This window comes from Lissotriton helveticus, chromosome 6, assembly GCF_964261635.1.
Source record: "Lissotriton helveticus chromosome 6, aLisHel1.1, whole genome shotgun sequence".
Lineage (NCBI taxonomy): Eukaryota > Metazoa > Chordata > Amphibia > Caudata > Salamandridae > Lissotriton > Lissotriton helveticus.
The window spans coordinates 2,043,597,897-2,043,742,075 of NC_136067.1; the positions used below are offsets into that span (position 1 = coordinate 2,043,597,897).

At 45.8% G+C, this 144,179-nt stretch overlaps 1 protein-coding gene across 1 annotated transcript; it reads right to left on the bottom strand.

The window, feature by feature from the left end:
• Window positions 1-18,239: 18,239 nt before the first annotated feature.
• On the bottom strand, window positions 18,240-85,714 carry PREB (prolactin regulatory element binding). The gene is made up of 9 exons (XM_078650072.1): window positions 84,195-85,714; window positions 75,436-75,637; window positions 60,097-60,317; window positions 53,684-53,764; window positions 43,455-43,579; window positions 39,882-40,055; window positions 32,370-32,442; window positions 30,532-30,691; window positions 18,240-20,157 (listed from the first exon to the last, which is right to left on the bottom strand). Exons 1-9 carry the CDS (start codon window positions 84,327-84,329, stop codon window positions 20,063-20,065), a joined length of 1,266 nt encoding a protein of 421 aa, XP_078506198.1. The 5' UTR covers window positions 84,330-85,714; the 3' UTR covers window positions 18,240-20,062.
• Window positions 85,715-144,179: the final 58,465 nt, after the last annotated feature.

A 144,179-nucleotide genomic window follows, 5' to 3' on the forward strand; every position in this document is an offset into this window, starting at 1 on the left:
CAGACTGATTTGCATATAGCCATGTCTGAACTGGGGTGGCTGAGTGAACTAAAGAATGGTGATGGATTAAACCCAGATCAGTTGACTGGGGGTGAGTGTTTGATTTGTTCAAACGCTCCGTCCATCATCCCCTTTTGTATCGCTTTGTTCGCCCTAAGTGTGGCAGGGTATGCTCAAACGTGAGTCCCTTGTTCACTTGGCCACTGGATTCAAGATAGCCTGGCTGATGAGGATTATGAATCCGAAAGCGGTCCCAGGATGCTTGTTTCCGGTCCAGGGAAGACATGGCTTGGCAGTTCGGGCTGGACTGTTCCCATGAGGCACAGGGTCAGACTGATTTGCATATAGCCATGTCTGAACTGGGGTGGCTGAGTGAACTAAAGAATGGTGATGGATTAAACCCAGATCAGTTGACTGGGGGTGAGTGTTTGATTTGTTCAAACGCTCCGTCCATCATCCCTTTTTGTATCGCTTTGTTCGCCCTAAGTGTGGCAGGGTATGCTCAGACGTGAGTCCCTTGTTCACTTGGCCACTGGATTCAAGATAGCCTGGCTGATGAGGATTATGAATCCGAAACCGGTCCCAGGATGCTTGTTTCCGGTCCAGGTAAGACATGGCTTGGCATTTCGGGCTGGACTGTTCCCATGAGGCACAGGGTCAGACTGATTTGCATATAGCCATGTCTGAACTGGGGTGGCTGAGTGAACTAAAGAATGGTGATGGATTAAACCCAGATCAGTTGACTGGGGGTGAGTGTTTGATTTGTTCAAACGCTCCGTCCATCATCCCCTTTTGTAGCGCTTGAGCCCTCGGCGTGAGGCCGTTCGCCGCGGGTGCACACTCCGCCGTTTTGGCTGCCGGCCATCTGGAGCGCTTCCGAGTGACCGGGAGTTGTGCGCCAGGCCGTGGCGTTAAGGTGAGCCCCTGGAGGGTTTGCGGCCTGCGTGCGTGCGGCCCTACCTTCACTGAGGCTCCGGTGTGAGCCGTGCCGTAACCGCACCTCCGAGCGGGCAGCTTCAGGCCTGACACCAGCCGCTGCACCCGTGAGACCTCCAACGCATCGGGGGGACAGATCGGCCCCCGCGCTTCTCCCGAGCCTGCCTGCGGCCTCCTCAGCCTTCCGCGCATCGGGGGGACGGGTCGGCCTCCGCGCGCATGCGCCCACACGCGCTTGACGTGCCATACGACAAGTGGATTCCGACGGCCGCCTCCCCTCCTGCACGTGTGAAGCCTCACTCAGGCCCTGCCAGGAGAGGAAAACGAAAACACAGAACACACTACCCCAGGCCTGCCACACCCCAAGACGCCGGGAGCACGTCACTGTGAGGCAAATACCACACCCAACACAGCACGTGCGCAGCAGCGCGCAGAGAGGAGACTCAACGGCGCCCCAGCCCAGCCTGTCCTGCACATGCCCAATGTCCAGACTAGCACTGCTCACTGCACAGAGGGCCCGGAAACCACGCACCACACCACGCGGTGCGAACCATACCGACACGCCGTGGAAAAGCCCCACATACCTGCCCCAACGTAGGGCGCATCTCAACACGACCAGCGCCTGCCACGTACCGTCCCACCAGACAGCATGAGCGTGCAGCCAGGGGGCAATGGAGGAGCTGCAGCTGCGCCAGCAGTTCAACAGGCCCCCACAACAGGCGGGACCTCAGGCCGCCGCACCACTTCAAGTTGGCACCGATGCCGCAGGCCCGGCCGCCGCCGCCACATCCGCCCCTCCCGGACGTGGGCTAGCAGCCCCCTCCCGCCTTTCAGTGAACTTTCCGACCCATTCACAGCGGCGGCGCGATGGCGCTTGTGGATAGGGAGACTCGACCACTACTTCACAGGGGTCAGAGAGACGGATGGTGCTGTGCTATGGAGGTGATGAACTCTACGAACTACTCGAGACGTTGCCGGACAGGGGCGAAGCTAATGACTACGACGCGGCGGTCACTGCGTTAAATCGATTCTTTGACCCGAGGGTAAACCCTGACTACGAATGGTTTAGCTGCGCCAAGCACGCCAGGGTGAATCGGAATCCATCGACACCTTCTACGCTAGGCTGAGGAAACTTGCGATAGCCTGCGAACTGCCAGACCAACGACTGGAGATACGCGCGCAACTCATTCAAGGTTGCAGGTCGGTGCAACTCAGACGCCTCATCCTCAGGCAACCGCAGATATCCTTAGATGAAATCCTTGTCTTGGCAAGATCGCACAAGCTCTCCAACGCCAGGGCAGATGACCCATCCAGGAATGGCAGTGAAGGCCCCAATCATCAAAGAAGAACAGGTAGACGTGATCCGCCGACGACCGCCGTCAACCCAGAGAGGGAACGCCCCAACGACGCCGCGAGCGACGTGTGGAAACTGCGGCATGGACCACCCGGCAGGAAAGGGATGTTTTGCGAAGGGCAAGATATGCTCAAACTGTGGAAAGCCGAATCACTTCGCGAAAGTGTGCCGCAGCAGCGGCGGTCGACGCCCAGGATCAAGTGCGAGAGGCTCCGTCCATGCCGTGCGACAATTGTCGCTGGAAGACCCGGGACCCTGCAGTGACACTGCACGATCGGCGTTTCGCCTGGAGGAAGATGACGCCGATGTTTTCTTTGTATCATTCGTAGGAAGGGAAGGGTCAAGGAGGAGACCGCCTCCCATGTGTGAAATCACCATAGCCGGCTCCCCGGTTCAAGCGCTGATCGACACGGGGGCGTCGGTGAATGTAAAGGACAGCATCCAGTATGAAAAGTTGTCTCCACGTCCGACGCTATCGCCGTCAAAAGCCAAGATCTACACCTACTACAGCGACGACCCTCTCCCCCTGAGAGGAGTGATAGAAGTAGTTGCCGCCTGCAATGACCAGGAAGTAAAGACCAGATTCCATGTGACCGGAGGAAGACGGGGCACGCTGCTCAGCTGCCTCACAGCCGAAGACCTCCAGCTAGTATTCTTTGCATGACAAGTACACGAGCTGCACGCGGACGCGATGCTGAGAGATTTTCCCGCCCTATTTCAAGGTCTCGGCCGCCTGAAAGGGAAGACATTCAAACTCCATGTGGACCACACCGTGAGACCGACTGCGTTGAGGCACAGGCGAGTGCCATTTCATCTGAGGGCACAAGTGGAGGAGGAGCTGAGGAAGCTCGAGGAATTAGGAGTCATAGAAAAAGTGTCGAGCCCGACACCATGGGTTTCACCCCTCGTGGTCGCACCGAAACCCAAACAGCCTGGTGCCATACGCTTATGCGTAGACATGCGCCTGCCCAACAAAGCAGTGAAAAGAAAACGGCACCTAACGCCCACGATGGACGACATAGTAGCGGACCTGAATGGAGCTCGGTGGTTTTCGAAATTGGATCTGAATGCTGGATACCACCAGGTTGAGTTACACCCGGATAGCCGCAACATAACCACATTCTCTACACACGTCGGCCTTCGGAGGTACAATCGGTTAAGCTTTGGCGTATCATCGGCCGTGGAGGTTTTTCCAGAACGCGATAAGAGAAACTCTGTCAGGACTGTCGGGAGTAATTAATCTGAGCGACGACATCCTAGTCTTCTCTAAGACCCTCGAAGAACATCATGTACACCTCCGCGCCACCTTACAACGCCTGACGGACCACGGCCTCACCCTACACCGTGCCAAGTGCTCCTTTTACAAGGAGTCGGTGGATTTCTTCGGGTACATATTCTCGAGGGATGGACTCCGTGTGGACCCGCAAAAAGGCAGAGGCAATCAGGTCGGCGCCCAAATCGACGTCAGCAACGGAGGTCAGAAGCTTTTTAGGGGTGGCCGTTTCATCCCCTGCTTGGCATCCCTCTCGGAACCCCTACGCATGCTGACCAAGACGGGACAACCGTGGATGTGGTCTGCAAAGGAAGATGAAGCATTCACGGCTGTCAAGGACGCGCTGATCGACGACAAAGTCATGGCCTACTTCAGGCCACACCGACGCACGGTGGTGGTTGTGGACGTGAGCCCGGTTGGTCTTGGGGCTGTCCTCATGCAGGAGACAGAAGCGTATGAATGGGTACCCAAAGCATACGCCAGTCAGGCGTTGACTGCAACCGAGATGAGGTATGCGCAAAACGGGAGGCCCTGGCAATCAAATGGGCGTGTCAACACTTCCACCTATATGGCCATGAGTTCAAGGTTGTCACGGATCACAAGCCCTTGGTGCCACTGTTTGCAGGGACGGCCAGACTCGCTCCTCTCCGCATCGAGAGGTGGGCCGTACAGCTACAGACCTATCGGTTTGAGGTCATCTACCGCCCTGGGGCGGACAACCCAGCGGACTTCCTATCAAGACACCCGGGCTCAGCTGCCACGGACAAGGCGGTAGAGGACACGGAGGGGGCCGAGGAGCTTGTGAAGATGCTGTCGCAGGAGGCGTGCCCCGCAGCCCTCACGCTGGAAACCATCGGGAACGCCACGGATGAAGATGAGTGTCTCGTCCGAGTGAAGGCCACACTAACAAACCGCAACTGGAAACACTTTCTAGACGGGGTCAGTGCCCTCACAGCCACCGAACAACAGTCTAGGCAACAGATGTGGAGGGCCCAGAGTGAACTCAGTGTGGGGCCACACGGAATAGTCCTCCGCAGCACAGCAATCGTGATCCCACACAGCCTCCAGAAAGACGTGATACGCCTGGCTCACCAAGGCCACCAAGGGGTGTCAAAGACAAAAGCACAGCTGCGCAGTAAAGTATGGTTTCCCCGCATGGACTCGGCGGTAGAGGAGGAAGTGAGTCACTGCCACTCGTGCACCATCACGAGCCAGGACCCAGCCCCTCATCCGGTGATCACTGAGAACCCCTGTCGAGTGCCATGGGCGAAACTCAGTTTGGATTTTGGATCCTTCCCAGACGGCCGCCACACTCTTGTGGTGATACACTCCTACTCACGATTTCCAGTAGTGGAGGTGGTGCCCTCCACCGCGTTCGTGCATGTGAAAAAGGCGATGGAAAGGATCTTCGCCATGATGGGCCTGCCCGAGGAAATCAGGTCAAACAACGGTCCACCGTTTCAAGGAAAAGACTTCCAGATGTATCTGACTGCAAGAGGAATTCGCCACAGGAAAGTCACCCCTCAATGGCCACAGGCGAACGGCGAGGTCGAGCGGTTTATGAGGACTTTGAACCGCGCCCTCCAAATCGGAGTTGAGAAAGGAGAAGACGCAGAAGAATGCATGTCCCAGTTCCTGGGTGCGTACCGGCAAACACCGCACTCCACCACCCGGTGCGCCCCGGCACATCTGCTTTTCAAGAAAGCGCCAAGAGACTGTGTGCTGATGGCACCGTCATGGTGCCCGCCAGAACTGGACCAAAATGCCACGCAAGAGAGGAGAAGACGCAACAACGAAAAGGCCAGCCGGGCTCGGAGGGCTCAGCCCAGGTCCCTGGTGGTGGGTGACAAGGTCGTCCTCAAGCAGAGACATCCGAATTGGAAGTATGACACCGCCTATGAACCTGAGCTGTGGGAAATCGTCAACGTCCAAGGCACCATGATATCCGCAACCCGAGGCACGAGAGCAGTGACACGGAACGTGTCGTGGTTCAAGCGCGTTCCCAGAGGGCGCTAGGAGGCCAGTTGAACATCTGAGGATGCGTAGCATGTGGGGAAGGATCAGGAGGACAACGAGATGCCGACAGGCCAGCGCGAAGTGGAAACATCTCTGCCAAGGCCTGAACCTGAAAGAAAGGATATTCCGGATGGCCTCCCAGGAGAAGCCAGAGGTACCATCTCAGGCCCAACCCGACTCCCAGCCAGAGACTGAGAGACTATGCCTGCGAACTGAGCTCCCGCAAAAAAGTCCCATGACCTGGGACTATTGATCTGTGAGTTTGGAGGGATGTAGTAACAGAGCCACCCGGCCCGTTCTCACACGCACGCATGCACCTCAGGGGCGGGGTAGCCCGTGGGTATAAATAAACGGGCGCGAGACCGCTCGGGGTCTTCGGCCCATAGCTAATAGCCAGAGTGTGTGCCTCATTGTGTCCAGAGTCTAGGTAGGCCCCACTATGTGGCCTAGGTTCGTCACCACCCCTACAGTCATTACACTCCATGACATCTTGGGTCGGTGGCCCAGGTGAAGAGGCTGCCTAGGTCTGTCAGTTTCCCAGGCCCCCTCCGTCGTCCTCCAGGCTCACGAGGGTCAGCGCCACTCCAAGGGGCCTCACTTTCACGCAGGCCCCCACCTGTAAGCCAATCAACGGCAACTCCGGCGGGCCCCGTGCCAAGCGATGTGTGCCACGGCCCTCCGGAACACTGCTCGTCTTGTCAACCGGTTCCCAGCCGCTCTTGAGGACGAGTCGCCCCTCATTCTCCTCCCAAGGGCAGTTGACTTTCCCCAGAGGTCTCGTTAGTGGCAATGGCTCCCAGCAGTGTGGCCAGAAGCAGGATTGTTCCAGGCTGGCACAGAGCTCTGGGATCAGGCTTATTTTCACAGCTTGAACATTTTTATTGGACGGGTTGTTGCAGCTCTAGTGGAGTCTGAATTGAAAAAATTGAAGAAAAAAAACTCCATTAGCCGGAAATTATGGATGGACACTGCTTAGTCTACAAATATCACAGACATTATGTTAATTTCACAAATCACCCCAGGAGGTGCTAAGCAAGCATACGAAAAAGACCAAAAGAACAGTAAGTTAAAACAGCACCGTCCTAATCAGTTTTCTGAATTTTCTATGTTCAGTGCACATTCTGATGTGATATGACAGTTCATTCCAGTGATAGGGCCCCAGATATGAAATAGCCCCTCCTCCTCCTACTATCCTAGCTATCGACCTTCTAATATGCGGGACTGTGAGCGGAGCGGTCTACCTAGATTTCAAGAGCCTGACTGGACAGCAGTCCTTAAGCTTCTGTTTCAAGCAATTGCACTCTCCCCGTTAACACGTTGGGAGTAAGGCAGCAGATTATGAAGATTATTCTTTATGTACTGGCTGGGAGACGCTGCGCCCTTGGATTTTGTCTGCCTGCCTGCACTGGGGTTTCTGAAGGGACTCAAAGGTCCAGAGAGCCTCGGGGGCCGTGAGGAGACTGCCCCGCCTCTTCTCCACACCGGAAGTACTTTAAGTCTAGCTCTCCGCTGCGCGGACGCGCGCCAGGCGAAGCCCGGTCCAAGGGCGGGCCCGTCTGAGCCCGTCCGAGACAGGAAGAGACTGGGCTGGGCTACCTCCCGAACGCTGAACTCTTTGTAAGACTCAACATAATTTTTACTATTTTTAAGTATTTGACTCTACAACTCGTCCATTTAGAATTAATATTCTGTATTTCTGTCTTATTCATTTTCCTTCTTTGGGGTAGATGGCATTGAAAAATGTGAAAGGGAATAAGGCAGTAAGCACATGGAGGGGAGGGGAGGGGGGGGGGGGTTACAGGAACGCTAGATGCATTTATTGTCAGGGCCACATCGGTCTTGGAACATGAGATTTCCCTAACTGAACGCCGTTTGTCCCTAGACCCTATGTATTTGAAGCGTTCATCACTGGGGGTTTTAGCATCAGCACCCTCCCCAGAGCAAACGGTTACACCCAATTTGCCGAATGAAGTTGGAACCCAATATCAACTTGATAAATCAGTTATTGTGGATTCTAGTACTATTGCTGTTAATGCTGATTCTTCTTTAGCTTATATATCGACTGATTCTGGCCCTAATGTATCCATTCAATTATCAAATATACACACTACCGATAATAAACTATCTGATCGTCCAGTGGCTCTAGGCTATAATGTTAAGAGGAAACGGGGCGGTAATTCACAGAAGGGAGGCTGTGCCAAAAATGTTTTAAACTATAAAACGTTAGAGAATCCCCTAAGTGACCATTTCCCTTTGAGGGTCGAAATCGTAAACCCATATGTCGACCCTGTGCATGATCAACTATCTAGGTGTTATCTGAGTAATATCGCCCTGAAAAGACAGAATCGATATGCATTGAAGTGGTCTAAGGCAGTGCCCGATGACTTCCTATGCAAATTAATTAAGACTTGTGAACCTAGTTTTAATGTTTGAGTGAGACAGCTGATAACACTGAAAAAATTTATAATTTTAAAATAATTACCACACAAATAATGGCCAGCCTTTGGGTTGAAGTAAGAAACCCGAAAAGAAATAGATCTAGCTGGTTCGATACAATATGCACCAAGGCTTATTCCAATCTTAAACGTGCCTTGAATACCCCGACAGTGATTGGATTTTGATTAGGGAACTGCGCAGGGGATATAAAGTGGTTCAAAAGAGGAGAAAGGATGTATTGAAGAGGGAAGCTTGGGAAGCTTTATGTGATGCTTCACAATCCCGTGACATGACAGGGTTCTGGAAGGCAGTAAATGCTCCATTTTCTAAGGATAGCTCTAGGGCAAGGAATGAGATTGCCATTTCCGAAGACGAATGGGTACGGTTTTTCAAAACCTTTTATAGCGTACCCACAGTGGTCAAAGTTATGCCTGATGAGGTACTGGTGCAGGGCACGTCTAACCCACCAAAGAGTACTATTAATTTGAATTTTACTGTGGAGGAAGTAACCTCGAGTATTAAATCAAGCCTGGGGGGAAAGGCTCCGGGCCCCGATGGGGTACCGGTGGACATCTTTAAGAATAACATGGCTTTATGGGCGCCATTGCTCACTCGACTTTTTAATGCCACCTGTTCTGTAGGATTGGCATCAACCTGGTACGAGTCTATTATTGTCCCTATATTTTAAAAGGGCGATAGGACTAGTTGCGCGTGCTATCGCCCTATATCACTGCTAGACTCGACAGTTAAAATTATTGGTAGAGTGATTTTAAACCGATTACAAATATGGGCAGATGAGCACAAGATAGTAAGTGACCTCCAATATGGCTTTAGGGAAGGCATTGGAACTGTAGATCAGTGCCTTAATTTATATATTCTCTTAGAAAAATACACTAAAGCCAAAAGTGGTAGAATGTTTTTAACCTTTGTAGATTTAACATCCGCCTTTGACTGTGTTACCCACAGTAAGTTGTGGCTAAGTTTAGAACGTTTGGGGGTAGCGGATAACATTATTCAATTCCCTAGGGATTTATATAACGGTGCTAGGGCTTCTATCAGATTTGGATAAAATGGCGAATGCACCAGGATGTTTAGCATTGCTAGGGGAGTGTGGCAAGGATGTGTCCTTGTCCCATTTTTATTTACCATCTATATTAATAACTTAGAAAAAATTTTGCTGCAGAAAAGCCGAGACATGCCAATAGCTTCAAATCGTCCAATACCAGCATTAATTTATGCAGATGATGCAGTATTGATGGCCAGGACTCCACTGGCAATGCAAAAAATGATTACATCATTTGCTACCTTTATGACCAACTTGGATTTGAGAGTCAATTCCACAAAAACTTTCTGCATGAACTATGGTTCACGTACATATAAGATAAAGAAAACTATGTATATTGACTCCAAACCGTTAGATTTTACACAAACTTTTCCCTATTTGGGTATTCTGTTTGATTGCTCTGGTCAATGGTGCAATGCAGTAAAAACTAGGCGGTTGCTGTTTTTGAAGTCCATTATGGCCCTTAAATCGTTTAGCAAAAAATTGGGAAAGAAACCTATCAAAGAACTCCTATGTATTTATAAAGCAAGTTGCGTTGCGATTGCCATATATGGGGCGGGAATCTGGGGGGATTCAAACGCGACTATCCTTCAGATAACAGAAAATAATTTTCTCAGATACTTATTATCAGTACCAGATAGTGTGTTCACCCATAACTGCCACGTTGAACTTGGACTTCTGTATTTGGAAGACATTATTAAGGTGCAACCGGTTCTCCTGTGGCACAGGGTTTGGACCACCGAGGAATGTTCTTTTAACCGTTTTATTTTAGGGGACGCTATAAATCTTGATTGTGCCCATAAGATGAGGTGGTTACAGTATATTAAGACCTTCCTTGTGAATATCGGTCATCTGGATTATTATGAAGATCCCCCGATGATGAGCCAGATCTCGAGGAAAGAGTTAAAAAAGCTATGTATAACTTATCTGGAGGAACGTAGGGACAATGTGGAGTTTTCTAAAAAATCTGTAATTTCACATCAACTGATAGTGACCCCGAATGTCATCCAACCATATATTACTTTACAGATGAGAGACTTTGAAAGGTTCCTGTTAATCCGTTTTAGATTTGGTATTCTATTTAGGTTAATAAGTTTCCCTAATGTGAATGATTGGTCAAAGCGAACCATTAAATGTCGTTGTGACGATTTGTCCGATCAATCTGACATCCATATTGTATTCTTTTGTAAGTTTTATACAATTCCCAGAAAAAGGTGGATAATGCCCATATTAATATATATGAATTTTAGACAATGCCGACTTGCCTTTTTAGCAATCCAGAAGCTAGACAACATATTTACTGTCGCATCCCTCTCGGCTTTTCTTAAAAATGTTTTTATTTCACGGAAATCAATCACTATTTAAATCGTAATGAGCTCATTGTATGAATATGTATGAAGTTGGATAGCTTGATTTTTATCTTGTACAGTATTTTTACTTTTATTTTTGTTGGTTTATTAGATGATGTGATTTTATTGTACTTTTATGGTTATTGTGCATTATAACCGAATAAAGTTATCTGTCTGAGTATTGGCTGCAGCCCTTCAATGAAGAGGTTTAACTCTACTGCATCACTTGTCAAGACATAATGAAATGTATGAATGTAATCTACAGGTATCACCATTGAGAAATGTCTCAGAGTGACTGCATGACTGCCAGTCGTGGAGCCTAATTGCTGCCAAGACTGCTGTTTGCCCGTTTCCCCTGCTACAGGAGTAGCATAGCTCTTTGTTAAAGTGCCGCTGAGAGACCTGTACCAACGCGAGGCCGCAGAGGAGGACGAGGCGCTGGCCCCGGGACTGCGAGGACCAGCAAACACCATCTCCAACTGGTCCTCTTCCCGTGAGTGCCGCGCCCCCTTCCAGTGCCACGCCCCCAGCCTAGCACTACAACTGCTCGCGGCACCCGCTCCGCGGGTGCCACTCGTGGAGCCTAATTGCTGCCAAGACTGCTGTTTGCCCGTTTCCCCTGCTACAGGAGTAGCATAGCTCTTTGTTAAAGTGCCGCTGAGAGACCTGTACCAACGCGAGGCCGCAGAGGAGGACGAGGCGCTGGCCCCGGGACTGCGAGGACCAGCAAACACCATCTCCAGCTGGTCCTCTTCCCGTGAGTGCCGCGCCCCCTTCCAGTGCCACGCCCCCAGCCTAGCACTACAACTGCTCGCGGCACCCGCTCCGCGGGTGCCACTCGTGGAGCCTAATTGCTGCCAAGACTGCTGTTTGCCCGTTTCCCCTGCTACAGGAGTAGCATAGCTCTTTGTTAAAGTGCCGCTGAGAGACCTGTACCAACGCGAGGCCGCAGAGGAGGACGAGGCGCTGGCCCCGGGACTGCGAGGACCAGCAAACACCATCTCCAGCTGGTCCTCTTCCCGTGAGTGCCGCGCCCCCTTCCAGTGCCACGCCCCCAAAACCTCGCACTCCACATAAGCGCCATCTTGACCGCGCATCGCGGGACGCGCGCGGGGCGAACACCGGGGCGAAGCCCGGGCAAAGGGCGGGCCCGTTGTTGCCCGTTAGTGCCCGATAGAGACCGGACCGGGCCACCCCCCCTTCACCGTCGAAACTGCAGCAAGCTAACATCATGCCACCAAAAACTAGGAGTAACACCAAGACTAAATCCAAACATGCGCAGGAGGTAGCCCAAATAACGGGTCCCATTGACCTGTTCATCACCCGGACTCATGAGGCAATAAATCAAAGTATTGCCCTGATGGAAAAGAGAGTGTCATTAGATCTCATGAACGCGAACGCAAAACGTTCCTCTTTAGGCGCCATTGCAAACGCCACCTCTCCTATTCATCCCAACTCTCACAATTGTTCCCTCCCCGTGACCTTGTTAACACCAGACATAAACACAGTACCTTCTACAGTAAACCTCTCTGTAACACAGTCCGAGTCGGACCCTTCATTTAACTCGGACGATTTGGAAGCAACCCCTGACCTGGCGATCTGCCAAACTCAGGAGGACTCCCAGATAAACATCAACCTGCTCCAGCAAGGTGAAAGGGAAGGAGCCATTCCAAAACGAAATATTCCTGCTGTCGAACAGGCAGTAACTATGACCCAGGCTCCTGCCTATGTTATCACCCACTCGAATAGTACAATGCCGCAAAGCATCCTACCTCCCAGTGAAACCAATATACCCCACTTGGTAATCTCAAATGAGACCTCCGACAACTTATACAGAACATGCAAAGTTACTTCGCAAGTTCTCACTACCATTAAGGATCTTTTATTTCAACATTTGAAACCCATTCAACTCAGCATTAGGAATCTAGAAGCACAGCAAAATATAATTTCAGCCACCCTTCTCGACACTAACACGCGCATCGAAACAAGGGGCCAACGGAACCCTCCGCAGCAACCAAAAAAACAACCCCAAGTTCAATCTCACAAAGTAGTTGACCTTTCTAACACAGTACCTCCAGCCCAAAAAAACCCCAAACAAAATGTTTCAATCCAGAAACCACCAACCAAAATGCCCCAAACCCAGCATAATAAAATCACTGCTGCACCCAGTCAACAACTAGATAACACCGCAACGACCACTGTAGTTACCCCAGGTCCACTGATAAACAAAGACACCAGCAGAGTTTACCCGGACAAAAAGCTAGTATCCTCTCCACCTAAACCTGCGCCACCACAGCCGACTCCTAAGAACACCATTAAAAAAGCATCAGCAATCAGACGCCCTGCCCATCTGCCACCTGAGGCCACTCCCTACACGATAGTTCTCACTGGTGTACCAGAACTCACTGACGATACTTCTGAAACTGCATGGTCACTTAAAAACAAGGTCATGCAGTGGCTAAGCATCAACAGACCCCTCGAATCCCATCTTTCTGGAGGGATCTCCACAGTTCGTAGGGTAGCCTGGGTAGGTAAAACAACAAAACTAATTCGCGGTGAATGCATTGTAGTAACATGCAAAGACCCCTCTGTAGTGGACTTTATCTGCGCCTGGCCCTCACTGGAAAAAAAAGGGGGGATTGATGCTCGGCATCTCTCCTATTTCTATCCCCCAATGAGACAGAACCGCAATACTGCACCTTGGTCATGGCACCAGTTCCCCGCAGAATCATGGAATCAAGAGCCATGGAATCATCCGGAGTATTCATATGACTACTCAGGTAGGAATGCGCCGAGAGAACGGCCGAGGGAGCGGCCGAGACACCACTGGCAAGAAAGACCCTGTCAAACCTATGAAGGCTGGCAGGGACTTTCACTGCAAAATCGTTTTGATTGTCTTGAGATGGTCGATTGACCACCCAGGGATGAACCCGGACGCACAAGATCTCTCAGTATACTCCAACCTGTCAACCCCATACAACGTTCGGTACCCTCAGACCTCTCTCCTGACAGCCATAAAAACCTATCCCAGCAACTGTCCACTGCTCCCTTCAACATTCCGAAAAAAGTCATTTACACCACCCTTCAACCAGAAGGTGAGCGCTTCCGGACTGTGTTGCAAACCAACAGCAGCCACCAAAAACTCAGTTGGTCCTTTGCGGGACAGTTCACGACAACTATCAGTAGTAGCTGAAGTAGACAACAAGCAGTCTAATCCTTCTCATGTCCTGGTGGAATCTGCAAACTTGAGCGTTTCTGTCGCATTCTGGAATATTGCAGGTTTAACCACAAAAATAACATCCTCTTCGTGGCTTGACACAGCAAAGCAACATCAAATTCTGTGCCTGCAAGAAACCTGGTGTATTACTCCACTGCATTTGGTGGGTTATAAAACCTTTTTCACCAAAGCAATATCAGGAAACATGGGTAGACCAAAAGGGGGGGCTCACGACCTATATTGCCAACACCCTCCCTCTCAGAGCGAAACTATTAAAAGAGTCACCCACTTTCCAAATCATTCAAATTACGCAACCAGCAGCATCCAAAGGGAACAACCACATAATTATCAACTACTACAACAACTCAGGCACCCTGGAATGCTGTTGTTATCTAGAAGAAATAATCGCATTCCTGACTGCGCCAGAATATGTCAATAACAAAACTCCATCTTACTTTATCTGGGGTGGCGACTTCAATCTCACACTGTGCTCAAAACATAACAATGGGATCTGCGGGCTTTTAAATGATCTAGGGAATCCAATACCGCATTTTGCACATTCGCCATGTGGCAATAAATTAAATGAAATCCTGTTCTCCCTAGACTTGGACTTCGTCAATGAACTAGTTGATCCGCAGCAGGATTATTTACCCACTTTTCACGGGCGAGGCTGTTCCACGATCATCGACTATATAATGGTCTCGAATTCTTATAAAGGTCAACTAACCAATTATGAGATTGGGACAAACCCAATAAGCGATCACTATTTGCTCAGTGTGGTAATTAACATGAAACAAGCTGGGCCACACCCTGTCAAGTCCGCTTCCCTTGATCAACACTTGATCTCTATGAATAAAGTGAATGGGTATTCAATTAAATGGGCAAAAATAGATCCAGAAGAGTTGACAGAGAGGATTCTTGAGAAAACACACCACTGGCTATCGAAATGTATGTCTCCGGAGACACCACCCGAAATAATAGTTACCTCCTTTCAAAGCATACAAAAAGCTGTCAGGGATGAGCTATTTGTCAAATCCAAAAACAAGCCCAAGCTCCCCGCTGAGAGATGGTTTGATACCTCCTGCCGGAAGGCTCTCACATCTCTTAAAGAAGCCTTACGCAAGCAGCCGAGAGACCCCCAGGAAGTTTCCCAGCTGAGGAAATATTACAACACCGTCCGACAAGACCGCAAGAAACAGATCAAACGAGACCTCTGGCTACGCCTTCATGATAGTGCCCAAAGGAAAGATAGCACCGCTTTTTGGCAGACAATAAGATCACCTTTCTTGGCCAATAACAACGATCCAGACCATCTTGACGTGGCAATAACTGAGGAGGACTGGGTTTCCCATTTTTCAAAAATCTTTGGAACACCAGAAGATGCCACACCAAACAATCACATCCAAAAAGCTGACCTGGAGGAAAACATCATCTATCCAATTAATATACATTTCTCCCTTAATGAAACCTTAAAGGCAATTAAGGCCTCAAAAATCGGCAAGGCCCCCGGCCCAGACGGAATCCCAATGGATCTGTTCCTACATGACGTAGACTTCTGGTCAAAAATAATTACACGGGTCATGTCGGCTGCAGCATCCTCAGGCCTCTTCCACTCATGGTCAACCTCAATATTACTACCTATTTTCAAAAAAGGTGACCGCAACGATCCCACCTGTTATAGACCTATTTCCCTTCTGGACTCCACGGGAAAAATTGCAGGCCGCTTACTCCTGGACCGACTACAATCTTGGGCCCAGGTGAACAACATCATAACTGACCTACAATATGGTTTCCAGAAGGGGCTTGGGACCGTGGAACAGGCCCTCAATCTTGTCCTCCTGGTTGACAAATATGTCCGTGCAAAAGGAGGTAACATCTTCCTAGTCTACGTAGACCTAAGCGCGGCGTTTGACTGTGTCCAGCATGCGAAGCTTTGGCAAATCCTAGCGGATCTCGGCGTAGATCCCCCATTATTAACCTTCTTAAGAGAACTTTACACCAACGCAGAAGGCCGCATACGATTTGGCACTAGTGGCGAACTGTCGCGCCCTTTCCAGATAACGAGAGGTGTCAGACAAGGCTGTGTACTGGCTCCCTTCCTGTTCAACCTCTACACAAATGGGCTTGAACAGGCGTTGCTGGGAGGGAGCCAGGACCTACCACAGATTAACCATCGATCGATACCAACCCTCTTATATGCTGATGACTCAGTTATCCTAGCACGGACCTTAAACGAACTTCAGCTGCAGCTTAATAAGTATGTAACATTCATGGACTCTCTTGGCCTAAAAATCAATGTTAAAAAGACATTCACAATGAATATTGGCCCCAGGACAAAAGTTTCTAAACCCATTTTGATTAACAAAAACAGACTAGATAAAACTGCGGTGTATCCATATCTGGGCATCCTAGTGGATGACAAAATGAACTGGCATAAGGCAGTGGAAGCCAGAAACCTCCACTTCCGCCGAGCAACCTCAGCATTAACATCCTTTTCGAGGAAACTGGGCAAACCTGCTCCATCTGAATTGCTAGCCATATATTACGCCAAATGTCACAGTGTGGCTACCTATGGAGCTGGAATTTGGGGGCATGGTCGCATTGACCAGTTCCAGACCACCGAAAACGCCTTTATCAAGTATATTCTTGCACTTCCCCAAAGTTCTCCGATATTAGCCTCACACCGGGAGCTTGGTATGGAATACATCGTCGATACCATCCGATGCCAGCCCATCTTACTGTGGCATCGAATATGGTGTAACCCTAACAGCCACCTAACCCGCTCTCTTATTACTGACTGTTTAGGCTTAACTAACTGGCGGAAGATCCCGTGGCTAAAGTACATACACAACTTCTTGAAAGATATGGATTGTGAGCAATACTTCCTCGAACCACCTTCAGTCGAAGACATCTCAAGAAAGCAACTAAAGCAAATGGCTATGGCCCATTTGAGAGACCTTCGAAACCAGGCAGAGATTATTAAACCAAAAAACGAAAAGATCTGCCTACTACAGACAGGAAAAGTAATCCAGCCTTATTTGACATATTTTTTATCGAACTATGAAAAGTTTTTACTCACGAGACTACGTTTTGACGTTTTCTTTCGTTTGGTTACTTTTCCGGAAACAAAGACCTGGTCTTGCAACCTGATGAGATGCCCCTGTGACGGAGTTTCCTTACAATCCACGATTCACGTTGTCCTATTCTGTAAATATTATAAACCAGCAAGGAAAACGTGGATCATTCCTATTCTCAGGTCCAGTGGTCTCAGACAATCCTACCCAGCTCTTTCCTACCTACAATCTCCGAAATCTCCTCATGAAGCCAAACTTACAGCGACTTTTCTTAAGGCAGTTATTATTGCACGTCGTAATATCCTCAGTTAAACAAATATTTTTGTTAAAAGCAAATTGATCTCACTGTCCCAAAACGTTCCTTTGTACAGTGACTTTATTCTTTTTGATTTTACTTATTTAAATTTCTTCTGTGCGTAATACTCTTATAAATGTACTTTTTATGATTATTCAATTTCTATAATCGAATAAAAGTTGATGAAACTGAAACTGACTGCATGACAATATGCCCCACAGTCTGGTGATTTGTATTAGCCAGTATATACCCTCGATATTCAATCATGTTTCAGAGTGTGTAATCTTCTCTGAGAACGTTCTCTCCTGAGAGTCTGAGGATGTCTTGGGATGTCAGCGCCCCAGTGTGCTTTTTGTTCAGATGCAATAAATACTTTATGTAGGTATCCTGATACGGTCCTCCTCAGAACTGCTTTCCTTGGATCAGAGGCTTCAACAGAAGCGATACAATATCCAGTACTCATTTCTCTTTCTGGAAGTGAAGAATTACTCTAAATAGTGTGACTTTCAAGTAATAGGAAAGTATGTTTACAATGTTGGTCTTGTCAATATTGAATGCTTCGTTAACAAATGAGGCCTCAAAGATGAAGACATTTTCGACAATGACTGAGAAGTCTTATTCGAGGATTTGCTGGCTTTGAATGGGAACACAGTTCGTAACGGTGAGGAACTTGTTGACAGGAGCACTGATGTTTTTGGCACTGTACCTAGATTTAATTCTACCCTGTGGTGGATTTAGAAGGAATAGATAAGGGGGAAGAAGCACCTTCCCCTGCCAAGTCAAGAATGCCATAACTCTGCTTCAGCAATCTCCTTCAATTTTCTGGCATCTTCAACTCTCTTCAGTGGTATTGCCTTTCAATCCTTTTAGGCATAATGTGACATAAATTACATTTCTCTGCAGAGTCTGAGAGACAGATCACACAAACTGTATGGTGGGTAACAGCTCTCACACGAGGAATATTTCACAAACAGAAAGGCATACCTGTGAGAGTCTACATCAACTGTGTAGAAAAAAGAAAACATTTCCAGACAGAAAATACTATCACCTCTCTACTAAAGTCCTGATTGCAGGAGCCAGGTGCCAATTGACAATTTTTCAGTAACAATTTTGAGTTAGTTCCTCAACTTTATGTTGAGGTATGATAAAAAAACACATGTAAGAGAAGTCACACTTTACAAAGATAAGCATTACAGTAAATACCAAATAATAAGCTGAAATTACACTTTGCAGTTATCTTTGAATGTTTATTGTAAACATGTAACATAGCAGTAGATGTTGATATCTTTCCCATTGGGAAATTCACCATGATGTCATCACCATCTCAGTGTCAGTGAGACTTTCAAAATACTGTTGACGCCTGCTTAGTCCTAAAAACTCCAGCAAGACGTCCTCAACAGCATAGTTTCAAAGCACCAGATTACAGTTACGGCTATTCTCAACTAGGGAAACGCTGCAAGATGATAACATATCTGTAGAGAATACACTTTGCAATACAAAGCATCTTAACCTTCAAATATATGAAGGCTCCAGAGGAGAACAGATGAAAAATCTTTCTCCCAGGACAACATCTGGGATGGGACAGGACTGTTTTAACGTATTAAGGTCCTAAAGCAGCAGAGGCACAAAAAACTCAATTTTAAGACAATATTGTAAGACTCTATATTAATGCTTCTTGATACCTTGACTTTTAAATCAGTGATTTGCATATTAGTTAATGATAAAAACGAGTTTGAAATGTTCACTACTTGGTTCCCACATTGACTGCAGACCTTTAAAAATTGTAGGTGAGACAGGGAAGAAAACCCAATAAGAGAACGGCAATTGGACACACAAGCTACAATATGTAGAGATGTATTTCAAACAGCAGGAAATGGCAGTGTGACACTAGGAAGCATAGTTTTAAACAGTTTCCAATTTCCATGAATTTGGAGCGAACTCTATTTGATTTGTGAAGGCAGACATATTCCATGGCAGTGTCAGGCTTATTCGTATTAAGAAGTCATGTTTCTCAAAACATGTGAGCAAGGATACCCGAAGATGTAGAAATGTAGGTGTACATATAGAGCAAAAATGACAAACATATCACTGAGACTTGGCTTCATAAGCAACAAGAAACAAATGTTAAAGGAATATTCGGTACAAATTCATAGAGAAAAAGTAGAAATTTCACTGCATAGCCTGTAAAATGAAATCTCAAGAGTCAGTGTTGGGTTGTGTCACTAGAAAACAAGCTTTCTTTAGTCTCTCTCAAGCGTTTTAAGTAAATGCACAATTTTAAACTATTGATCAAATATCTCAAATTAATTACTGAAATTATTTGCTGAAAAGATTACTTAAAAACTTGTATGATGTAAAATCTACATATTACTTTTCTTGTCAAGTACGGCTGAAGCAATGCCCGACATCCTTGGCGGATCTGCTTCCTCCAGGGGGGTGAGTAGTGTTAAATCCTCCGATAGTGGTGGCAAGGTCTTCACCAGCATCAAGACTACTGACTGCTCTAAACTCTTTTTTGAGGAGAAAGTTAGTGGATCAGAGATGCGTGAATACTGCACGGAATGGTGAGGTGTATTGATACAGGAGATGATGATCATTTTGGACAATAGAAATATCTGTTGTCCCCCGTCCCCGTTCCATTTCAAACGTCAGGTTTGAACAAGTCCTTCACCAGCCGGTGCCCGGCTCCTTCTCAGTCTGTGTACTACAATTATTTTTTAATGTTACTCCTCAAGATGGCAATATGCAACAAAAACTTGCTGTGTCAATGAGGAATGTAAGATACAGTGAAGAAATTCCTGATAACAAGCAGTAACTCAACTGATCCAGCAGCGATGCGAACATGAGCTCAGGTCTGGCTAAACAACATCATTTCTATGAGAGGTCACCAGAACTTTCATTGCGACATGTTTCTGCTCCGCTGCTCACAAAAGTCTCTCCGTTTTGTCTCTATACCTTAATAGCTATGGTCGGCTAGACCTCGGAGAAAGTACTGCTGATTCTGGGTGCAGAGCAAGCGATGCAGAACTCTTCATAAAGGCTCCTCTAACTATAGAAACTCGGGGAATAAGTGCTGCAGTAGAAGAATAATGAAGATCACCAGCAGGCCACACAGCACCAAAACCAACCAGAGGGGAAACATTCCTAGAAAAGAAAAAAAAAGGATTTTGAGGTGTAGCACATTCAGGTCTGAAAGATGTTTCACGAGATGCAGACAACCCTTCTTTTACATATTTGAATCAATCACATTATCATTATACATTCAAACACATTGACAAAATCATCACCCTCTCATGAAGCAATCTTTCCTATTTCTGCCTGGTGAGAAAAAATGGTGGGGTCAAGCACAGAGAAGGATCACAAAGCTACATTTTACAGTAGGGCTTTTAGCTACCCCATATCTCACCATCCAAAAACATCACTTCTGTTCTAACCTGAGAATTGGCTGCTGTGGCCTAGTATGAGAAGGAATAGCTCAATCGAGACCGGAGGTGGCATTATAATCAGCAGACAAGTCACTGACACACAGAAGAAAAGAGGAGAAAAGTGAACAGTCCCTTCAGACAGCAACCCCTCATCTCAGGACTGCAGTCGATGTATAGCCAAGCTGGCGAGGACATATCTCCGCCCCACCATCTTTCTCCACCTAATGGAACGTGCTGCATTCGGCTTCAGTTGTTCTGAATATAGGGCTGAAGAATCTAGGAAATGTGAATTTATGAAAATTACAATACTCTAGTGGATAAGGAGAAGATTAAGTGGATACAGTTCCCTGCCGGGAACTATAGTAATGCAATATTTCATAGATTCACATGTGTAAATCATGCCCTTTAATGCTGGGGATACTTTGAACAACTTAAACAATAGTGCTAAAATGAACTTGAGTTTCTTAAAAACTTTGTTTCTATGTCATAACCAGTACACACAATCAACAGTATACGGTCTCTACCCATAAGTTTATCTCTGCTTTCATTTAATTTAGCACACATAGAACTATGAGAAGCCCATCTAACCCGTTAAGATACGAACTGCTGGAGCAGGAGGCGTTTCAATGCCACCAGTCTTCAGATTTTCAATGCATCAGTATGTATTCTCAAGGACCTTGAGATGGGAATTGGTGGAGGGCTTGCATGTAACTATTAAACAATACCATCACTGGGGAAACGAGGTGTTCCATCACAGAGCCTCATTTCCAGGTCTTCAAGCGATAGTGAGGTCACACTTAACTGGATCCCAGAAGTACGAATGGAGTTTCATTTAAATTAACCTGTTATTTTGTTAACTTTCTTCCTGGTGCCAAAGAAAAAGACCTCTGCATTCCCTGGACATCAAGAGGGGATAACATTTGATCTACCAAAAGAATATCTTTGGATGAGAGACTAGCTGTTTGTGGCTTCTGGACACTACAATAAAGATCACACTGCCTCTAAGTAGGACAAGGGAGGATGAATAGCAACATACATTACTCTTTACCGCTTCTAAGGAGGCACAGGGCAGTCACATAGATGGGTTCTGGAGGGATCTGGGGCTTCGGTGGGACATTACACCTCAGGCCCTGCTCTTTCCAGGGATCTGCTCTCTTTCAGCAACATTCATTTATACATTTTAAGTTTAAGCCTGCGGTCCTTTTTCAATAATGAGGCAGCTTGTGTAGCCAGACTACTAGACGATACCAGACACCAGGTTTTCTTGTTCCTAGAAGTACATATTATTTAATACTAACTAAGAAACAGGTGCTGCTTATCGCACTAGGCCAAAACGTGGAAAAAACATCCAGGTGGCCCCACTTTAGGTTGTGGCCCTAGGCCTCGTACTAACATAGGACAAGACTGAGGAGGAAGATGGCTACACAAGAAGAGTGATGACAATAGGGCTATTCACAGGACAGCTAGTCCTGGCTATTCTTTAAGCAGTTACACAAAGGAGTCACTACTAGAAAATAAAATTCTACTTTATTGTAACTACAGATTTCCCTCAACCACCCAATTGACATGATCAGAAGTAGTAGAGGTATTTTGCAAGTAAGGAACTTTTTTATATCTACTTTAGGTACTCAGAGTAAGAAACCATAAGTTTCAATAGCACACCAGGGGTGACTTTGCCACTGGTGAAAGTGAACATAGAAGTATGTACATATGCCAGTGATAGAACTGAGATTGGATGTTTGGCTGCCTCCTATATCACGTAATAACAGACAGCTGAACACATATCCATGTTAACCGCAGATGTGTCAGACTCAAGAGGTAAATGCATAATGTGCATAACTGCGTTCAGCTAAGCAGTACGGTGTAACTGTGTTGGATCATGATCAAGGCCTAGTCTTGATTCTTCATTAATGAGTACACGTTGTATGGCTTGATTACGGACAGTCAGAGAAGAACTGTGCGCCAACACTGTGGAGCTCAGGCACATCATTTCATATCTGGCGGCTTGTCCAGCCCACCTGGAGTGAGGAAAAATGGTGGAAAGGTACAGTGATAAATACTTAACCACTACACTGAAAATGGCTCTGCTTGGGTAGCTCAGTGCCCATTTCTGATGGTGTACTACTGGCCTTTCCTGTTAGATGCAGTTCCAAAAAGGTTGATCACTGGGGTGTCTATCCTGCAGAACTTGAAATGCAACTATGGGTCATTGAATCTGCATTGAATAGGTCAGATCATTGTTTCTTTAAGATAAGCATTCTATGTAGATGGAAGCCTGGTGTTTGAATTTGCAAATAGCACAGCCACTGCGCTTCTACCGACAGTAGATGTAGCCTACGGTCTCCTTGTTTTCTAATGTAGCAACTGGAGGGGTACTGTCTTATAGGGGTTAGAAAGCTTAAAGGGCGAGATCCATTACCCTCAACATGAACATAGTTCTGTGAAAGACTCTACGTGGGTGAACCCAGATCTCTTTGATTTGATCCACTGGAAGTCAAGCAGAATGGATCTCATAAGTGGATTACTGTAAGTGGGGTAAAAATGGTTAAGGACCCCAAAGAGCACTCTGTAAAGTCCAACCAAAATGGAGGGTGGCAGGTCTCTCCATCATAATAACCACTGGAGAAAACTTTCCAATGAGGGTGTTGACACATAATACTAGGAACTGTTAAAGAGAAATGCTCTTTGCTGAAGGGGTGTGACTGAATTAAGTGTCAAGTGCCTTGGGTTGAGGAGCTTTTTTTCTTTAGAAAACAGCAATCACAATAAGGTAAGACATAGCAACCATACATCCTGAGGTGCAGCAAAACGTAGGTGACATATTTGGAGTAAATCCTGGGTACTGATTCAAGCCGAACAGTAGCATCTGGGATTAGGCAATGCTTTCTGTTCACAAAGATTCTTCAGAATTTGCAATGTTTTGGGTGCAGAAATTGGTAATAGTAGACATCCCGGAAAACACTTGGGCAAGAAATCTTTTTTGGTCACGAATGAAGTGATTTCTGAGGGCTTCCATCATGACTGATTGCTTCTGGGTGTTTATTCTGTTATTGTAAGATCAGCCCAGGCCTCCACCCCCTTATGTCTTCCTAATGAGGAAAGACCTTGAATAGAAGCTTCTGGCTGTCTGGCACACTGATACTTTTCTTTATGGGTCCTTTCAGGAGCATATGAATAAGCTCATCCTCGGAACTGAGAGGATGAGGACAGATGCCTCAATGGAGTCATGCTCTTTTAAATAAAACCTGGATCTAGCACTAAGCAGACCATCGCTTATAGCTACCAGGCCACATATATTGTCAATTTTTGTCAGTTCTATTAAAGCAGCTACCAAAAGGAGTGTAATCTCTATTGTCTAGTTCTAGTGATACCGATTATATATGTAGGAAAAATGTGTTCTTGAGGTTTGAAAGAAAAATCCCCTACGCACTCATAACTACCTCAATGACGGAGATGCTTAAGTGTCCGCTTTGCTGATTTGAATCGTATCAATAACATGCTGGCAAAATAGAGTGAGTCCATCGTATGCAACGTTAAGAATATTGCATTGAACTTCTGTTTGGAACAAGATACTTTTCAGTCATCTTCGCTTTCGAAAGGGCTGTAGCATCAATGCCCTCCAATGTAAATTACCACTCTGATCACCTCTGCGGAGGCAATCTATCCTTCACTTAGGATGTTGTGCTCCTTTGCGTTCTGTTCCAGAGCTCATTTTCAAAAATGCAATGACCTGCCACATTTGGGAAAAAGAACAACAGGACCGCTTACGTGTTAGGGACGATGATAATGGTGCCATGGAAATAATCTTAGACATCTTAGTTCTTTCCATCAGGTTGCTCCTATCAGCTTTTGTACACCCAGCTGTCAATAATACCATTAGTAAATTCGTTTTTGTACTGCTCACAGTATTAAGAGGGCCATACCATTATTGCACATTTAAATGTATTTTATATACTGCCATCTTGATATTCCATGTTGCACATTTCACCTTTCGCCTGAATATCCAAGTAAGCAAAGTTTTGTTCTGAAGATGGCATAAAAAAGCTATAACTGTAGATTTAGTGAAGTCAGCCTTTTTACAGTAGATTATTGTATCTTTATGGAAAGCTGTTTCCCGTTTCTCTCACAAGAAGAGCCAGGCACCTGCTCCCTAGTGTCTATTTGAAGTTTCTATTTGATTACATGTTCTATCCTCTGTTTAGTGCACTGATTTTTATTTATAAAGTTAGCATGAAAATGTAAAGAAATGTAACTTTATTTACACCAACGCAGAAGGGCCACTTGCTAATTGCACTTAAGAATATTTTTCATTCATGCCATCTATTTTTCCATTAAACATGTATTAGACTTCAATGAGCTTTCCCGGAGTGTAGGATTTCTTTCACAGACACCACTGACTTCTTCCAGCACGTCTGTGCAGATGAAAGAATGACTAAGTCTGTCTAATTAGGTATGCAAGGACCATATTTAGGAGTATAGCCTTGGAGTCGACAGAATAGACTGGGATTTCATCGAAATTAAAAATGAAGCACTGCTTCGACACGGTGTGCAGAGGATGGTACAGGCAATGTTCTCGGGTGCTGGAAGATTCTTTTTGCGTCCCGTTAGACATCCACTTTGTCCACAGGAGTATTGTATGGTTGTGATGTACAAGGTGGCTGGGATCTTTGAAAATGCAGTGGCGAGGCAGAGATCACATACTTCAGGCATAGAACTGCTAAGTATTTTTGTATTTGTATTTGTGGTGGTATTTATAGAGCGCAACGTTCGCTCCGAAAGGAGCATCTTGGCGCTGAATTTCCTGGTAGAAGGTCATTTCCAGTGGAGGGGGGGAAGAAATTAAATGGCAGCTTTGATGAATTCCTCCTTGAGGCCAAAGATCCAAGTTTTGAGCATTTTTTTGAAAAGTTTTTCGTGGGTTATAAATCTCAGGTTTTTGGGCAGGAGGTTCCAGGCCTTGGAAGCCAAGTGATGTAAGGTTTTGCCACCCTTTGTCTTCAGATTGAATTTGGCAGGGAGGATGAGGTTGTCGTGGGAAGAGCGTAGAGATCTAGATGGGTTGTAATGGGGGAAACGTCTGGTGAGGTAACGTGGGCCAGAGCGATTGAAGGCCCGGAAGGCGACCAGCAGCATCTTGAAAAAGATTCTTTTAGGAAGGGGAAGCCAGTGCAGGGATTTTAAAGCGGCGGAGATGGATGATTTTCTGGGCAGTTTTAGGACGAGTCGGGCTGCGGTATGGAGGATACTCTGGAGTTTGTTGAGAGTAGATTTTTTTGCTCCTGCGAGGAGACCGTTACAGTAATCCAGGCGGGAGATTATTAGGGCTACCGTGACCGTTTTTCTGGCGTCGAGAGGTAGAAAGTCGAAGAATTTCTTCAGGGATTTGATGATACCAAAACAACGGCCCGCTACGGTCCTGACATGGAGGTCAAAAGAAAGATCACTGTCAAATAGGATACCGAGGTTTTTTGCAGAGGTTACGGTATTGGGAGGGGCAACGGAGTTGTCTGGCCACCAGTGGGCCGGGCAGAATGTGGTATTTTTTCCCATGGGAAGGATCTCCGTCTTACTGGAGTTACACTTAAGGTGATTAACATCCATCCATCGGAAGACAGCTGTTAAGCAGTTTTTAAGATTTAGCTCTGCGTTCGTGGAGTTTTTCTCTAATGGTACAATAAGTTGGGTGTCATCGGCGTATGATGTTACTGGAATGCCGAATGACTCGGAGGGATATGAGAGGGATGAGGTATACATTGAAGAGGAGGGGGCTCAAGATTGAGCCCTGTGGGACCCCCGAGGAGACTTTCTTTTCGTTGGAGTGGAAAGGGCCGAGAGCGATGGTTTGGGATCTGTCGGTTAAGTAGGATTTGATCCAGGCCAGGGCAACATCAGAAATCCCTATATCAGCCAGTCTGTTGAGCAGGATGGTATGGGAGATGGTATCGAACGCCGCAGTAAGATCTAAGAGTATAAGGACGACGTTCATTTTCTGGTCTTGGAGCATTTTAACCGAGTCGGTAAGTTCAATCAAGGCCGTTTCGGTAGAGTGGTTGGGGCGAAAGCCAGATTGTTGCGGGTGTAGTATATCGTGAGTCTCAAGATATTGTTTAAGTTCCCTGTACACCATATGCTCTGTAATTTTACCTAAGGCCGGAAGAAGTGAGATTGGCCGAAGGTTGGTTAGATCTGTGGGGGGTTTGTTAGCCTTCTTCGTCAGGGGTTTAACTATGCCTTGTTTCCATAGGCGAGGGACGCATCCCGTACTTAAGGAGGAGTTGACTATTTCATTGATTATTGGGTTTACCACATCAATGAGTTGGTGCAGGATTTTTGGGGGACAGGGGTCAGAGGGCGACCCAGATCTGCAGGCCAGGATAACCTCTCTGGTTAGTTCGAGAGAGACCGGCGAGAATTTTTTTAGGGTAAACTCAGGTGGCGCCATCGGAGGATGGCCCGGTGAGAATTGGCTGGCTTGGGTGGGCAAAAAATCCTTTTGAATAGCTTCAATTTTTTCCTCAAAGTAATCAGCTATTTGGTTGCATAGCTCTTGGGATGGGGGTATTTCAATTTGGAGGGCTTTTGGTTTGGTAAATGATTTTACAATGGAAAAAGGTGTTTTTTGCTTCTGATTGGAGTCGTTGATGGCTTTGATATAGAAGGACTTTTTGGCGGATTTAATGACTGAGTGGTAGTCTTTTCTTAGTAGAGTGTGTGATAGACGATCAGTAGTGTCATACGCTGTACGCCACTTACGTTCAGCCTTTCTGCAGGAGAGGCGTGACGTGGCCACCTCAGGAGTAAACCAGGGGGCGTTAGATTTCTTTTTTTTGTCTGATCTACGGGGAGGGTTGGGGGAGGTCCGAACACTGATTTCGTGGGAGAGCCATCCTTGAAGGAGGTTGGCGTCGGCTTCAATGTCACCGGTGAGGGTGGGGGCATGAGATTGAGGGATAGGGTCGAGTTCGAAAGATTCTTGTATTTTTTTCCAGTTTACAAAGTTGTCGGGGAGCGAGTTGGATTTACTGGACAAAGGTGGGCGTGAATTTTTAATGTGGAAGGGGATCAAGCAGTGATCCGTCCAGATTTGAGGTACCGGGGGATGGGTAGTGAGGGAGGGAAGGTTGGAACACACGCCATCGAGTGTATGTCCAAGGATGTGAGTGGGTAAAGACACATTTTGCCGAAGGTTAAAGATGGCTAGAGTCTGTAGAAGGTTTGTAGTCTGTTGGTCCGAGTTGGATTCAAGGTGGAGGTTAAAGTCTCCAAGCAGCGTGAAGTGGGGGTATCTAAGCAGAAGATGACCCTGAGTATCAGTAAGTGTGTCAAGAAAGTTGGAGGGATTGCCAGGTGGGCGGTAGATGAGGCCGCCTGTGAAGGATGAGGAGTTGTTAAGTTTAATTGAAAAACCAAGTCCTTCGGTGTATTTCAGGGTAGTTAGGTTGAAGGTGTGACAGGGAAAACTGTTTTTGAGTACTAAAGCAACTCCGCCACCTCTTCCTTCTGTAAGACTGCCAATTTGGATGCATACGAAATCAAAGATGCTGCTGGTGTGTGTGCTTTGAAGAAAATATCTTCGGTTCCCTCCTCTTAAAAGTCCTTAACTTCTTCCTTGGGATTAGCATCTCGAGAGAAATGGTTGTTCTATCAACATTAGCTTAAAGTTTTTAGTGAAAATCCAATGGGGCATAATCGAAATGCTCAGATTTAGCGCACTACAGGACCACCACATCTTCATCCACTATATTAAATAGTAAATTTGCCAGGATGTTCTAGGTGATGTTTGGGTGAGCAGAATAATAGACATCGTTGAGTGCAGGGCAAATTGAGTAGGTGCCACTCGTCATCAATGAAGCTGGCGTTGACAAAGTGTGTAGTCAACAAGGACAGCTTCTTGGTGGACGAGGGCCTCTTGGTCTCTGCTAAAGCGGTCTGACAAATTGGCAACTGACAACGTCGGTTATTGATGGTGGACTTGGTAACAGAGTTGTGGTGGATGATTCTATCTCTAATACAGACTATGGCCAATGTGGCCTTTGTTAACGGGTGGGTCATTGATGAGGAAGTTGACGATAAAGATCGAGCATGCCAACTGCATTCTTCTTGGCACTAAAGTTGATTATATGACCTTTGCAAAGGAGTGATGTAGCTGCCGATGCTGTAAACATGTCAACGGTGGCAACAAAGTTAAACTAGGTGGAGTGTGTTGTTAAAGAGTGAGTCGTCGCAAATGACATTTGAAGAGAAAGGCATTCTTTCAAAAGAGGGCACCAGGGTATTCCGTGTAATTTCTCGCTTTTGTCGCCAGGACTGGATTCCTCAACAATTGTCTTTTACTGCCTGTAGTAAAACAGGAGGCATCAAGCAGACTTTTCTCCTGAAGCGCAGGCCCCAGTATGGCAAAGACAATGGTCTTCATCCCAGTCTCCCGTGTGGTGTCATATTGAGGTACATGGCTTTGGCAACACCAGTAAAGAAAATCTTCATGAAGGTGATCAAGAAGGCTTAGGGGAATTATGCTCTGAAGAGAGACTTCTTCTCTTAAGAAAGAGTTCTTGTTATAATGAAGACATTAAATTCCTGTTGTAGACCAAATCCTCAGGACAATAAAAGATAAAAGGAATGCAGAATCCCTCAGCTGCAGCTAGATTTAGCTTGAAAATTCTGAGAAGCAAATACGTAAAAAACAAAAGCTATACATTTGATCAGGAAATATCTGTAGTCCGAATCCATATTCTAAACACAATATTTTTTTCTGAGAGAAAATATCCAAAGACAGCAGAATTCTTCGGGGATGAGGTGCACACAATGTGCAGTGGCAAATATGAAGTACGGTGGCCTCTGGATGAGCCTTCTAACCTGGGCTCTACCACTAAAAGTGCGGTGGCATCTGCTTTCAACACATTGGACCGAAAGGGGTTTATGGGTGTAAGAGCGAGACATCTTGCCCTATCCAGTGACTAACTGAAATTCCACAGAGGAATGTTGTGCTGTAAATGTGGAGTGCAAACTGCCACCATGTTGCTTTTGAGAGTGGCTGCAAGGCTAGAAGTAGCATCCAGAGCTATATATCCCTTGACATAGTCTCCTTTTACATTTGAAACTGCTGCTTTCTCACACATTTTTGGGTTTTATCAATGCATTTCAAGTGACAGAAGGCTTTAAATATGCACCAGAAACTGTGGCACGTTTTAGTTGCGAACTGTTACTTACGGAAAAAGTCAATTGCAGGCTAGGTCTACAATAATCGTTAATTATGTTAGTCAACACAGTGTTCATTCAGGTTCTCTTCCTTTCATATATGTCCTCTTCTTGGCTTAAATGTTCTCTCAGACCTCAAACACCACCACTTGGTTCAGAGATCTATAAACTACAGCTCACAGGTTTGAATCCCTGTGGGTCAGCTAAGCCCTTCTCAGATTGTTGAAACTACCATTGAAATAACTACTGAAAAGTCCAATTGGACTGGGAATGACAGAAAGGAAATCAGTGATTTTTAGATAATTTGCAATCGTACCTTTACCTTTCCCATCAGGTCAGAGGAGCACAGAAATGCCAGCACCGTTCTGAAACACGTGGCGTATGTTTTCTTATCATAAACTCCTTTTTCTTAAGAGTATATTTAACTTCTGTTAACACATGATTCAGCAGAACTGGAGTATGAGAGATCTGCTATTGCTCCCTGCCCTAAGTCTACCACTTAAGGTGAATATGAATCGAGGAAAATCACATGGTACAGACCACTGCCAGTATTAAGTGACTACGAGATACAGCTCATTATTCGGGGCAGCCAGAAAACATTGTGTTCAGCAACATACATTTACACCGCAGCATTTTTAGTGCCAGAGAATGCACAAAACAATGTTTGAATTCCAATCAAAAAGGCCCACCATTGTGCATACTATCCTCTTGCTAGTGATGTTTATGGTGAAACCTCAAAAAACACAGTTTATGAGGTTTAAGAACCCAAGCAACTATAAAGCACAATAATCCCATTTCCCTGCTCACTCCAAAATCACAATCACTCTCACCCAGTGAGTACAGAAATTACAGCTAGGTGATGTTCACAAACTGCAAACTCTTGGGGAGAACGTACGTCTGTTGCTTATTAGGTGCAGTTTACATCGGCTATCCACAGCCACACTGAGCAGAGCAGCCTCGTTGTCCCCTCGGAGCGCGCGTCCACTGCGCGTTTCGGGCAGGAAGGCGAGGTCAGTAACCACGATGCCATGGGCTTCCTCCACGTAATACAGCTTCTATAGGAAGACAAGAAGACAAGAGAATGGAAAATTGACAAATGCAAGTAAGATATCTGACGAATAAGTAGGGACGTTTGTTCTTTGATGAAACATCTTAGAGATAAGAAAAGAAACACTTGAAACTGCAGTACTTCTGAAAGTCGCTTGACAAAAAGCTGTGCAAAACTGGTTAAAACAGCCAAGGGATATTGGGTGCAAGTAAACATCTGTGTTTTCTTAACACAAGTTAGGCCTGATGCAGTGCAACACAAAATAGAAGGCACCATCACACTGGTTGTTGGGAAAAGTACTACATTCTACACAGCAATAACAAACACAGATTTTTCAAAAACTCATTTGTAGGAGGGAAGACTTCTTTGATTCTCCACAGTATAAATATGCTCAGTAAAAAAACATGTCTACAGGAAGAGTTCTTGCTTTCTTTGAAAGAATAGCTAATGACTGTGTTGCTGTTCATGGGCACACGTTGCTCTTTGGAAGTTGGAACAAAAATCCATTTAGCTGAAGATATGATTTTACTCCTTTCTCTTACAAAGTAAGTTAAAGCATGCACAAAACCAAGTCGTAAACTTCCACCTGAATGGCATTAGACTTATAAAGTAAGTACCATTTTACATTTTCAGGAATGGCTTCTTGCTGGTTTACCATCTCTCACATTCAAACTACCATCAAATAATGTAATATCTTTTAAAAAACAAGAAATAGATCTAAAATGTTGAAACTGTCTGCTGCTGAGAAGCAGCAATGTCTAAGACCAACAGACTGAGAACTTCTGGGGATCCACAATAATCGTGGTGGAGGTCTAGGGAAATGTGATATATGTCACCGTGAATAAAGGGAACAGATACTTCCTGGGTATAACTGGCCTAAAGCCAACCAGGCAGTGCTCGGTGGACTGGTAAGGCAGATCAGACTGTGGGCCGGATTTTTGGCTCTTTGTCGGCTTCTTTTACGGTCATCTGGGCCAGATTTGACTGTCAATTTTCTGTTATTAAAACAAACATTGGCAACAGCAAGCACAAATCCATGCAGTCTTCCATATGATTTGATTGATTTGATTTAAAGACTTGTAGAGCGCACAAATGCCCTGGGGCGTCTTGGCGCTGGGTCGAATGTACAGAGTCTAGGCCTGCCAAGCTGGCGAACGTCTAGACCGAGAAGGGCCAGGTTTTTACGGCTTTCCTGAACACTGGAAGTGAAGGACTATTCTTTACCGAAAGAGGCAGCAGATTCCATGCCTTGGCTGCATGCAGCAGGAAACTTCTCCACCCCCCATCCATACCTTATAAAGACATTCTAAAAGTTAAAAACTGTCCCAATTTGCAAACATGTACCACTTTTTTAGACATTTAATTAACTAATGAGGGCTACTGTTATTTTGACGCCTGGTCTATTTTCTGCCCCAGTCCTACCCTGACCAACTCCTGCTAGAGAGAGTCAGAGCCCACCCTTTCACATCCACAAAACAATACAAACAAAACCTACTTTTTAAACCATGCCGAATTTGTGGAGAAAACATGCAAGATTCGGAAAAAGGGGTTGTTGGTAGACTGTTCAGTGGTTGAAGCACAGCAAACACATATTTAAAAGGTTGTAACTGATGACATTACAGGAGAAGCAGGGCTTGGCAGAAAAAACAGGATTTGATTGGAAAATGTGAGAACTGGTACTATACCTGAAGTGAAAAAGCAATGTATATTGCAACAGATCCTGTCACTGTCCCCAAACCAAGGAATGTCCCAGAGTCACTAGGAAGGAAGGAACACACTCTTAGATATGAACATCATACGGTGCCAGATCAACATCACTCACATTGATGGAGAAGTTCTGCATGCCAAACATCTATTTTCAGCCGCATTCACCCATAAGCAGACCACGTCAATGTTAATATGCAAGCATCTGAAAGGGAAGTGTGACTGCACAACTAATGTGGTATAAGTCTCTATCCTTCTCAGTTGTAGTAGTACAAGTGAATCTACCTGCACGCTCAAATGTATGCAGGTCTGCACACAAAAGAGCTGTAATCCTTGCTTTTTAATAGGCAGACACAATCAAGTGAGGTCAATTCAAGTACCTGGTAACCAGTGCTTAATTTGAGCTGGTGGTTTCGGGTATACAGCACCGGCACTTAATTCTCAAAACCGGCACTAATGACAGTCTACCACATGGTCACTCTCTAATTTTAAGATTAGCACAACAGCGGTGTTTAATAATTCAATATACATTAAAAATGAAACACTCTAGAGAAGGGTTTTTAGTGACCAGGAACATTTCTTGGCGCTCTGCTAATTGACGCAAGTGTCTGGATAAAAAACAAATCAGTATGGTGCAACCAGGTGAGGGGATAAACCCTGTAACCCCTCAATTGCGTGTGGGTAACTCCCTCACAATAACAAGTAAAGCAACAACCTAAGCACACATAATAGTAGATAAACAGTATGTAGGTAAATACAAGAACTACAGTGTAGTAGCCACAATTTCGAAAGAAATATCTTCAGACGAGCTGGATAATGTTCAGTCTTTTAATTTTTCTTTAGTTTAGAGCCAACAAACAGAAGGAAACCAGCCGACATGCGTTTTGTCGCAAGTGGAAAATAATTCAACGACTTCCTCAGGGATGGGAAGGATACAAGGAGTAAGTATGATACATATATCATGGCAAAACATTAAAAGTATTGTGAAACGGAGACGATTTAATCCGAGTACAAACAGCTTCTTAGTTGAACCCCACATCACCATATTGTGTCACAAGAAGTGCAAAGATGCATAACTGAAAGTATACGGCAAGTGCTCATGTCATGGGTGGAAAAAACATTCCAAAAAAATGACTTTCAAAGTACCCTACGAATGAGAGTATGACTAGCCAAAGATCATGCATGGATACTAGGTAGCATGTGAGGGATATGGGTCATTGAACAAGTACGTATGAAGATACTCTGTTGTACTTGTATATGGAGGATAGTTGTCTTGGTCGTCTGTAAGAGGAAATGGAGAAAGAGAAGGAAAAGATAATAAGGAAATAGCCATAGGAGTAGAGATTTGGGAATTAAAAGACGAAAGTATAGTGCAGGTCTATCAGACTAGTGCAAATAGAAACTACGAGTGAAAAAGGGGGGACGAGAAAAAGGGAGGGGAGATAATAGAAAATGAGGAAAGAAAGTAAAACAAGTGCTTATCGCTCAGCCGGTGATAATTCCAACCCGGCTGGGTTAAACACTCAAGGAGATTTGGCTGACTCTAGGGGTACCTAGGGATTGAAAGGTAAAGAAGGCTATTTCCTGATTATCTTTTCCTTCTCTTTTTCCATTTCCTCTTACAGAAGACCAAGACAACTATCCTCCATATATACAGGTAGTTCAAGTTCCAAAATTTGTATAGCGCACTACTCACCCAGAGGGTCTCAAGGCGCTTGAGGGATGGGGGTGATTTACTTCTCGAATATCCAGGTTTTTAGTTGCTTTCTGAAGGAGAGGTGGTTCTGAGTGAGGCGGAGGTGAGTGGGGAGAGAGTTCCAGGTTTTGGCCGCTAAGTAGGAGAAGGATCTTCCTCCCATGGTGGATCTGTGGATGTGCGGAATTGCGGCGAGGGCTTGATTGGACGATCGTAGTTGGCGGGAGGGGGTGTAGAAGTATAGACGCGTGTTGAGGCATTCGGGTCCTAGGTCGTAGAGGGCTTTGTGTGCGTGGGTGAGGGGACGGAACGTTATTCTCTTGTTGACAGGGAGCCAATGAAGGTCTTTCAGGTGGCCAGAAATGTGAGCATGCCGAGGGATGTCCAATATGAGTCTGGCTGAGGCGTCTTGGATGCGTTGGAGTTTTTTCTGTAGTTTGGCTGTGGTGTAAAGGGTGTTGCCGTAATCCAATCGGCTTGTGACCAGTGCGTGGGTGACCGTCTTTATTGTTTCGTTGGGGATCCAACGGAAGATTTTTTTGAGCATTCGTAGGATGTTGAAGCAAGATGATGAGACGGCGTTGACTTGTCTGGTCATCGAGAGGGAGGAGTCCAGGATGAAGCCCAGGTTACGTGCGTGGTCTGTGGGTATGGGTGCGGTTCCGAGGGCCGGTGGCCACCATGAGTCGTCCCAGGCAGAGGGGGATGGCCCTAAGATGAGAACTTCTGTTTTGTCCGAATTTAGTTTTAAACGGCTGTTCATCCACTCGGCTACTTCTTTCATTCCTTCGTGTAAGTTGGTTTTGCCGGTGATTGGGTCTTTGGTTAGGGAGAGGATCAGCTGGGTGTCGACTACGTAGGAGATGATGTTGAGGTTGTGTTGGCGAGCGATAGAAGCGAGAGGACTCATGTATACGTTGAAGAGGGTGGGACTGAGTGATGAACCTTGTGGTACGCCGCAGATGACTTCGGTTGCCTCTGATTTGAAAGGGGGGAGGCGGACTCTCTGGGTTCTTCCGGTGAGGAAAGATATGATCCAGTCCAATGCCTTTCCTTGTACTCCGATGTTGCTGAGGCGTTGTATGAGGGTGCTATGACAGACTGTGTCGAAGGCTGCGGAGAGGTCAAGTAAGATGACAGCAACTGTTTCTCCGTTGTCCAGTAGTGTTCGGATATCATCTGTTGCTGCGATGAGGGCGGTTTCGGTGCTTTGTTTGGCTCAGAAGCCGGACTGTGAGGGGTCGAGGGATTTGTTAGATTCGAGGAAGGCGGCGAGCTGACCGTTGACGGCTTTCTCGATGACTTTGGCGGGGAATGGGAGGAGCAAGATGGGGCGGTAGTTCTTAAGTTCGGTTGGGTTAGCCGTGGGTTTCTCAAAAGGGCGCTGAGTTCGGCATGTTTCCAGTTTTCCGGGAAGGTGGCGGAGTAGAGGGAGCAGTTGATGACATCTCAGAGATGGGGTGCGATGATGGAGTTTGCTTTCTTGAAGATGTGGTGGGGACATGGGTCGGTTGGCGATCCTAAGTGGATGGGATTCATCAGGCGGATGGTGTCTTCAGTGGTGATTGGGTTCCAGGCGTAGAGGTTGTTAGAGGGGGGTTTTGGTTCAGAGGTGGGTGGAGTGGGCTGATCTTCGGATTGGTTTTGAAAGCGGTTATGTATTTCGGCGATTGTGTTGTGGAAGAATGATGATAGAGAGTCGCAGAGGTCTTGGGAGGGGGTAATGTCGTTAGTGCCGGCGGAGGGGTTAGTGAATTCTTTGATGATGTTGAATAGTTCCTTGCTGTTTTGGGCATTGTTGTCAAGTCGATCCTTGAATGCTGATTTCTTGGTGGATCGGATCAGTTGGTGGTGTTTGCGGGTGGCGTTCTTGAAGGTGGCTAGGTTGTCAGTGGTAGGGTTTTTTCTCCAGGTTTTCTCGAGAGTCCGACAGAGCTTCTTGGATTTCTTAAGGTCATCGTTGAACCAGGGGGCTTTTTTGTTACCTTGCTTGATTAGATGGTTTTTCAAGGGTGCTAGTTCGTCTGCGCTGTGGGTGATCCATTGTGTGAGGTTGGTGGCTGCTTGGTTTGGGTCCGATGAATTGGCAGGGGGGTTTTGTTGAAGCGATGTGAAGAGCTGGTCGGTGGTGATTTTGTTCCAGTTTCTTCGGGGAATAGGTTGTGGGGGGTTATGGGTTGTGGATTTTTTGTAGTGGAAGTGAACACAGCTGTGGTCCGTCCAATGGAGAGCTGTGGTGTGATCGAAGGAGATGTGCTTGCTGGAGGTGAAGATAGGGTCAAGCGTGTGTCCGGCAGAGTGGGTGGGGGGTGTCAACGAGTTGTTTGAGACCGAGATTGGCCAGGTTGTCCAGAAGGGTGGTGGTGTTGTTGTCGTTTTTCTTATCCAGGTGGAAGTTGAGGTCTCCCAGTAGAATGTAGTTATCGGATGGGAGGGCATGAGGGCTGATGAAGTCAGCGATGTCTTCACTGAATTGTGAGCGGGGTCCTAGGGGTCTGTAGATAAGGGTGCCTCTGAGTGTGGTTTTGGGGTCGGTGAGAATCTGGAAGAGAAGGTGTTCTGCGGTAGCGAGGTTATCGTCGGAGCTGGTCGCGATGCGGATGGTGTTCTTATGGATGATGGCGATGCCTCCTCCTGTTTGGCTGGATGCGGTCCTTTCGGATGATCTTGTAGGTGTCCGGGATGGCTATGGCGATGTCGGGGGCTGATGAGGCGTTCATCCATGTTTCTGTAAGGAAGGCAACGTCCGGCGATGTAGTGTCAAGTAGGTTCCAGAGTTCGATGGAATGTCTGTGGATTGAGCGGGTGTTGAGCAGGAGGCACTTTAGGTGGTTGGTGTTGGAGCTCTGTTCGGAGTTAGAGGATTTGGTGTGGGTTCTGATGCAGTCAAACTTGCAGGAGTGGCAGGTGAAGGGTCCATGGGTGTGGCCTGGGACGGCTTGGATGCAGGTAGGGAGCCGGCCGGGGTTAAGCGCAGAGAGGGTAGCAGCGTCGTATATTATGCGGATGGAATGGGATTTGCGAGGACCAGGGGGTCTGGCGCTGGGCGCGGTCCGGGCGCGGACGGGCGTAGATGGGCATAGACAGGCATAGACGGGCGTAGACGGGCGTAGACGGGCGTAGACGGGCGTAGACGGGCTTACCTTTGGCACGCCTTCGGCGCGCATGGGGCACGTCCGCTGCATGCGTAGGCATCTGCCATATGTGGCTAGTGGAAGGGGAGGGGCGGGGGAGGAGCAGCTGGGAGGCGGGAGCGGGGTGGAGATCAGGGCAGGGAGGCACGACAACAACAAAAATGGCAGCAAGCCAATATCGAAACAGGATTGGGGCACAATCGGAAATAGCGCGATGCAAATGGCAGGGGCACCGGCACAATCAGGCACAAATGAGTCTACAGGCAGCACAGCACAATTTCAAATTATCGTCAAAGCGCACCTTGGCAATCAAGCGCTACGATCTAATTGACATAAGCAATTAATAAATAATAAACAGGCGGGGCAATCTGGCGCTACGATCTCAAATTAATAATCAATCAGGCTAAAGCAGTTGTGGGAGCAAGGCGAGATAAGAACTCAGCAGTGTGGCGGTAAGCGCTACGATACCAGGCGAAGCAGGGAGCAGCGTGGGGAGCGACCGCTTCTGAAGGTAGCAGGACGAGTATCTACATACGTACTAGTTCAATGACCCATATCCCTCACATCCTACCTCGTATCCATGCATGATCTTTGGCTAGTCATACTCTCATTCGTAGGGCACTTTGAAAGTCACTTTTTTTGGAATGTTTTTTCCACCCATGACATGAGCGCTTGCCGTATACTTTCAGTTATGCATCTTTGCACTTATTGTGACACAATATGGTGATGTGGGGTTCCACTAAGAAGCTGTTTTTACTCGGATTAAATCGTCTCCGTTTCACAATACTTTTAATGTTTTGCCATGATATATGTATCATACTTACTCCTTGTATCCTTCCCATCCCTGAGGAAGTTGTGGAATTATTTTCCAATTGCAATGAAACACCTGTCGGCTGGTTTTCTTCTGTTGGCTTTAAACTAAAGAAAAATTAAAAGACTGAACATTATCCAACTCATCTGAAGATATTTCTTTCGAAATTGTGGCTACTACACTGTAGATCTTGTATTTACCTACATACTGTTTATCTACTATTATGTTTGCCTAGGATGTTGCTTTATACATTAAAAATAAAAATTCAGACTATTCCACACAGTTCTTACAGCTCTGGGGAGCCTGGAATAGTCGAAATTGTAGGAGTGTGATGTTTGGTCGCTTTGCTGGTACGGTTATTGGCAGTACTGGCAGGGGCAACGGGTGGTGTAAGCTGCAGGGGGCTTCCTGATTAGGGCTATGGCACTTTCTTTTTTCTTAACTTTACAATTAATCATTCCTAGTAACCATGCTAAACAGAAGGATCCGGGGTCCCCATTATCAACATGTACCTTAAATCAGCCCCACATGTAAGGTTACGCACAACAGGAGCATTTCATTTCCTGATGGCACACAGATTATATTTAATCTACATACTGGGACCAATTTGGGGACCATGCAGGCTTGTCACCTGAACACAATGAATAGCTGAAATCTAGCCAGCTTCAACTCAGCAGTAAAAAGACACCTTATTGTCCCAGATCCCCCTAGATGGTTACATGTGTGGCTTATAATCTTTCCATTGTCGGACCAATGCCTCCACCCATCAAGCTAAATGAAGACCTTAGGAGTCACACTGGATGCTAATCTAAGCAAGAAAGCACAGCTTTTCTTCGTTCTCAGTAGCATCTTATTTGTTGTCATCTCACTCAGAAAAAGCATTAATCTTCTTCGATTCACTGTCCGTGAGAGCTGTGGTGGTGGAAGCCCCAACCAACTCCAGGCAAGATTACACAAATACCCTATATTTAGGCATTAATAAAGAATTGCTGAAATAAATGCTGTACTTCGTCTAACCCTTGGTCTGCAGAAATAGAACTGAATCTCAGATGCCAGAAGAAACGTGCACTGGATTTAGTGGGAGACAGAGCCCACTTTTAAATCTTAACTTGCAGAACAGAAGAATGCAGGGTATTGCTCTTTGCTATCTGAGGGAAAGAAAACCTTAACTCCATCATAGATCCATATAGATCTATGACAGCTCCACCGACACATTTTTGCTTCAATTCGATGGGGAGCACAACCTGTTCATGCTATGCATCAAATTATGGAACTCTCTCCGGAGACAGATCTGTTAGGAGCCAATTTTTAGTCAATTCTGACTGTCGGTCTAGTCTACACGGTTTTTCCGAATCCTTCCTTATGCCAGGTCAGTGTGGGTCAGATTCACCGATGTGTAGAGTGAGCTCAATAACTATTTTTCACTTTTTTTCATTAAAACCACACATGTGAGCCATGATGTAGCACCAAGCAGTATTGCTTTCACAGATGTTATGGAGAACCTACATTGTGCTTCTCTGAGGTTTCTTTAAAATGAATTAGCTATATAAGCCAACGTAAAACTGGCAAAGGCAGCAACGGTATGGGACACAGAAACTCAAGCACTTGCACTTCTCAGTCCCCATGTCACTGCAAGAGTTAAGTATTAAGCTTTGAAAGAAATCTTACATACACAAACTTAACAATTCCCACATAGATTCCCCAAGCCTAATAGTATTCCTGTGTGTTTCCCACTTGTGCTTCACAAAGAATTTGCAAAATGTATTGTTCAAATGACTTCAATAAAACAGCACCCAGGTTCCCAAAGGTGGGAGCAGCACAGAAAACTACAGCATAGAGAGGTTTTTAGTACCTGACTGAGAGGCAGGAAATGACTTCTTTCCCACAAGGTTGTGTTAGCAGCGGTAAGTAGCTCTTTCCATCCCACTTGGTGATGTAGCACGGCGGGGGCTTGCGCTCCCTCTTGTATGGAATTTGAACGGTATAGAGGCGGAGGGCATCCTTGTCATCCTCCACCTTTCCAAATCTTTGGGTAAAAAATAAAGGACAATTACATTTTAAAAGTCGATAAACATTAATTCAAACACACCATTGGGAAGAAGGTGGGGATATGTCTCACAAATAGGAGAAGGAGGTGTATTACATTTACACAATTATTCATTTCTTGACAATATGTCTGTACCCTTAAATGCAACCTCCATTGAAGGGATGAAGGAACAGGAAACGGAGTAAAACTAAGTTATGTAGGGGTTAAAGACGCATGCAGGTCCCAGACTACATCACCTCCCAGTCCAGTAAGGTGTAATACTGGCAAAGTGTATCTGAAATATTCCACCACTGTGACACTCGGAGGAGTTCTGTGTCAATGGGAGGAGCTCACTGTGCAGAGGAAAAGGATCCTCTAGTTCAGAAAGTACAAATGAGTGAAAAGGTTTTACAGCTGGAGAAGTGCTAGTAACTGTGAATGAGTCAGAAGCTCGTCATGTCATGGCTTTTTGGAATTCTGTCTCACCAATATACTAGCATGATAACCATGGGATACTGCTTGCAGCAAAGGAATGCTAGTGTCCCAATGAGACCACATGTTCATTAGCTTAATTCAAAGCCCAACGGGTCCATAGATTGGTCTATGCAACTGAAGATGAGAGTTCTCTCTGTCACTTATCCTCTGTGCCAGACTTCTCTCTGTGCAACTGTGCCCTTTTGTGGGTAACAGAGTACTCACAAACTTTTTATTAATTCATTCGTTCATTCAAGCAGACCTTTCCATTATGCTGCCATCGCCATTTTGCGACTTTCTCAAGCTAAATAAGACAATCAAATACTTAATATCCACATTGCTCCCATGATTCAAGTGCATGACAGATCAACACTGAACTACAGCAATGCTCTTTATCGAGATCGGCCAAACAAACTTCTCGGTTGACACTTGTCCCAATATAGGCCACCGTACAAACGTGAGCAAAGCACCCCTTCCCCTCCGAGATGTCATTGGATTTCAGTAAAATCTGGGTTTTAAAAAATAGATTGTTGTTAAACAATCTCTTAATTGAAGGGGTTAGTATGTGTTAAAAGTGATGAAACGAAATGTGTTATAAATGAAAAACACAGGTTTTGACTAGTCTATAAAAAGCTATACTCAGCCTTCATCTACATGTGGCAACCCAGAGCAACCCATCACACTAGCGAAGCCTGGGTTACAACCAAGCAAGCCTGCAGAAAGGAGAGAGGCAGCTTTTTGATACTGCATGGATAAGGGGTAACAAGCTCCAAATGAGCTGTGACCATTACCGCTACTGGCTCAGGACTACCCACTAGAAATGCAAGCCGTCAAAAATCCCAATTTGCTAAGGAAAAAAGTAGATTCAAGTTCTGTCTATTGAAACTCATCTATGTGTTAGCAACAGCCACAGAGGATAGCAGATGCATCCATGTGGAGGATCCAGTGGGTGTCAATAAGAATACGTAGCGAGTCGATTAGGCAAGAGAACGGCCTTAAATTAACATGTAAAATAAATGAGTTCACCTCCCGGGAGCTCTGTAGGGAATAGCATATACTGGTACGGGAAATGGTAGCACAGCCACCCACTGTATAACGCTAGCCAAGATGGAAGCAACCCACTTGAGGTCACGATCTTGAACCCCAGCTCAGTGAATCCAGCCAAACACAAACCCAGGTCGATGGTGTTGAATGCAGTGACATATACGCTCATGACTCGGCAAATATTCATCCTTCTCCTAATACTGTCCAAAAGTGGGATATATTGCGTTGCCCCTTTGAAGGTGAAATTCACCCAAAACTTTAATTAATTTATTTCACTGTTTTATATAGTACGAGACAGGAAAACAGTGGTCCATATCTCTCAATGTTTCTATGAAAGCTAAAAAGATGTCCACCACTCACTCTGCAAAGCAGGTGTTGAGAAAGAGGGAATATCGGCATATCACTGTTTCGCAATGTTAACCTTTGCGCCACTGGCAACACAAGTGCTCTGCTTTCAATGCCTGACAATCACAGAAGACTCAAAGGCTAACTCAATGGTTTGATATAAATCTTAACTAACTAGATGACTTAGAGATGCATTTCCAGGCTCTTTTGGGAACGAAGGGCACTAAACAAGGCAACTGAGGCACTAATATTGATTTCAGTCAATGGACCGGAGTTGCAGTAACTAGCTGAAGGTACTCATTGTTCCCCCTGTAGCTCTAGTTCGACATGCTGTGACTGTGCAACGACATTTCAATTCTCTTTACTCTCGCATGAAAAGGAACAGGACTGTTAATTACACAACTATGGTGAGCATGGAACTTTAGCACACCTGAAGATTAGAGTTAGTCTGGAACTGGAACTGAAAACATTAATTTATCATAATAAGCAATTATTGGCTGCGGCCTCCAGAGCACTCTCCAGATCAATGTCCATTCAACGCAGGTCGTCGGCGACAGAGGAACCTTGCTATTTCGTATCTGGAACATTGCTGTTGATCCACCAATTCTGAATTACTTTCGATGTTCATAACACCGAAAGTAACGCTGTGTAGTAGTGCTTTTACTGTCATGAATTTAGAAAGCAAGTGTCTTTAAGTAGGCCTTATAACCCATAGCACTTTTGCTATAACACACTTTCCTATTACAATTGAAAACCTAGAAATAATAATCCATGGTGTATCACATTTAAGAGAAATAGAAAAAAGTGGATTAACAAAGTGAAATTATAATTAATAAATCAACAGATATTGTTGTTTCACCAATTTAAAGCTGTTCTATAATGTGTTTGCAAGTGGAGATCCAAGTGACGCATTACTTATTACGTGACAGTTCTTCATAGGGCGTTAATGCAGATTGCTCACACTGTAAAAGGAAGCTTACGAAGAACAGGCGCGTAAGGTCACCCAACGATTAATGATAAATACAAGACAGTGATCAGCTCTGGAGCAAGACTGTCAACCGATGGATTATAAAGCTAATAGTGGATGTCAACAGTGAATATGTGGCCTGAACAAAGAAGGTTAGTGTCTGAAGGTGGAATAAGACAGTGGTGGGAATCATGCCCTGTTTGAAAAACTGTAAAACATGCTTACTATGCCAATCTTTACATTAGACCATATACCTGACTTCCTACATGTTCTTAAAAAAATGAAAAATCAGAACAGCAGAGAAATGTGTCTGCTTTGTATTCGTTGATAGAGCAATTAACATACACGTCAGGTAAGTATTTGCATTTGTTATTTCCAACATGAAAGACATTTGTCTGCTTATCAAAACGAAAGCTTTCGAAGCCAGGCACTGTCTCAGGCGCAATGAGGCCCTGGCTAATGTTACAACGTGCATCATTATGGCCAATCGATCACAACAGGCATTCACTATGGCAGTGAAACAGTAAATTAGGTCACACTTGGTTTGATATTAAATATGAGATCATTACCTGCATGCTTGGTACCGGTAGGCTTTGTCTGGGATTGCGGGAAGGTTCTCGTTCCATTGAAGAGCGGTTACGAGCCGATCCTTTTTCCACACACAGCACTGGAAGTCATGTCCTACAGACACTATCTGTGGGAATATCAAACATTGCTTGATAAAGACCTCCCAGATAGAAGCTCATACATAGTACTGATAGAAGTGAAAGCAGTGGTACGTGGATGCATTCATTTAGATCGAATGCTGTGTTAATTGCAAAAGAACAAAATAGAGAGGCATTTCGGAGCCAACAGGCTTGATAGTGACACTCGAGCAGGCAAATGAATAAAAATCACTTGCTTTGTGCTTATAAAATATGGATGAGATAAAGAATTAAAAGTGTGATGAAAGAGTGTACTTGTCAGATGTAATATAGCCCCTCAAGCATTCCACCAGACAAAGAAGGATACACCAACCAACCAACTGAAAGATGAAACTAAAATAATCCTATCGACTGATCCAAGACGTAATTGACAATTTCTCAGGCAACAGACTAAAGGATCCTAGCGGCAGCGAAGCCAATGGCTGACGGGGGTGGTACCTGATCCTTTAGAGTACTGTATAATACAGTATGCTTGCTGTGAATGTCACCAGCCCATTACGGATCAAATCAAAAAAACAATAACACCTTACGGGTAATTCCAAAATTATGTATAAAACCTCTCAATGCTTTTTAATGGTCTCAAACACATGTTTTGTATGTGTAACCTACAGTATGTTGAATTTCAGGGTGGAATTCCAAAATAGTGATTTGCAGAATTAGTATTTAATAAATCCATCAATACCTGGAATTTTCAAGTTACGGTTAGGTATGAGAGATGCATTTTACCAGAGGAGGGGGGGAGGGGCCAGGATACTCACAGCTTTTCGACAGAGCATACTCTACAAAGAATGCTATATGCACATCATTAGCCAGGTCATACCTATAAAAGGCCAACACATCTATAACCCTCGTTAAAGGTCAGGCTGAGCCAAAGAGCATCCTTTGTTTTCCATAAAACACTAATGGATCAGGTAATTTCTTGCACTCATCTGCCTGGCACCTAGCGCCAGGAACCTCTCTTCTGCGGGCCAACCTTCTGTATGGATTACTTATTACAGAGCCAAACTCCTGAACTTGAACTCTCCAGGTGAGCAATGTAAACCTATTCTTCCACTCTATCCATTTCTTCTAGAGCTCTATCCTGCAATGAATGCAATTAGGTTATCTCCCTCCTCCGTATCATTTGTACCACCCTACCTGGCAACCCTTGTGCTGCTCCCTCCACTCACATTATTTGTACAAACCCCTCCATTACCAAAAATAAACTGCTTTCTGATCAACATGTGATAGTTCCCTAAAAATCAAATAAACCTGCACGATTTTATAATGGAACACATACCCGACACCCTGTTTCTTACAGAGACTTGGTTTCGCAGGAGCTCCACATCCACTCTGGCACTAGCCTTTTCTTAATGCTACTCCATTTGTTGAAGAAACTGCTCGCACGGCTGTGGAGGACAGCTCACAATAGTCTTTTGCTCCACCTTCTCTTGCCTACTGACAGAGGTCAATTAGGTACCTATGTGTGGTGGCCTGAAATCTAATCTCCAATTCAGTGCCTCCTGCACTTCATTTCAGAATGCTTATTTGCAGGCCCCTATGCACCAGAGACGACTTGAGCTCGCTTTTATGGACTATTTTGCACCTTTAGCTTTTAAAGCTTCTAATTTTTCGATGCTACACAATCTTAGCTTCCACCTGGATGCTATATCCTCCTGCAACGCCATCATGCTTTTTAACTTGGTCAGGCCTTGGCCTTACTCAGAAAGTCACTGCCCCACCCATGTGGCAGGCCATTTGTTAGACCCTATTTTCATTCATGCGGCATGCTTCACCACTGGCCACCTCATCACATCCTTGCAAAACAGTACTACCAAGGCGGACGCACCCTTCTTTATGAGGGAGTTCTTAAGATATACTAATGCCTGGGTAAGGCAGTGATCCAGTTAGGGTTATGAATACCTTAAGGAATACCACTGCAGTGGTCTTCTTTAAGGTATCCTCAGGTATGATTAAAAAAAGGTAAAAAGATTTATGTGTGGATGCTTAAAGATACAATGAGCCTAACATCCCCTTAATGTGCCGACAGGTTTCTGCCTAATCATGTGCCACAGAATTGGTATGGGACATTCATCTGGGCTGTACAGGGATCCCTACTGCCAAATATACGAGGATAAATAACAGCAGGTGGGACAGAGATTTCCTACTCTCACCAATGATTAGAGTGGAGTAGTGTGGCTCACTGGTTAGAGGCGGCAGGCCTGAGAGCAGAAGTCAGCCTGGGACCAGGGTTCAATTCCCGACGCGGCAGGGTCGTGGACCTTGGTCAGCGGACTCGATAATTCTCGCTTCGGTGCTTACTCTAATCAGGGGTTCCACTCGGCAACTCTGGGCATTAGCTTGCCTAATCTCCACAACGGCCTCACCAATTCCGGGGATGCCTGGCTCCACCTTGGGGACTCCCAGCAAGGGACCATCCCACAGGGAAAGCCAGGACGGGTTCCCCAGAGTTATACAGCGCCGGGACGCCCCGTTGCTGGGGCAGCTGTGCGCTTTACAAGTATACTACATTTACATTTACATTAGAGCCATAGCCACTCAGGGATGACATTCACTTCATGGTCTGGCCAGGGGTGGCGGCGCCTCTAGTCACGCAGTCATCAAAGAGATGCGCAAGGTCCTACACGTAAGTTCGCCCCATAAGTCAGCCAAACCTGTCCTGCGGTATAAGGCGCAATAGTGTCCTTATTCAATTCTCCCACAGTCTTCCAGCCCCTTACTGATGAAGACATATCTTTCGGCTCCAACACCCATCAAGTCTAGCTCCCTCTCTGAAACCTACTATTAACACATTCTTTACACATATTTCCACTGCTATCAAGCACACTGCAATTTGTAATTTCTCCCTTTGCACAGCTACCGTCCCTTCCCTTAAGGTTGGAAATAGTCATGCCATTCCACTCTTGAAGAAACAACCGAGCAACTATCGCTACCTCCATTCCCCTCCAATGTTCTAGAGAAACGAGTCAATAAACAACTATCCAATTTCCTTGAATCTAACACCCTGCAAGAACATTTTCATTCAGGATTCCGTGCCCTGCACAACACCTCTCCAGGCAGCCATTGATAATATCGGAATGACCCTGAATATGGGTGGCTCATCCACCCTGATCTTCATGGATCTATCGGCAGCATTTGATATGGTATCACACTCCAGAATCCTCTCCATGCTCTTTAACCTAGGTATCAGCATATAGCTCTGCAATGGCTTTGCTCTTTGATGGAAAGAAAGCTACCCTACTTCTCAGATCCCACCCATCTTGCCTGTGAGGTGCCACAGAGATCCTCCCTGAGACTTACTTTATTAAACATTTATGTCTCACCCTGGATTTATCTGCGTGTATCTTTGGCTTCAACACTGTATCATATGCCAACAACACACAATATTGTAGAATCCTCTGTTCACTCAAGTTCAGTTCTCCATTTGCAGGTCAACACCCAAGAGGTTGAAAAAAAGCAGCTTAGAGCTCAACGCCAGCAAAACAGAGGTATTAGTCTTCAGCCAGTCATCCTTGCATTAGTCTCCTCTATGGTGGACATCAGAATAAGGCCCAACCCATCAGATCTACCAAAGATCTTGCTTTTACATTGACGATCATTGCTCCTTTATCAAACAAATCACGTCCCTATCAGCCAGCTTCTTCACAATCTTGCTGACCCGGACAGAGAGAGATTTTCTGTCTGGATTGGACTACTTTAACTCCTCCTATCTTGGATTGCCTGATTAACTGGTACAACGGCTTCAAACTATCCACAATGCGGCTGCCCATCTTATCCTTAGTCTAGCTCACAAATCTCCACTCCAAATCCATAGGCAAAACTGTGAAACATTCTCTCTCCCCAGATTAGACTCACACAGTGTTCACTCGTATTCCGCAAAGAAGCTGAAGACCTGGTTTTTCAAACAATCTTTTAATAAGTTCCAGTCGCTAGAGAGACTAAGAGACTGTTACAACCATCCTGGTCCAACACCACACTGCCCTTTATGGTATTTGCCACTCTCTACTAATTGTTTAAAATAACATCCTGTAGTTGTATACAGTCTCCATTACCAACTTTAGTCAGTTTCCTTTCTACCTTTATTTCAATGCTACATTCAGTTTTTCTTCTACCAAAGCTACAATACCCCTATCTGAAATATGGATATTGCTCTGACAAAGTTTATTTCTCCCATCTGTGCACATGTTCACTCCCTTTAAATGTGGAATAGACCGAAGACCAATACTTTTCACAAGATGGGTGCAAAACTTTAGAAGAATCCTAAATGGAGGGTTTGACCACCAAGATAATCTCTCTAAACAATCCAGAGATGCAACACACACCCAAAGTCAATGTGTACAATGAACGCTTAAACATTTGGGTGTAGACAGGATGACAAAATGAAACTAGCTGTCCATTTAAAAAACAGAAATAAGTAAGATATGGCAAATGATTTAACGTGATTCCATCATACTCCCTTTTTTCAACCCTCCCTTCTTACCATTCTTTACTTACAGAATGAGATTGTTGCGGGGGTACATCTTAGGCGCTCCAGATACATATACAAAATATGGGGAAAAGCATGCAGTTGTTCCTTAAAACTTTATTACAAGTGCTACAATAATCTGAGTGTGGAGAAAACCGTTTGCAGTTAGTACACTACCAAGAATTATCAAATAAGGGGTACTATTTACTATGAAATTAAACTTGTCAAAAACATTAAAGCGCCCACATATTCACTCTCACCTTGGTGAAACCAATTGGAAAATGAGGACACATTTATCAGACTATAAAATTGGCAAAAAACTTGGGAGTGGGAATGGGAGAGATCAAGTCTTCCCCTACTCCTAGGCACTGTTGTGACTTTTAAGAAGTATGTGTCAGAGTATTGAAGATGTGAAGGCAGACAGATGTGGTGGTCACAGGGAGAAAATCTTACTGTAAGGGGTAATGGTAAAGAAATGGAAGACCCCCTACAGCCAGGAGTCTCTAGAATGAAAGTGGTTTTTTAGGTCTCGCCTGTCAATGCGCATGCGCATTGAGCAGAGCGAGACTATGGGGGCTTAAACAAAGCTTACCTACACTGGCCATTCACTAGCGATTTGATGAAGTGCATGTGCACTTTTAACTCAATGCGCAAGCGCAATTAGTTAAAATGCGCGTGCACAGCATCAAATCGTCAGCTTAGTGCCGCCAGCAGCTCTTCCCGCTCCGCCCCCTGCTGCATCAAAGGCTTGGCGCTGTGCCTCAGCCCAGCCATTCTCCTCCCCTAATTACCCCCTGCGGCATCAAAGGCTTTTTCACGGCCGGCCGGCCGTGCTTTCAGTTCACGGCCGGCCGGCCGGCCGTGTCTCCTTTTTTTTTTTATTTTTCCATTAATTGAATGTCTTCCAGCAAGCTCTCCTCATCCGTAGCTTTAGGTGTGATGACAGCATTTCCTTATAAGATTACTGCTCTCTTGGGAATATATGAGGGCAGGAAGCCTTCTGAATTCGGCTGATCATTATCAGAGAGTGTTTTGGTGAAAATACGGGACTTTTCTTATGCGTGCTGCTACAAAAAGAGCTCAGCTCTCCTTAGCTACGGGAAAGCTGTTTGGCTTACTTCTGCTCGCTCAGCCAGCAATTGTGCCATGTGGTGTGTTTTTAGCTTTACTAGCTCATTGGTGTGTACTGGCTTGCCACTTTGCTGGAATAAAGTACCGGCCATAACGCTGAATACGACTTTCTTTTAATTAGTTCACCAGTTTGCTGCCAAGTGAATTTGAGAGTAATAGTGGCAATCATGTTTGAAACTGCATAACGTGAGCGGAATAAGCTTGCAAGCCGCAATCACCCCACATCCACCACATCCACCACCACATCCACCCTCACCCTCACTCACCCTCATTCCCTCACCCTCTCACTCACCCTCACTCTCACTCACCCTCACTCACCCTCAACCCCTCACCCTCACTCACCCTCAACCCCTCACCCTCACTCACCCTCAACCCCTCACCCTCACCCTCACTCACCCTCACTCACCCTCACTCACCCTCAACCCCTCACCCTCACTCACCCTCAACCCCTCACTCACCCTCACCCTCACTCACCCTCAACCCCTCACCCTCACCCACCCTCAACCCCTCACCCTCACTCACCCTCACTCACCCTCAACCCCTCACTCACCCTCAACCCCTCACCCTCACTCACCCTCAACCCCTCACCCTCACTCACCCTCACCCTCACTCACCCTCAACCCCTCACCCTCAACCCCTCACCCTCACTCACCCTCACCCTCACTCACCCTCACTCACCCTCAACCCCTCACCCTCACTCACCCGCACTCACCCTCAACCCCTCACTCACCCTCACCCTCACTCACCCTCAACCCCTCACCCTCACCCACCCTCAACCCCTCACCCTCACCCTCACTCACCCTCACCCTCACTCACCCTCACCCTCACTCACCCTCACTCACCCTCACTCACCCTCACCCTCACTCACCCTCACCCTCACTCACCCTCACCCTCACTCACCCTCACTCACCCTCACCCTCACTCACCCTCAACCCCACACCCTCACTCACCCTCAACCCCTCACTCACCCACCCTCACCCTCACTCACCCTCAACCCCTCACCCTCACTCACCCTCAACCCCTCACCCTCACTCACCCTCTCACCCTCACCCTCAACCCCTCACTCACCCTCACCCTCACTCACCCTCAACCCCTCACCCTCACCCTCACTCACCCTCAACCCCTCACCCTCACTCACCCTCAACCCCTCACCCTCACTCACCCTCACTCACCCTCACCCTCACTCACCCTCACCCTCACTCACCCTCACCCTCACCCCCCCTCACCCTCACCCACCCTCACCCTCACTCACCCCTCACCCTCAACCCCTCACCCTCCCTCACCCTCACTCACCCTCAACCCCTCACTCACCCTCACTCACCCTCACTCACCCTCAACCCCTCACCCTCACTCACCCTCACCCTCACTCACCCTCAACCCCTCACCCTCACTCACCCTCACCCTCACTCACCCTCACCCTCACTCACCCTCACCCTCACCCACCCTCACTCACCCTCACCCTCACTCACCCTCACTCACCCTCACCCTCACTCACCCTCACTCACCCTCACTCACCCTCACTCACCCTCACTCACCCTCACTCACCCTCACTCTCCCTCAACCCCTCACCCTCACCCCCTCACCCTCACTCACCCTCACTCACCCTCACCCTCACTCACCCTCACTCACCCTCACTCTCACTCTCCCTCACTCACCCTCAACCCCTCACCCTCACTCACCCTCAACCCCTCACCCTCCCTCACCCTCACCCTCTCACCCTCAACCCCTCACCCTCACTCACCCTCAACCCCTCACCCTCACTCACCCTCACTCTCCCTCACCCTCACTCTCCCTCACCCTCACTCTCCCTCACCCTCACTCACCCTCACCCTCACCCACCCTCACCCACCCTCACTCACTCACCCTCACCCACCCTCACCCTCACTCACCCTCAACCCCTCACCCTCACCCTCACTCTCCCTCACCCTCAACCCCTCACCCTCACCCCCTCACCCTCACTCACCCTCACCCTCACTCACCCTCACTCACCCTCACCCTCACTCTCACTCTCCCTCACTCACTCACCCTCAACCCCTCACCCTCACTCACCCTCAACCCCTCACCCTCCCTCACCCTCACTCACCCTCACTCACCCTCACTCACCCTCACCCTCACTCACCCTCACTCTCCCTCACCCTCTCCCTCAACCCCTCACTCACCCTCACTCTCCCTCACCCTCACTCACCCTCAACCCCTCACCCTCAACCCCTCACCCTCACCCCCTCACCCTCACTCACCCTCAACCCCTCACCCTCACCCTCACTCCCCCTCAACCCCTCACCCTCAACCCCTCACTCACCCTCAACCCCTCACCCTCACTCACCCTCAACCCCTCACCCTCACTCACCCTCAACCCCTCACCCTCACTCACCCCCAACCCCTCACCCACCCTCAACCCCACTCACCCTCAACCCCTCACCCTCAACCCCTCACTCACCCTCACCCTCACTCACCCTCAACCCCTCACCCTCAACCCCTCACCCTCAACCCCTCACCCTCACTCACCCTCACTCACCCTCACCCTCACTCACCCTCACTCACCCTCACTCACCCTCACCCTCACCCTCACTCACCCTCACCCTCACCCTCACTCACCCTCACTCACCCTCAACCCCTCACCCTCACTCACCCTCACCCTCACTCACCCTCACCCTCACTCACCCTCACCCTCACTCACCCTCACCCTCACCCTCACTCACCCTCACTCACCCTCAACCCCTCACCCTCACTCACCCTCACCCTCACTCACCCTCACCCTCACTCACCCTCAACCCCTCACTCACCCTCAACCCCTCACTCACCCTCACTCACCCTCACTCTCACTCACCCTCACTCACCCTCACCCTCACTCACCCTCACCCTCACTCACCCTCACTCACCCTCAACTCCTCACCCTCACTCACCCTCAACCCCTCACCCTCACTCACACTCACCCTCACCCCCTCACCCTCACTCACCCTCCCCCTCACCCTCACTCACCCTCACCCTTTCACCCTCACTCACCCTCAACCCCTCACTCACCCTCAACCCCTCACCCTCACTCACCCTCAACCCCTCACCCTCAACCCCTCACCCTCACTCACATTCACAACACATATTGTGTTACAATAGGTGTCACATTTGCGAAAGATAAAACTATTGGCATTGTAAATAACAAAGCTATTAATTTCGCTATTTTCAAAACAAGCACATAAATTAAAAATGTGTCCTTTACAATACCAATAGCTCAAACTTTCCTAATGCGAGACCTATTGCATTGCTGTGCTTCTCTCCCCTGCTGCACTCTCCTGCTCTCTAGAGATGTGGCCTAACGACCAGAGCTGCCATCTACGTCACGTAAATACAAAACATGTTGCATTCCAAATGCTATAGGTGTCACATTCGCGAAAGTTATAACTATTGGCATTGTAAATGACAAAGCCATCAATTTAGCAATTTTAAAAACCAACAAATAAATAAAATATGTCATTTACAAGACCAATAACTCCAACTTTTCTAATGCGAGACCTATTGCATTTGCAATGCTTGTTTAATTTACCTTCTGTTCATGCTGAAAAACTGTCTGGTACAGCTATTTGATCGCCTATGCTAATCCTTTAAGTTGTTTACTCTCTTTATTCTTAATTGACCGTGATCAGTTGGTAGACCCTTTATTCTCCAACACACTTCTACAGCCTCATGTGAGGTCTACCACCACACCAGCATCTGTTGCCCAACTTCACTAGAGAACTGTCATCGAGATAGTAATTGGGAATACCTACCAATCGGTCTGCAACAACAGACTCTACACCCACTGAACACTATTTGCAAAAATGAAATTCTATCTATGGACCTCTAGAATCAAATTGCAACCACTGACATGAGAACTCAATTTCACAACTTTCATCTCCCGAAAATATTCCCAGAATTCTTCTTCTGTCAAAATTCCAAAGGATACCCCTTTTCTCAAGAGGTGCTGCTAGATTTTCTACGGTGAAATGTTAAATCGGAGTGCAATAAGCCTTTAGACAGAAATATGAATGTGAAAAGAACATGCCATCATGGAGAATAACTGTTCTGCAACTTCAACCAAGAACAGAGACTGTTGCAGCAGCCTGCCGCTTTAAAGGATTCCCATCAAGTCATTTTAAACTTCTTAATGCTGCACCCCCCCCCCCCCCCATATAAAACAAAACAATTCCTCGTCCTCTAAATTCTTTCTCAATTATTCTACTAAATTGGCAATGCTTAAATATGTCTAAACATATTTTAACATTGCAGTTAGGCTCTGTTAAGCCTTTTTACACATAGTCCCAATCAGACTATAATGACAAAAGTTGTTTGTGATGGGCCATTACAAAGTGGCTTACTGCCGCTCATGTTTGTAACACTTAAAACAAAGCATGATGCTTCTCTTGGCCAGAGACTAGCGCCCCCCACTTAGATCACTTAAGGCCCCCCAGGGTGGTCCGCTCTCTGTTTTATGGGAACTGTGGAGTAGTCATTAAAGCGGTTGTACCTTATTTCCTGGATCCACAGCAAGGTCTTCAATTTCCCCATTATGCGCTTTGAAATCCAGAATTTTCTTCATACTGGGATACTGAATGGAAAAACACAAAGTGAGAAGCTGATGAGGAATACTAGGAACAGAGATCACACAACCATTTGCTCCAAGTATTCTTGAACTCACAAGGTTAATTCAATTTCTATGGAAAAGGAAACATACAATCTCTTTTCTGTTCCCACCATGACCTCCACTTGGTGTAGTCATATGGTTTTCAGTCAAATGACACTCTGTGCTTTTTCAGAAGTTCCTGGTAGCACAAATTTAACCATTCTAAAATACTAGTCTTGAAATGCAAAGACATGAAAGCAACTAGTTTAGATCCACAATTAAAACTATGTCAATATGTGACAAACAAGGAAATACAGATACACAGAATAATTCAATATAAATCAATATATGTGCACCATTTTAGGCTCATCCGGACTCAGCTAAACGTAACAGAATATTACACGTTTATATTGACAGTCTTCAAGCACTATCTCACAGACTAATGCTAAATTGATAGCATGACACAGGCCTTGAGCAACACTTAGCATTAGCCTAGCTGCAATTCTGTATACATTACATAAGTAACCAATCAGGACCCTGTCCTCCATCTTGGTCTTTTACAACCCATTCAGTCATCTTGGTTATTTGCATGAAAAGAGAATTACTTAACTATGGTCTGAATCTTTGAGAAATCTGTTAAGCAAATAACAATGTGGTTACAATAATACATTCCATCTAGTAATCACTGCAGATAACCCTGCTGTGCCCAACTGTCACTGTGCACAATCCTGGGATTGAGGGGAAATGGAATGCATTGAAAGGAAGCCCTCGTTGTGCGGCACCATAGGCCAAATGTCAAGCCTTATCAGAGCTGTCCTTCCCAGTATTTTGGCTATACTTTAACTTCAGCAGAAATGAACCCAGATACTCTTGAGAGATACATTGGCAACTATTCCCCAAATGTTACTATACGTACATCAATTATATTTAATATTGGTTCCTAGATTTATAAACATGTGCAGCATCACAACAAAGTTTCTACTTCCACGTATTTGGGGCATTATACTATTACGGGTTGCAAAAATGGAATAGAAGACCCTATGCAATTCTTCAGCATACAGAGCCAGAAGCTCACTCATCTTTCTCCCCAGGAAATGTTTTATCATTTGGGTTGTGTAAACGAAGCTGTCTGGTAATGACATTTTGGTATGCAGTAATGGCAGCCAGCTGTACTTTAATAAGTGTAGATTTACCCAAAGCTAAAAGATAAGACTATATGGGTTCTAAGGTCCTCCTGCTTACAGATATAACAGGTGCAGAGGCTCTTCCAATGGTGGCATATCTCACAACTTCCAACTCTTTTAAAAAAATCTTTTTTTTATTGAATAAACAAAAACAAAGGCAACAAAAACAGCAGACAAAGTGCAGTGCAATCTCCATAATTTCCAACATTTTCAGTGCATTAGTACAGTATTAGTCATAACGTTACATAGGATGAATAACTCAGTCACGTGCCTTATTTAATACTTTGTGGTCCGAACATTATTCCCCCACGTGGTCCGCCGACAGTGGGGAGGCATCGTTGAAGGGTGTGCATATCATCCCCCCTATTTACATTCCATGCACCCCAGATTCTAGTCTTTTTTTGTGGGCATCCTCTGCCTTCGTATATTACCCTCTCCGCCTGCATGCACCAGTCCATATCAGACTCCCAGTCCCCGAACCTGGGTTTAGCTACCCCTTCCATGTTCTAGCTGTATTACGTTTCGCAACCATACAACACAGGGATACCCACACTCTCTCAGTTCTTGATAAGTCAGTTGCATCCCAGATATTAAAAAGGCACAAGCGGTGAGACTTCAACAGTTTTATGGCAGGTTAAAGACAGTGCTGATGTGACCTTACACCAATATGTTTGAAGAATCGGGCATTCCCACCACTGATGCAGGTAGGTGCCAGTTTGACCAGATCCCCTAGGGCGGGCAGCGGAGTTCAGGGCACCCATTTTAACAAGCACCAAACTGGTGTAGTAAGCTCTGTGCAGGAGTTTGAGTTGGATAAATTTAAAACAGGATCGGATCGCCACTTCCCGGGGAAAAGCCAAAGCCTCCTGCCAATCTTCGTCGCTAATGCCCCCAATATCCTCCACGAACTTTGCACAAATTCTCCCCAGAGTATCCAGTGTATTGTTTAGTATTTTCTGTTATGTCAATAAAATAGCCTTTTCCTGGAGGTAATTGTCTAGAAGTCTATCCTCTAGGGGCGAGGAGACATGCAGTTCAGTTCCTCCAACTTCTAACTCTTGCTCATAGTCTTATCCTTTCCCCTCTTTAATCGTTATGTCACACCTTGTAATGTCCCTCCTCTCTTTCCTCAAGATGAATCTTTGTTTCTATTCTATTCACTCCAATCAGTGAACTTTTGCTGCCTTATTTCTTCTTTTTCACTTGTTGCCCCGCGTGTTAGTGCCTGCTGAGATCATGATATTATATGAATTAAATCATTCAGTGCCTTCTACTAGGAGTGTTGTTGAATCATTGGCGATGTTGTTTTGTTTCCATTACCTCCCATAATTAAATGAGGACTCTACAGGTTGCACTTTATCAAAAACAGAAAGAAATATGCTCTGTGGAATATTACAAGATGTAATGTTATATCTTAGGATACTCCTTTGTGGGGTATTTATTTTTCAAGTGCCTCTCCGAGGGTCTCTCTTACTTCAGTTTCTGGTTCATATGTTCCAATCTGTGATGCCTAATAATGTGATGAGGGTATGTATTAAAACAAGGGTCTCCAACCTTTTCGTTTGAGAGCTACTTCTGATCAAGGACATTCTTCCCAAGCTCCTAGCAAATTTTATCACAGTAAAATAGTGACCATATATGTTCACATTACAACAGGATTCCCAGTAGTGACCACCCAACCATTTCAGGCGAGGTTACCAATAGAAATGCCAGGAAAAAAAGCTTCGCAATATTAAATGCCTTCAGCTGACTAATGACAGCCAGATAAGCCAGGTCTGTTAGCTTAATGGACTAATGTGTCCACTGTAGAGACCTGTGTTCGACCTCATGGTTACAGGTTCTAATCCCGGTAGGTCCAATCAGCCTTTCTTCCTTCCTGGGTCGCTTGAGTTGGGTAACAATGAAAATCAGTTACTTAGTGCCAGATACCCTTGGGTGAACATGCACTTTACAAATAAACGTTATCTTGTCATCCTGTGTAGACATGAGTCTTCCCAACTCAGCTTAAATAATCATTCAATGCTCAACTTTAAATGTGGTGATCAGTTTCCGAAAACACATTTTTCAAATACTGCTTTTCATTTTGGGCAGACAAATTCCACTTTCCAGAAAAAAAGCCGGTCCGCAAATAAAATTCTTTTTGCCTTCAAAATATGTTTTAATTTTTAGGGACTACGCAGTTCCCAAAAATTAGCTTGTCATTTTCACCAAGAGCTCACATGTACAAATGCCTTACACTGACAATTTCTGTTTCAAATGTCCAGGTATTCCACTCACAGGCCATGGATGCTCACTAACATCAAGGATGCATGTAATATGCCAATGATGCCCACTATTATACCCGAGCTACCACTGTGCTAAGGAAGGACACCATAATTGCCTGCATGCAGCCCATATAACAGTTGTTCGGGCTGGACTGTTCCCATGAGGCACAGGGTCAGACTGATTTGCATATGGCCATGTCTGAACTGAAGTGGCGGAGTGAGCTGAAGAATGATGATGGATTAAACCCAGATCAGTTGACTGGGGGTGAGTGCTTGCAATGTTCAACACTCCGTCCATCATTCCCTTTGGATTCGCTTTGTTCGCCCTAAGTGTGGCAGGGTATGCTCAGACGTGAGTCCCTTGCTCACTTTGCCACTGGATTCAAGCAAGCCTGGCTGATGGCGGCTGATTAGCCAGAAACCGGTCCCAGGATGCTTGTTTCCGGTCCAGGGAAGACATGGCTTGGCAGTTCGGGCTGGACTGTTCCCATGAGGCACAGGGTCAGACTGATTTGCATATGGCCATGTCTGAACTGAGGTGGCGGAGTGAGCTAAAGAATGATGATGGATTAAACCCAGATCAGTTGACTGGGGGTGAGTGATTGCAATGTTCAACACTCCGTCCAACTCCGTCCATCATCCCCTTTGGTTTTGCCTCATATAACAGTCATGCCATTATTATGTGAGGGGTGGCCACAACTACAAAGGATGGATAACAGTAGACCTGTATTAATATTAAATGGTTAACGAGTGCTAGTATGCCACAACCTGATCAAGAGTGTTCACACTGTCAAGGATGCCATTATTATGCCATTGCCTAACAGACAAAACTGTGACAGAGATGAACTTCATATGATGGGTGTAGCATCTACATTTGGTGGTCCTGGACATCAGGCACAGCTTCCAAGAAGAAACACTGTTTATTAGGGAAGTACACAACATCACAGACACACATAAAAGTGCACACATACATACACACACAAATAAAGATGCACAAGGCTCTTAACAGTCTCATCTTTGGATCCATGCCCTGCTTGTCTCAGCTCTTGGGGCCGAGCATACAACAAACAAACACATTTTCGCTACGGCTCCTGCAGTACCACACTTTAGTGGTCAGAACTGGTTACTTCTGGGGCTCCACTGACATTCTCCGTTCGCAGGCCTTTGTTCACACACATGGTGTGACTGACCGAGTAAGGCCTAATACAAGGCCACTTCCTTGTGACTCAGCTAGATGGAGAGAGTGGAGGAACAGTCAAGTGGCAGACCCCAAAAGCAGACACCGTGTTTGAGCGTTCATTGGTTTGACTGGCGGTCCCTCTAAGGTTGCTAAACTGATACAGTTGCCTTCTTTTTGATCCATAGAACCTCTAAATGAGCTACTAGGTATGGCTACACCTCTGAGAGCTACTATAAGGGTGCTGATGAGCTACTAGTAGCTGCTGGGCTACTCGTTGGAGGCTTATGCTTTAAAACGTTGCAAAGAAAGAAGTCACTGGCACATATTTAGGTGGCTACATCAGTTCTAGAATGCTAGACTCTGCATATACAACTGGGAAGGTGCTAGATCAGCCTTTAAACCCAGGATCAATTTCTACAATTCATTTGAGGACTAAGCAAGCACCAGAGATGATCCTTTTCCGGGACGGGATGCTCAACTTTATGCAATGTGTCCACAATGCCACACATAACGATTGCATCACCCTGAGTGATACAGAAGAACAGGACATTGAGCAAGATCTTGGTGGAAAGAGAGTCTAACTGCTTCTAATACCCTCAATGCAACATTGAAAGGAGTTGGCACAGAACCAGGGGATACAATAAGGAACTAAGCAAGGCATTAATTATGGGCATTAAACTTGTCACACCAATGGGTGTGTGGTTGGCCCATCATTTAGTCCCCAGCATGGTATTGCATGACAGACCTAGAAGGGTCGCTTGTCAAAGGGAGCTAGCATGGTGTCTTGGCAGCATAAAGGCGAGAGACACCTCAACAGAAAAACACAAAAAAAAAGTCAACTACCTTCCAAGAAAATGCTGAAAACAGTGACGCACAGTGGTAAGACAAATCCTTCCTTACCTCAATACAAAGTCAAAAATAATCTAGGAAGAAGCATGCTGCATTCAGAAACTCTTGCACAGTAGGAGGAAAAAACACAAACTAGCTGGCCCTGCTGAGAATGAGAGGATAGTGTCATTTTTCAGTGGCAAGATTTACCTCCATCTTAAAATAATTTTCCTAGATGGCATCTTCTGAAAAATGTACTTTACTATGACAGAACTGGTGCAATTGGCAACATTCAAAATATGCTGCTCCCTCCACTAGGCATTTATCACCCTTTTCAGGTGGTCAAATAAGTGCCTCGTTGTCAGTGGGATACCAGCAGTGCTTTCGTAAACCTTCGACAGAACATAGAAACGCTGTAAGCGGTACTGTGCGATTACAGAAAGCTAACCTAACTGATCATTACTGGTTTTATCATTCAAATCATTTTCAAAATTCGAAATGTGATATGGGATTCCGCATATGACATAGATATTTTGCGGTTTACGAATACCAGAGAAAATACGATAATGGCTAAACAGTCTTTTCAGCCGCTCACAGTACAGCATAATACAAAGTACAAGGTTTGAAGCACGCCAAATAACTGGAAGCAAGCATTACACAGCAGCAACATGGAAAGCAATGTGCCAGGACAGCCTGGCTCCTGTTGAAACTAAAGGAGGACAGTGAGGGTGGACAGGGCTTCTTATTGCGAAAAAGCTCCATTATCTCATTTCATTTATATGAATTAAATAACACAGTGCACCTAGAGCCATAAATAATTCTAAGCCTATAAAATTTAATCAGTAACAACTAAACAGTTACCTCCCAGACTCTAACGAAGCCATCCACTCCTCCGGTGACAATCAAGGATCGGTCGGGGCTGAAACACACAGACTTCTGCAGGGAATCAGGGCTGAAATCAGTCTGCACCACTTGCATGTCCTCCACGGTCACCTCAGCAGTCTCATTCTTTGTGTCTCCTCCACCATCTTTGACTGTGCTATTTGATGGTTTTCTCTTCCGGGGCCCTTTCTCTTTTCCTCCTGCAAACAGAAAATGGTATCCAAGTGGTTAATAGGAAACAAATACAACTTTGAAATACAACTGTTTGATTTGACGTGTAGGTAGTAATCTCTTTCCACTGTTGAGGTGATGCCATCCTGGTGCGGCCACATAATGCTGTCTTATTTCAATACTGTATTCTTCTGCTATCTTGTCGACCAGCACACAGTGCAATGCATGTTCACATCAACCAACTTCATATAATCTTTCCTACCGTACAACTTCGCACACAATGAAGGTAGGCCGTGAGGAAGCAAGCAGACTGGTCAAGGATAGCCAGGGATAAATAATATTACTTGTCAAATTCACAGAAAAGCAAAACATACACTTGCAATGAGAATTTGCAAGAGCTGTATATATTGTTCTCCAAGAAACAGGCAAGGAAAAATCACAAAACCAAAGACATCATTTGTACATTATAAGTGATGGATCTTGAATGACTTGACCCCCCCAAAACCGATCACTCACAGCAGTCCAGCCTTCTGTGATGCTCTAGCCTCTTTTTCTCTGAATAAAGTAGAGGTCATCTTCTCCTCATTCAGCAAATCAACAGGGCGAGGCCAGGGATCTGGGAGTCGGGACGCAGGCTATCAACAACTCGCCCATGTTTGACCGTTTCACCCCATTAGAGATTAAGGAGGTTACCAATCTGCTGATGGGATGCCGTTCAGATTCCCCCGTAGACCCCTGTCCGGCAGCAGAATTAAAAACTCTCCTGAGGTTAGTGCCAACACCCTGACCCTGTTATTGAATATTATATTGGAGGCAGGTCATTATCCAACAGCATGGAAAACCGCCTCAATCTTGCCACTGATTAAAAAACCTAATTTGGAGCCTAGTGATCCTAACAGCTATAGACCCATCTCCCAACTTCCATTAGCGGCGAAAATAATGGAGAAGCATTCATAAGCAACTCAGTTTGTTCTTTGAGAACAACAATACGCTGGAACCCTCTCAGTATGGGTTCCATGTAGGACACAGCACTGAGATAGCACTGATCAAAGCCATGGAGAAGGTTTGCGAAGCGGTGGATCATGCTGGATCTGTAGACAGCCTTCGATACGGTCCATCACGAAGTGCTGATGGGTCGATTATCGAAGGCAGGGGTCCAGGATAAGGCCTGGAACCTACTGAAATATTTTCTGGCTGACATAGTTCAAACGGTGGATCTAGGAAGGGACAGATCAAAACCGTTGTCCCTCCCCTGTGGAGTGCCTCAGGGGTCGTCCCTCAGTCTGATCCTTTTTAATATATATGTGAGCCCACTGGCTGCCCTTATAAGATCCTTTGGGCTGCTATTAACATCTTATGCAGACGATACACAAATCGTCCTGTCCCTTCAGCGAGTCAAAGAAGCTGAAATTGCCCCTAGTTGTCACGACTGCATGTCAGCAATAACTTGCTGAATGTCTGCACATTGTCTGGCAAAAACAGAGGTGATTATTTTTGGGAATAACCCCAACCTCTGGTCTCCAGCATGGTGGCCCAGTGAAATGGGCAACCCCCCATTTTCTTTGCAGAAAGGAAAGAACTTGGGGGTGATCATGGACAACACACGGACGTTTGGGGACCAGGTCAGCGGGTGGTTTCAACAAGTTTTTCATCCTGAGAACCCGGAAGAAAATAAAATTCTTCCTTGCAGAGGAAAGTTTCAGAACAGTTGTCTCAGCCCTCATTCTCTCCCGTCTGGACTATTGTAACAGCCTGTGTCTGACCATTCATAAGAAACATCTTAACAGATTACAGATGGTGCAGAACGCGGCTGCTAGGCACCAAGGTTCATTTCGGTCAGAAATGGCCTACGACACCTTCATTGGCTTCCGACAAAACAATGTGCTCAATTTAAAACTCTTTGTACGGTTTTTAAGTCCCTGATGGGTATCGGTCCAGAAGACCTAAAAAAGTGCATTCAATGGTATATCCCGGAGAGAATGCTGTGCTCAATAGAAGCAAAGCGAGTGATCGTTCCTAGAGCAAAGAAGGCTAATTGAGGTGGTAGGAGCTTTGTCCAAGGAGCCACCAATGCCTGGAACGACCTTCTTTTACATCTAAGGTCTGCCACGGATCACCTTTCACTTAGGAAGGGTCTGAAAACCTGGTTGTTCTCAGTTTAATCTCAGTCTGAGCTCAGGGGCAGAGGGTACCAGTTAGACAGTGCTCTGCGCCAGGACACCCTTGGGTAACAGTGCGCTTTACCAGCCTAAATAACATAACATAACATTCACCAAACAAGCTGATGAAAGTTGCAGGAGATTTGGAAAAGGTTTACTATTTCTAGTGTATGTGTGTATTGATTTTTACATAGTGCAAACCTAGCTAGCGATCAAGAAAATGCTGTACAACTCAAGGAAGAGAAAAAAAGAGATTGTGAATAAGATGCTTGGTAGCTGGTGGAGATTAAATCTCATCTGAATTGCGTGTGTGGGAGCTTGGAGGCCCCTAGTGATGCTCAATGAAATGATCTTTGAAGGACTGTCTTCAGTTCTGTTCTGAACTGAAGAAACAAAGCAGTGGCTCTGAAGTGAGGGGCCTGCCTGTTCATATCCTTGGCATGTGGCGACAGAAAGCCGGTCATTTACTTCTTTCTTTTAAGCACTTCTTCCCTTCTAGTCTGGTGATGTTGTGGCTAAAAGAGATACTGGAGGCTTGTTGGAGGTTGAACTGTTTGCTATTGATCTGTGCATGATGCAGCACACTTTAAAGACAAGTTTGAAATCATGGGTATTGGGGTACCAATGTAGATGGCTCATATTCATCATCTGCACTTATAAAGCCCCTACAAAGGGTTACAGAGCACCCACGTGCTGAATAAAGTCAAACAGGGGGGATAAGGTCCAATTTCCTGAGTACTTGGATGAGAAATGAAGCATCATGGAAAACACTCTACAGGGCTCAGGGAGAAATCAAAACTTACTAATGGCAAGCACAAAATCACTTGGCTTGTTATCAGTTGTAGAGAGAATCCTCCCTCTCTCACCAGAGAACCAGATTTGGAGTTGTTCGATATAATTGATGATGAAGATACATTCGGTCTACACTAGATATAGATTTAGGCACCGAATATCATTGGATGGTGGAAAAATATTCCTTGGGGCGGTTAATGTATTTGAAAAGTTTCGGGTACACATGTGCATTGTCTGCATTTTGGTGACTTGATTGTATGGTTGGGAGGAAGCTTCAGAGTGGTTCCAAGAGTGGGTTGATGTTCAGTAGAAAGAGTGTGGATCCCAGTGGGCCAAAACTCGCTCACTGGTGGCAGATGAGATCTTATGAGCCCAGCAGGATCATTCTGGAGCAACGGAACCTATGTGGCGTGTGATGATATTGTTTTGGGCTTAATGGTAAATGTTGTACGGATGTTCATAAGTCACAAATATCAAGTAGGCGGGGTTTTCCCTGGGAGGAGATGAAGTGGAAAGTGAGAGCTGTTTGGATACAAGGTTATAGGGTCCCCGGAGAGTGCAGCACCATGCGGTGGTGTAGATAAATGAGCCTTTTGTCCGTGTTTGTGTTTCGATCGCAATTGGATTGTGCTGGGGTGGATTGGAATGAGCTGGATTGGACTGGGGTGGATTAGACTGGGTGGTGTAGGGTGGATTGAATTGGGGTAGATTGGATTTGGGTGGGGTGAGGTAGATTGGATTGGAGTGGATTTTTTGGACTGGGTCATATTGGAGTGGAGTAGGTTGGGAGGATTGGAGTGTGGTGGATTGGACTGGGGTTAGTGGTTTGAATTAGAGTGGGGGGATTGGATTGGTCTTGGGGTGGATTGGACTGAGTGGATTGGACTGGACTGGGGTGGGTGGACAGGGGCGGGGCAGATTGGAGTGGATGGATTGGAGTGTACTGCACTATTTTGTTTAAAGCATTATTTCAGAAATTACACATAAAGAAACAATGTTGTGTGCAATAAAATAATCCTCATCTTTTGAGAACAGCGCCCACGTGCAAAAACAAAAGAAAACATGAGTGCAAAGTTAGAAAAGAAGATTTGGCAAAATAAAAGAAACTTAACTATTGGAAATAAATCTTTGCAATTTTGTTTGCCTGGTTGGTCGCATTTTTACTAGTAACGTGCCTTTTGTTTGTAGGGCACTAAAAGTTAAACAGAACAAAATAGTACCTTCTACCACGTCAGGAGCAGTGGAAGGGCACGGATTTAATTTAATCAATCAGTGCTTGGTCCTTGCTCCACAGACAGGAACAGAAATGTTAGACCTGGCTTGACTAATTACGAGGCTATAAAGTGTCACGAAAGACAAGAATTTATAAGAGATGGGCGGGTCCCAAGCCCTTTTTGTTAACAACCAGGAAATGTGAAGCGAACTGAGAGAGAGCAAGAGCCTCTCACTTTTGCTGCTACCCTCGCTGTTGACAGGTTGCAAAAATGCAACTTCTTATTTTAGTGTTACCACTCTTCTCAGGAGATTGAAAAAAGTGCCAAGTCAGCAACTAGAAAGCAGCAGTGCTGCTGGAAACTTGTAAAGCACACAAACTCTCCGGAAGGAGTACTGTGCACTTTATAAGAAAATATATTACTATAGATGCTATTTACCAACACATTATCCCAGTTTAATTTAAATTTGATTTGTTCCTGTCCAGAAACAGCCTGGCAATTCAGAATAATTCTATGTCAGGAGCAAAGGCGAGGATTATGCTATATTTTCCTCACTTTAATAAACAGCAGCCATGTAAAAAAAATGCATAACCACAAGTCCCATAAACATTAGGGATCAAGTTTATTGGAGTTCAACAAAGGTCAACCAAACAGGATATCACAAGTCCATCCTAGTCCCACAACAGTGTCCTTTCTTCCTCTTACTTCGCTTCTCCTCACAGTCACAAGATAAGTGCAGGCTCTGAACCACTTATTCCTTGTTTATTGTACCAGTTGCAGTGATTTTTGCTTAACACGTTTATTCCTTTCACAGGGTCATGATTTCTGCCCGCGGAAGCGCGCTTGCTTCAACGCGGTGCTTTCCATCTTACAAGACGTTTAGGGCTGTGGAATGGGGTCCTCCAACCGCTGGGTGGCACCCATACATCTCTTGGGGGTTAAGCATGGCCACCAATCAGATTGCAGGATTACAATCGGATCAGTTGCATGGCTGGTGTCTTCCCTGAAAGCCCCTCTGGCCAGGAATGTTTGACACCCCTAGGGGTCTGTATTCCATCGACAGGTGGCACTGAATTTTAATGTTTCACGCTAGTTGTGCACTTTACACCCCACGGGTCAGTACTTGAGGTCGTTGACCTCTTATATCACAGCCTGTTATGCCCGTTCTGGGACTTCAAGGCATTTTCCTTGGTGCGTGTGATTTAGGGGGCGAAGACATTAACCAGGGAACAATAATACCTACTTGCTTTGTTTCTGGGGCACCCCACCTGGACCTTATTACCATTACTATTACACTAGTACTTATATATTACACAGTCAAGCACACAGCTTTAGATGGGCCAAACTAATTTCCCTCCCTGCAAGCTTGATTTCACCTTGAGAACATAAAGGGCTGCCTGTGTCCTTCACTAATTGGTGCCTCTCAGGCCCCTATTGTTTTCTGGTACTATCCAGACCACATTATGCCCCTACAATGCAAGAGATCCATGACTCCTACACGGAGGAGGAGGCAATTACTTACCTCCCCACAGACTATGACTTCTGTGAGATCATAAACTCCTCAATCCACTGGGCGGTCTTGAGGCCATGGCAACGCTTGAGAACAAGCTTCTGACACTGGCAGCGCAGGACCTTAGACCCCTCGACCAGAGGACAGAACCCAGCCCCCCCCCTAACCCCCCCACAACCTTCCCCAAAGCCTATGGGCAGACCTGAGACATGCTGGTACGAAGCACACTAGGATAGACTTGGACGTCTTTTCCTGTCTTAAGTGTGCCATCTTGGACCATAGATCCTTGAAGCCGGCAGGTCCCTGAAACCACCCCTCATCCCTGGTCCCTGACCTAGATTCCCCTCTCCCTGATGGGGATGAAGCCCCAGTGTCAGAGGGAGACAGAGCCTGATAGGCCCTGGCATCCCCACTCAGCCCCTGTGCCGCCAATAGACCCATTTTGGGTCCTGATTCGGATCTACTCAATCCTGACTAACCTCTTACATTCCAGATCTTCCGATTAGGTTCCGGCAGAGAAGGTAGCCATCTACGTGGCAGAAAGGCTAAGAAAGGCATTGGACAAAGAAGTCTGCAACCGCCTTAAGGTGGAATGCCCCCGCCTTTCCTTGGCAAATAAAGTGGCCCATACGCGGTGACAGCTCTCTCAGTATATGTGCGATCCCATTAAAGGCATAGATTGATCCTGTCAGGACAAACTTTTAGATGTAGAAGGCCCATTGACTAAGATTCTCGATATGGAGGAGAATGCCAAGGCCTCCGGCTCACTCATTCCCCCTGAAGTTATCTCTGGAATGGCGCAGAGGGCAATAATATTCTTTGACAATGCCACTGGCGCCATATCCACAGAGAGGAGAAGGTCCCTCTTAATCAAGATTGACCCCAAATTTGGGGGCACGCTTTGTGCACAATTTATATGGCTCCCCCGTGCAGTTTAGGCTTCAGCAACCCCTTATTTTTCTGAAGAAGAATTGTCCTTGGTAGAGGTGGAAATCCAGGCCCTTCTAGCCAAAGAGGCAACTGTTCAGAAAACCCGGCATCCTTACGGCTCCCTAAGCAACTTTTTTTGGGGGGGACAAACATGATGATGGGAAACGTCCAGTGATCGATCTCGAATAATTCAACAAATGGCTGGTTTAATGCCACTTCAATAAGTCTCCGAGATTTATTCCTTCCCAACGACTGGCTAGTTGATCTGAACTTAAAGGATGCGTACCTTACGGTTCACATATTTCCCCCTCACTGACACTTCCTCCAGTTTCCATGGCTCCACAGCACTTACAAATTAACTACCATCCCATTCAACCCCTCCTTATCTCCCTGGTGTTTCACCAAGATCCTCAGACCAGAAGGGTAACACCTTCGGGCCAGAGGGGTTCGCCTGATCATCTACCTGGACGATCTACTGTTGATAAACCAGGATCCAGGAGCCTTATGGACCCATCCCTAGTAGGCACAGGAGGACTATGGTCAGAACTAGAGAGTTCTCTTCACATCAATTGCTTAGAACTGATGGCAGGCTCATTCGCTGTCAAATGTGGTACAAAGGAACAAATACAATTTAATGTCCTCCTCAAGATGGGCAATGTAGCAGCAGTCAGGTACATCAATCACCTTGGTGGGGGACTCAATCCCAACCCCTATCAGATCTGGCCAGTTGCTTCTGGCAGTACTGTCTGGAGAATCGGTTCTCAGACACAGCAGAACATCTTCTGGATGCGGACAATCAGGTGGAAGACTGGCAGTCCCGATATCTGAGAGACCTCAGCATCTGGAAGCTGGATCCCTCTGTCTTTCGGGAACTGAGCCTCCATTGGGGCCCCTTCTCAGTGGACCTCTCTGCATCACAAAGTTGCCAAGTACTTCAGCTGAAGACCGGACCCCTCGGCTCAGGCAGTGGATGCATTCATGCAGAGTTGGGAGTGAGAGAAGAGTTATGCCTTTCCCCCCTATCTCAATGATAATGAGGATGTCCGCTCAAGTTCAGCAACGGCGAGCTGAGATAGTAGTAATCACTCCTCTGTGGAGGCCTCAAGCATGGTTTCCAGTTCTGATGGAACTTTCTTAGGATTTTCCTACCCCTGTTTCAGACTCCCCTCTGAGATCCCTCCGACAATCCCCACCATCTAGGCCTGGAGGATTCTCTGCGGCTCATGGCGTGGAGGATTACCAGGTATGATGGCATGTCTCAGGTCTTTCGCTCCAGCCTGCAGAGCTTCTCGCCAAAGCACAGGCAAACAATACGACAAAAAACTGTAGATCAGCTTGGTCCAGATGGTTGGGTTGGTGTTGTCAACAGCACTTAGATTCCGTGGGGGCCGCCAATGTCTATGACCTGAACTTCCTGGCCTCTCTGGCATTGGAGGGCATGGCTTACAGAACGATTAACACAATCTGTAATTTCCACTGGTCATCTCCCCCATTGATGGACTTTCTGTAGGTGAACACGCGCTAACACGAAAGTGTCTTAGGGGAGTATGTCTCTCTAACCCCCCAGAACCAATGTATTCAGTCCTTTGGGACGTGAATGTGCTTCTCAATCTTTTCCTCTCCTGGCTGAGTGGCAAATACTTTTTTTTAAAAAACTTTTTATTTGTAAAAAAAAAACAACAAAGTGGTTGTCACACATAAGGCATACATTTGGTACATGATATCTGAATGAAAATCACAGGAATTACAATTCTGTCAGATCTCTTTTAATCATGGGAATAAGTCTATTGCTACGGAGATCATAAGTCAGTTAGCTCGTCAATGGGGGTAATGTGGGGGGCCTCACATATATTTCCCCAGTAGTCATTCTATTTGGACCACACCGCCACCCACTTCCGTGGACATCCCCGGCCCACATAGACTGTCTTCTCCTGAACCATACTCCAATCCATATCATTCTTCCAGGAACTGAGCGTTGGTGGTGTGACAGCCCCCCACAACCTCGCGATATTTCTCTTTGCGATTGCTAGGCCTAACGTCACCCATAGTTTGCCTTTCGATGGGAGGTTAGAGGGCTCCCAGATATTAAAAAGGCACCTCTTAGCCTCAGGGCGCAATTCCACCCCCCACACCTCATACATACAATTGAGCACCCGAGTCCAGTAGGTCTGTATTACCTGGCATTCCCATATTATGTGTAAGAAGGTACCAACCTCCCCACACCCCCTGCGACTGAGTCCAGTTTTACTACGACCCATCAGTGCTAGCCTAGTGCCAGAGACCTAGACTCGATGCGAGATCTTCAACTGGATCAGTCGTAATTTTGCAGAGATTGCTATTTCCCTGGGGGATGCCAGCGCCTCTCGCCATTCTTCATCACCAATTTCAAGTCAGTCTGCCTCCCATTTCCCCCTCAGAGCCAGTAGTGGGTCCGGGGTATGATTAATGAGTTTTTTATATGTGAGAGAGATGGCCCTCTCCGGGATGGCCATCAAGTAGTCTGTCTTTGAGTGGTGAGGACTCCAGGAGTTGCGCCCCTGGAGGTATATTGGCCTGAAGTGCATGCCGGACCTGCATGTAGCGGAAGTGTTCTGTCCAGGCCAGGTCATAGGTGTGTTGAAGGGTGTCAAATGGTATTACCCCGTCTGGGCCCCACATATCCTTGATTCGAGATATCCCTATCAGGTCCCAATTGCAAAATCTTTTTGTGCGGCTAAGAGTGCCTAGTTTTTCCGAGGCCCAAAGCGGGGTTGCTGGGGTACCATTGTCAGCCCATCCCAATTTCTTTTGGACTATGTGCCACGGCTGGGAGTGCTTTGTAGGTCCCGTGAGGTGGTACCTACCAGGTCTAGAGTAGAGGGCCGCCTCAAAATTCCCACCCGGAAGCAGCCATTTATCCATCTCGTACCCTGGGTCATTCCCTGCACAGTATGTACCCTGGTTTATGGCCGACAGGTGCGCCGCCCAATAGTATTTCCGGATGTCCGGGAGCGCTGTCCCCCCATCGTCCCCCCATCGAACCACCCAAGCGTGGAGTGGCAAATACTTGTCTAGGAAGCAGTTATCTGCTAAGCTTGCGTCCCTCCTCTGCTGGTCTCTTGTAGATTAGTTTCCGATGTCAGGGCTTTAGACATCACTGATCGATGCTTACCCCGGAATGAGTGACTTTTCATGTTTCAAGAAGAACTAAGAATAATTCCAAGGTGATACTTGCCATTCCCACATTTTCCCAAAGTTATGCGTGGTTAGATGTATTAAGCCTTATGAAGCAATGACAGAGGACCTCCACCCCCATGGACAGTGGCAACTTCTTATTGCTCTCACAAAGCCGCAAAAGGCAGTTTCATCCCCTACCATCCCTAGATGGGTCACGCAAGAGGAAGGCATCAACACTCAGACATTCAGAACCCATTCCACCAGAGGAGTTGTGGCATCTAAAGCCTTCTCCTTGGGAGCTCGATTACAGAAAATCATGAATGCAGCCGGCTGGTCGTCGGACTCTGCTTTCAAGAATTTTTATTTTAAGCCGCTTCATAGCATGGCATGCGTAGTGGTGGATAAGCTTTGAACTTTTATAATCCTCGCCTCCAGTCCGGACATAGAATATAAAATTTCCTAGCTTTTGTAATGGAAAGTTTCAATTCTATTAAGGACACAGAAGCGAGGATTATCCCCCCTTCCACCTGGGGTGTGGAACAACTGTATCCCCCACAGGTATATGTGATGCTTCGTAATGAATAGGAGTAACTCATTTCAATTTTATGTGAATTCCAATGTCAATAAACGTTATATCTGAATGCTTTGTACTGTCTTCAAGGCAAGTACTTTATGTTATTGTGTCTTATGGCTGTTGCATTTCAAAATAAGTTCTCAACGCTGTTCTCTTTTAGAGGAAATGATTCTGGCAAGCAGAAGTAATGATTGATTCTGGCTTTTCATCACTCAAAGAAAGAGGAAGAAAGGACACTGTTGTGGGACTATGATGAACTTGTGATATCCTAATTGGTTGACCTTTGTTGAACTCCAATTAACTGGATCCCTAATGTTCTTGGGACTTCTGGTTTATTAATGTTTTAACACGACTGAAGTTTATTAAATGAAAGAAAATATTGTATAATCCTCGCCTATGTGTCCTTAATAGAACTGACACTGTCTGTTATGAAAGCTAGGAAATGTTATATTATCTGTAAATAAACATACCGATGTTAGATTTGAAAATAATGAGTAACTGCTGATACTTTTTGTGGTACCTTGGGAATAAGAGTAATAAGCAAAATTACATGCATTTTGTCCCTGGCCAGAAGCTTGATGACTTCATCTCCACTAATATTTCTCTTCTATATAATTTTTTGTATATTTTGTGTCTACCTCAGAGGGCGTTGAGAGGTAGGACAAGAAGTTTGGAGACACAAGAACACTACTTACGATAAAGGTAGGAAAAATGATGTTCTCCAGTGTGAAAGCCAATCTCCAAGCGACCTTTGTGGATACACATGTAAAGTCTTGCGAAGGATAAAGAAAGGCATAAATTGGCCCCCGAGGCCTGCTTAGTGGATCTGGTCTCTGGCATCTGACCAGAAATGGATGAGTCCGACTGTAAAAGTGATCTACTCATATACAATTCCATTCCATATTTAGCGCCGGGTGAGAGGCATTGCCTCAGCATTCCGACCACTCTCCTGCAACAGCCACTGGAGGAATAACCCCTAAATCATAAAGGCAGTGGTTTTGTGGTGAAGGAACAGCACTTTTATGACAGTGGCTGTAAGCTATACGTGGTAATTTACGTGCTGATTGTTTGTGTTAGCCAAGGTAAATGAGCTGCCTAAGTAGCATTGACTGAGTACGCTATTTGAAAATCTGCACTCGTTTCACATAATGTACATTCAATTGTAAAATGGGTAATATGGATGGTTTGTGCATGTAATGTTAAATTAACTGACTTAAATTTGAGATATATGGTATGGGAAAAACTTTCACACAAATGTATATATATTTTAATGGAAGTGCTGCAGTAATGGATCTGGTACTATTTCAAGTGGAAAGCCTTGGCAGCCATGCATATATTTATGTTCTTGTGTTCCAGGCTGCAAGGAAATTACGCATTTTAACAAAAATCCACCCTTAAAACAAAAAGTATACCTTGAATTGATTAAAAATTAATTTAACATCTACTTTACAAAAATCAAATGCGGTTTCAAAACTAAAGTGGCCATGGCATTTGAGAGAGGAGAAATAAATGTGGTGTAATTCTATGGCAGAAGACGTGGAGGTCATTGCAGATCTCTAGAATAGTTCTCTTCAATGAAGAACAAAACCAGCCATACCAATATTTTCTAGCAAATTAAGACACTGGCAATATGATAAATTAGGTGGGCCCGGTTTCACATTTTCACTTTGGGAAATATGGTTTTAAAATCGGCCTTTCGTCAACTGCTAATGACTACATCTCACCAAAACAGATCACAAAAATGCACTATGTTATATTAAAAGGTTTTTTGCTGTCAATTGGGGAAAATATTCTCATTGGGGAGGCAGATCTATGAAAGGTCCCAGTATGCCTGCCCCCATTTAACTATTTTTACGGGAAAGAAAATATTGAATAAAAAGTCCAGCTCGAGAATGGTGCAAATGTGTGCTTTCACTAAAAAGATGCCCTCAGGCCAAACAGTTCAACTGCATGTTTTCACCAACAATCACGCTTTTTCTGAGTGCCTGAAGCAACGTTTCAATACCGTAAAGGGTGCGCTACACAGGGCAAGCCAGATCTTGCAGGAGATACCACTAGACATAAGCGTTAGGGTCTTTGTAATTGGTTAACATTGATGTCATTTTTGCATTGTGTGGTACTTCGCTTGATGAAAGGTAGAAAACCAAAAGAATGCGGTACATATCTTCAATGGTTAAGAAAAGATGTTTGTGTTATCTACCAAATTCCCAAGTAGGAGAGATCTTCACTACAACTTTGGAAGGAATTTGGAATGTGCTTTCTGTGGCATAACCCATCAACTTGATAATCACATCCTTTCTTAGCACTTCCAGTATCTGAGAATTTGGTACAGCTAACTCTGGCAGACTTATTTTCTAAGACCTGCGACTCCACACCTAAGTGCATCATCCAGAGAGCCCTGGTACAGGACCTGGAATTATCCTCTCTGAGTTACCAATACCACAGGTATCAGCAACTCCTTACTGGGAATTATCCTATGTATCGTTATCAATCTGGTTATTTGGATTCTGCAGCTACCCAGTCTGCACCCGCTTCCTTTGTCACAGTGTCAGTCCGATTAATCAGATTAAGGGGAGTATGTCGCTAATCAGTCGACATCAACATCTTAATGGGAAACAGTCAGATGTTCAGATATTACAATGAGGTGCGTATTTTGAGTACAGGACATGTTAAAAAAGCATACCGAGTGGGGACGGGACATCTAATGTAATGCTACATATCCCTACAGCAGCAACCGTCCCCACATTACCCTATGTGTAATGTTCTATAAAGGGAACTATAGACCTAAGCTAGGCAGTAAAGGTTCCATTGTACATAATTGAATTGTGTCTATATCACATCACCTTTACCCTGTCCCTCACTGATCCAACCACTCCCATTTCCTTTCAATTCTCCTTCTTCTCTGCACCGAGAGCACTGTATTATATTGTAAATAATGAGACTATGCAGAAAATCACACTGTATATAATGAAATTATGCAGAGATCATAAAAATGTACATGAATATTCTGAAGTATAAGAGCATGTACTGAGGACTTGATTGAATGAATTAAATTCATGGTTTTGAAGCAAACAATTTGCTTCACTTCATGGTCTACTGTTTAAATAAGCTTTAACACCAATTCACTATACCGACTATCTTGCTATTGTACCTATGATATGACCCAAGTCGAGTATTTTTAAGGGCCAACCCCGTTAAAACTTAACACCAATGTCATTAGGCGCAGACAGAATGTCTGCAAGGTGTTCCCGAAGGAGGGATACGCGCTGGACAATGACTGGGCTCACATTGTACAAGTGGCCACGTGCGGCAGAGGGTCGCAGTTGTTGATGTCCCCAATAATGTGTCCGTATTGTAATGGAGGATTTCCATGTTCTCAACTATGGTGACATTGTGGGAAAGAGTATAAAGTGAAGACAGGTATACACAAAGAGAAAGCATCAAAAGACATGTGGGGAGGATTAGCAGAGACAGCAGGAGGCGAGTCAAATCACATAAGGAGCCAGCTGAGCAGGTCCTTACACCAGTAGCGCCCTGGGCGGAAGATATTTTCCGCCCTCGCTAATGCTGATGAATACAAAGGGACACCCGTCCATTTTCACAAGCCAGTCTCGAGATGGCTACATCAGTTCCGCGACTTTCCTGTGAACTTTTCCCAGCTCACCTGATTCACCCACAACGTAGCTCCATCAGGCTGGTTCCAAGTCATTTGTTGGGTTAGGGGTGTTGAAGTGTCTCTCGCCGGGGGCTAGAGATAGATGGGAGAAGAAGGTGGGGGGCTGATAGGGTACTAGACACAGTAAATGCTGCACCTTGAAAAAACAAGCATTTGCAATGCAATATGTCTCGCATTTACGTGAGTTTAAGCTACAGGCATTATAAATGACAATTCCTTTTATTTATGTTTTGAAAACCAAAACATAAATAAAAGTCATTGTCATTTACAGTGCCAATAGCTCAAACTCGCATAAATGCGAGACCAATTGCATTGCAAATGCTTGTTCATGTCTGGTTACACACTGCCGTATTTATCTTTTCCCAAATGCTAATGAGTTGCCTACAGTAGAGGGCGTGGTAAATTGCTGAAAGGTACATGGTATTTATTTAACATTATGTCGGAAGTAACAACAGTTTTGTAACTTTCTGTTTTATAACTTAATGTGCATGCCATTCTGCCATAACCACTTCCACTGTTGGAATTACAGCACCAGAGAACGGAATATAAAAAATGGGTGCCTTTTGGTAGACGCTTTTCCCCAGATGAACAAACAAACAAAAACACATACACTTGTCAGTGTATGTTTTTTGTGAAGGCTTTCGAGTCCCTATACCTATAAGAATCAACATTTTACTGATTGAAAATTACCACTCTGAAGGCCAAAGCAAAGTTTTGATGTACATCAGTGTTGCACATAATTAACAGATCTCACTTAAAAGCCTTTGGAATTCACGCACAGTGTGGAACATAACTTAAAAGGGTGGAAATGACAGTTAGGTTTCCCGGCTCTGAATAAGGGCAAACACACAGTATGATGGTGCTAGCTGTGACAAAAAAAACATAAAGGTGGCGATCGAGTCAGAAGTATTGATATCTTAGCTCCTGATTAAATGGGCTCTAGTTTGACCAGAGACATTCTCATGAAAATGGACAGCAAGAGTCAGCAAAACCAAGCAATCATTGACATTTGCGCTTTGGTGAATAAGATCCATTTGACGACTTGGCATATTCAAAGAAAAATATTATAATGAGCCTTGATACTGTTGACTGCTTCCAATTCGGAAAGCTGCAAATCAAAAGATAATCGGTCTTACCAGCCTTTTCTGGCCCGTTTTGAACTTTTTTCTCCACTGGCTTCTGAACCGTGAACTTGAGGAGGTGACAGCTGGCGTCCTGTCCTACTGCCATGACATTATCAGCCAGTGACATGTTCATGGGAGCCCGAGTCTCTGTGTCATGCGAGTGGAGAAGGGAGGCACTCAGTTTGCCATTAATCTGCTCCAAACGCAGGAAGTGCTGAGGAGAAAGAGAAGACCCCATAAAAACCGAGGCAACTCAACAAATTATTGTAGCCTGTTCATCAGAGTACAAACACAATTTTTCAATGTGGCTCTACCTCAGGGCTCGTAAATGTTTTCTGCAGCAATGACTATTAAGGAAAGTCCTCCCGAGCTACTACCAAATGTTATCAATTTAAAACAGTGACCACATATATTAACCTTACACTCAGACCATCCTAAGCAGGAATATAAATAGTTACCACCCAAGCATCTCAGACGAGGTTACCAGCAGAAATGCCAGGAAAAGGATTATCAATATTAACTGCGTCCATCTGAAGAATTAAATACCAGCCAGAGCATCATGTGACATCACGTAAAAAGGACATAAATCTCCCCAACTGAACTTGAGTTATCATTGAATTATCAACTTTAAATTTAGCATGGAATTGCAACCTTTTGTCTCCTATCAGTATTTTTAAAACATTTATTTTTTTACCAAATACTCTTTTCCGTTTTGGGCAAACAGACTCAATTTTCTCCCATATTTTTTTGTTGTTGACAAAAAATCTTTTTTTGCCTTCAAAATGTCAGTTTTCATTTCTAGGACATGCACAGTCCCCAAACATCAACTTCATACATGCCCATGTACAAACACCTCTCATGGACATTTCTTTCCTCAAACACCAAGTAATACGCTCATAGGCCATGGATGCTCACCAGAACACCAAAGATGCCTTTAAAATGCCAATGAGGCCCACCATTACACCAGAAACATTACTATAACAAGGCTGGACACCACAATGGCCAGGATGTAAACCATATATTAATCATGGTCAATATTGCGTGAGGGCGGCCACCATTACATCAAGGATAGTTAAAAGTAGTCGAGTAATGCTTTAAATATGTCAAGGTTGGCTGCTGGAATGCCCTAACTAGATCAAGAATGCCCAGAAATTGCTCAAGGATAGCAATTCATATACCACTGCCACGTTATGCTATGAACGTACACAATTGAGCCAAAGATGAACATCGTGTGATGAGGGTAGCATACACTTTCTGTGGTCCTGGACACCATGCATAGCTTCCAGGGAGTGACACTATTCATTAGAGAGCTGCACAGTGTCACAGATATACATAAATGTGCACACATGCATAAATAGACGAATGCACATGAGGCTCTTAATTGCCTAGGTTCTGGATCCATACCTTACTTGCCTCAGCTCTTGATCTAATCATGCATCCAACTAGCGTATTCCCACTCTGGTTCCTGCAGCCCCACACTTCAGTGAATCAGCCCAGGTTACTGTGCAGGCTACTGCTGGCATTCTTTTGTGTCTTACTGTTCACACACATGGTGTGAACGACAGAGCAGGGCCTACTGCATGGCTACTCACCCTCCTTGTGACTTGGCAAGATGAAGAGTAGCGACAGATGGTCATGCAGTATACCCCACTGCTGACAGTGTGTGTAAGAGTGTAATGAGCCCCTACCTTTAGTTTGGCTGGCTGTCACTGTAAGGTTCGTGAGCCGAGTAGTACGGCCTTCTTTAATATGCACAGAACCTCTGAATAAAGTACTGGGTTAGGCTTCACCTTTGACAGTTGCTTCAAGAGTGCTTGTGATCTACTAGTAACTCTCAAGTTACTCGTTGGTTACTCCTACTCTATCATAAACAGAGAACCCAACCTAGCAAAAACAGGTTACAACAGACAAAGAAGCTTTCATCATGGAGACAGTTTAGCCAACCTGAAAATAAGGGTGAGCTTAAAGCACAGTAAGACGAATAAAAGAATGGCCACCAATTTAGGGGGCTACATATATTAAAAGAAAGTATGGGGCAGTCTGGCCAAAAGCCTCTCCTATTAAGAGGATTCATTGGAAATGGCACTCATTTCAAACTATATGCAAGAGTCCTCTCAAACAAAATATTCAAGTTGGTTGATTTGGACAAGCTAGAGCGATGATCTGCAGAAACGCATAAAGAATTTGTTTTTCTCTAATGTCACATTCAGCAATATATTTTCCTCCAGGCTCAATTCATCACTAAGGCAATACAAAGGACCCTATATCTCTACATCTTCTGAATGAAATCAATGAGTGTCATTCTTGTTTGGTGACTGTAGTGGAATGGATAAATCAATATCCTAAACAGACTCATAATTAGTAAAAAAACAAAATGTGACCGTCATTTATAGCAATTTGATATGAAAGCTGTTTGTGATGGCGGACTGCAGAATTATTCAGACTACATGGAGAAGAGAATGTAAGGTCTCAAAGAAGAGATGTGAAAACAAGCTTAGGATTTATAATTCGAGTTTTTTTATTTGTACAAGTACAAACTGAACTATAGCTGAATGATAACACTTCAAATGAGAAATAAACCATAGAATATAACTAAATATAATAAAGTTATACAATGTTTATTTGAATAATGGGGAAAGGATCATGTTAGCTGTATTTTCAATTAAAAATTAACATTCACTTTTCAAGATACTGATCATCTACATTAAACAGGAAATTTATTCGGATTGTCAGGCTAGGATAAATATGCTTGAGAACAATTTACAACTATAGTGCCTGGATACCCTTTCGGTTGATTCGCTGCGCTTTATAAATCCTGATTGATTGATGGAACTAAAGAAATTCGAAGCAGATTAGGTTTTGGTGGTCATTCTGAAGACCCAGTTGGATTTTGGGAATGTGGGGACATGGTGATTTGCCTCTAAAAAGAACTGTGTAAAGAAATAAATAGGAAGGTAACAGCATTTTACCATTGGTTTTATGTCTTGAATCCCATTTCTAACTTGTATAGCACTAACAATGTTAATCAGCAGCTGGACTGTGATCCATGGATATTGTAGGAAAGTAAATTATTAATTGGGGTGGATGGTAGAACACCACTAGTAAAAAAGTTACTAACGTTTTATGTCCAAGCAAAGGTTTCAGTAACCTAAATCTGAGTTCAGTCCCTGTTAGTTGTGACACAGAGCATAATGGCTTAACTTAAAGGAAACATTTAAAGCGTTTAGAAGTACGAAAACAGTTACAAAGTCAAACAGAAAACACAATAAAAATCCCACTCCAATTTGTATAAATAAAGAAACAAAAGGACTAAACAAAATGACAAAAATGCAATAAGAGGAACCAGCGACATGACGTTTTAAAGATTTAAGAACAAAAGCATCAAGAAAAAAGTAAAACACCAATTGGAAATCACTGTTCGTGGGTTACTGCAAACTAGATGTGATTTCAGGCCGACCACAATGAAGCATAGATCCATTGCGCCATGCAGGTTCATTGCAGTCAAATGTTTTACCTTAGTACATAGTCTCTGAAATGGAAATCAAAAGCATTCAGCGGCCCATGGTTGCAAACGGTATCCGAGGAAGTCCCCATTTTTAACAAGTCCCAATTTTTCAGACATTCTAGGAGCAGGCCATCTAGACACAGCCAATGGTCCCAGGGCCTCAGGGGTAGCACTTGAGGTTTAGAATTCACTCTAGCAGAAGCCACTAGCAGGGTCCAGTACTTTTCCAGTTGCAACTAGGCTCTGCTCACTCCAGGAAAAAAAGCCTCTGGCAGCTTGTCTCTGCCTGCAGACACAAAGGAGATCAGAAAACTCAGCCTTTGAGTCCATGTCTTTGACCTGGGTACATGTGGGAGCAGGACCAGCTCTTCAGGTCTACTCACAGGTCTCAAACAGCAGGTGCATTCCTTTTGTTCTTCCACAGGCCCAGAAAGTGTTCTGCGGAGTTTGCTTTGGGATGATGCCACATTTATGGTTGGCACAAGCTAGTGGGTGGGTTGACATCTCGCTCCTCTCTAACAAATGGGGTAAAAGTTCCCAGGAGCAACCTTATCGCACAGTGCACCGTGGTCCTTAAATTCAAGATAGGGAAAACCTTTCTCTCTTGGTAAGAGCCTTTGTTACCACTCTTAGGTGTGCCCAGTGTAATGAGTAGATCCCTCATGTGTTGTCACTCAAGACTGGCCCTAGGGTAGCTCCCTCTCAAGGGTGTAAGACTAGCCTGGCTGAAGAACAAAGGTTTTCCTTACCAAGGTCTCACCTTACAATTACTTGTGAAAGGTGAGGCCCTTAAAAGTTAATGATGTTCCTATGTTCATCCTAAATGTCCTTCTGCCAAGTGGAAGAGAATGACACCCCCCACACCCAGGCCACCATTTCTGCTCTAGGATCAGTTTTCACACATCATTAAGGTAAAGTACTGACTGAGCAGATGCGAGAGAATGTATGTACATTAGCCTTCATGAGCTTCTGGCAGGGAAATGGTAACTTTCTAAAATATACTTTTGCTAAATAGTTATTAAAAATCTAACTTTACCATTAAATTTGATTGTTTATACATATTACAAATGGTGGTTGAATGGTGTTTATAACTAGCCACAAACCTGATATAGCAGAACTAATATTTTAACCTCTACTCTAGTTTTCTCATAGGCCAGTCAGAGCCTTATACTGTGAAAATAACTAATGGGGGCTTGTCACTGCAAGGACATTGTAACACAACATTTCTACATGTCCCACTTTTAAATACCATGTGCCCTCCCTGATGGGCTACAAGGTCGGAATAATGGTGACTTATTCATATTTAAAAGGAAGGTTTTCCTTGTCAAAGAGGTCACTTTCACAGGCCAGGCTGCAAGCTTAGAATGCATCAGTCAGGCTAAATGCTACAAAAATGGACAATGGAACACTCCCCGTCAACAGGAGCAACGCAAAAGAAAACATGTGGGAATTTTACATACGCAAAATGTTCTGTCACCTTACACAAAATAAAACAAAATAAATTCATTTCTTAGGAGGTCCTGTTTTAAGGCATAGTGTAATGATTCCAGGGAACCCACTTAATAAGGAATTCAATATACAAATACGGACTATGTTAAAAAGCATCTAGGCCTGTAATGCACACTAACACTATACAGACGAGTGTCGCACATGACACATTTTCGGTGAAAAAACAGCTTCCACTATTCTCTCGACAATTTTGGAGGTTTTTCATTCCCACCTTGAAAACAGATGTACAGCTGTTCTTTTTTTATTTTTATTTTTTTAAACCTTTATTTATTGCATTTCACAGAGTTACAAGACATTCACATCATTTCCAAACAAACAGCACATTACAATTGCGATACATCAATATAGCATCGTACAGTCACGTGGGCTAGAACTTCACATCATATCTAAACAGTACATTAATGAGCATCAGGTATTAGGGTGGAAACACCAGTAACACAGCCCCTCACGCCACACATTGAGAATTGCAAGTGTTAGGAACCATCCATTACTCCGGCATGCCTATCCTGCAACAACCCAGCCATGTACCAGCAATGTATTAGGGAGGACGAGTGTCAACCCTCTCGGGGATTGCTACTTATACAAATCTCATCGGTTGACATTCAGTGGCCCTGGTGGCCTCAGTGTGCCTAACGTGCACCATCCAAAATGTCCCCACCGCACCCCCCCTGAACGCAATAAGCGCACGCGCACTAACTGGCGTCTGTCGCAATGTGATGCATGGTCCCCATCCCCCAGGGGGTGCAGCTACAGGTGCCCAGCCCCTAAACCCTGTGTGCATGGGAGGTGCCAATCTGATCGCAGCATGAGTGTAACTGGGGAGCCGCGACACAAGCCGCGCAGACAGCATCAACCAAACCGCAGGTGTCCCATAGCCTTCCACCTCGCCTCTACTCTGAGCAGCCCATCACTCTGTCAGCAGAAAGAGGGTGTCTTCACCAGCTAGGGTGACGTCTTTGTATCAGGGCGCCGCCCAACAGTAAGTTGCTCATTGCTCACTCTGCTGACCCTCAACCGCACAGGTGACGTCACGAGATGCCTGGGATAGCCAGTAGAGCTGCAGCGGGGACCATAGATCCCTTGGCCTGCACCGTGCCGGCATTAAGTCTGCATATACGCCATGTTGGTCCTGGCAGTATGTAAGATCATCTAGCCATTCTTTGAATTTTGGTGCCCTGCCCCTTCCCCACTTGCAGGCTACTCTCCTTTTAGCGAGCAGTAATGCAATATCCACAAACCGTCTGTGCGGTTTGGGTACATCCTTGGTATACCCCAATAGCATAAGCACCGGGTCTAGGGGAAGAGGGCCTGCAATCATGACCTGGAGCGCCTCGTGTACCTGCCTCCAGTATTCCCGTATCGCACCGCACTCCCACGCCAGATGGAGGAAGCCTGCGTCCTCAGAGCGGCATCTCGCACACCTGTCATCATCAGACAGATGAAATCGCAACTTCCTGACTGGCGTGTAATAAAACCTCTGAAGAAATTTGTAATGGATGATTTTCAGACGACAGCTGGACAAGACATTCGCCGTGGCCGAGCAGCAATAGGACCATTGCTCATCTGTGAGATCAGCTGCCAATTCGGAGTCCCAGTCATCTCGCGCTTTGGACCTCACTGGCGGACGTTGCGTTCGGATGTTATTGTACAACTTAGAAACCATGTGCCTCCCATCCGACACCAGGAGCGCGTGCAATGGCAGCACCACCCCAGGTTCATCTGGGAAGCTGGGAAGTATGTCGCGCATTCCCTGACGAAGCCTAATATAGTAAAACACCTCCATCGGAGTCGGGGGAGCCGCCTGAAATATCTGATCCTTGGTACGAAATAGCCCGTCCCTGAACAAATCCCCCCACGTATGTAAGTGAAGGCGCTTGCACATATACCGAAATCCCTTTTCTAATAACAGCGACAGTCTCGGGTGGTACGTTAGGGGGAGTGCCGGTGAATAGAGCATGGGAGCTTCGAGCATAGTCGCCACTCTCCTCCAGGCGTCAATAGTGCAGGTGATTGTGGTGGCTGGTGTCTCAATATCTCCAATCACCCCCATCAGCATACCATTAAGTGGAAGCGGATGCGCGATCCAGTCTTCAACCGCAGTTTGTGGCAGAAAGGGAGCAGGATTAACCCAGTGGTATGCGTATTGCGCCTGAGCACTAAGATAGTATGCAGCAAAATCCGGCACATCAAACCCACCTTTTTCGTATGGTTGTGTCAAGATCGCCCAGCGAATCCGTGGTTGCTTACCTCCCCAGAATAATCGAAGAAGCTCAGTCCGCAGTCTCTTAAAGAAATAGGGGCCTGGATAGTAGGGGATATTCTGAAAAAGGTACAGGAACCTTGGAAGGATGATCATCTTGATCAGTGAGGCTCTACCTGCCATTGAAAGCGGCAGGGCCAGCCATCGAGTAACATTGTCTGATAACTGTGAGATCGCCACGCCATAGTTCATCCGAATAGTATCGTCTCTATTGAGCGATATCTCAATACCCAGGTATCTGAGTTCTGAATCGCACCATTCCAGGGGGTAGTCCAGCTGGAAACGGGCAACCGAGGCCGTGAGGGGGAAGAATTGAGACTTCCTCCAGTTAATGTGCACTCCGGATATGCCACCAAATACAATAAATTCCCTCAGGATTGGGTTAAGGTTCTGCTGTGGGTGCCGTACGTACAAGGTAACGTCGTCCGCGTACAAGGAAATCCCTATCTGCCGCTGGTGGCAGTTAAAGGCACTGGCCTTGTGTAGTTGCCGTACCCTGCATGCCAGTGGCTCTATTGCTAATGCAAAAAGCAGGGGCGATAGGGGGCAGCCCTGCCTGGTACCTCTTGTGATCGGCATTTGTGCAGAAAGCACGCTATTAATGACTACCCTGGCAACCGGGGCAGTGTAAAGAAGCTTCACCCAGGAAATAAAAATCTGCGGAAATCCCAATGTACAGCTGTTCTTAACAGGGTACATCTTCGACAACTACAGGCTGGGAATCTATTTGTGAATACTCCCAAAACTGTGAATTTCTGCATGTTCACCACGTTGTGCAGCTTTCCTGACTCTTGAATGTCCAGAAACATCAACCACACTGTGAGCAAATTTGTCAACCAAGACAATGTAACTACAGTGGCATAATGTTATGTTACAACTCAATGTCACGTATGATTTAAAAACTCCTCAGTTTGTACAAAGACAGACTGTTTCAGTGGCCAATTGTAGGACTTTCTGTGCGGCAAGTGGAGAAATACCCCATGACAAGGTAAGCCCTGATGACGCATTACTGGTCTGCATGACTGTTTTCAACGCAAGAACCACTCCATACCATTTCTGCAGGCTAGCCCTTGGCTCACTTAGGGAAGGAGTAGGAAAAAACACATTTAAGTTCTCAAACGTGCTCTTTAAAGCAGGGCTCACATCTCTAAAATAATCAAAAACCTACGAAACCAAACCTTTAAATGTGGAACTAATCTTTGAAAGGGTTTGCTCTGACACACTTTGTATAACTGCAAGCTTCAACTTGAGCATGCAGTGGTGAACTTGAAAGCAGGGAGAATTATCATGACGAAAGAGAACATGAGTACTACGTCACACGTCACAGATATAGTTACCAACACAGGAATCAAGATACCAACTTACACATTACCACTGAAGACCAGAATACACCATTTTTCTTATTCCACTACACTTCGCTCTGCTCGTCGGACAGCCATGCTGGATCTAGCTTCACTGCCCCTTACCACAGCCCTCAGATGTCCCAGGCTCACTTACCACTCCATTCTTTACGCCTGTCCGAGCAGCTCCTCCTCCGCCGGCTGTGATAACCAGGCCACTTTCAGGGTCTATCTCAATGGTGTACAAAGGGAAAGGAGCCCGGTAAAAATCTGGATGGCTGCGGCGACCCATTATGTCCTCTTGGCCACTGCTTCCTGTCACAGAACTAGAAAAGGAACTGTTCTTCCAAGAGTGCTGCTACATTTACAGAAGGGGCTACCAGCAGGTGATGAGCTAGTGAACCTTCCAAAGCTGATTTACTGAATACAAAACGGGCAAGCAATCTGGACACGGGCAGAGGTGTATCTGGACAAAACTGCTGCCACTTCAGGCAGCAGTCAACCTGTTTTAGATGTCCACTCGCACTATTCACCCTAGTGCAGCTGCAAAATATCACAGGTACTGGGTCACAATCACCTAATCAGCCACTTCCCACCAAGACGAAGGTTTATGGTATATATTACCCCAGAAAATATGTGCAGCAGCTCTCAAGCTACAATACTGGGGCACGTTGTAACTCCAGTAAGGCATCCTACCATAAAGGTCAGCTTACCACAGCCTATCACAAGCACAGTTAACATTCACAGGAGTAAAAAGTACAACTCCTCAAACAGAAGCAGTCCCCCTCAATCCTGCAGGCGCCCTGGTATGACTACACACTCTTCCCAGCATAGATGCAATCATACAAGTACTTGGAATCACTGATTACAATACAGGTGCTGATGCACCTTTGTACAAGCTCAGTCAATTCTGTACACAGAGGTACATGCACTCTTTCAGACTACAATAATGTCACACACTCAACACAGAAGGCATACAGTCTTCCAAACACAGGCAGTCACCCCAGATTAGGAAAAGAGGCAACCCAGAGCTGGTACGGTCTCACCAGTACAGTGGCACACATACTCCAGTACAGCAACTCTCAGTGCACCCTATGCTGCCCCAGTACAGCAACTCTCAGTGCACCCTATGCTGCCCCAGTACAGCAACTCTCAGTACACCCTATGCTGCCCCAGTACAGCAACTCTCAGTACACCCTATGCTGCCCCAGTACAGCAACTCTCAGTACACCCTATGCTGCCCCAGTACAGCAACTCTCAGTGCACCCTATGCTGCCCCAGTACAGCAACTCTCAGTACACCCTATGCTGCCCCAGTACAGCAACTCTCAGTACACCCTATGCTGCCCCAGTACAGCAACTCTCAGTACACCCTATGCTGCCCCAGTACAGCAACTCTCAGTGCCCCCAATGCTGCCCCAGTACAGCAACTCTCAGTGCCCCCAATGCTGCCCCGGTAGAGTGCGCCGGTGTCCACGTCCTCCACAGACAGCACAACAACAAGCTCAGATCCCTGCCAGCGACCGCCTGTCCTCTCCCCAGCCCCTGATCCCCTGACTCCTGCCGCGCCCCATCCTTGGTCTCATGACTGAGTTAGTGTTCCCTCCTAAACGCTCCCTGGGGGGCCTCGTCAACACTACTTCCGGTCTCCAGCCCCGGTGATGATCTCAGCTGTTATGACAGCTCCCTCAGACCCGGACACTGAGCCGGTAGACTCGCGCATGCGCAGAAGGGCCTTGTCATCAGGACTATCCTGCCGTAACACGTCAGCGCTGCCACTACTTCGGGTAACCCCTCCTCCAAGGCTCACGTGACACGCAGCCCATTCACCCGTATGTTTGCCAGGACAGGCGCCATGCTTGTGAGGGGACAGTGCGAAACTAAAGACGGACAAGTTACCGGATATGTTGAGCTTCCGGTGCCGTGGCGACGTCCTGTCACCGTTAAAGTAAACTAAGGAACGCCCCGCGCCGATGACGATAGACTGGGGAGTTGTTTTCATTCTACGTAATTGACAAGTTTTCAGATTGCGTATGTGTGACATTTCCATGGTTTCAGTGCACTTAAGAGTGACATTGATCAGCCAAATGTGTGACACTTTCTCGCGAATAAATGTAAGCAATAAGGTGCACGGAAACGAGCTAAATATACAAAATTACACCATTTTGACTCCTGAGAAGCTCTAACAATATTTTGAAATTGCCTGAAATGGAAGGTTAACCCTTGCTGTATAATGAACACTAAATCTCTGCACATTTTGCCAGTGGCGGCGTCGCCCTACTGATTTTTAGCAGTGACATAATGGAAAAATAAAATGATAATAATTCGAGGTTATTATCAATTTATTTGTTCTTGCTGAGACGTCTTTGTGGGGCTGGGCTACTCTACTCTCAGAGCACGGGAAGTCGTGGTGGGCACACTGTAAATAATGCACATGAATGTTCGGCTGGCCAAACATTTATGCAAACTTTGCATGTTACAGCCTGGGTGGAGAACATGCCCAGGTTCCCGCTGCCTGTCAGAGCGCTGAACCACAGCGCTCAGACTAGGGTGACCAACCGTCCGTAAATTTCACGGACAGTCCGTAATTTCAGCCGTCTGTCCGTTTGTGGAAAAGTAAATTTTGCCATGTTGTATGTGCCTACGTGTTCCCCATCTTATGTTATATGTGCATGATCGATATGCATGTATCCCCTTCTGATCGATTAAAGACGCAATTACAGTTGTGTCCATCTCTAGTATGCCAGTTTCCAGTCCTCGTGAATACAACGAATATCAGGCCTATGTAAAGCTACGTTGCCACGTTTTACAGTGTGCACGTTAATTCATTGAATTATCCCCGTTTCTAGGCCTCAAAAGGGCCCGGACTCAGATTCAGCTCCTGTTTCCTGAACCCTCTCCGAGGAGCGATACAGCCCCCACCTGTATCCCTGACCCTTAGCTTACTTTCATGCCTCGCAGTGCCCGGCTCGGCCTGGCTCTGCCTCCCAGTCTGCCAAGAGTATGTTATGTTTCTAGTTATCAGTCCAGCCCTCCTTCTCTGCATTCCTAAGCTACTGAATCGCATCAATAGTTCCGTCATGGTCTAGCCTTTATGTCTCCATGTAAGAGAAATACTGTATTAATATTCATAGAATATTCCTCGCACACACTACATGTAGAATTATGCATGCACCAGTCTTAATGTCTGTTAGCCTTTACCCTGATAACTTTTGGATTCTATCAACATGTACTCTAAACACTAGATACTAGATATGCCTGGGTACATGTCGCTCTGACACTCCAGACTTTAGTCTCCTCTTCTAGCGCAGAAGTCATAGCCCCCCAGTTCTCCCTAGTAACACGTCATTGTCAGTTTGCGCGCACCACTAGGTTAGAGGTCCCAGCTGCTCAGGTAGCCCCCTCCATGTTTCCGCCCCGTTTATGACATATTCTGTTACGTTTGTATCACATGTCTATGTATACGCCCTGTACACGCCTTCTTGTTACTTCATTTTGCCCTTATCTTTCGCGACTGCTACAAACCCCGCCTACTGCTACGCCTACTGTATTGAATGCAATGTATTTTGTTTAACTATATATACTAATGTTCTGTTATTAAAAGTTATGCGCATCATTCCCAGATCCGGCCCGACAGCTGCCGGGCCCTGCCATCCTATTCCCGTACAGGCTGTTCTGTTCCTGTCCTTTATGCTTGATTAAAGCCTGTCAACTTCAGCTACCTCGTATCTTGACTCTTATTTATTGAGCTACCTGTTTATTGATTAATTCCGAAAAATAGATCCGGTAATATTTATTTATTTACCACATAATGGCTCCCGAATAGGGACTTGCCCTTTCCCCACGCGCCGGTGAAGCCACGCCGGCCCCCTGATCCTCTGCAGCCGTGACGGAACCATACCGTGCACGTGCAGATATTTCTGCTTCAAGTATCCCTCAGGCCCACGGAGGAGACGGAGGTTGCGGTCCAGCGTCCAGACGAGGCGGTGGAGGAACGCGGCGAGTCCCGACCAGAGCCCAAGCCGAGAGTCCAAGGTCCGAGGTATCCGGAGGCCCACCTGTAACTGAAGTCCGAAGTTCGTCCGTCCGTCGTCGTAGCAGTCCAGTCCAGTCCAGTCCGAGGCCTTCCGTTCTTGCTGCCCGGTGAGTACCGTTGCTGGGGTAGTATCTAGACAGGGTCAATTAATTTGTCTCTGGTCCGTGGGTTTGGGTACACAGATCCAACACGAAGTGTTCACCTAGGTGGGCGCGGGTCCTGACGTGTCTCTTTATGGGACCGGTAAGTTTCGTACTGTTTTAGCAGTGCATCTAGTCATTCCAGTAAGTTCTGTTCTCGAGAAATTCATGTGTTCTGTTTTCAGTATTTCAGGTAGTATTCTGTCCGAAACCGTTATTATAAATGTTATTCCATGTGTCTTTAATGTCGTGGTATGAATGATTCGTTTTGCAATTATTATTGTGTTTATCGTGTATTGTATTGTGTCCAGATTCCAGTCTAAGTTATGCCTCTGTTCACGAAGTTACGTCAGTTAAAAACTAGAAAAGGTCTGCTCGAGGAAGCAGTTCCTGTCCCGCCTAGGGACAGTCCAGGTCATTTTATGTATCAAAAGCATGGCATAAGTGCCATATTATATCTAGATTTATGGGTGGAATACACCAAAGAATTAGAAGAAAAGTATAGATGGCCCGTATCAGGTACGTGGGATGCCGAGTGCATCATGAGAGTAGAAGAAGCATTATGGAAAAAGAAAGCCAGACAGTCCCAGAAAGATGCCATCGAGTTATGGCGCAAAGAATCTCATAAAAGAACCGAAAAAGAAATCAGAAAGTCAGAATTAAGTAGAGAATCCTCAGAAAGAGCCCAAGAAAGGGAATTAATCGGAATAGGTGAACGAGTTAAAGCCGAACAGTCAGACAGACAGAGAAATGCCCTCATTAAGGGTATGTATCCTCTTCTTGCCGAGGGCTTGCCGAAAGCAACCCCGGAAGCACCATGTAATTTTCCGCCGCCATTAGTTCCGATTAAGCTACGTCACAAACCGACCGCAGCTGATATTTTTCTTTCGTCCTATTTGGACGACACAATCCCAGAATATGCAAATCCTGTTCCGCCAGCTCCTGTAAATAATGTAATTCCTGTTCTTCCAGCCACCGGGGCACCTGTTACAGCACCTGTTATGGTACCCCCGGTCCAGCCTATAGTACAAGTACCCGCTACATCGGTCACTCTGCCAGCACGAAGAGTATCAGTCGACGATTCTAGTTTAGGGGCCATGGGGGGAGGTCCTCCTGGTACCCCGCCGCCACACAAACGTGTAACATTAGTCGAGTTACATAAACGTGCGTTACAGCGTACGCCCAAATATCAGTCAGTTGCAGATATCAGACGAGCTCTTACCGAATGCCGTTATGATCCAGTCCCAGGCGATGATAATATGGTTATATATTCATTGCGTGTAAGACGGGTGACCGAGTATTTGGACACCCTACCGAATATGAAAGAGGATCTAGACAGAATATATCGTTTCATCCGTACAGGAGAAGACCCAGAAAGTATTGGCGAAATCATGTCTCTAAGGAAAGCTGAGACTCGGCTCATGCTATTAAAATTTCTAATTAATTGTTTAGTAAGGGAACAAGATTGTCCGACTAAAGATCCGATCGAAATGAGAATTCTGACAAAGTGGAGTGATCATATAGCCGAGGGAAGACACAAGACACTCAGTAGTATAGAGAGTATGTACAAGAAAATTCGTAAAGAAATAATAAGGTTACACGAGCAACGTAAAGCAGCGCAAGTGTCCGAAAAAGAAGACAACACTGATACTGAAGAAGTAGAAGACGAGAATACCGCCAGAATAGCGTATGTAGGTAAATCTAGACTTCCAGACCGACATTCACGCCTAGAACACAAGAAAGTTTTTCACCTTCCAGCACCAGAACAAGGTTCTCTGGAACAAATATTTCAAGCTACCGATCACATTCTGAAATCACGAATCGGTTATAGTGAACTTAGTACCATGCATGAACAAGAACTAGCCCGATCAGCAGTCCGATGGGCTACTGATTCTACCACTTTTCCAGATGAAATAGTGGCACAAATGTTTCTGAAATTGCCCCCAGCCGAGCAGCGACTGGTGGGTATGTACATGATCCAGCACCTCATTACACTGTATGAGGGTCAACATTCTGATCCAGGTCCGTTACATGATGTCCTGAACGAGTTACTCCAGTATAAATGGAGAGGTTTAGGTACCGATTTAATTAGTGTCATTCTAGAACAGCGCCGAAAATATAGAACGTTTCTGAATCCGCATTTTGTTCACGTCTCACCTCCAGAAAGTAAACCATTCTACATGGATAGACAGAATCCGTTACGAGAAGTACACCCAGTTAGGACACCGGGTGGTGAAATGCAACGAGTATTTGTTTACACCCCTATCACAAAGATGGAACTCTTAGAGATGAAGAAATTAATTCCCTGTCACGACAAAGATCCAGCAGGGTTCCATCGAGAATTAAAAGACATGCTCCGTATGGGAGAATACACGTATCCAGATATTATTAAAATGTTAAAGGTCCTGTTGCCCGCAGGGGTATATGAAAAACTCAAGGAAAAAGAATGGGAGGTGGGAGAGAAAAAGATAGATTGGACAGCTCTAGAAGCTGAAGATAAAATACGAGTACCAGGTACCGGTCTTGGGGACAAATGTAAAGAATTGCCCGAGTTATTAATTCAAGTTTTGCCAAGGTTACTAGCCACGAAAAAGGAAGATTGGGATGCAATCTCAGCATGTAAACAGAAACAGGATGAAGACACTAGTGATTTTTATTCTAGATTTGAGAAATGTTTTATTATTAACAGTGGTTTGAAGACGAGTAGCGAGTCATACCCTCATCTTTTTGTTACTAAATTAGTCGAGAATTCAAGTCCACAAGTTAAAAATCGAGTTCTGAAAGTCGAAAGTACCTGGCAAGCTAGTACCCCGTCACAAATGTTACAGATGCTCCAGTATCACCAGAATAGAATCAGGGAAGAGCAAGAACACGAAAGGAGACGTATGAAAGACACGAAAATGAAAGTACTAGTTGCACAATCTGTTCCACAAGACAGTCAGAAGAGGGGTCCGAATCAAGCCAGTCATCCTGCAGCTCCCGTTAAAGGGACATGCAATTATTGTAAACAGCCAGGTCATTTTATAAACGAGTGTGCAGTTCTGAAACACAACATAGCCACTGGTAAGACTAAAGAAAGACCACGTCCGCCTAGACAAGAACAAGTTTCACAGACTTCTCAGTCACCACAGAATGCACAACAGACAGTTCCAGCACCGCAGCCTATAGCTGCAACACAGCATGTTACACAGCAGATGTACCAGTATGCTCAGTCAGAGTATCCAGAGTATCAACAGTATTCATGAAACAGCCTAGAGAGGGAGGTAGGCTTGCCTCTCATCGAGATACCTGTAGATCAAGAGGGTCCCTATGTACACAGTCAATTATTAGGGAAAGACAGAAAGTTTTTGATTGATACAGGGGCAAGTAGGACTACTATCAGTCATGACGAGGTTCCAGGGGCTCCGCTCTCAGGCTCTAAAAATGTTTCCCTTGGATTTTCAGGAAAGCCTATTGTGAACGAGATTTCGAAGCCAGTTACTCTAGAAGTTGGTCCATTGTCCCGAACTACTGATTTGTTACTTACAAAGTCATGTCCAGAAAATTTGTTAGGCATTAAAACATTGAAAGAATTAGGTGCAGTAATTTGCTGCTCCCCAGAAGGAATACGATTGTTTTTGAGAGACTTTAAAGGCCACTATGTATTACGCTATTTTGATCCAAGATTATCCAATGTACCGCAGCATTTATGGGCCCAAGGTCCAACTGATGTAGGTTTTATGCAAATCACACCCCATCGTGTGACCCTCAAGCAAGGTATAGTCTTGCCACGAATCAGACAATACAGATTGCCACCTGAGGCTGTAGCAGCCTTATCCAAAATTATTGACGAGCTTATTGCTCAAGGAGTGGTTGTAGAAACTGACTCCAATGTATGTAATTCTCCTATCATTCCAGTCATGAAACGTACTGATCCAAATGCACCTCCAGTATATCGATTAGTGATAGACCTTCGAGAACTTAATAAATGTATCATACCCCAGTATCCAGTAGTCCCAGATATTTCATCCTTATTGACAGCTATTGATTCTGAAGCTACATTTTTCACTGTAATCGACCTCAAGAATGCATTTTTCAGTGTTCCGATTCATCCAGACAGCCAGTACCTTTTCGGTTTTTGTTTAAATGGAAGGAGCTATAAATTCACACGAGCTCCTCAAGGTTTCACAGAAAGTCCTAGTATTTACAGTCAAGCACTTAAGAGACAACTAGACAATATTCACATGCCAACAGACACTGCCCTGCTCCAGTATGTCGATGATCTACTGATCACAGCCCGTTCTGAACGTGACTGCGAGCGAGCGTCACTTACAGTTCTGTATTTCCTAGCCGAGATGGGGCACAAGGTGTCCCCTTCGAAGCTTCAGTTCTGTGTCCAGCAAGTGATCTACTTAGGCCACTTACTGTCCAAGTGGGGTAGGCAGTTGACACCAGACCGTATCCAGTTGATAGCGAGTCTTCCACAGCCCAAGACACAGAAGGAGGTACGTGCTTTTATTGGCCTCACTTCTTACTGCAGACAATGGATTCCTCAGTATGCATTTCTAGCCAAGCCACTGATACAGTTAACGACACAGGAGGCAGCCGTATCGACTGTTCTCCCTTGGACATCTGAACATACACTTAGTTTTAATGAATTAAAGAAAGCCTTATGCCAAGCACCTGTTCTAGCTACAGCGAACTACAGTAAGCCTTTTACACTTTTTGTCACAGAACGTGATGGTACTGCATTATCTGTTCTCACACAGGATCAAGCAGGACAGTACAAGCCTTGTGCTTATTTTTCGAGCACATTAGATCCAGTAGCCCAGGCTCTGCCTGCGTGCCTCAAGTCAGTTGCAGCCACAGCTCTAGCCATCAGACAAAGTGATTCCATAGTATTAGGACACTCCCTGACAGTACAAGTTCCACACTCCGTGGAAGTTCTCTTAAACCGAACACAGACACAGCACTTGACCATTGCACGTTTAACAGGTTATGAACTGACACTGTTCCAGCCACACATAGAAATCAGACGCTGCAACGTTTTAAATCCTGCTACACTGTTACCGTCAGTTACTTCAAATCCCGCCACACATGACTGTGTGGAAGTTGTTAACACTATGACTAAGCCAAGACAAGACCTGACAGACATTGCATTACCTAATCCCGACCTGACACTTTATGTGGATGGTTCATGTATGAGAACTAGTACAGGAGAACTAGTAGCCGCGTATGCAGTGACTACTGAAACTGAAGTTATTGAAACACACCGTATTGACACCCTGTCTGCTCAAGCAGCAGAGCTAGTTGCTCTGACCCAAGCCTGCATACGTGCCAAGGACCTGAAAGTAAACATATACACAGATTCACGTTACGCATTCGGAGTTGTACACGACTTCGGAGTACTCTGGCAGGAGAGAGGTTTCATGACTTCTCATGGAACAAAGATTCAGCATGGTCTCCTCATTCAAGCTCTGTTAGATGCAATACATTTACCGACAGCTATCGCTATCATGAAGTGCAAAGCACATACGAAAGTCACTGACATCATTTCCCAAGGTAACGATCTAGCAGATCGAACAGCCAAGCTTACAGCTCAGACACCAGACATTCCAGTTAACAAGACACAGACATTCATTCCAGAACAGACTACTTGTATGACAGTTAAGGACCCTACACAAGATGTCATAGACATACAGTTACATGCTACTCCTGAAGAAATCAAGAAATGGTCCGAACAAGGAGGGGTCCAGACAGATCAGGGATGGTTGACGAAGGGAAAAGCCACATGGTTTCTCCCCGACTCTATGGTTCAAGTCATTATCAATACCGCACATAGTCCAGCACATCTAGGAGAAAAAGCTATGTTAGACAGTATTCAGAACCTTTGGTTCAACAAGCATTTACGAGCTGCAGCCAAGCAGAAAGTCCGTACTTGTATGATATGTTGTCAATTCAATCCAGGTAAAAGTGTCCCGGTGGAACAAGGTGGATTCCAACCTCCTGACCACCCTTTTGAAGTCCTCCAGATGGATTACATTCAGATGGAGCGATGTCGAGGTTTCAAGTATGTTCTTGTAGTTGTATGCGCTTTGTCCAGGTGGACAGAAGCATATCCAGTCCCAGATTACACAGCCGCGACCACTGCCAAGCAGCTGGTTCGTGAATTCTTTCCCCGTTACGGACTCCCTAGGGTCGTGTATTCTGATAACGGCCAGCCATTCTCATCCGAGTTAATGAAACATGTTTCCCTTTTGTTAGGGTACCAGTGGAAGTTCCATTGTGTGCGCCATCCTGAAGCAGCCGGTCTCGTAGAGAGACATAATCAGACCCTGAAAATCCGTATTGCCAAGACATGTAAAGAGAAAGGTGTAGACTGGCTAGTTGCCCTGCCAGTAGCTTTATTCTTTATGCGAATGGTTGCACATTCCAGATCAGGTCTGTCCCCTTATGAGGTCATATTCGGCCGCCCCCCAAATATGTGGGGTACACCTAGACCCCGCAGTATTACAGATGTTTCCAGTAATATGTTGACAGATTACCTAGCTTCCTTGATGTCTGCCCTACACTCTTGTCGTTCACAGGTTGCCGCCGCATTCCCAGACAATACCGAAGTGAAACCGCATGAGGTCATTCCAGGCGACCTTGTCCTTGTAAGGAACTTTGATCGTTCAAGTCCGCTGGAGCCTCGTTGGAAGGAGCCGCGACTTGTCCTCTTGACCACCCGCACGGCCGTGAAGTTGGAAGGCCGCAAGGGGTGGGTCCATCTGTCCCATATCAAGAAATTCCATGGACTTCGAGAAAAAACATTTGCAAAGAACATTTTTAAGGACTGTTCCATTTCTAAAGACTGCCTGAAACAAGACACTGATCTGAATCCCGAACTGAAAGTTCCTCTGTTAGAGAAAACTCCGCAACAGGAGTATAAGTTAAAGCTCCGGTCTAGTAAAATAAGTCAGCCAGTTTAATTGTCTAAGTCCCTCTCGGGTGAAACGGTTAGACAGGTATCTGACATGTATGAGATAGACCCCCATAATGAGAGAGTTAGTCAAAACTCTATACGGTGTATCGTTTTTCTAAGTTTCCTATTGTTTTTAAGTTTGATGGTTACCTGCACAAGTTATGCATTACATTTATGTTTTCCAATTTCTCATGTAAATAAGTTTTCTAATGCTACAGTAGAGCACACCTTTAGTGATCTGCCTCCTCACGAGTTATCCTATCGTCTTGCTATGAGAAATAATACATTTATTAGAATGTTACACTATTCACACCAGACCAGCAATGCCACTAATTGTTGGGTGTGTGGTCGACTCCCCCCTTTCCAGACACCGAAGGGAGTTCTGCCACTTTTTCCTTATCCGTTTTCACATAATGGTTCGTGTGGAGCATGGTCCACGTTAACGTCATCTTCGAATGATATGTCCCTTCTGAATAGAACATGTTTCCCAGACAAGCAAGGTCTCTCTCATAGAACAGGGTTAGATCTAGAAAATGAAGTTTATGATTTAGGTAATTATTCTTCGAATTTTATGGTCCTGAATGTTCAGTCTGATACTACTCCAGACTTACCTGCTATTTCAGTACTACCAGTCAAAGGCGAATTATGTGTCAGAAATAATGGTTCCGCACATGTAGGACATAGTGATTGTACTACTACTGTCGAGTATAGTGACAGTGGGAAATCTATTTTCAAAGCTTCACGTCATTCTTATTTTGTTTGTGGTCAGACCGCATATGTTCGTCTGCCCCTCGATTGGGATGGAACATGTTACATTGCCTTCCTACTGCCACCAGTTTTTCTAGCCCCATCTGACTATCACAGAAACACACATCTAGTACACGTCAGACATAGAAGGGAGATTGAGTCCCCAATTGTCGATCAAACTGAAACTGCTCTAGAACAGTATACAGATTTCAATAAAGGTTTCTTCTTCTTTATAGGACCTATCCAGAATAGTAAGTTAATCCGTAGGTTAACCAGAACCCTTGAAGCAGTAGTGAATGAGACTACTTCTGCTCTAGGTAACTTAACCGAAGAGCAAACTGCTATGAGATTTGTCGTGCTCCAAAATCGTCTCGTTCTTGACGTCATACTGGCCGATAGAGGAGGAGCATGTAGAGTCATCGGATCTAGTTGCTGCATTTTCATTCCTAATAACGCGCCGTCTGTTTATTCAGCTATAACCAGACTTCATAAAATTGCCCATCAGTTACACCAGAATCCAGGCACCTGGACATGGTCCGGTTGGCTCTGGAGTATTATATCTGCCTGGGGATGGAAAGTATTGTCATTCCTAGGTATTGCAGTAATGATCATATTCAGTTGCTGCCTCTGTATACAATGTGGCCCTGCGATTTGCGGCATTTTTGCTACCTCTTGTATTCCTAGTCCTAAATCCCGTTCTAAGACAATTCGAGACGAGCAAATGATGCTATATGAAATGATAGATGGTATCATGAATATAGATGTTTCCTGATGGAAACGTAGGGCACAAGGAGGGAATGTGGAAAAGTAAATTTTGCCATGTTGTATGTGCCTACGTGTTCCCCATCTTATGTTATATGTGCATGATCGATATGCATGTATCCCCTTCTGATCGATTAAAGACGCAATTACAGTTGTGTCCATCTCTAGTATGCCAGTTTCCAGTCCTCGTGAATACAACGAATATCAGGCCTATGTAAAGCTACGTTGCCACGTTTTACAGTGTGCACGTTAATTCATTGAATTATCCCCGTTTCTAGGCCTCAAAAGGGCCCGGACTCAGATTCAGCTCCTGTTTCCTGAACCCTCTCCGAGGAGCGATACAGCCCCCACCTGTATCCCTGACCCTTAGCTTACTTTCATGCCTCGCAGTGCCCGGCTCGGCCTGGCTCTGCCTCCCAATCTGCCAAGAGTATGTTATGTTTCTAGTTATCAGTCCAGCCCTCCTTCTCTGCATTCCTAAGCTACTGAATCGCATCAATAGTTCCGTCATGGTCTAGCCTTTATGTCTCCATGTAAGAGAAATACTGTATTAATATTCATAGAATATTCCTCGCACACACTACATGTAGAATTATGCATGCACCAGTCTTTTTTTTTTTTTTTTTTTTTTTTTTGAAAACCTTTATTTATAAAAAACACAATACACAGCGTCTGCCTACAACCCCGCGGGGCCGGCCGCTATGACATACGGTAAAAGGATAAGAAAGAATCCGATTAGGCAGAACTTCGTTAAAGCAGTCTCTGAACAAAAAGTATCGCGTGGAACCTGGAACCACAGCGCAAGGATAGGAAAGGTTTAATTTTATAATTTTGTCGAATTCAATTTGAAAAACTACGAAAGGAGTCAAAGCTAATCTCTGACCAGGATAGCTATTATCTGTCAAGGAACACGGAACCCCGACCCCAAAAGAGAAAAGAAGAGGGAAATAGGTAAATAGAAGAAGAGAAGAAAAAGAAAGAGGGCCATAGAAACAAAGAAAAACATAAAACACGTCCCATCCCCCCACCCTGCATACCAGCGGAAGGCCACGGCCCACCCCCCCCCAATAGGCATGCCTGTCGCCCCTAGAGAACCCCCAAGTGGGAAAGAGAGTAGAGAGAGTGAGAAAAGACCATCCCAGTCTCCAACCCTCGGAAAAGTCGGGAGGAGGTAAGTTCAGCATACTCCCGGTCTCCACCAGCCCCGTAAACATCCCCCACCCCAGGTATCACCAGCATTACAGAGGAGGCAAGCAAGTCTGTAGGTAGGGAGAGTCATTTCAAAATGCGCAAATAAATCGAACTGAAAGCAGTCCCACCCCGGTCCCCGCCCGTCAATGTGTACATCTCAGTAAGGAAATCGCCCAGCCCGGACCCGATCCTGGGCGGCCCCACGTACCCGCCCCCCATGAGGAGCCGAAAGCGTCAGAGAAAGGAAGATAGCCAGCTCCAGTGAGAACAAAGAGGCAAAATGGCCGCTCTCAATGATGAAGAAATGCCCAGGGACAAAATGGCCGTTGCTAGTCCAGATCAGGGTCAACACATATCAGGAACCGCATTTTCAATATAATAAATCGTTGCCTTGCAGATCACCACCCAAACCCCGCAAGTCAAGAAGCAGTACCATAAAGAGACTGCCTAACCCTGGCCCGATCTCGGATAGATCTCCGAGCACACCCCTCGATGACCGCAAGCCCCCTCCGTAACAAAGAGACAAAATGGGCGCCAAGAGGGAGGGGGAGACCCACAGAACCAAAGGAAACGGTACCAAACATCCAAAAGTTCGTCGGTGTCAGCAAAAAGGGCCTTCGAGTCATCCTGGCGATACATGTACAACAGCTGGGAAAGCGGAGGCTTCAATGGAAGAGCCGTTGAGAGGGTCAGGAGTCGCGTAGCCGGCAGTCTCGTCGCTGGTAGCGGCAGTGAAGACAAAGTAGCAGTTCCCGGAGGGGGAAACAAAGTATCACAGGCAGAGTAGGTAAACGGCCATCCAAATGCGTCCAAATCGTCCCGGGTCTCATCACCGTCGATGGGAGTTGGTAACACAGTAGCGAACTTAGGCACCAACAAGGTAGTTTGCAATTGCTGCTGGGAACAGTCCCTCTGCGTCTGTCCTGAATCGAAAATTATATCCTCTAATTTTTGGCTGAGCCTGTGGGAGCCATGAGACAGCGCCGATCGCAGATCAGCAAGGGCAGTCAGGATAACGCCATAGGAAGGGGCAAGCTGCGGTCCTCCAGCATCTGGAGCACATGAGGGGATAGTCGATGCGATTCCCAGCCCAACCATGGCGCCGCAGTCCCAGGGCGAGGGTGGGCGATCCTCTCCTCCCCGCAATTCAGCAAATATGTCCGCCATGCCATTAATCCGGTCGCAGGAACATGGGGGATGCATCAGAAAAGCAGCAGCTGCCTCTTCCCCGGTCACCATCAGCTGCAGCCAAGCGCCACCAGAAGGACAAATAGTCAGGGCAAAAGGGCAAACCACCGATTCCGGGCAAGCCCCGTAGCGATGTTGGAGCAGCATTCACCCAGCGCTGAACAAAGGGACCGTACTTTCTGTGCGTTATACCCTCCAGGCGTGAGATAGGTGTAGCAGACGGCAATCCAAGGCAATCCGTGCGCGGCGGTCTGCGAGACAGTAGTGAGCAGCTCCTCCCAGGCTCCGGGCATCATGCAGGCAGGCCGGCCATCACCGCTCCAGCGAGGCCTGGCATCCAGCGGCGGTATACATCAGGGTCCAAGGCATCGGAGCGATTAGTAGGCTATCTCCGCACTCCGGACGAGCAGGGACTCCGGAGGGACATCGGCGAAGTCAGCAAATATTCCCCGGTCGGATAGCCGGGAAAATAGAGCAGGATTCAGACAGGATAGTAATGCGGGGCTCACGGGCCGGTGGAGCCGGGAGCCTACACGTCCGCTCCGGTCGCCATCTTGGCTCCTCCCCCATGCACCAGTCTTAATGTCTGTTAGCCTTTACCCTGATAACTTTTGGATTCTATCAACATGTACTCTAAACACTAGATACTAGATATGCCTGGGTACATGTCGCTCTGACACTCCAGACTTTAGTCTCCTCTTCTAGCGCAGAAGTCATAGCCCCCCAGTTCTCCCTAGTAACACGTCATTGTCAGTTTGCGCGCACCACTAGGTTAGAGGTCCCAGCTGCTCAGGTAGCCCCCTCCATGTTTCCGCCCCGTTTATGACATATTCTGTTACGTTTGTATCACATGTCTATGTATACGCCCTGTACACGCCTTCTTGTTACTTCATTTTGCCCTTATCTTTCGCGACTGCTACAAACCCCGCCTACTGCTACGCCTACTGTATTGAATGCAATGTATTTTGTTTAACTATATATACTAATGTTCTGTTATTAAAAGTTATGCGCATCATTCCCAGATCCGGCCCGACAGCTGCCGGGCCCTGCCATCCTATTCCCGTACAGGCTGTTCTGTTCCTGTCCTTTATGCTTGATTAAAGCCTGTCAACTTCAGCTACCTCGTATCTTGACTCTTATTTATTGAGCTACCTGTTTATTGATTAATTCCGAAAAATAGATCCGGTAATATTTATTTATTTACCACATAATGGCTCCCGAATAGGGACTTGCCCTTTCCCCACGCGCCGGAGAAGCCACGCAGGCCCCCTGATCCTCTGCAGCCGTGACGGAACCATACCGTGCACGTGCAGATATTTCTGCTTCAAGTATCCCTCAGGCCCACGGAGGAGACGGAGGTTGCGGTCCAGCGTCCAGACGAGGCGGTGGAGGAACGCGGCGAGTCCCGACCAGAGCCCAAGCCGAGAGTCCAAGGTCCGAGGTATCCGGAGGCCCACCTGTAACTGAAGTCCGAAGTTCGTCCGTCCGTCGTCGTAGCAGTCCAGTCCAGTCCAGTCCGAGGCCTTCCGTTCTTGCTGCCCGGTGAGTACCGTTGCTGGGGTAGTATCTAGACAGGGTCAATTAATTTGTCTCTGGTCCGTGGGTTTGGGTACACAGATTCAACACGAAGTGTTCACCTAGGTGGGCGCGGGTCCTGACGTGTCTCTTTATGGGACCGGTAAGTTTCGTACTGTTTTAGCAGTGCATCTAGTCATTCCAGTAAGTTCTGTTCTCGAGAAATTCATGTGTTCTGTTTTCAGTATTTCAGGTAGTATTCTGTCCGAAACCGTTATTATAAATGTTATTCCATGTGTCTTTAATGTCGTGGTATGAATGATTCGTTTTGCAATTATTATTGTGTTTATCGTGTATTGATTAATTCCGAAAAATAGATCCGGTAATATTTATTTATTTACCACACGTTGTCTGTGAAGGATTCTTTAACGGACGCCATTTGTCCGTCATTTTAACAGGGCACCTGTTGCCCCACGCTAAAGCCGGCACAGCTTGCCCCCACCTCCCTTCTTCACTCCGATGCTGTACCAAAGCTCCTCAGATACTCAGCAGCATTGGAGAGGCACAGCGGGATGGCAACCCTCACACCTCCAGCCCTGGATGACCTGTTAAGAGGTGCTTCGAAGGTGACTGAGAGGGAGGGGCTGCAGCTTCAGGAGCAGTGACATCTATTCACATGAAACAGCCCTGAATGCATCATGTCTCTGCTATTTAGAGGGGGGCTCACACATTCCATTTCTACCCAAGGCCCCAAACATCCTAGACTCGGCCAGATTACACCCCTGATTACACCGAGGCAGCATGTGCTTCTCTTCACCGAGCTAAATTACTGTCACTAAATTGTAAGCAAACCTTGGTTCTTCAAACATGCAGTCTATAATGTAATACAATAAAGAAATGGCACAATCGCACCCACACTGATTAACAAAGTATGGAGGACAATCAGTTAAATCAGTTCGCTTGGAGTATCTCCTTTAAGTACTGTACATCACAGTGGGGGATGGCATTTTGGACAGAGAGCCTGTCTTCTCGTTGTATTGTGCAGGAGGGGGCGAGGAGCCCAAGATGATACTAGAATACTGCATGCCCACCCCTGTGCCCACCCTGGTGGATCCTGTTACCTCTCCTGTGATGGCTCCTGCCCTCCCCTCAGTGATGGCTCCTGTCCCCCCATGTGGTGGCTCCAGTTCACCCCCCGCCTGTGATGGCTCCTGTCCCCCCATGTTGTGGCTCCAGTCCACCCCCGCCTGTGATGGCTCTTGTCCCTCCTGTGGTGGATCCTGTCTACACCCTGGGTGGCTTCTGTCCCAGTCCTGGAACGGCCCCTGCAGCGAGGGTGAAGTTCTTGATGGGCCTCTTCTCAAAAGGGCTCAGCTCAAAATTAATATGGAAAGGTGGGCGAGTAAGTAAGTGAAGGGATGGGTGAAAGGCTGGATGAATTAGTGAAAGGGTGAATGGATGAATGAACGATTGAATACATGGATAATGAGAGAGGATGGATGGATTGATGAGTGAGGGGAAGGATGGAGAGAAAATGTAAATAGCTGGATGTATGGGTGGAAGGGTAGATGGATGAGGGGAAAGATGGATGAGGGGAAGGATGATGGATGAGGAGAAGGATGGATGGATGGATGGAGGGGAAGGATGGATGGATGAGGGGAAGGATAAATGGATGGGATGGATGGATGGGTGAGGGGAAGGATGGATGATGGATGGAAGGAAGGATGGATGAGGGGAAGGATGGATGGATGAGGGGAAGGATGGATGGATGAGGGGATGGATGGATGAGGGGAAGGAAGGATGGATGAGGGGAAGGATGGATGGATGAGGGGATGGATGGATGAGGGGATGGATGGAGGGGAAGGATGGATGGATGGGTGGGTGAAAGGATGGATGGATGGAGAGTGGGTGGGTGAACGGATGGATGGATGATGAGTGGGTGGGTGAAAGGATGGATGGATGGATGAGTGGGTGGGTGGATGGTGGGTGGGTGAAAGGATGGATCAGTGGATTGGATGGTGGGTGGGTGAAAGGATGGATGAGTGGGTGGGTGGATGGTGGGTGGGTGGGTGGATGGTTGGGTGGATGATGGGTGGGTAGGTGGAAGAGTGAAATGATGGATGGATTGATAAGTGCAAGGGTGCATGAATGGACATATGAGTGAAAGGGTGGATGTAAGGATGGATGAGTGAGTGAAAGGGAGGGTAGATGGACAAAAGGATGAATAGATGTGTGAAGGAGTGAAATGACAGATGGATGAATGATAGGGTCAATGGATGGATTCATGAGTGGATGAGTAGATGGATGGATGGATGGGTGGGTGGATGGATGGATGGAAGGAAGGATGGCTAAGTGAAAGGGTCAATGGAGAGAGAAAGGGAGGATGGATGGATAACTAAAAGAGTGGATGGGTGGAAGGATTAGTAAGTGAAAGGACGGCTGGATTGGTGAAAGGGTAAATGGCTGAATGGATGAGTGAATGGATGGATGGGATGAAGAGTGGATGGATGAGTGTACAGATGGATAGGGTGAAAGGGTGGATGGATGGATGGATAATGGAGGATAAGTGAAAGGATGGATGAGGGTATGGATGAAGGGATGGATGAGTGAAATGATAGATGGAAGGATACATGATGGATAGGTTTGCAAATGGTTGAATATGTTTGGAAATGGCTGGGCTTACTTATATACTGTTGCGCGACCTCTGATGTGTCTGTAAAACGTACCTATTGTCCTGAAGTTTTGTCCTGAATTTTGACCTCCTGTCCTGAATTTGTGTCCTGAATTTTGACCCTTTGTCCTGAATTTTTACACTCACCGTCCTGAATTTGCACCAATGCCAGTTGGTCACCCTAGCTCAGACCAAACACAACACTGCATTGCAGAGTTGCTATTGGCTATGGGGAGCCTAAGTGTGCTTCCTGTTCCGGCTGGAGCGAAAGACTATGGAGGGGATTGCGGCAAGAAGTTAGGTTTTTTCTTTATTTAAAAAAATGAAATTTTTTACATCAACTTTCCTACCGAACCCTGCCACCTCCGATCCGTGCCGACCCCCACTTATTTTAAAACATTTTTTTTACATCCTATTCCCTACCGACCCCTGCCACCTCCGATCCGTGCCGACCCCCACTGCATTTTGCTGCAGCCTATGTTATACTGTGCGTGATACAATTATAATTCAATGTGCATATTCTAGTGCTTTCAGTCGGAAATTGGACCTCGCAGCAGTACAATACAGAAGTCACTATCCACCACTGCGTAGACTAGGACACAATTTAATGATTGTATTAACCAACTGAAGGTTTTATAACATTGATGTTAAATAATTTATTTCCCGTCTATTTTAACTTGCCCAGTCAGCGCTTCACTACGTGAGCTGTTTGTTCTTTGGCCATCTGGACTGGAGGGCCACAGGCTATAGCAGCATGCAGCAGTTGTAAGGTGTGCTGAGCCACTGGCCTACATAGCAATTAGGTAATGCCAGAAGGCCAGTGTAGTGGAGCAGAAGCACAACAACTTTAATGAACGAAGACACACACAGAGGTTATCTGCTCGTGGTCTTCAATCTGACCACGCCCGTTTATCACTGTCTATTTATTTTCAGTTTGATGCAAGTGTTGAAACAAACCAACAACAATTACGCCCTCTGGGTCGAATGCCAAAAACCCATCCCTCGGGCACCCCTCATTGTTTTGTCTAGAACATCGCAACGCTACATTCCTCCTTTACCATGGACTTGAAAATAGTTATCAAATAGTGTAAACGTTGTGTCATTAATAATATCAACAAAAGAATATTCATTGGGGCTATCAGAACTGTTCACCGTCCAAAGTCACGAGTCTGTACCACATCAATCAGTCAGCAATTCAGCATACCGCTGGGATGGCTCAGGGTTGAGTCGCAGGTGATGTCAACCTCTACCAATCCGGGCGGAGGCCACCGGAGAGTAACTCCCTGTGTCCAGAATACTTAATGCTGTTTGGCATGGCACACCAGAGGCCGGGACAGTACTTGGGGAAGAGGTGGTGAGTGGAGGCAGAGGTGAACTTGGTGGACTGACACATTCTCGAGGGGCACAACCAAACTCTTCCTCAGTGTTGGTCCTGCCATCCGCTGATCCTCCCTCCAGTGGATCATTCTCATCCAGCCCTGGAACTGGAGATGGAGAGGCCCTTTAAAACTGAGACATTTTTCTGGTAACATTCTCTGCTCCGCTCAGGGCACTCACCATAGTGCCCTTGATCTCGGTGACAGTCCAAGGGTCCATCTCGAAGGGTAGGCGGAACTTGCCCCCCGGATGGAGGTCTCTCACTAGGACTTTTTCTCCAAGTTGAAAGGTGGTTCGTTTGACATGCAGTTTTCGTGAAGCATACGGATTGTTGTGAGCTCGTTTGGACTCCGAGCAATTTGGAAGAATTTGGTTGATCTGCTCATGCAGGATGATGGGGGAATAGTATCTGTTAATGTCTGCCCGAAGCACAGCTTACTTGGGGCGATGCCAGTTTTAGAGTGTGGTGTGAGACGGTATTCCTGTAGGAATATATGGATCACTCAGTGTTGGTGTTCTCAGCCACTGCAATGCGAATTACCTTTGTTAGGGTCCTCACCAGGCCCTCTACCTCTCCATTTGCCTGGGGCCACTGGGACGTAATACAAAGGTGGCTCTGGACTGAAGGTATTCAGCCCAGTCACAGCCACTGCAGGGGGGGGGCTGTTACCTGTGCGGAGCTCACCAAACAAACCATGGGTGGCCATGAGCGTCTCAATTTTAGGGATGACTTATGAGGTAGCTGTAGTTGAAACAATCTTCTTTTCAAGATACCTGGAATAGTCATCCACAACAATAAGCATGTGAGAGTCATCAGGGAGTCTCCTGAAGTCTGCACTGACACGCTGCCAAGGAGCGGTCGGACCTTCCTCCGTGATGACAGGAGCAGAGGTATCGGGTTGGCTGGTGGCCTGGCATGCTGGCCATTGCCATACAACCTCTTCCATTTTTAAGGTCTTGACTTGGAAACCGGACCCTGCTCTGCAACCTGTTCTTTGACTTTACCATGCCTTAGTGCACCCCATGAGCTATAAGTACAGACCATTGTCATAGGCTGTTGGGGGCACTCGCTGTGGGCCTCTCATCAGGCAGCCTTCATCAGTGAATGTTATGCAGTGATAGCAGTGTTGACTTTGCTTCTGCGGTGCGGTATGGTGCTGGACATTGAAGGGGTTGCCAATCCCCTGACAAGGTTGCATGGATCGCAAGTTGTAAACACTCGTCCTGTCTAGTGGCTTCAACTACTTCTTCAGCTGCATGGGAAATGGTCTGAAATGCTCTTCCAACAGGCGAACATACTCATCAGTTTCCTGGGCTACTGCTGACTCCAATGGTGTAGTGGGGCATGCATGGCGGTACAGTAAATCCACAGGATGGCGAGTGCCTGGCGAGTACTTCACTTGAAAATGAACTTCTGTAGTTGCAGTATCCACTTCTCTATTTATGGCAGGGGCTTGGATGCGGATCCCTCAGAATAGAGGACTCAGAGGCTTGTGATCCATGATCACGGTGAAGGGGTGCCCATATAAGTAGATATAGAAGTGCCATCATCTCCACAGGATAGTGATCGCCTCTTGATTGATCTGGGAGTAGCACTGCTCAGTTGGCGTGAGTGTCCGACTGGCGTAAGTGATGGGCGCCTACGCACCACACTCCTGACGCTGGGCTAGCACGGCTCCTAGCCTAATGGGGATGTCATCCAGAACCAATTGGGTGTCTTACTCGTGATCAAAATATGCCAGTGTTGTGTCAGCGGATAGAGCAGCTGTGGTTTGTTTGAATGCTTCTTCTTCCTCTTCACCCCAGACCCACGGGTTGATGGATTTGGTGAGTAGCCCAGTGATGTCAGAGAGATTCCGCATGAAGCGTTTGCAGTATGTGACCATACCAAGAAAACTGCGGATATCTGTCACCGGGGAGGGGGCCGGTACATTCTGAATGTCTCTCACTTTGTCGGTGTCGATCCCTTGGTCAGAAGGGTTAGGTCGCATTCTGTGTGCCTGGTGAACACAGCTTTGAGGCGAGTGAGGTGTTCTTCAAGGGTTGAAGCATGTACCAGAATGTCATTAATCACACTTAGCACTCCTCGGAGGCCATGCAGAACCTCCTTGATGATGTGCTGAAAGACCTCGGCTGTGCTCGAGATCCCGAAGTTCAGACATGTATATTTCCAGAGGACAGCATGCGTGGGGAACCTGGTGATTGGGCATGAGTCTGAGTGTAATGGTATCTGGTGATAACCGGATCCAAGATCCATTTTGAAAAAACATTTTGACCCTAAAAGTTCACCAATAATATCATCAATGGTCGGTGTTTGATGGCGCTCCAGTTTGATTGCCATATTGGGTATTCCCATATCTGCTGCTTAGGTTTTTTCATCATCACGTTGGGGAGACCCATGAGGTGGCTTCTCCCTTTCTTGATGATGCCTTCCTTTTTTAACAGTTTCAGTTCTTTTTCCACCTCGAGGCAGAGGTGGAAAGCAATTGTGCTGTGCAGAGTGCCATTGGAGCTACTGTGTCGTCAATGTGCAGGTCGAGTGCTCGTCCTTCCAGGCAGCCAATGCCATTAAATTAAAGAGGGGAATGAAGTCAGTTAGTAGCTGGTCAAGGCCATTGCATGTACGCTGTAGGAAGCTGACTCTGTATATACTATACCAAAACGAGGTATTGTGTGCAAAGAGTCCAGGGGAACCCCAAAGGTAGGCAGAGGTAAAAGTATATAGCACTTTACTCTCAATTTGTGGTAGTGTGGGCGACCAATAAGGCTTCATCAGAGGGTAGTGTTAAGCATTTGTTGTACACACTCAATCAGCAAAATATGTCACACACTCAAAGACTGAACTCAGACCAATTTTGTTAGTATAAAACATTTTATTAAGTTATTTTAGTTCTAGAACCAAGCCAAGCCTGGCACAGGTAAGTTAAATAAATGCTTTGCAAAATCTTATACAATGTTTTGCAATTAGATGCCAGTTCAAATGCAATGGAAACACAGGTAAGTCAATATGAAACACAAGTAAGTCAATATGTTGAAATTACTGTTCAGATTACTTTTCAGTTACTTTGTAGTGTAGTTCCTATTATCCCAATAGGCTCTGCGCATTGGAATAATATCTTCAATAGTATAGACCTAGGGCAGAGGTTAACTAGGTCTTCTACCGACGATATTAGACTTAAAGTTTTGGGTTTGCCAGCTAGCTCAGAGTTCACTAGAAACTTTCTCGAATAGACAAGGAGGATTTTAACCTCCCTGGGTAGACAAGAAGGGATTTAGTTTCTGACAACCATAGAACATGACAACTTTGCTCTCCCCTAATCAAGAGTGTATCTCTAGAGTCGTGTGAAAACAATAGACAACTTATTTTACTAAGTCAGTACGTGCATTCTTAGTTTCACCAGTTTGTAGAGAAATAAGAGATGGGCGTGGTTCAATAAAAGATGTTATTTATTGATCAGTCTCTTTTCTCATACAAGAGAAATGAATCGCTATTATTGCAATACTTATAGTTAAGTAAAGTGCATACAGTAGAGACAGAATTATAAAATAATACTGCAAAAGCATTGATATGGTTTCTGAGCCATATGATACTTTAAAATGGATAAAATAGATATATACATATATACATTTGACTAATCGTACTCAACTGGTGCTTCTAACCACGCCTACCCCAATGTACCTGACCTAAGCCTAATACGTGGGCGGGAGTAGATAAGTAGCAGTTTAAGTTAAGTTTGTTTTGCCAAGGGACTGACTCGAGAATTCTCTGCAAGGGGTTATTCAGTTCTGTACCTGAGATCTAGAATGATGGAGGGCTGGTATCTCTTATCCCAGGTCTTGATATTCCAGCTGCCTGCGAGGGCTGCTTGGAAGCGCCGGAGCTGGATTTCTCGGCAGGAGAAAGGCAGCGTCTCATTCTCAGCGCGTCAGGAAGGCGGGGCAGCGTCTGTGGGCTTCGCTCTCTGCTGGGCTCCTCAGCACGTCTCGCTGCTCCGATCTCGTCACCACCGCATGTGTTTGCTTAAGGCAATGTCGGTAATATTTATACCTGAAAGGTGCCGAGATTGACGTAAGGATGGACATATATACGTCAATAAGGATGTCATATGAACGGGCTCGTTCGCACATTCTTTTGCTGAAGTTCTCGGTGAAATCAAAACAATGGCTATGGGAATTTCCCAGGTCGCTGTAGGTTTGATTTGTTTTGAGAACTCTGTATGCCTTATCAGGGGCTGGAGGAATATCGCTTGTCTAATTAGATGGCATGCGTTATGACCTAATCAGATAACGCGCTTCTGTGCCGTGGTGTGGCTTAATCAGATAACGGTTTTTGCACCGTTGGATGGCTGCTAGTTAGTTATTAACCAAACCAGGGTCAGGAATAGGGGAATCGATACAGTACCTATAGGAATACATCACACCCACTCCACGTAGACTATGTCCATATTTACAAATCTAGGCATAGTAAATATCAGTAGCGTTTGTGTATACCGTACCACCCCAAAAATACATTTATATGCATTCCGAAAATTGGATTTTTCTTAGAATATATGAAACACAACCACATATACTGTCACGTATACTATATGCACAAGCTGTCTAATAATGCTAAACATATAATGCATGAATGAATGCGAAAACTACACATGAAATGGCTCTTAATACAGAAAAAAAATGCGAGACCATTTCATCACAATCATAAAGTTATGTATAATAGTAGAATAGAATAGAAATGTAGTTCTCTAAGAATAATGTCTACTTTAAGCAGAAGATAAGTGTCCCAAAAATCGTAAATATTTTGGAATTGGGGAAAAGTTCTTGCAGTCTGAAAAAATGAATAGAAACATTTTTCATATCGCTTTTCTTTAAAAAGTGGAAGGCCAAATCAGGATGTGGGGAACTCCAAGTGCTAGTTTCCTCAAAGTTATTCCTGCTGCTCTGGTGAAAACATCATATCATTTAGACTGTTGGAAAAAACTGTCAACAGCTTCTTGCGTAAGTTCCACTAATTCGGAAAAAGATGTTACCATGCATTCATGAGCTTGAGCATGATTGCCTCCATTGATGTTTGGATCAGCATAGCTGACTGAAGGTCGTACCTGATCGATGCTGCTTTGATCTTGTACTTCACTACCCTTCAATCGTAGTGGTGAAGACTCCACGAATGCCGTCATCAGGATTGGTAGCCGCTGGGGACAGCACAATGCATGAGCCTTTACCGGACCCAACAAGGTATCTGCATCCATTGGCACATCCGATTGTAGTGCCAGACAGGTGTCCAACACGCATTCTTCGCCGCATAGCAAGCATCTTAATACAGGCATAACACAATTTTGCCACATTGGTCTAAATGAAAGAAACCAAGTCATGTTCAGGTCTCTAAGCCGGGATAGTCCAAGGATTTTAGTCACCCGGTCCCGGTAGCCAATGGCTAGGATCATTTCTTCCCTTGTCGCAGGTGTTTTGTCTGTGACACGGTTTGCCATAGCGAAATAACAGGATCAAAAATAGAATACCCGCTACTAGTCCTAAAAGGAGAGGGAGTCCGCCAAAAATGGAATGGACAAAGTCTGGAAAAATACCCAGGATGGCTTTGAATGGAGTTAAAGCACCGGAAAACACTGCTTTAAATACACTGGAGATCCCAGTGGTATCAGAAATATTTAAGATTTCGTTCAGTATTTCTGCGAAATGTATGGGGGAATTAGTTGATAACAATGAATGAATCTCTTCTGTTGTCCTTGCAACTTGGAGATCATACGTTTCTTTTGATGACGTGAGCCTCGTCGGCGTCTGTAGGAGCACAGTCTTCATTCTGCTTAGAGTATCTATTCGAATAGAAGCAATTTTCAAATCGGGCCATAACCTTGCCTCCCTGTCTACAGACTCGCTGGGGAACAATACATGTTCACAGCACATGACCTTCCTAATCACATTTATGAGATAAGGTTTTCCGGGCAGCAAACTACAACATCTGCGATCTACAATTAGAATGTAACTCCCGTTCGAGAGTCTCCTAAAGAATGGTTCTATTCGTGTTGCAGGTGTGCCTAGCTGGTAACATGAAAGGTTATTTGAAGTCCCTTCACAGGCTCCGTGCAAACTAATACCCTGACACAGAAGTGTACCGCTCAGTGATCTTGCACAATTATCGCCACTGAGAAACACTTTCTGGCCTTTATTGCTGAGACATTCGTGTGTATAGGGCAAGTTCCATATTGACTTAATGTATCCTTTACCCAACCTTTCATACTGGCCTGCCGGTATATATTTTTGGCAGAATTGAAACTGGAAAGTAGTTATCGGAATATTTATTATTCCATGTATTATCCATTCAATGACAGGTCGTTCTGACATTGTCAATGGTAATCTCTCAAGTTTTTCAATGCTCAGAATTGTATAGTCAGCACCCTTCTGTGCCAAACTGATTTGTTTATCAGTGAGATTAAAGATATTAAATATTGACGTTGTGTTGATTAAACGCCAAGGCACATAGCCAGAACGCAAATTTTGTAACGTCCAGCCTAGCTGTACAATAGAACGCAATTGGGACTGACCGTGTTGTAACATCAGTAAGTCTTGCGATATTATATCGATTGCTGAAGACACAATGCTGTCCAGAGAATATATTCTGGAGGACAGAGTCATTAACCCATTGTCCACCACAGAAAGTGATTTTTCCAAATTAATACGGTCAATTTCCCGTATTTTTTCTGCTGTCTCAATTTGAGTTACTTTCCAGACTTCGTTATAAGCTGCATATATAGACGCCGCTATGAAACGTTTCTGACGCTGTTTGCGTGGTCCCAATATGAAATCACGCAAGTCAGCACCTTCTGTAAGTAAAGTTAGGTGTTGCTTAATTTCAGCCAGTGTGGACGTTTGTAGCCATTGAAGGCAGAGCTTGCCCACGCTGTAGGTTGTTACTATCCCTGGATGTTGTCTTTGGGAATATCTAGGGTCTGGCCTAGTCAATGTGAACCCCTGTTCTTTGTTCAGGAATCTGTCTTGACAGTTGTTTGTATCTGTGGGCCAGATCAACCATTTTTTCCATTCAGGATGTGTTCTGATTTGGTTTAATATATGTTTTACGTCTATCTCAACATCTATAGAGCTATTACTGTTCACTGTTGGCTTTGGAATAGACGGTTTGTTCAAATCTTTGATTTTGGCTAAGCCAAGACAGGTAGTTTGTTGAATGGTGTCATTCAAAAATATAATTTGTTCTGGGATCATGCAGGCTCTAAACAATGATTCTATACCCTGTACTTGCCAATCTCTTGTACCCCAAACAGTTTTTGCTTCAATATTATTGTTCCAGAAATCAAACCCAAATGTATTCATTTGTTCAAAGAATGAATCGGAATATATCAATTTTGTGTTTGTAAGCATGGTCTTCATACCTGTCTTATTTGCCAATTTGAAATAAAATGTTTCTGCATTACTTGTGTTAAACCCTGAAAAGTATGAATATTTATCATAAAAAATTTTTGAGCTATCTTTTGGAGGAGTAGCACAATGCTCCCATTGGTTATAATTTAAAACATTTCTAGGTTGAGCAGATTTATGTAGATAATGGTTACCATAATGGTTGTAGCAGAACATCTGATCATAATTAGACGAACCCTGCAAATAATCATGTTCTGTGAATTTAGCAGACATAACAAGATCAGACATCATATCATTGATACTTTCAAAGTCCCAATCATCTGCAAATGAGCTTGGTTTTACAAAGTCACTCAATGAGATCTTGAATTGGTGAGGATACTTCAGGATTCCAACCGGACCATAGATTTCATAATCAGTTTTGTCCCATGCTACACCGCCTGGTATGGGATTGGCTGTGAAGTTTACTGAAGAAAGTTCTCTTTTCTCGATGTGTGAAGATGTGTGTGGTTTAAGGACCAAGTTGATTTTCTGGCTTGCTGTGTCCATTTTAGCATATTTCCCTTCAATGAAATGTCCCAAACATAGTACTAAGATGAGCCAAAGAATGAGGATAAATGCACCGAATGCCACCCAAAATTCAATCCATGGAGAGATCAGATAGGTTTCTTTCAGCTGTTGAAAAAGTTCCTTAGCTTTGTCTTTAAAAGTTTTTGTTGATGGCTGTTTTTTTGCTTCACTCAGGTCTTCAGATGAATCATCGAAGTTGATGAAGTAGCCGGATGCTGTTCTGTCAATTGTTCCAATTGTTTTTGGATTTTGCTTTCTTTCATTAGCAAAGTCTGCAGTTACATCATCATAGGTTGTTGTTTCTTGATGAAAAGTTTTAATTTGGGTTTTAAGAGGTTCAAGTTCCATTGCTTTGTTGCATAGTCCTTGCTGATTCACTGTAGATTTCCCAAATGTGATCAGTCTTCCATTTTGAGCCTCTGTATTCGTAGCAAACATTGGTGTCCTGCTACTTCTTGGGAGTCCATTTGGCCTACTGTTTGTTATCGGCCACATGATTGTGGTTTAACCAGGTCGATGGATACAACTCGGTTCTCCTTTTTACCAGCAAGGGGCGGTAGTACTACTGATCTTGTCCCGTTGACAGACAAGACAGGAACTGCTTTTCTGTAAGAAGGCCCAAATTCCTTCTTTACCGCAATCTTTTCTCTGACTAGATCCCCGACTTTTGGAATCCAGACAGGCCTTGCTGGGACAGGTGGTTTCTCTTCAGTGGTTGTTGGCTGTTGTTTCAGTTTTATGTTGCTCAGGTCTTTTCTTGTTGCATTTAAGTCCTGCAAAATAGCCAAACGATCTTTGATATCAAAGCTTTTGTCTTTAACCACTGAAGTCTGACTATCAAGATCTTTGATTATCATTCTAGCCCCGAACAATAGTTCGTACGGACTGAACCCTTTCAGAGAATTCCTTGACAGGTTATTTAGACTACGTTGGACACTTATTAGATGTTTGACCCACCCAGCACCCGAACCTAATACCTTTGCTGTTATAGATTGCTTTATGTCACGGTTTTTTCTTTCTATGATTCCGTTTCCCTCAGGATGAAATGGACAAGAATACCGCAATGCAATGCCCATGCTGGTCATGGCCTCCTTATAAGCTCGAGAGCTAAAAGCAGGACCCTGATCATAATGTAGCATGCCAATTGCGTATGTGCCGATAAAGACTCTCAAATCTTTTATAACAGTTCTGGCGTCAGCCGATCGCTGGGGCCACATCCATGAGAATCTCGTGCATGAATCCACTGCGACCAAGATATATTTATAGCTACCATCCCTTTGTAAGGGACCACAGTGGTCCAGGTAAACACAGGCTAATGGTTTATCTGAGATTAGAAGGGGCGTCTGTGCTGGTCGTTTCACTGTTGATACTTTCATTCTTTGACATATTTCACATTCTAGAACATAGTTCCTTGTTTGTCTTCTCATTTGTGGCCACCAGTATCTTTGTTTTAATAATGATACTGTTCCTGAAACGCCAGCATGTACAGAAGCAAGCCCTTCGTGTGCCGCTATAATGAGCCCTAACCTATGTTCCATGTTTGGAATTGCCCTATCCCCCACTCCAGGGATTCGAGCAAACGGAACATTATTTGCATCAGTTATGTATGAGTACTTTACTGGAAAGCCTTTCGGGAGTGTTTCTATCGCATCTTTTTCTGTAGCGCTGACAGCCTGTAATATTTCACTGTCTATTTTTGTTTTTGACCGAGTGATAGCAGCTACGGAAGCCGTTTGCACTGCTGCCTTCGCTGCTTCGTCAGCCAATGAATTCCCTGCAACGTGAACGCCATCACGTTGATGACTCAGTGTATGTATCACGTGAGTCTTTTGTAGTTCTTTTTGAAAAAGAACTATTTGTTCCCAAAGCATTTTATGTTTGATTGTGCCCCCTTTTGCATCTTTAAACCCATTCTGAACCCAGATCTGCAAACATTCATTGTAAGATTGGACGCAGTAGTACGAATCGCACACAATAAGTGTGGGGAATTTTCGATCGGTATTTTCAAGCGCCATCTTGAATGCCAGTAGTTCTGCTCTTTGAGCTGTACAGTCTCCTAGAGATTGCGTTTTAGTGACCACTGGTTTAAATTTTCCTTCGTGCCAGCGACCTTTAACAATCGCACACGCAGCACTGTAAGCTTGCTTACCCCCCACTGCGGGTTGTGCTGATCCGTCTGTATATATTATACAGCCGTAGTCTTCTAGAGGCAGAATTTCGGTTGGCGGAGGACATTCGAATTCATATTGGAGAAATTCTTGTGTTTTTAAATTGGGATCAGATTCGTATACCACGTCTGTTGCAGCAAGAGAGTTAGCCCACTGTATCCATCTTGGATGGAGTGCTTTAGCATTTGGAATGCTTGCCTTTGTTACCGCCTCTAGGGCTGGTATCGGTGTCACGATGATTATTCGTTTACCCTGTGCTAGGGCCCGCTCCTTTGCTACAGCAGTCTGTACCGCGGTCAGAATTTTTTCCGTTGGGCTAAATTTCATTTCAGCTTTTGTGTACAAATGTGATTTGTATGCTATTGGTACCTTTTCTCCCTCATTAGAGGTCAGGTATGTGAATCCGCATCTTCCTGGGATGACTCGAATCACAAGGTTGCGTGTGTTGTCACGTGTTTGTAATTTTGTTTTAACTAACATATCTGTTTGTAAAGATCTCAAAATTTCTGTGTGTTTTCGAGTCCAATTGATTCTTTTAAAATCTGGTTTTATTAGATCATAGAGAGGTTTAATTCTCTCTGCATAATTTATAATGTAAGTTCTACCGAAATTCAGGAAGCCTAGAATTGATTGTAGGTTTTTTAGTGTTCTGGGTGCTTGGATTACAGCACATTTCTCTAGGAAATTGTCAGCCAGGCTTTTGCCTTCACTTGATAGTTCATATCCTAAAAATAGGACTGTTAGATGGGCAATTCTTGACTTCTTAAAGTTGAATTTGTAACCCTCTGCTGCGAACCCAAGTATTATGGTGTTCACTCTCTTCAAGTGAGTATCCAAGTCATCGTCTGTTAGATAGATGTCGTCGACATAAGACATAAGATAATGCCTCGTCATCATAGGTTTGTAGTAACTCTGTTACCCTCGCTGAGAATAATCCTGGGCTGTTCTTGAACCCCTGGGGCAAACGACAGAAATTCTTTTGCGTGCCATTTATTGAGAACGCCGTCAAATATCTGCTCTCTGGTATATATATATATATATATATTTTGACAAAAGAAACCATTAGAAATGTCTAAGGTTGTTTTGTATTTTTTGCGCACTATGTTATTCATTAGTGCAGCACTGTGCGAGTTTTGTACTGCAAATGTTTTGCAACATGAGTTAAGGTGTCTGTAGTCCAAAACAAGACGATATGAATTGTATGGCTTGGAGACAGGAAACAAAGGGTTGTTCATTTGTGAGGTGCAAGTTTCAATCACCCCCTGGTATTCAAGTTGATCTAGGATCTCTTTTACCTGTTTTTTAGCTTCTTGCTTAATCGGGTACTGCCTCTGGGAAGTAGGTTGTGATTTTAACTGGATTTTGTGAGGAGGGGAGTCCTCATCCCATCCCACATGATTTTTATATAAGGCAGGGGCTTGAGCTACTGCCCACTTTCTTGCAAGTGTATATTTTTTATGAATTGGAATATGGTTTGAGAAGGCAGGCATAATTATTTCTTCGCCATGTGGGCACTCCCTGACAAACTCTGGAGGCCAGTCTTTTTCAGCTAGAAGGATGTCATAGCCCTTGGACAAATTATCCCAAAATAGTCCCCTTATTTTTCTAGTCTTATCCCCCTCTATACGCAATGTTATTTCATATATTTTAGGAGGTTTGCTAACTCTGGTATCTGCAGTTTCCACCTGAATGTATTCATTCGTGTCCACTGTCTCCAGATGATTCATAAGGACTTTGCGAGCTATGCCGACTTCTGCTGCGCTGTCTAGCATTGTCTGAGCCCATTCTCCGTTTTTCAGCTGTGTCCTCAGTATTCTCGGCATTATTGATTACTTTAATACTGGCTACCTTCTTTTTTGGAAATTGTAATTTTTTATTCAGATGAGCAGGTTCTTTGTCTTTGGACTTGACGTGCTCTTTCCTTTGTTCTGATCGTCCTCTTCTTTCCGATTTCTGCGAGGAAGTCTGAAAAGATTGAGAGGGACGTGTATCAATATCTTGATATCTATCAGGTTTCTTTATATTATCCCTATTTCTAAGGTTGTATTTTTTCACAGAGGGCTCCCGTTGGGGAGATTTGCGTCCTTGGTCGGGAGATCTTTCTCTCTGCCAAGGAGACCTTCCTCTGGACTGGAATCTTTTTTCTTTAGGATTGGATTGTTTATTTCCATCCCAGCTCTTTTTTTGAGTGTTTAAATTATTTTTTATAAATACCTTTTCAGGACTTTCAACTAGTTGGGGTTTCACTGGTATTCCACCCAAACTATCTCTTCCTAGTTCTTCATAGGATTTTTCTATGATTCTGGCAATTTCAGATGGTTGGTCTGCTATATTTGTCTCTTTTAACCTCAGGCGAATCGCCACATTTGCTGCTTCTCCCTTTATATTGGCTAATAATATTGCCGAGACCTGCTTGAAATCTTTCAGTAATTTCATACCGAGAGTTAAGGCGGGCTCTGGACCGTATTCATCTTGAATCTGTTTTAGCACATCTGGTATTACTGACATGGATGGTACACCATGTGTTTTTGTGTAAATGGAAGCAAAGACTGTTCCCCAAGTGTCACAGTCCTCCACATGTGGTGCGATTCCCATTGGAAGACAGATAGTCAGAATCCTATGTTTCTCAACAGGGGTGGTATCTGGAAACACCGCCTCTATTTGAGTGATTTTTTGTGCTAGCCAGAAAGGAATTTGTTCCCGTTTTGCGGGTACCTTACCTAGACAGGACTGTATGTTCTGTGGTGTAATTTTATTTGTGTTCCCCTGATGACTCGTCAGCTGTGGAATTTTAATTGCTGGTTGGATTGTTGAAGTCCGCATTACATATTGAACTAATTGTCTATGTATTTTTATTAATTGTTTTAGCTGTGTTAAAAGCTCTGGTGCAGGCATTTCTTCAATGTCTGGATGTGGTGTATATCCGGCTAGGACCGGCCACGTTGCTCCTGGTCTACCTAGTGGACCGAGCCTGGTGATGTGATTATTATGTTTTAGGGCGCCATTAAACAAGAGCAGGTGCTCTTGGAATTTGAGTGGTATTTCCACTTCCTCGAAAGGAGTGTACTCACTAGGAGGTTCCTCTATTTTGTAATAGTGGAAGTCCTTTGTTACAGCGTTTGCTGCTGGAAAGTTTATCCATGAATAGAATACCTCTGTCTGCCGATATTCGTGTGCCTCAATTACGAATATGACTGTACCACCTCTTGGTGTCAGTCCATTTTCTATAAATTTTAGGGTTATAGATTTCCTTATGTTGACCGGGATGAGTATTGCATCTGGGTCATTTTCCAGCAGAGTATTGTCTGCTACTAGGAGTTCAGCTGCTATTCTAGCTGTCTCCCTTTCTTCTTCAGTTTCTGACATACTATTGTCAAGAAGATTATTTTATTTATTTGCAGATCAGGTTTCTATGGAAACAAAGATTAGATGCACAATATTTTGGAACAGTGTATCCTTCAACGTTGAATAAACCAAGAACCATACATAGGAGTCTCCTCCTGCGAGGTTTGGCGGATATGACCTTTCACCCACTCCAGACGTCTTTGGAGTATTATGGGAAAAAAGGGGTTCTGTGTGAAAAAGCACGACTGAGTTACTCTAATGTCTTGCGTTAGTTTTATCGCCTATCCAAACGTTGGGCGCCATGTAGTGTAGTTCCTATTATCCCAATAGGCTCTGCGCATTGGAATAATATCTTCAATAGTATAGACCTAGGGCAGAGGTTAACTAGGTCTTCTACCGACGATATTAGACTTAAAGTTTTGGGTTTGCCAGCTAGCTCAGAGTTCACTAGAAACTTTCTCGAATAGACAAGGAGGATTTTAACCTCCCTGGGTAGACAAGAAGGGATTTAGTTTCTGACAAGCATAGAACATGACAACTTTGCTCTCCCCTAATCAAGAGTGTATCTCTAGAGTCGTGTGAAAACAATAGACAACTTATTTTACTCAGTCAGTACGTGCATTCTTAGTTTCACCAGTTTGTAGACAAATAAGAGATGGGCGTGGTTCAATAAAAGATGTTATTTATTGATCAGTTTCTTTTCTCATACAAGAGAAATGAATCGCTATTATTGCAATACTTATAGTTAAGTAAAGTGCATACAGTAGAGACAGAATTATAAAATAATACTGCAAAAGCATTGATATGGTTTCTTAGCCATATGATACTTTAAAATGGATAAAATAGATATATACATATCTACATTTGACTAATCGTACTCAACTGGTGCTTCTAACCACGCCTACCCCAATGTACCTGACCTAAGCCTAATACGTGGGCGGGAGTAGATAAGTAGCAGTTTAAGTTAAGTTTGTTTTGCCAAGGGACTGACTCGAGAATTCTCTGCAAGGGGTTATTCAGTTCTGTACCTGAGATCTAGAATGATGGAGGGCTGGTATCTCTTATCCCAGGTCTTGATATTCCAGCTGCCTGCGAGGGCTGCTTGGAAGCGCCGGAGCTGGATTTCTCGGCAGGAGAAAGGCAGCGTCTCGTTCTCAGCGCGTCAGGAAGGCGGGGCAGCGTCTGTGGGCTTCGCTCTCTGCTGGGCTCCTCAGCACGTCTCGCTGCTCCGATCTCGTCACCACCGCATGTGTTTGCTTAAGGCAATGTCGGTAATATTTATACCTGAAAGGTGCCGAGATTGACGTAAGGATGGACATATATACGTCAATAAAGATGTCATATGAACGGGCTCGTTCGCACATTCTTTTGCTGAAGTTCTCGGTGAAATCAAAACAATGGCTATGGGAATTTCCCAGGTCGCTGTAGGTTTGATTTGTTTTGAGAACTCCGTATGCCTTATCAGGGGCTGGAGGAATATCGCTTGTCTAATTAGATGGCATGCGTTATGACCTAATCAGATAACGAGCTTCTGTGCCGTGGTGTGGCTTAATCAGATAACGGTTTTTGCACCGTTGGATGGCTGCTAGTTAGTTATTAACCAAACCAGGGCCAGGAATAGGGGAATCGATACAGTACCTATAGGAATACATCACAACTTTTCAGATTACTTTTCAAGTTATTTTTTCTACTGAGTGTGATATGCCTAGATATCATACTGGGAAATTTCGTAGAGAAAAGGTAAGTAAAATCTGTTTTGTACAGTTGTAGTTTTTTAGGTTTTCATACAAATCAACTCCACACTCGGAACATTTTTCAAGGAAAAACAGTTAATGTATTCCTGTCAAGAGAAATGAAGTTATCTGTTAACAGGTAAGTATTCTGTCTTTGCAGTTGAGTTCCTGGGGTTAGAACAAGGGTTTCCCCAGGGTCGAGGATGCACTCTCAAAGCACCCTTAGTGGCACTAGAGTGGCCGGGTGCAGAATGGTGAGGCCCAATGTTATCGAATAGGGGCCTCCAGTTGGTGGCTGCTCATGAGCAGGCCACAAGGTTGTGAGAGCAAAGCTCCTGGTGTTAGGCTCAGGGCAAAGGGGGGTCCGGTTTAGCACACAAAGTGCACGTGCAGCGGCGCAGGGGCGGCACAGGGGTGGCTGGGTGCAGGGTGCTGTTTTGGCATTGGGTGCCCTGTTGTTTTCAATCAGGATTTTCGGTTTTAGTTTTTAGCTGCAGGCTCGGCCCATGTGGGGGAGTGAGCACATTCCCCAAATCTTGAGGGGGGCTGCTCCTGATAGCAGGTGAGGCTGGGGGTTGCATTACAAAGGTTGTAAGGCCTTTGCACTCCCCTACCACAGATGGCTCTTCCTAGCCTATGGGAGTTGTGAACACCTCTGCCCAGGAAAGGCCTTGTTACTGGGCTCAGGGAGTGAAGACTCCCACCCCAGGGGTCCAGAAACATGTCTCGTGGTGGCAGGCTGGTGTGTACCAGTCAGGGAACCCCCCCAGAGGCTGGTCGTTTTTCAGGGGGCATCTCTAAGACGCCCTCTGAGTGCATTTTTCATTAAATCCCACACAGGCATCAGAGTGGGTTTAATGTGCTGAGAAGTTTGATACCAAACTTCCCAGTTTTCAGTAAAGCCATTATGGTGCTGTGGAGTTTGTAATGACAAACTCCCAGCACCATATACTCTTAGTGGCAGTACTGCACTTACAATATCTAAGAAATGGCTTAGACACGGTTGGGGTACAGGGTTCGTGCACCTGTATCCTCACCACTGGTATAGTGCACCGAGCTAGAAGGGTGGCTGACTATGCCAGGGCAGTGGGTTGTAGGCATGACACATAGGATTTTCCGTACCTCATTTTCACAACATAGGGATGTTTGCTATGTCGACTCTTCACTTTGTTCTGCACCAAAACACGCAGCCTGCAATGGAGAGTGTGTGTGTAAAGGTACAGGGCTTCTAAGGGTGGCACAATAAGTGCTGCAGCCCTTAGAGGCCTTCCCTGGCCACAGAGCCCTTGGTACCCATGGTACCTTTTACAAGGGACTGACATGTGGCCAGAAAGGTGCCTATTGGGGTTACAAGGTGCAGTTTTTTGGAAAGAACACAGTCCCTGGGAACCTGATTGGCAGGGACCCAGGGCATATCAAGTTAAAGTGCATCAGTAGTCTGGCAAAAAGTGGGTGGGGGGTGTTACTGCAAAAGAAACCCAGCTTCATACATACGCTGAAAGTGAATTGTACCAAATTGAGTTATTGGGCTGTCTGACAGATGAGGAGGAATCCAGTCCCTTCAGAGGACACATATACCGTGGCTCGTTGACAGGTGAAGTCATTGGTGAGGTCAACCTGGCACACGCCTTCAAGCTGCAATGGTGATCGGCCACCGAAGGATACACTTGTACTCTAGCGCGGCACACAGTAGGAAGGTCATCCAGGTTACGGTACACTTCTGTGGCCAACAAGTTTATAGAGGTGCTGGTTTCTATAAGGGCAGGGACCGGTTGACTTTGCATGCTGATGATACATTTAAGGGCCTCCCGGCGTGTGGGTTGGAGAGGGTTGATCGCCCTCACTACGTGGACGGTTTGGGTAACATCATCACCATCCATATCGCTTTCTGTCAGTGTAGCTGGGCGCAATTCAACAGCACTGACTGGCTTCTTTGGGGGCAGTGAACATTAATTCAAAGAGGAGCAACACACCTTAGAGAAGTGGTTGAGCTTGCTACAAGCACTGCAGGATGTCCCTTTGGCAGGGCAATAGCCTGAGTGGGGCTAGGAGCCGCGCATCACCCACATGTGCGGCCAGGTGTCTTCTACTTGGCAGACTTCGACTTTGATTTACGGGTCTCTTTACGAAGTGCGTTCACCGGTTCCTTTTTGATGGGTGCGGGTTGGTTCAGATCCATGCGGGCAGAACAGGCTTGGAGAGATCTTTGGAGTGCGCAAGATTTAGGTTGTCCCGCATGGACATGTTGAGCTCCTGTGGGATCCTCTCCTGGAGTTTGGAGTAAAAGCACCCTGGCATGAACTGTGCTTTCAATTCATCCCCTTCGTCAGGAATCTCCTTCAGTCAGGTTGAAGAACACATCAACGGACTTGTCTAGTTTTCACCGTGCTTGAAGAGACAAAAGCGTTCATAATCAGGATTAGCGTGGGGCTCAAAATGCCCTGCGATGGCATGCTTTAGAATGGTGTAATTGCACGGGACCCAGCTTCGACAGCAGGTTTTGAACTGCAGCTCCACCCAGGTGGAGAAGAATGGCTCATTTCCTGTCAGCATTGATCTTCACTACCTCAAAGAACTTCTCTGGGTGTTCCACCCAAGCTTTCCAGCGGGTGGCCTGCGACCATGGGGGCCCAGTGACTGTGAAAGGCTCCAAGGCAGGGATGGAGGACCTTGTGAGGTGATCAAAAAGGAGAAAGAGATGTCGTTCAGACTCCTATGCTGTGGAGCTTTGAAACTGTAGACGTGGCACCCAAGTACACTTTGGGCATGTGCAACCTGAGATGGGGATGCTGGGTGGCTGGCAATAGCAGGGGAGCACCTGCAGTGAGCTGGTGAAGAATGGATTATCACTGCCCCGTTTGTTTGTCCTTGGGATTGCGCAGCTCAGTCATAAGGGTGGCATAAGCGCTGAGGCCACAGCTATGAGCCAGGGTTGGGGGTCCCCCAAAACAAAGTATTAGGACTGATGTTATCAAATGGCAGCCAGTGCTATGCGGGCATTCAGTTCATCACACTGCCTCCCCAGGTGATGTTGGGTTCTCCTTCAATTCTCTGGACATCTGGAATTTCTGTACCTGAAGAGAATGGAAGGAACGTTGTGGTGCCAGGGTTTGGGGGACAGTTGAAAGGACTTTTACTTGAAGACGGATCATTTTCTTCTGTCTTGTTGACAACCAAATAAATACTTGAAATCTTCATTCCTGCGTTTGCACATCTTAACACTGGCGACGGGCTGCCAGTCAACAGGACTTCCACACGTGTAAAATCTTTCCGCTAATGATTTGTCTTTGCATACATTTCGTTCCTGTGGTGCCGGAGGATTTCTGCCTTTGTTCCTGTTGGTATTGTGGACGGACAACTGCCTCATCTTCGGTAAGACATATCCATGTGGAAAGTCACCCTGAGCTCTTTGCTATTTGGCCAGGGTTTTGACATTTGCTGCAAACCGCCATCGCTGCAGTGCGCGAGTACTCCTTCTTGTTGAATGCAAGGGTTCTGTTGCCATCTTCATTTAATTTCCAAGTGCGGTTCACAGTGATCCGCACACCGCGTCATGCGCGTAATGTCATCACGCATACGGCCATGGCCATCTTTAAATCAGGCACTACTCCTTAGCCTGCAACGTATTTCAGACATTTCTTAGTCAGGCATACTGTTCGTTTATGTCGATCTTGGTGATCTGCACACCATTTTCCTATTTTAATACCTACAAGTGCTGATCTCGGTGATCTGCACACCATTCATTTTTTATTTTATTGAAATTTAATTTATTAATTTCCTTCAGTACACATCAATTTGAATTAAATTTTTATTGTACATATTCAATAATTATTATTCAATTCATGTTCTGAAGAATATACAATTTTACAGCTTCGCATAGCATTATTTTACTTCATTAGAGTAATGTTCCAAGCTATTTCTCCACCTGCACCTTTCCTACCCAATCCTGCTTCTCCAGAAATAAATTGGGAAGAATGGAAAGAAGGATTTGAAGCGTATCTCGAAGCCCTTGATGGAGAGTCTTTTACTTGTAAAAAGAAATATGCTGTTCTCAGACATTGTTTAGCTACAGAAGGCTGCAATATATTAAAACATATTCCTAAAGACATTGTAATCGTTGGTAATGGTGAAGGTGACAATGTAGCAGATGAATATACTACTGCCATCAAGGCATTAAACAATCGTTTCAAAACTTGTAAAAATGTAACCTTGGAAAGACATACATTTTACAAGAGAGTTCAATTGCAGGGTGAATCGGCTTTAACTTACATTGGCACTTTGCACATTCCTGCTTCTTCCTGCGACTACAAAGAATTTGAGGAAGAGATGATTAAAGATCAATTAGTTCAAAAGACCAACAACAAAAAGGTTCAAGAGACACTTCTATATAAGCCTGACCTGACTTTACAAAAAAAACATTATATATTGCTACAAGGACTAAAAGCACTTGTTCATATATGGAGCAAATGTCTTTAACTGATACCAAAAATCAAAATGTGTGTGCAATCAAATCTAAATATAAAAGATCTAATAACTTAAAGGCTAAACCAGATAAAAAAATACTAACACCGCATCTGGGAAAGTACCGGTGTGTTACAGATGTGGCAGTACCAATCCTCTTGCCAATACTGTGTTGTGCCCTTTCATTGACAAAATATGTGTCAAGTGTTCCAAAAAAGGTCATTTTGCCGCCATATGCAAATCTAAAAGAAATAGAACATTCATGAAGGTACACAATGTTGAGTCTTTAATGGAGGAAAACCTTTCATCCAGTGAAGAAGATGAAATGCTCACTATTGTGGACATGGATTGTTCCAATGGTGTTTGGGGTGTCAATCCTCAAGGACCGAAGAGACCTCTATGTACAATTATTGTGAATGGTGTTAATGTACACATGTTGGCAGATTCTGAGTCTCCTTTCCCTTTGATAAGCAAATCACTCTGGAAACAATCCTTTCCAAAGTAAACTCTGAATCAGTCTTGTGCACATCCCACTGGTTATGGTAGAAAAATCATTGATGTTGTTGGTGAATTTAATGCTAATTTTGAATTCAGGAACAGTAAATCCAAGGGCATCATATAAATAGCAAGGTATGAGGCATGTCTTCTCGTGTGGGGAGACCAAGGTAATCTTGGTATCATCTATGATCCAAATAACATTCAACAGGTAATGTTGAAGAAAGATTTCTTCCAAGTTCAAAATGTCCAACCAAGCTCTTGGCATGTGTTATATCCAGAAGTGTTTAAAAAGAGTTGGGTCGTTTCAAGGGTTTCAAACACATGATTAAATTAACAAATGATGCTCAAACTGTGATACACAAGATCAGGAGGGTGCCCCTAGCCTTACAATCTGAGTTAAAGAAAGAAATAGATAGATAGTGTTCAAGTGATGTAATCGAAACTATTGAATCTTCTGATTGGGTGTCTCTGTAGTTCTGGCTAAATAGGCTAATGGCAATCTGCACATGTGTGTAGATTTTCGTGATTTGAATAAGAACATATGGATTGATCAGCATCCTCTTCCTAGCATTACACAGATGACATCTACTCTCAAAGGTGCCAAGTTCTTCAGTTTATTAGATATGTCATCTGCATATCATCAAATTGAATTACACACTGAGTCAAGGCATCTAACTGCTTTCATCACTCCTGGGTGCCTTTTCCAATTTAAGAGCATGCACTTTGGTCTGGCCTCTGCGTCTGCCATCTTTCAGAGAGTGGTTGAAAGTATGTTCAAAGGTATGCCGGGAGTCATGGCCTTTCAAGATGATGTTTTGGTGTATGGTGTATGGTGAGGTAAAATTCTCTCTTCCCGAGCCGCTCAAAACATATCCAGCAGGTGCAGACCCAGCAATGAGGAGTTTGCCTTTAAAAAGCTTCGCAGGTAGACTATTAGGCCCTGGAGTCTTACCTGCTTTTTGTTTATGCATGATTCAGTCACCTCCTCGAGTTTAAACTCTTCTTCCATGGCATCTCGGTCTTCCGGGGACAGAGCCTGGAGGTCTATTTCCTTTAGATAGTCCCTGATCTGCGACACCACCCATCTGTTCGCAATGGTCACTAACTCTGCTAAGTTTGCCATCCAATGCATATTGCCAGGATCTGACTCACATCCAGTAACAATCCCTGTACAAATGCAGCACCTAAAGCTTCCTGAGCCATCTCTGCTAGACGGGCAGTGGCCAGGTATCTCGGAAACAGGCCTGGGCATAGTTCGCGGAGTTTTGCTATGCGAAGTTCCGAGAATGGCGGAGTGGTGTGCGAACTGCAGTTTGTGCTGGTATTCCTGCAGCTCGGGTAGAAATTCAACCCGAGCAGCAGCTCACGAACTTAACGTTTGCGATCGCGAACTTACCATTCGCGACCGCGAGCGGGGAAAAAACTCCACTGCACATCGCGAAGCGGAGTTTTCTGCACTCCATAAACTCCGCGGAGTGCAAAGTACAGAAAACTCCACAAACGGAGCGAAGTTCACTGCCCAGGCCTACTCTGAAACAGATTCTTTTTTTTTATAAACAGTTTTTATTTTCAACAAAATAGTATTAATACAGAGCAATATCAAAGCAATAATCAGGCCCCCAATAAATGACTCCATCATCTTTACAACAAATATGACAATAATCACAGGTTCCACCATATCGCTGCATCCGGACAATGTCCAGCCACCTACGTGGTGAATCACTAAGCATAGGAAATACATACATCCGAAAAATATAAAATGAATGAGTCCCTAGGGACACGGTCGTGCATGGTGTTCTGCTCCATCGTCTGGAAGAAGCGGGCATTTCGGGCCTGGCCCTGGAGTGGTTCAAATCTTTTCTCACTGGAAGATCCCTTCGTGTCTCCCCTCCCCCTTTCCTATCCCAGGAACGATCGATTGAGCAGGGGGTACCTCACGGTTCGGCGCTCAGCCCCACATTGTTCAATCTTTATGTTCAGCCACTGGCTGCGGTCGCCAGGCAATGGGAACTCTCAATGGTCTCAGATGCGGACGATACGCAGCTTGTGGTTGCCTTGGCGGATGACACTACTCTGAATGCCTCCAGGTTTAAGAAGGGTCTGACGGCCGTGGCGTACTGGCTGTCTGCTAATTACTTGCAGTTAACCGCGAGCAAGACAGAAGTTCTGCTAGTCGGCAAGAATGTCAATCTCTGGGGTGAACACTGGTGGCCGAATACATTAGGCAAGATCCCGGACCGCAAGACGGAAGTAAAAAATCTAGGGGTGTGGATAGATTCCTCCCTTAGCTTTTGTACCCACACAAAAAAAATGGCAGGGACATGTTTTGGTCCTTTACGGGGTCTTAGACCCATCTTGAAAATCTTCGATCCACCAACCCGCAGTTGATAGTTCAATCGACTATCCTCTCCCGCCTGGATTATGCCAGCTCCTTGCTTCTGGGGGCTAATCAAGCGGAGATCAGGAGGATGCAGCGTATACAAAACGCGGCGGCTAGAGCTCTGGTAGGACTTCCACGTTTCCATCCTACCACCGACACCAATCGCAAACTTCACTGGCTCCCTGTGGCAGAGCGGATCCAATTTAAAACTCTTTATCTCTCTTAAAGATCCTGAAGCTCGCCACCCCACAGATGCTCTGTACTCTGTTGACCCCGTATGTTCCTCTGCGAACACTGCGCTCTTTAGGATAGCACCTGGTAGCGGTTCCGCGGGTGAAGCACTCCCGGGCGGGCGGTCGCTCGTTCCGTTATCTCGCAGCTAAATTGTGGAACTCTTTGCCGATCCAAATACGTGGCTTAGAGGATTTGCTGACTTTCAGAAAGGCCATCAAAACCTACCTCTTCCCTTTAAAGTAAGTTTCAGACAACTGTTATGTTGAGTTTTGTTGTGCTTCCTGCCATGGCAGTCAGCTCTCCTTGCTACTGATAGCGCCGGGACGCCCCTTGGCTGGGGTAGCTGAGCGCTATATAAAACCCTATAACATAACATAACATATATCCCCTTTAGTGTGTCGGAGAAGAGGGCTCATCAATATCTGTTAGCAGTGACATCAAAGTGTGTCTTTCACGCCCCATTTCTATAGTAGGAGAGATGCAGATGTCCCCTCTGTATTTATTCCATTTCCCCCATTTATGGTCCCATTTCCTGGGGCAGCCTCTTCCCTTGAACACAGCCTTCTCTGCAATCATTGCACTATCCATGTCTTTGGCCCAGTCACGTAGAGTTGGGACCGTGTCCACCACCCATTTCTGTGCAATATTCTGTTTTGCGATGGCCCAACACATCGATGCCCACGCCTGCTCTGCCTGGGAAAGGTCAATAGCCTCCCATATATTAAGAGAACAGAGCTGGGGAGATGGATGTAGGGATTATTGCATGTTCGTTCCAATTGCCGTGAAACACATTCTTAAGCCTGTTCAGATAATCTGCATTTGACTCATCATTATTTGGCTTTCAATTCAACATCTTAGTCCAATCTATTTTCACTAGGGACACATTTGGTACCACTTTCGATGCTCCTTTGCTGTATTTAATGGCCCCTCATTTCTGGGGTCCTAAATTGGCCATGCCAACTTTTCAAATTTCAATCCTATTCTCTTCTGAAACTTTGTCTGGATTCCCCGCATTGGAATTGCTCAAAATCCAAATCCATCAGGTTTAGCATAGGCTGGATGCTGCCAAATGCCAAAAGTTCCACTGGACTATACATCAGCGCACTCCGTTTATGTGAAGCACAGTAGAAACAGCTTCCCGATGAAGAGAATCACTCTAAGAGGTTCGATGTATCCAGATCAGATTTAATGAGAGCATCACTGCTATAGAATGCAAGTGGGAAAGCCCTCTCTATAAGGCACAAAAATAGCTTTATATACATGCAAAGGGCACACATTAGTACTCCCCAACTTCCTTACACATCTATCTCTTTTCCGGGCTAAGTGGTTGAGACACTGAAACTCTTGATGGAGCAAGGATTCGCACATGAAGCGACTTGCTTGTACTCATGAACCTCGAATAACGTTAATAAAGGAACCAACATGTTTGTTTTATTAATTTTGCATATTTTACATGTACATGGGGTGTCCGAGTGAAGCTTGCTTATGTGTGTACTAATCCTAATACGCTTGCATCTAAGATGGCTGCTGCTACGCGAGGGTTTCTATTGTGCATGAGTCTGTCATACTCACGTGACATGATGTATTCGTTATTTGGATGGAAGCTGCCGCTTATGTGCACTAGGGCTAATATGGCTGGTCTATGTTCTCACATGCGAGAAGCTTGCACTGCTGCTTTCGCCAAGCTGTTTGTTCTGCCTAATCCTAATGCTATAGTTAAAATTAAGATCATGGGTATAGAGTAGAAATATACGGTATACAGTGTATTCATTTATTCTGTGTTCTAATAATTTTTCTTTCTACTTTTCATATATCGTAATCTTTGGGCCTGGGGAACGTTGTTACTCCATTTTGAAAGTCCTTCTGCGCCTGACAGACTCCAGAGAGAAGCTGAAGTCATTTGTCATCGAAACCAAGCCAAAGACAGTCACAAGCCAGGATGCACCTGGGAAGCTGACACCTCACCTTGCTAGAGAAAGCTATAGTGTACCCGTTGTATTACAATGTATTCAATGTTAAATTCTTCATTGTTGGGTGGAATAAAGATGTCGTGAGAAAATAAAATGAATGGGCGGGAACATAAAATTAATATTCAACACTGAAGTATCAAAATTTGGTGTGGTGTGACGACCTCTCCTCCTCTGTTGTCCAATCGAAATTGGGGATCCTTACACTTGCAACATTGGTGGGTGGTACACTGACCTGGAAAATAGTATAGCTAGCGTAGGTTTAGCTAGAGAAATTGTCCGACTTGTCCGAATAGCTGACCTGTCACTGACCCAACGCACTCAATAGGTGATCGAGAACAGAGGTGCAGCAGAGCACTCTGTCAGAAGATTTGCTGACCCAATCAGGGTCCGGGAAGCTGAAGTGCTGGCGGAGCACTTTGTCGGTGAAATCGATAACTCAATCGGGGTTCTGACTGTTAGCTGCACAGAGGGAGTAGCGCAGGCATTGCAACTGAACTGCGGGTGCTGGTCTTAACCTTTGGTGGTCCGGTCCTGATCCAATTCTGGTTTATCCTGTCCTGATTCTGATCTGCACCTGCTGGCCTACTGGCAACTGCAACTTTTGGGGTTTCTGTCCTTAACTGACCCGCGGCCAGGGTTGGTCTTCACACCATTCTAGGTAAATATAAATCTGTGTGGGTATAGTCATTATATTTTCTGTGTGTCCTTTTCTTTACCCTCCCTAAATTGATAAAAGCTTTGATTGCATATGTTCTTTTTCTTACCCTTCCCTTTGCAATGATAAATTCGTCATTCATTTTAATGGTGTGTTCCATTTTCTTACCTTCCCTATAGTCATATGCCCCAAATGTTTTCGTAATTGCATATTATGTTCCCTCTTCATACCCACCCTTTGATAATTGCTTAAAGCTGTGTTATATAGCATGTTCCTTTTCTTTACCTACCCTTAGGCAAATTGTGCAAGTCTGTTTTGAATTTAATAGCATGTTCCCTGTTCTTACCTTCCCTTTATATTTCTAAATGATTGGCATAATATATCTTTTGCATAGCTATACATTATTTCTGATTTTCGTTATTGAGAGTCTTATTGTGTTCACTCTATGGATCATGACCATTAATGAAGATTAGATAAAGAGTTTAAAACTTTCCCGAGTCTGTGGTTATTATATGAGTGCATATGTTATTTGCTACCAAATTTAAACTAACTCCCTGATCCAATAGGTTACAGGTACCAGTGACAAGGATTGCTAAGTCAATGGTATAGGACCTAGTAGGTAAAATATCTGGTAGTCAGCTCGTAGGTTACCTGATTTAAGAAATGTATAATTGATTATGGGCCTAGGTGAGTATGGTAAAATTTATAGTCGGGTGACCTGCGCGGTCTATCACTCTCATAAGAAAAGTAACAAATCAGCAAAAGTTGCAGAAGATAATCTGAGGTGTCTGTTCTTTCAATGCTTATTTCATGTCCAAGAGATGTTGCTGGCTGCAAGGAGAATGTGTTCTAGCTGGGTCTGTGTCCTTGTCAGATTAATGGCCCCAAGCCGAAGAGGGTAAATTAATTTACAACCTAACTTGGTTTGGTAGGTCGTCCCAGAACTGGGTTGGGTTTTCTCTAATGTTAGGGAACTGTTTCTTAATACTTATTACACGATAGGGAGTCCAAGGGATATATGCAGTAATTTTAACCCCGGATGCGGGTAATCTATTAATACAAGGAGGGTATCAAGACCAGGTGGGGAGGTGTCTTCATTGTCATCATTGCTAGAATGTAGGGAGGGGTAGCCTCTCCTGGCCAGGTGATCTGCCATCTGGGTAAAGCTTTCTATATGGGATTGTGGTGCTGCGCTCCCGGGTATCTCTACGCAAAGCTGAGATAGAACGCACTTGTGCCCTAGATTGATACACAGTGGTAGAATCTGTGTTTTGTTTGGTCACTTGCATACTTCTACAAGATGCTTCACTATCAGACACATTGCAGAACTCACTTGGGGGTTACTTCCTTGTGCTCCCTCCACAGACGGTCCCACAGGAGCTTCTATGTTTCCACATGCATTAGCGGCTGCACCCCAGACCTTGTTGGCACGTGTAGGGAACATGTCCAGCGAATTATCCTCCCTTTTATCTCTCCCTCTCTTTCTCTTGTGGGTCAGTGATCTGGGGGATTATATAGGGAGGAGGCAGAGCCTTAACTCTGCCGATGAGGAGAATTATTTGGTAATCCAGTTTCTCCTGGGTATTTTTCCTGTCACAGACTTGGCATTTGTGCTTACGTTTATGGGCTTCCTTGAGCCATTGCAAAAAAACATAAACAAAAAAAACAGCCATTGTTCAGCATCTGCCTTGCTTTTAAGATCTATTTACTTTTTTTTGCAAATTCCCTAATCTATCTATATCGAAGGTACTGTGTTGATGAAAGGACCATCCTTGACAGTGCCCCCCCCCCATGGATCTGGATACTTGAATGAGGGTTTACCGTGCTGCTGGTACACTGTGAGGGCAGGAGTCCCTTTTGGATGGGTCTTGCTATGTTTAGATTTTTCAGCCCCATCACAGTTTATTGTTGTTTACACAGACATAGGAAACATGCTAAAGGGTATGTCGACCTTGAGCCTGCCAATTATCCCGTGGAGGAGGGGGTGGGGGGGGGGGGGCGCAGAGGAAAGAGAAAGCAGACCGGGTAGGGTTTCCCTCAGTTGCTTGTCTAACTGATCTTGTGTGGCGGGGGGAAGGTATCATACTCATGCCCAAAGATCCCCTTGCATTCGGCTGACCATCGGTGATGCACCCAGAGGGGCTAGCGAAGGGACTGGGGTGACTAGAGCGCCTCTTTCTCTCATGTGTCCTCCTTCAATGGTCTGTGATTTGGGTCTGGTATGTCAGCCTATATTCCCCGTTTCAGCGCTATCTCTAGAGCCCCATGGCTCCAAGCCATGGATTTGTCACACACAATCTTTAACTCCGGACTCCTCCCATTGCTACCCACCCACCAAGTTTAATATCCCGCCGTCTCCTTCCCAGATGACACCTTTTTGTGCTCCTTTAATCCATTTCAGACAAAATACAATGCAATATATGTCATGCCAGCAAGCAAGCACAATATGGTACGCACTGTTAGAATTTATCTAAATTTGGTCCAACATGCTTATACGTTGTCCGGCCAGATCGCTAGGTCCAGCTCTGGACCGTCCTGCACACTGGCCCCGAGAAGAAACCTCTCCCTTACCTGCAGCATGCTCCTATTTGTTTAGTGAAGATGATATCAGGCCATTGCTCCTGGTTCTGTAGAAAAGTACACAACACTCGGGATAGCACATAGAAGTGTAGCATGCGTGTAATGCACAATAGACATCAGGCATTCAAGCATTGAGCAAGGCAATTGCTGTTTTAATGGACGAGAGATTCGCCCATGATCAGTTGGACCACGCAATGCTAAAATCCTTACATGTTCAGTTAAATGTAAACACTTTTTCTCAATGCAAGTGAATGGAAGCGGGAACAAGTGACAGAAGTGAAACTAACTGATATCCACTAATGAGCAGGTCCCAGGATCTTCTTGTGGCGAGGACTTTTAAGAAATCCTTGCACAAGAGATAAAGTTAACTCTAACAGAAGCTGTCTTTACTAATTTATGAAATCCTCACTTAATTGTGGCAACTTCAGGACGAGGCTACGCTATCATGGGCGTTACGCTGACCGCTGCAGCCCTTGCGGCGCAGGGGGAGGGCGGGCAACCCTCCAGGGGCCCACAACTTCAGCCCAAGGTCAATGAATATGTGTAAATTATGGGAGGCTCTGGAGCCCCTCATCACTTTGTGTTACTTCACTGTACGCTTTACTAGCGTGTGTGTGCATTGTACAGCATGGAATATCACAACTATATTTTATTGAAATGCGTCTAAATGTGCAACAATACTGATAGTAGTAAACATATAAACATTAAGGTACATATGTGAGTGAAGTCACTTTTACAGAAGCATGTGTTGTGGGTGAGGGGATCATTTTCAAAAGGAGTGCAACTCCAAAACAAGGGAGTCTATCATCGAGGCACATCTTTGACTTAACAACTCATCCCACACACTCAAGACACAGGACGAGTAATGCAATGCCAGAGTGGTTCCTCAGAGGGCTTACAGTTAGGTGACTAAGCAGTATCACTTGATGTAGGTGGCATTAAAACATCGATTCTAGACAATTTCGTGGTGCAAAAATCCACTTCTATTTGGGAAACGGAGCACCATAAATGCCTTGATTAATGTAGAATTTACAAAGCTCCCTGCAGACACCCTTCTTCTGCATTCCAATGTGAAGTGTTATGCCTGTCGCTCTTGCACGCCACTCCTGAGTAATGTTTGTTTTTATGCCCCCTTGTTTCATGATAATCATTGGGCTGAATTCAACATCTGCAGAGTTGAACATTTATGTTATTGGAGCTGCTGCAGACACTTGTTGTCTTTCGAGTTTGCACACGACTGTCAAACTGGGTTTACTCCAAGTACTTTGGATTCCAGAGACACCGTGTCCTCTGAACAGAATATTGACAAACTGCTGCCCGAGCTATTTGATTGTCTGGACAAGATAAATAACAGGAAAGTAAATCTGCATATCAGTGAAACAGGTAGGGCAGTGGACTAGCAGTTTAGAGGGATGCATTTTAACATTCTGCAGCTAGTTGGATAAACAATGTATAACTTACTTAGACAAGAGATTATAAAGCCTGTCACTGGACCCATACTGTGAGTCTCCCCAATCGTTACAAACCCCAGAAGATAGTCTGAGGGGCAGATCAGTATTTGTGCAGACATGAGAGAGTTCCATCTGGCCATAGGCAAAGAGACACATTTTGTATTCCTCATACAAGGCTTGATGCAGCAAGTCAATGAAGCTCAGATCTTCTACAAGATTTATCTCAACAAGTGCTCCTGTCAGATGATGTTAATGGAACTATCAAGATACTGCAAAACATTTGCCATTCCCAAGAGCTTCCCTTAATACAAATACCTCTGATGTTTTTGTGTTGTCCACAGGAAAGGTGTTTTATGTTTTTTTCATGAAAGTGTTACAGGCAAGTCTAAATCACAGGTGTTTGGGAAAAGGCAAAAAGACCACAATGAGACTGACGCAAGCCTGCAGAGCGCTTGTAGAAAATCTCACGCTCAACAAAGACCAATGTGACTTTTGCATGGACGTCAATTCGCCAAAATACCAGAGGTAGTGGAAGTGACATCACACACTGTCTGACCCTGATGACATCATAGGAAGTGACATCTTAAGACCTATAATCCCTAATCTTCCCAGTACATTATATTACAGACCCTAATAACATCACTATAATTGACATCACAGAAGTGCTATAAAAACTACACGTTTACTATCACAACACTTAATCGACAAATATCTATTCATGATACAACCTATTTTAGGGCGCTGACATGATCTAAATTACAGCGAAGGAGCAATGCGAGTGAGACAGACCTCTTCTAGGTGCAGTTTCGCTGGGGTAGGGAATAGGGGTTTTGGAGAGGGAGGTTTTTGCAATGGATGCCCCTTATGCCAAAACGTCTGTCCAATGTCAGTGCCAGAATCTTGACATTAATGCCATCCATATACCATATACCTGTAGTATTTCAGGGCCAGCATTTTGTCATGTCTCCCACATATCACTGTTATCCTCCTGTATGACATGAACTACCTCCAGTGTGTGACCAACATTTTGCCAGGAGTGCCTCAACTATGGCAGCACCAAAAATGGGCAGAGAGCTTGGAGAACTGATACCTGGTGGCCATAAGAGTGAGCTGGACAAGTGTTTTTGGGGCTGATTTTGACAACTCTTAGACCAGCGGTCAGCTTAATGACATCCATGCATGGTGAGTTATTGTGCCTAGTATATTCAAAGCTTTGTGTCCATCATTACTCTTTAAAGAGACCTCACAAAAATATGGCAGCCCTATTTGTTGGTCAGGGTGCTGTCAGACAGCCTTTCATGCCATCAAGAAACACATTGCAAAGGCAAGTGACAGGCTACTTTGACCCTGCTTTGCGGAATGGGAAACAGACTTTACAACATGGTTTTTACCACGTTGTGCCTTTACCACTTATCAGTTACCATACGTTTTTATCACATATATGTCTCTACAACGCATGCCTTTACCACACATTTAAGATAAGTTGTGGGCGTGGTGGGTCTCCCCCACAAATATATATGTGTGTGTGTGTGTGTGTGTGTGTGTGTGTGTGCGTGCATGTGTGTGGGTGTATATGAACAATGCTTGGTAATGGCATGCACTGTAAAAGCATGTGCATTCTACAACAAGCATTTGCAATGCATTAGGAAATTTTGAGCTATTGGTATTGTAAATGCCAATTTTTTTATTTCTGTGTTGGTTTTGAAAATAGCTAAATTAATCGCTTTGTCATTTACAAAGCCAATAGTTATAACTTTTGCAAATGTGACACCTATTGCATTTGTAATGCAATATGTGTTGTATTTACGTGACTTAGATGTATTGCTCTTACAAATAACAATGGCTTTTAATTTTTTTAAATACCTAAAACTTAAATAAAAGTTATTGTAATTTATAATAGCAATAGCTTAAACTTTTGTAAATAACTTTTGTGAAGATTGTGTTAAGTGTATTTTATTGTGACGAAAATCCAAGAACAGAAGTGAAATATTAACATCTTTTCTGACATTTGTAATAAAGTTTGAGACATTGAGAGAACATATTTGAACCAGTTGTTGTTGAATGGTTGCAAAGATTGATGCTGTGGTGCCCCTGAGTGGTGGTGCTGAGTGAGTGTGAAAGATAGAGTGAGTGCGATAGATAGATAGACTGAGGGCGATAGATAGATAGAGTGAGGGCGATAGATAGATAGAGTGAGGGCGATAGATAGAGTGAGGGCGATAGATAAATAGAGAGAGGGCGATAGATAGATAGAGTGAGGGCAATAGATAGAGTGAGTGAGGGCGATAGATAGATAGAGTGAGGGCGATAGATAGATAGAGTGAGGGCGATAGATAGATAGAGTGAGGGCGATAGATAGATAGAGTGAGGGCGATAGATAGATAGAGTGAGGGCGATAGATAGATAGATAGATAGATAGATAGATAGATAGATAGATAGATAGTGCCTATAAATAAACCCATCAAAAACATAAACACCTAATAAACAAAAATGCCTGATTATTGAAAAGGAATAGACCAAGATATTAGATGTGTGCAAATACAATAAACAGAAGCAAGACAGTGAAGGGGCAGGAGAGAGTGAGACGGAAATAGAGGAAGAGTGGAGAGGCCAAGACAGGGAAGGGGCAGGAGAGAGTGAGACAGAAATAGAGGAAGAGTGGAGAAGCCAAGACAGTGAAGGGGCAGGAGAGAGTGAGACAGAAATAGAGGAAGAGTGGAGAGGCCAAGACAGTGAAGGGGCAGGAGAGAGTGAGACAGAAATAGAGAAAGAGTGGAGAAGCCAAGACAGGGAAGGGGCAGAAGAGAGTGAGACAGAAATAGAGGAAGAGTGGAGAAGCCAAGACAGTGAAGGGGCAGGAGAGAGTGAGATAGAAATAGAGGAAGAGTGGAGAAGCCAAGACAGTGAAGGGGCAGGAGAGAGTGAGACAGAAATAGAGGAAGAGTGGAGAGGCCAAGACAGTGACGGGGCAGGAGAGAGTGAGACAGAAATAGAGAAAGAGTGGAGAAGCCAAGACAGGGAAGGGGCAGAAGAGAGTGAGACAGAAATAGAGGAAGAGTGGAGAAGCCAAGACAGGGAAGGGGCAGGAGAGAGTGAGGTGGAAACTGAGGAAGAGTGGAGAGGCTAAGAGAGTGAAGGGGCAGGGGAGAGTAAGACAGAAATAGAGGAAGAGTGGAGAGGCCAAGACAGTGAAGGGGCAGGAGAGAGTGAAACAGAAATAGAGGAAGAGTGGAGAGGCCAAGACAGTGAAGGGGCAGGAGAGAGTGAGACGGAAACAGAGGAAGAGTGGAGAGGCCAAGACAGGGAAGGGGCAGGAGAGAGTGAGACGGAAACTGAGGAAGAGTGGAGAGGCCAAGACAGTGAAGGGACAGGAGAGAGTGAGACGGAAACAGAGGAAGAGTGGAGAGGCCAAGACAGGGAAGGGGCAGGAGAGAGTGAGACAGAAATAGAGGAAGAGTGGAGAAGCCAAGACAGTGAAGGGGCAGGAGAGAGTGAGACAGAAATAGAGGAAGAGTGGAGAGGCCAAGACAGTGAAGGGGCAGGAGAGAGTGAGACAGAAATAGAGAAAGAGTGGAGAAGCCAAGACAGGGAAGGGGCAGAAGAGAGTGAGACAGAAATAGAGGAAGAGTGGAGAAGCCAAGACAGTGAAGGGGCAGGAGAGAGTGAGATAGAAATAGAGGAAGAGTGGAGAAGCCAAGACAGTGAAGGGGCAGGAGAGAGTGAGACAGAAATAGAGGAAGAGTGGAGAGGCCAAGACAGTGACGGGGCAGGAGAGAGTGAGACAGAAATAGAGAAAGAGTGGAGAAGCCAAGACAGGGAAGGGGCAGAAGAGAGTGAGACAGAAATAGAGGAAGAGTGGAGAAGCCAAGACAGGGAAGGGGCAGGAGAGAGTGAGGTGGAAACTGAGGAAGAGTGGAGAGGCTAAGAGAGTGAAGGGGCAGGGGAGAGTAAGACAGAAATAGAGGAAGAGTGGAGAGGCCAAGACAGTGAAGGGGCAGGAGAGAGTGAAACAGAAATAGAGGAAGAGTGGAGAGGCCAAGACAGTGAAGGGGCAGGAGAGAGTGAGACGGAAACAGAGGAAGAGTGGAGAGGCCAAGACAGGGAAGGGGCAGGAGAGAGTGAGACGGAAACAGAGGAAGAGTGGAGAGTCCAAGACAGGGAAGGGGCAGGAGAGAGTGAGATAGAAACAGAGGAAGAGTGGAGAGGCCAAGACAGTGAAGGGGCAGGAGAGAGTGAGACGGAAACAGAGGAAGAGTGGAGAGGCCAAGACAGTGAAGGGGCAGGAGAGAGTGAAACAGAAATAGAGAAAGAGTGGAGAGGCCAAGACAGTGAAGGGGCAGGAGAGAGTGAGGCGGAAACTGAGGAAGAGTGGAGAGGCCAAGACAGTGAAGGGGCAGGAGAGAGTGAAACAGAAATAGAGGAAGAGTGGAGAGGCCAAGACAGTGAAGGGGAAGGAGAGAGAGAGAGAGACAGAAACAGAGGAAGAGTGGAGAGGCCAAGACAGTGAAGGGGCAGGAGAGAGTGAAACAGAAATAGAGGAAGAGTGGAGAGGCCAAGACAGTGAAGGGGCAGGAGAGAGTGAGACGGAAACAGAGGAAGAGTGGAGAGGCCAAGACAGGGAAGGGGCAGGAGAGAGTGAGACAGAAATAGAGGAAGGAGGGAGAGGCCAAGACAGTGAAGGGGGCAGGAGAGAGAGAGGCAGAAACTGAGGAAGAGTGGAGAGGCCAAGACAGTGAAGGGGCAGGAGAGAGTGAGGCGGAATCTGAGGAAGAGTGGAGAGGCCAAGACAGTGAAGGGGCAGGAGAGAGTGAAACAGAAAAAGAGGAAGAGTGGAGAGGCCAAGACAGTGAAGGGGCAGGAGAGAGTGAGACGGAAACAAAGGAAGAGTGGAGAGGCCAAGACAGGGAAGGGGCAGGAGAGGGTGAGACGGAAACAGAGGAAGAGTGGAGAGGCCAAGACAGGGAAGGGGCAGGAGAGAGTGAGACAGAAATAGAGGAAGAGTGGAGAGGCCAAGACAGTGAAGGGGCAGGAGAGAGTGAGACAGAAATAGAGGAAGAGTGGAGAGGCTAAGACAGTGAAGGGGCAGGAGAGAGTGAAACAGAAATAGAGGAAGAGTGGAGAGGCCAAGACAGTGAAGGGGAAGGAGAGAGAGAGAGAGACAGAAATAGAGGAAGAGTGGAGAGGCCAAGACAGTGAAGGGGCAGGAGAGAGTGAAACAGAAATAGAGGAAGAGTGGAGAGGCCAAGACAGTGAAGGGGCAGGAGAGAGTGAGACGGAAACAGAGGAAGAGTGGAGAGGCCAAGACAGGGAAGGGGCAGGAGAGAGTGAGACAGAAATAGAGGAAGGAGGGAGAGGCCAAGACAGTGAAGGGGGCAGGAGAGAGAGAGGCAGAAACTGAGGAAGAGTGGAGAGGCCAAGACAGTGAAGGGGCAGGAGAGAGTGAGGCGGAATCTGAGGAAGAGTGGAGAGGCCAAGACAGTGAAGGGGCAGGAGAGAGTGAAACAGAAAAAGAGGAAGAGTGGAGAGGCCAAGACAGTGAAGGGGCAGGAGAGAGTGAGGCGTAAACTGAGGAAGAGTGGAGAGGCCAAGACAGTGAAGGGGCAGGAGAGAGTGAGACAGAAATAGAGGAAGAGTGGAGAGGCCATGACAGTGAAGGGGCAGGAGAGAGTGAGACGGAAACAAAGGAAGAGTGGAGAGGCCAAGACAGGGAAGGGGCAGGAGAGAGTGAGGCGGAAACAGAGGAAGAGTGGAGAGGCCAAGACAGGGAAGGGGCAGGAGAGAGTGAGACAGAAATAGAGGAAGAGTGGAGAGGCCAAGACAGTGAAGGGGCAGGAGAGAGTGAGACAGAAATAGAGGAAGAGTGGAGAGGCCGAGACAGTGAAGGTGCAGGAGAGAGTGAGACAGAAATAGAGAAAGAGTGGAGAGGCCAAGACAGGGAAGGGGCAGGAGAGAGTGAGGCGGAAACTGAGGAAGAGTGGAGAGGCCAAGACAGTGAAGGGGCAGGAGAGAGTGAGGCGGAAACAGAGGAAGAGTGGAGAGGCCAGGACAGTGAAGGGGCAGGAGAGAGTGAAACAGAAACAGAGGAAGAGTGGAGAGGCCAAGACTGTGAAGGGGCAGGAGAGAGTGAGACGGAAACTGAGGAAGAGTGGAGAGGCCAAGACAGTGAAGGGGAAGGAGAGAGAGTGAAACAGAAACAGAGGAAGAGTGGAGAGGCCAAGACAGTGAAGGGGCAGGAGAGAGTGAGGCGGAAACTGAGGAAGAGTGGAGAGGCCAAGACAGTGAAGGGGCAGGAGAGAGTGAGACGGAAACTGAGGAAGAGTGGAGAGGCCAAGACAGTGAAGGGGCAGGAGAGAGTGAAACAGAAATAGAGGAAGAGTGGAGAGGCCAAGACAGTGAAGGGGCAGGAGAGAGTGAGACGGAAACAAAGGAAGAGTGGAGAGGCCAAGACAGGGAAGGGGCAGGAGAGAGTGAGGCGGAAACAGAGGAAGAGTGGAGAGGCCAAGACAGGGAAGGGGCAGGAGAGAGTGAGACAGAAATAGAGGAAGAGTGGAGAAGCCAAGACAGTGAAGGGGCAGGAGAGAGTGAGACAGAAATAGAGGAAGAGTGGAGAGGCCAAGAGAGTGAAGGGGCAGGAGAGAGTGAGGCGGAAACTGAGGAAGCGTGGAGAGGCCAAGACAGTGAAGGGGCAGGAGAGAGTGAGACAGAAATAGAGGAAGAGTGGAGAGGCCAAGACAGTGAAGGGGCAGGAGAGAGTAAGACAGAAATAGAGGAAGAGTGGAGAGGCCAAGACAGTGAAGGGGCAGGAGAGAGTGAGGCAGAAATAGAGGAAGAGTGGAGAGGCCAAGTGTTGGACAGGCCGCATGGTCGGGCTGCCCCCCCTCCCCGCAGTAGGACCTGGGCCCTGGCTCTCCCTGCATCCCCAGCCAGAGTCCCTAAACGACCACCCGAAGTACCCTGCAATCCCTCCACTACAAGACACCAGCCCCGGACCCAGCTGGCCCGGGTCACCATCCACACCACGACATCGAACCGGCCGCCATCTTGGGGCACTGCAGCACGAGGCCGCATGGCCTCAACTCGACCCTAACCCTGGGCCCGGCCGGCCCCGACATCGGGGCACCAACCTCCCCCCAGGAGGCAGAGTGACCACTTGGCAAATCAATGGGAGAGGGAATCGTCAACGGCTCCCCTCCGCCAGGTGTCGATCACCCCCGGCCGCCCTGGGCGCTGGCTCCACCCCCCTGCTGGGTGTCTGGACTCCCTCATCCCGGACCTCCCGGCCCCCAGGCGCGAGGGTCCGGACATCAAAGGGGACCAGACCTATAACTGGGGCAGTGCCAGACCAGGAAGGCAGTTGTATCCTGGAGTCGAGAGACCCGAGAAGAACTCATCCGTGACTGGCCTGCTGGCGCTGCCGCGGCCCTCTGCCTCGTGAACCCATCTTGGCCTGCTGGCGCTGCCGCGGCCCTCTGCCTCGTGAAACCATCGTCTTGGCCTGCTGGCGCTGCCGCGGCCCTCTGCCTCGTGAACCCATCTTGGCCTGCTGGCGCTGCCGCGGCCCTCTGCCTCGTGAAACCATCGACTTGGACTGCTGGCGCTGCCGCGGCCCTCTGCCTTGTGAGACTACCATCTTGGCCTGCTGGCGCTGCCGCGGCCCTCTGCCTCGTGAAACCATCGACTTGGCCTGCTGGCGCTGCCGCGGCCCTCTGCCTTGTGAGACTACCATCTTGGCCTGCTGGCGCTGCCGCGGCCCGATCCGCAGACACTCCAGCTCGAGGATTGTGAGCTCGCCCCTTACCACTACCTGTACCGATCCGGTACCAAGACTGTCCCGCTACCCCCTTTCCCTACAGAGACTAGAAGTGAGAGGACCCCCGGGTCCGAGATATCCTGTATCGCTGATATCCTTGCCTTAAGAACCTTATATAAAGCCTTGAACTCGACTTGGTGTGGTGCCTGTTTGTGGGGAGGGAGGTAACTTGTCTGTACGATCACCGGAGACGGTCCCCCTCGGGGATCTCTCCCTCAGTATCCGGCCGACCCTCAGGGTCCCCGTCTAACATTGGTGGCCAGCGACGGGATCCGAACCTACGCATAATCGTACAGAAAGTCACCCGACCCACGACACACGACCACCATGACAACAGAGAGCGGAACAACGGAGAAATTCCAGATGGAAAAATTGGAAGACTACAACCACCGAGAACTGAAGCAATATTGCATGGAACTTGGTCTCCCAACCACGGGTCTGAGTACGAAGGAAGACTTCAAACGAGCCCTAGAAGCCTGGGCGGAAACGGGTACGGCCGTACCCCGAACACAAACGACCGAAACGAGCCCCGCACCAACTAAAGAAAGAGCGGGTCTCTCCCTGGAAGAGATCCGAGAAAGAGAAAAAACCAGACTCCACGAATTAGAACTAGCCCGACTTCGCTTGGATGGAGAACTCAAGCTGGCCGAACAAAAAATAACCCTGGAACACTTACGGCTCAAGGAAGAGCGAGAAGACAAGCAAAGACAGAGAGAGCTAGAGGAAAAGAAACTAGAGTACGAACATGAGCGCGATCTCAAAGCACTGGAGATCCAGAAACAGAATAAAGACCTCGGGCTCCCCGAACGACCGACCCCGTCTGCCTCGACCGAACCCAAGGTTCACATCCCCAAAGATGTCATCCGGGAATACCACAAGAACGATGATATACAGCAGTGGTTTAAAGCCTATGAGGTGGCAATGACCTCCCACCGGATTCCCCGAAGCGATTGGGGAGCCGGATTATGGGGGAGGTTTGTCAACGAAGGGCGGGACGCCCTGCTGCAACTCCCGGACCAGCTGATGACCTCCTACGACCACATGAAGGCCGCCCTCCTCACTCGATACGGGCTCACACCTGAGATGTACCGCCAACGGTTCCGCGACTGCAAACGGATTCCGGGTACAACTTGGGTGGAGTACGTGAACTTTTTTAGCCGAGCCTTCGAGGGGTGGATCAAGGGCAACAAAGTAACCACCTACGAACAACTCTTTGACCTTATCGTATGGGAACACCTGTCGAACAACTGCTTCGTGGAGCTCCGGCAACACCTCCTGGACAGTAAGCTAACCGACCCTCGACAACTCGCCGTCGAAGCCGACCGGTGGGAAAGCACCCGAGTTGGCCGGAACGCACCCAGCGAATTATCCAGACCGTATCGCCCCCGAGGGGGAGGAGGGAGTCAGGGTCGGGGGAGAGACCCCGGCCCCTCGTCACCCCCCAGAAACCCCTCGACCCCGGTTGGCCGAGGAAGCCCTGCCGTCCGGGCCGGTTTCCGGGCCAACATTACGTGCCACAGGTGCCAGCGACCCGGCCACTACGCCAGTGATCCCAACTGCCCAAAGAATCCGAACACTACCCCCCGCCAAGTTGCAGCGGCGGCCCTAGGGGAAGAACTAATCCCGGAAGACCAAGAAGAGTACGAGACCGATCCCTCTGAATGGGCGCCCGCCGCCATGGCACTGGTCTGCTTAGGGGAGAGAGACATGATTCCGCGGGCCCCCCTTCCCGCCAACACCCAGAAGTACGGTCAATGGGTCAACATTAATGGCCGCCGGGCGGAAGCCCTCCGCGACACCGGGGCCAGTGTAACGGCGGTCCGACGCCACCTCGTCACTCCCGACCAAATCTTGCCGAACATTCTTTGCCCTGTCCGATCAGCCGACAACTCCGAAAGCCTATGCCACATGGCCTGCGTCCCCTTCGAGTGGGGAGGAGTAACAGGGATGTTAAAAGTAACTGTCCGCGATGATGCCCCCGTGGACTGCCTCCTAGGAAACGACCTTGAAAGCTCTCCATGGGCAGCTGTCGAACGGAGGGAGCACCTGGGGATGCTTGGCCTCCCCGAATGGGTCTGCGTCACGACCCGGTCCATGACCGCCCGCGCGGTCCCCAGCCCAGAAGAGCCCGAGTGGCCAGAACCTCCTCCCGCGCTCATCCCAGAGGAGGCCGCCCCAGGAGCCAGTCCATTGACCCAAACCGAAGAAGGCTCCGACCAGCTTCGGGACGTCCCTGACCTGGCACAATGGCGGCAGGAGGGAGGCCCCACGCAGGAACAATTCCGGGCCGAACAGAAAACCTGTCCCTCTCTCGAAGGACTCCGGCAGCAAG

Coding starts and splice junctions, on each gene's coding strand:
- PREB (XM_078650072.1), bottom strand. CDS start 84,329: ATGGGTCGCCGCAGCCATCCAGATTTTTACCGGGCTCCTTTCCCTTTG. Junction 30,692..32,369: donor ACATTGCTTTTTCACTTCAG/GTATAGTACCAG, acceptor GTCTTCCTATAG/AAGCTGTATTACGTGGAGGA. Junction 20,158..30,531: donor GCACCTAATAAGCAACAGAC/GTACGTTCTCCC, acceptor TTTCTTTTCTAG/GAATGTTTCCCCTCTGGTTG.